Source organism: Salmo salar, chromosome ssa04, assembly GCF_905237065.1.
Source record: "Salmo salar chromosome ssa04, Ssal_v3.1, whole genome shotgun sequence".
Taxonomy (NCBI): Eukaryota; Metazoa; Chordata; class Actinopteri; order Salmoniformes; family Salmonidae; genus Salmo; species Salmo salar.
In genome coordinates, this window is record NC_059445.1 from 20628090 (window position 1) to 20772268 (window position 144179).

At 43.3% G+C, this 144179-nt stretch overlaps 6 protein-coding genes across 17 annotated transcripts in view; 4 read left to right on the forward strand and 2 right to left on the reverse strand.

The window, feature by feature from the left end:
• The first annotated feature begins 10588 nt into the window (after positions 1-10588).
• Positions 10589-50838, forward strand: LOC106602602 (phospholipid-transporting ATPase ABCA1). 4 transcript variants are annotated; one of them, XM_045716634.1, is made up of 48 exons: positions 10589-10814; positions 12931-13036; positions 14377-14470; positions 17440-17581; positions 17827-17945; positions 22185-22306; positions 23986-24177; positions 25762-25851; positions 29835-30081; positions 30427-30566; positions 30974-31090; positions 32454-32648; positions 33772-33980; positions 34231-34407; positions 34814-35036; positions 35178-35399; positions 35619-35823; positions 36046-36153; positions 36283-36457; positions 36835-36966; positions 37178-37317; positions 37428-37565; positions 37866-38137; positions 38409-38481; positions 38698-38900; positions 39059-39116; positions 39236-39352; positions 39715-39863; positions 40147-40271; positions 40551-40637; positions 40774-40963; positions 41077-41171; positions 41291-41323; positions 41461-41566; positions 41893-41967; positions 42524-42693; positions 43146-43323; positions 44111-44226; positions 44472-44616; positions 44876-44999; positions 45157-45286; positions 45462-45645; positions 46068-46174; positions 46450-46591; positions 47127-47261; positions 47614-47810; positions 47929-48172; positions 48438-50838. In XM_045716634.1, exons 2-48 carry the CDS (start codon positions 12971-12973, stop codon positions 48579-48581), a joined length of 6852 nt encoding a protein of 2283 aa, XP_045572590.1. In that variant the 5' UTR covers positions 10589-10814; positions 12931-12970; the 3' UTR covers positions 48582-50838. The 4 variants fall into 4 exon arrangements, with proteins under 4 accessions (XP_045572590.1, XP_045572591.1, XP_014050814.2 ...); XM_045716635.1 differs by having other exon boundaries at positions 39236-39343; XM_014195339.2 differs by having other exon boundaries at positions 37866-38092.
• Positions 50839-55378: 4540 nt separating this feature from the next.
• Positions 55379-63680, reverse strand: LOC106602598 (beta-1,4-galactosyltransferase 1). The gene is made up of 6 exons (XM_014195330.2): positions 62694-63680; positions 61204-61439; positions 57649-57836; positions 57314-57436; positions 56781-56885; positions 55379-55858 (listed from the first exon to the last, which is right to left on the reverse strand). Exons 1-6 carry the CDS (start codon positions 63076-63078, stop codon positions 55729-55731), a joined length of 1167 nt encoding a protein of 388 aa, XP_014050805.1. The 5' UTR covers positions 63079-63680; the 3' UTR covers positions 55379-55728.
• A 14670-nt stretch (positions 63681-78350) lies between these two features.
• Positions 78351-81084, forward strand: spink4 (serine peptidase inhibitor, Kazal type 4). The gene is made up of 4 exons (XM_014195337.2): positions 78351-78522; positions 78857-78891; positions 79300-79412; positions 80973-81084. Exons 1-4 carry the CDS (start codon positions 78468-78470, stop codon positions 81016-81018), a joined length of 249 nt encoding a protein of 82 aa, XP_014050812.1. The 5' UTR covers positions 78351-78467; the 3' UTR covers positions 81019-81084.
• On the reverse strand, positions 81085-88669 carry LOC106602599 (beta-1,4-galactosyltransferase 1). Of its 5 annotated transcripts, none has more exons than XM_014195336.2 (9): positions 88637-88669; positions 84802-84894; positions 84590-84692; positions 84177-84266; positions 83804-84039; positions 83175-83362; positions 82445-82567; positions 82113-82217; positions 81085-81999 (listed from the first exon to the last, which is right to left on the reverse strand). In XM_014195336.2, exons 3-9 carry the CDS (start codon positions 84606-84608, stop codon positions 81861-81863), a joined length of 900 nt encoding a protein of 299 aa, XP_014050811.1. In that variant the 5' UTR covers positions 84609-84692; positions 84802-84894; positions 88637-88669; the 3' UTR covers positions 81085-81860. The 5 variants fall into 5 exon arrangements, with proteins under 5 accessions (XP_014050811.1, XP_045572593.1, XP_014050807.1 ...); XM_045716637.1 differs by lacking the exon at positions 88637-88669 and adding an exon at positions 87605-87851; XM_014195332.2 differs by lacking the exons at positions 84590-84692; positions 84802-84894; positions 88637-88669 and adding an exon at positions 87605-88561.
• Positions 88670-107747: 19078 nt separating this feature from the next.
• LOC106602533 (tudor domain-containing protein 7B) lies at positions 107748-124193 on the forward strand. Its single transcript, XM_014195206.2, has 20 exons — positions 107748-109208; positions 109967-110175; positions 110325-110472; positions 110732-110951; positions 111132-111214; positions 111511-111755; positions 111951-112871; positions 113085-113221; positions 113489-113678; positions 114225-114336; positions 114792-114997; positions 116840-116974; positions 117101-117184; positions 117395-117529; positions 117694-117798; positions 119607-119984; positions 120789-120910; positions 121179-121339; positions 123028-123149; positions 123400-124193. The coding sequence occupies exons 2-20, from the start codon at positions 109975-109977 to the stop codon at positions 123496-123498; spliced, it is 3804 nt and encodes a 1267-aa protein (XP_014050681.2). The 5' UTR covers positions 107748-109208; positions 109967-109974; the 3' UTR covers positions 123499-124193.
• Positions 124194-124501: 308 nt separating this feature from the next.
• Positions 124502-144179, forward strand: part of LOC106602596 (tropomodulin-1) — a 24643-nt gene continuing 4965 nt past the window's right edge. For 3 of the 5 annotated variants that reach the window (XM_014195325.2, XM_014195328.2, XM_014195329.2), the window contains exons 1-8: positions 124502-124815; positions 132258-132468; positions 134240-134396; positions 137264-137380; positions 139267-139356; positions 139812-139942; positions 140396-140503; positions 142358-142501. In XM_014195325.2, coding sequence (XP_014050800.1) covers positions 132343-132468; positions 134240-134396; positions 137264-137380; positions 139267-139356; positions 139812-139942; positions 140396-140503; positions 142358-142501 — 873 coding nt within the window. In that variant the 5' untranslated portion in view covers positions 124502-124815; positions 132258-132342. Of the gene's footprint in view, positions 124871-132257; positions 132469-134239; positions 134397-137263; positions 137381-139266; positions 139357-139811; positions 139943-140395; positions 140504-142357; positions 142502-144179 lie in introns of all 5 variants that reach the window. The other 2 variants (XM_014195326.2, XM_045716638.1) reach the window with 2 other exon arrangements.

Here is a 144179-nt window from a genome sequence, read left to right on the forward strand (position 1 = left end):
TGATGAGGATAAAAAATAAAAATAAACTTTTAGAATAAAGCTGTAACGTAACAAAATGTGGAGAAAGTTAAGGGGTCTGAATACTTTCCCGAATGCACCTGAGATTTATATTCAACCTATATTGAGAATTGGTTCATTGCCAGACTCATTTCATACTACGGATTGAATTACATACAGTCATACTTACATAGCGAGGTGCTCTAAAAATAGGGCATAGTTTTTTCAGCATCTATAGGGATGCCCGTGTTAATATTACAGTGGGTAAAGGGTTGTCCAGAGTAGCAACCAAACTACCCCCAGCAATCTTGTAATTGAAACCCTGTTTGTAACTAAAATAGGTCTTTCATACATACATCGTCAGCCTCTGAATCTGACTACTTCAAAGGGCCTGCTTGACATAGACTGGGTGATCCCTTTGGGAACAGAATGAACGCTCAGTCGTTCAGTATTTAATTGATTTTATCCAGTGCATTTCATATCATCTTTTTATGCAATAAAAAAAAATGTTAACAACTCTGCTAGGGACCAGGAGTTTTTCCTGAGCATGTGACCCAACCAGGAAAACTCCTACGGTACAGCCTTTAACTATGCCCTAGAGCTTTTCCCGATCAGGTCACATGGTCAGAAAAACTCCTGGCCCTAACTGCAGGAGAAGTGAGTACATTCCGACCAGAGACCTCAGCAGTTCATAACCGGTTGTTTTTCATGTTCTCAACACAAAGTTATTGAAGTGAAACACGCAGTAATCAGCAGTCAGCGGAGCAGCGACAGTGTTGGTCAGGGGCCCATGTTGGGACAGCGGTAGCCTACCCTCCAACACACCGGGGTAGAAGAAACAACAGCAACTGTCTGTTTAGACAAAACAGCAACTGAAAGAGAAAAGTACCCAAGGCCAAGCAGATATAGAGTCATGAAAAACAGAGGGGGCATCCACCACTCTGACCGTGAAAGATGGAGATGAAGAGAGAGAAAAGAGAGAGGGCATAGTGTTGTAGCCAGCTGTTGGGGTTGAATGGGCCTTTATGTGGCAGTGGGCTGCAGGTGGTTCGTTGGTCAGCAGGCACGAGACACAGACAGGCAGGCAGAACACATATGTGGGAGTGTATCAAATTTAAATGGGGAGGATAATGACATGTACATTACTGTTCAAAAGTGGTGGTCACTTAGAAATGTTCTTGTTTTTGAAAGAAAAGCACATTTTTGGTCCATTAAAATAACATCAAATTCATCAGAAATACAGTGTAGACATTGTTAATGTTGTAAATGACTATTGTAGCTGGAAACGGCTGATTTTTTATGGAATATCTACATAGGTGTACAGAGGCCCATTATCAGCAAACATCACTCCTGTGTTCCAATGGCACGTTGTGTTAGCTAATTCAAGTGTATCATTTTAAAAGGCTAATTGATTATTAGAAAACCCTTTTGCAATTATGTTAGCGCAGCTGAAAACTGTTGTTCTGATTTAAAGAAGCAATAAAACTGGTCTTCTTTAGACTGGTTGAGTATCTGGAGAATCAGCATTTGTGGGTTCGATTACAGGCTCAAAATGGCCAGAAACAAATAACTTTCTTCTGAAACTCGTCAGTCTATTCTTGTTCTGAGGAATTAAGGCTATTCCATGTGAGAAATTGCCAAGAAACTGAAGATCTCTTACAACGCTGTGTACTACCCCCTTCACAGAACAGTGCAAACTGGCTCTAACCAGAATAGAAAGAGGAGTGGGAGGCCCCAGTGCACAACTGAGCAAGAGGACAGGTATATTAGAGTGTCTAGTTTGAGAAACAGATGCCTCACAAGTCCTCAACTGGCAGCTTCATTAAATAGTACCCGCAATACACCAGCCAACAGTGAAGAGGCGACTCCGGGATGCTGGCATTCTAGGCAGAGTTGCAAAGAAAAAGCCATATCTCAGACTGGCCAATAAAAATAAATATTAAGATGGGCAAAAGAACACAGACACTGGACAGAGGAACTCTGCCTAGAAGGCCAGGATCCCGGAGTCGCCTCTTCACTGTTGACATTGAGACTGGTGTTTTGACCGTTTTATTGCTTTTTTAATCAGGACAACAGTTTCCAGCTGTGCTAACATAATTGCAAAAGGGTTTTCTAATGATCAATTAGCCTTTTAAAATGATAAACTTGGATTAGCTAACACAACGTGCCATTGGAACACAGGAGTGATGGTTGCTGATAATGGGCCTCTGTACGCCTATGTAGATATTCCATAAAAAATCTGCCGTTTCCAGCTACAATAGTCATTTATAACATTAGCAATGTCTACACTGTATTTCTGATGAATTTGATGTTATTTTAATGGACCAAAAATGTGCTTTTCTTTCAAAAACAAGAACATTTCTAAGTGACCTCAAACTTCTGAACAGCAGTGTATGTTGTTGTCAGTTGTTTTTGGACTACTCGTGAAAATCCACATTCTCATGCAAAACGCTCATACTTTTACAGTTTTGTTTTCCATAATTAAAGTAACTAATATAGTGTCCTTCCATAAGCTTATATTTGATAAGGTATATTAATTTAGCAATTTTCCTATAATATTAACTTGTACATTAATTCATTATCCGAAGCTTTTTACCAGAAAGGATCAACACATTTGTACACTAAGTATTAAACAGCTTCTATAATAGATTTAAATGCAGCTCATAGCTCCTAATCTTTTTTAGAAACGTCAGCCACATCAAGAGTTGGCTTGTACTGCACGTTTCTAATAAGTCTTACAGTGCAATGTAACATACTACTTGGCGTAAACTATCAACATTGTTGGACAACATAATAAACATAGGTTTCCAATTCCAAAACCGTACCAACGTCAAACACCCCCATGAAAACTTTATCAATGCATAGGCTTATAGTGAGTGCTAGGTGAGACAAACACATGTCAGTCATGGGAAGTACATTTTCCCCCAATAAAGCAGCTATTTGTATGAATGTTGGAGGGGGGGGTGATGTGGGATTAATCAAGATAATTCTAAAGAGTGAGAAAGTAAAACATCATTTGTCAAGCATATTAACACACGTTTGAACACACCACCAAACGAGTAACTTTGTGTGCTGATGTAACATAATGGAGGTGCTTAGTAAATACTGAGTCATTGGTTCTAAAGACGTCAGCTCTCATGACACCGACCACATAGCATGTGATGTTTAAGTCTCCAGGTGATTCATGTTCTTCTGCTGAGGTAGAGGTTTTCCCTAGTAGATCCAGTTTTCCCTAGTGGATCCAGTTTTCCCTAGTGGATCCAGTTCTCCCTAGTGGATCCAGTTCTCCCTAGTGGGTCCAGTTCTCCCTAGTGGATCCAGTTCTCCCTAGTGGATCCAGTTCTCCCTTGTGGATCCAGTTTTCCCTAGTGGAGGATCCAGTTTTCCCTAGTGGATCCAGTTCTCCCTAGTGGATCCAGTTTTCCTTAGAATATCATCTTTTTTTTGTCCTCCTAGTAGACATTATTTTTCCATTGAAGACCCTAGTTTTTCCCTAAGAGATCCAGTTACTTTTTCCATATAGAATTTTCTCTAGTACAGGAAGCTTACCTTCTAAAAAAAAATGCTGGGTTGTTTGGTTGACCCAACTTCTGGGTTGCAGGTTCTGGGTCACTTAGTTGGGTTGTTTTCTTTAGAAAATTCAGGGTTATTGATGCCGGGTACTGGGTTATTGATGCCGGGTTATTGAGATATTACCCAGCGTGTCAGCTCAGAAGGCTAGAGCTGTGGTTTAGTTGGGGTGTGGCTTTCAGATATTTATTTTTGGCCACCCATGAGAGTAAATGTTATTCCGGTTAATCTGTTCTGTTATATTGTTATCACGTGTTAAAGTCAAACACTGACACTGGCTTTAAAGAGTCTTGCACAAGTGTATGAGTTCCACAACAATCTATGCATATCGCAATGTTGGTATACAGTGCATTCGGAAAGTATTCAGACCCCTTGACATTTTCCACATTTTGTTACGTTACAGCTTTATTCTAAAATTGATTAAATATTTTTTTTGAGACTTGAAATTGAGCTCAGGTGCATCCTGTTTCCATTGATCATCCTTGAGATGTTTCTACAACTTGATCGGAGTCCACCTATGGTAAATTCAATTGATTGGACATGATTTGGAAAGGCACACACCTGTCTATATAAGGTCCCACAGTTGACAGTGCATGTCAGAGCAAAAACCAAGCCATGAGGTCGAAGGAATTGTCTGTAGAGCTCTGAGACAGGATTGTGTCGTGGCACAAATCTGGGGAAGGGTACCAAAACATTTCTGCAGCATTGAACCTCCACAGGAACACAGTGGCCTCCGTCATTCTTAAATGGAAGAAGTTTGGAACAACCAAGACTCTTCCTAGAGCTGGCCGCACAGCCAAACTAAGCAATCGGGGGAGAAGGGCCTTGGTCAGGGAGGTAACCAAGAGCCCAATGGCCACTCTGACAGAACTCCAGAGTTCCTCTGTGGAGATGGGAGAAACTTCCAGAAGGACAACCATCTCTGCAGCACTCAACCAATCAGGCCTTTATGGTCTGGAGGAAACATGGCACCATCCCTATGCTGAAGGATGGTGGTGGCAGCATCATGCTGTGTCGGGATGTTTTTCAGCGGCAGGGACTGGGAGACCAGTCAGGATCGAGGGAAAGATGAACGAAGCAAAGTACAGAGAGATCCTTGGTGAAAACCTGCTCCAGAGCGCTCAGGAATTCAGACTGGGGCAAAGATTCACCTTCCAACAGGACAACGACTCTAAGCGCACAGCCAAGACAACACAGGAGTGGCTTCGGGACAAGTCGCTGAATGTCCTTGAGTGGCCCAGCCAGAGCCTGGACTTGAACCCGATCGAACATCTCTGGAGAGACCTGAAAATAGCTGTGCAGCGACGATCCCCATCCAACCTGACAGAGCTTGAGAGGAGAAGAATGGGAGAAATCCCCAAAAACAGGTGTGCCAAGCTTGTAGCGTAATACCCAAGAAGACTCGAGGCTGTAATCACTGCCAAAGGTGCTTCAACAAAGTACTGAGTAAAGGGTCTGAATACTTATGTAAATGTGATATTTCAGTTTAGATCTTTTAATAAATGTACAAAAATTTGCAGAAATAAGTCACCTAATTTCAGTTTGTGACAAAGCAAGTATAGTGTAGAGATTCATTGTACCATTTAAACCGCTGTGAAACACATTTTCAATAACCAAAAACATTGTATTTTCAGCTGTTTGAAGCTGGTATACAAAACCAAAATATGTAAAAACGAAACTTAGAATGGGACGAGTAGAAATAACTCTAATAGAACAGATCTACCTCTTCTTAGACTTGGTTGAAATGATGACCTATCTATAGCTCACATTTCTGTCAATTTGGTCGGGTCGCCCAAAAAGTAACATATTGCAGCATTCTGTGCAGTAAATCACACATGACCATGTTCTTATAAATATTACCCTAAAACCAAGTAGCCATCGTGATATTCTGCTGTTTCGAGCCATGATATTTTCCTCCACAGCCCAATGACATCATTCCCCTTTCACCTAGTTCCTGCCGGCTGCGAAGCGAGGTTACTATCGGTCAAAGCTGCTTTTCATGCGAAGTGGAGAGCAGAGCGGATGTGGTCTCGACTCGAGTCGATGTTTCTCTTCTCTAGCGTTATCTTTTCGACAAGATGCAATGGTGTCTCAACATTCGAACATTTGTGTTTAGCTTCATTATGTTTTCGTCAACATTGTTATTTCATAGATTATATTTATAAGGTTATATTTATCCGATAAACGATGTGTGACTCAGAGGAATTGTTCTGGTCATTGATGGCTGGTTTTGTATGAAAAATATCAGACAGAGAGAAAGGAATGACTGATGCGTATTTTGAGACAAGAAGGTCCAGGAGGAAAATGTATTTATTTCATAATTGCAAGGCACGGTACAGATATAAAAATGAATGATTTGCCGTTCTATATATAGCCAACTGATTATAAACCACGTAACCCCCTCATTTTCTCACTCCGAGGTTACTATCGGACAAACCATCCTCCTCCGCTCATCAACTATGCTGTCTGTCTACGTTGCATACCGACAGGCAGGCGTGCCTTTGTTTTCAACACAACTGTGTTTCTGTATTCTATAACACGTAATTGTAGGATAATGGGGACATACAGACAGGCAGTCTACTATATAAAGGTTATGGCTTTGAGAAGTTGCCTAGGCATTTAGGCAATTGAGGAAGCACAATCTTGCTTGTGTGTTGTTGCCAAATGATGAAAGTCATTGCAGATCGAGGCAATGTCAATTGTGCAAACCCCAAATAAAGACGACGCAAGTTATTCATTTCAATGGTCAACATTTTCTGTTGCTAATTTAATGAGCGAATGTTCATCATTCAAGATGATGGTCATTATGCTCATGTTCATCGTGTGTTTGATATTTTGAATAAGTCAGTAGTCTATCATATTTGTAAAGATAAAGCCAAAACAATCGAAAAAATATGTTCTCTTCCAATGGCACTCAGTATCCAGCATCATTTCGACTGCGGTTTCCTCTGTGAATTTGGTTCTCTGCAGTAGACCAAGTAGCCCCCTCTATGGACCACCACATAACTGTTCGCTCTTAAAAGGGCAACGCCACTGTGTGCTCCTCCAATGAAAGATGGATGTTAATTCAATCAAACCCGCATTGCGGTAAATAGGCAGCATCTCTTCCTCCTACGACTAAATATGTTTTGGGGATCTGTAATAATAGACTAGCCTACTATCAGTAATGTAGTGGGGGAAAAATTGGGTTGCAGTAAAAAAAAAAATAATAAAAAAGATACAAATACTTTCAATGCTGCAGTTCAACTGCAGTTATTCTCTAATTACTGCGTCCAAAATATCACAGTCAACTGCAATTACTGCAGTTTTACTGCAGATTTTTTTCAACTGAAATATTTGCTGTAAGGGTGGTTTCAATTGAATTCCAGCCTACGTCTAATTTTAAACACATGGAACAAACAATTAAGTCTATGGATCACTTGTATGAGCCAGAACAAAATAGTCAATGCTTTAACCTTGACAAGGAAGTTTCACTGTCAGAAAAGCCTGTAGCATACTTCCTCTGTTTTGCTAATGCTTTGCATTCAAGTTGTTGCAGGTGTAGCTTTCCATAAGAAGGCTACTGCTGTTTAACAGAAAGACTAATCTCTCATGGACAGATATATTGAGTCACTGATGTAGTTACAGGAGATTTTGGTTCTGGGTTGCTGAGATTACAGAAAGACAAGCAGATCTCACAGCAAGGTTCTGCTTTGAGACAGTTGAATGATCAGGCACTCACAGATAGGCTTTTTTACATCAAAAGAGGGTTAGCTAGCTACCCAACTCAAACTTGGTTGTTCCAAACTTCTTCCATTTAAGAATGATGGAGGCAACTTTGTTTTTGGGGACCTTCAATGCTGCAGAAATGTTTTGTTACCCTTCCCCAGATCTGTGCCTCGACAAAATCCTGTCTCGGAGCTCTACAGACAATTTCTTCGACCTCATGACTTGGTTTTTGCTCTGACATGCACTGTCAACTGTGGGACCTCATATAGACAGGTGTGTGCCTTTCCAAATCATGTCCAATCAATTGAATTTACCACAGGTGGACTCCAATCAAGTTGTAGAAACATCTCAAGGGTGATCAATGGAAACAGGATGCACCTGAGCTCAATTTTGAGTCTCATAGCAAAGGGTCTGAATACTTATGTAGATAAGGTATTTTTGTTTTTTATTTTTAATAAATATGCAAAAATTTAGAAAAACCTGTTTTTCGCTTTGTCAGCATGGGGTATGGTGGGTAGATTGCTGAGGATTTTTTATTTATTTAATCCATTTTAGAATAAAGCTGTAACGTAACAAAATGTGGAAAAAGTCAAGGGGTCTGAATACAAGGCACTGTGTATATATATATATATATATATATTATGCAATAACACCTCATATAGTGTTTTTAACTGTTACACAAAGAGTTTTTTTTCTCTTGACAAGGTCACTCAGTGTTGGGTTAAGGATGTTACAATATACTTTACAACCCGTTGTCACATGCGCTTATCAAAGTATTTACAAAGACTTCAGATCTGGTAGCGGACGTACTCCAACTCGAATTAACATAACTATAGACCACTTAAACTGGTACAGCACTTCCACTCAACGTTGGCCAAGAATAACTAACTGAAAGCCACTAAGCTACGCCTCCGATATAATTGCCTTTTCGATTGAGTTACCACCCATGACTGTATTTATTAGTGACAGACACATCGTTGTTGAATTCGTTTACCAAGTGAGTTTCTAGGCAAATGTTATCATTCAAATCTTTATGACATTACATATCTCGTAAGGCCTTATTTTGAGGCCTAGTTTTACCATAATACAGTGGCCTGAAACTCATTGTTTACAGGCCACATCAGGCCTGCAAATCACATTATGTTGGCTTGCAAAGTGATGTGTACATTCCAACAGTTGGAATTTTCATTCACCAGCAACCTGCATTCAGAATGGCTGTCTGGGTTCTAAACACTGATAAAAGAGACTACCATTTAAACTGGAACAACCATTTCAGTAATGGCTGCAATAAATCTGACTGATTTCATTAGTTTAGAAAAATTATGTTGTGTATCTTTGTGTAGCATGTGATTAATCAATCAATGTGCATGCAAAAACACAGATAATAAAAACAATCCTAAAAAATGTACCTGTAGTAGAGCACGCTGGGAAATATGATAATGATGAGCGTGTTTTTGATGGGAATGTTTTACTCTCCACAGAGTAAAACTGACACAATCACACTCTCATACGCAACTCTGGTTATTAACACCAACACTGGGATTATCACATTATCACAGTGGGCCTTTAATGTCATCAGCTTGAACCTCATCAAGTCAATTTAGCTTTGTGAGGGTAAATATTGAGCCGTTTTCAATACAGTTGTCTCTCATAATCAGGATGCTCCTTCATCCTTATTGTTTGACCTAAATTAATCATATTTCTTCATGGATTGTGTGTCTAATCTCTCATAACTGCTGTCTAATTGAAACCCCCTACTGTGTGGAAGTGTCCTACTACCACTATTAGAAAAAATAAATACTTTTGTAAACTGTCTTCAAGATACAGTAGATCAGTGGAGGGCTACTGAGGGGAGGGAGGCCTATAATAATGGCCGGAACGGAGTGAATGGAATGGCATGTGTTTGATGTGTTTGATACCATTCCACTCCAGCCATTACCATGAGCCCGTCCTCCTCAATGAAGGTGCCACCAACCTCCTGTGCAGTAAATGAGTATAGAAACAGTATTCTACACTTAAAAATATATTTAGATATACAAAGATACAGTAATGATTCACCATCTTACAGTAAAGATACAGTAAAGATTCACCATCTTACAGTAAAGATTCACCAACTTACAGTAAAAATTCACCATCTTACAGTAAAGATTCACCATCTTACAGTAAAGTTACAGTATAGATTCACCATCTTACGGTAAAGATTCCCCATCTTACAGTAAAGTTACAGTATAGATTCACCATCTTACAGTAAAGATTCACCATCTTACAGTAAAGTTACAATATAGATTCACCATCTTACAGTAAAGATTCACCATCTTACAGTATCTTACAGTAAAGCTTCACCATCTTACAGTAAAGGTTCACCATCTTACAGTAAAGGTACAGTAAAGCTACAAAGATAGGCTACTTACTGTAAGGAACAGCCTTTGTGTTGCCCTCTAAAGTCAACAAATTAAGACCTTTAGGGTTCATGAACTCTATGGTCCATATTGTATATTGAATGTGAATACAAGAGTATATGTATGTAAGACTGTATTACAGTAAGACTAAACCTAAGAGACTAGACAAGCTATTTAAAGATTGAACACCAGATGGTCGATCCCTTGGCAGAGCGATGCTACCATGTCCTTTGCACCCATCCTCTAAAGACAAAGACACAAACCAGTTACGATTACTCTACTCAACAATCTGGGATACATCTTCAACATTCAACTTGTGCCCAGCCTCAGAGTGTATTTTCTCCTGTGGTCTAGTTGATGATAAATTGATACTGGCCCTAGTCATCACAAATGCAGCATCGTTGGACAGTATTCTGTAGTTAGTTAACCAGTGAACCTGGTCGTCAAACTTGTGTATCTAGTTATTGTTTAGTCAAAGTCACTGAGGTGGAATGGTCTTTGGGCCAATAAATACCAATATGCTATGACAGACTCTAAATGTAGGTTCAATCTGAAGTTCAAACACTTATAGAATTCTATTTCAAAAGGATAAAACAGAATTCTATTTTTATAAAGTGTGTGAACTGATATGCCTTCAGATTGAACCTACATTTAGAGTCTGTCATAGAATAATGGTATTTATTGGACTCGATTATGTCCCCACTGGCCACTGACAAGACTGAGCACTTGTTTTCAACCCAAAATGTGGCTATTATACAGATATGAGAATTACACAATCATAAATTGATTGTATACATTGCACGGACGGATTCAATACCTAAATATATATGTATAGGGCACCGTAGCCCTCTTAAGAGCAGTTTGGCTCTACACGTGTGCCCCGTTTAAGTCGACAGCAACACAAACAGCCTCGTATCCTTTTGACCGCGAGTTACCTTTCCTCTTCTGAAAGCGGCTGCATTGGCTGCCACTATAAAAGCTTGGAGGAGAAAAAAGGCAGAACCAGAGAAACAGAGCAGCGAAGACAATAACGGTCGTGAAAAAGCGAATAAAAAACCCGTACATTTTACCTTTTCCAATTCAAGGAATTACAATTGATGAACATTGAAGAATTGGAATTTCGCAGCGTTAGGGAAAAAGGTCGGTTGTTTTTATTTGTTCGTTTTTGTTTCTTTGTTAAGTTGCTCAGTGGGTGATATGCATTGTGTCCTGCAACATCCCAAAGGAACTGTTTTATTTGATATTTACAGAACGGATGTACATGGTTACGCCTGTTTGATTCAGTTTGTAAATCTTTTCAAAACAAAAGCGCATCTTTGCCTCTGCGCCTGTATATTACGCGACGTCGTTCACAACAATCAACACATGATTTCTAGTGTTTATCCTCCATCAAATGTATTGAATAACTTAGATGCATTTATGAGGTTTTGGTCGGATGGGTAAGATGACAAAGTGTGGGTAGTGTATGTTATGTCCTTTATCGCATATTGTATTGTGCTTGATGAATACAGTGTTTGGGCTACATCATCTGCTGCTGTTTATTGTATGGAAGAGTCTGCGCTACGCTGAATGACCGAGAGTAACCCCCTTCCTCTTGAAACAATGAAACATCCAGCATGAAGTTCAGAAATTATTTCGATAGTTATATTGCACTGATATGGTTGACATTCCATTACAATGAAAGAATGCAACGTCTTAGTTTGTGAAATTATGTTTGTATTGTTTTAATAAATGTTTGTTTCTGATTCATTGATGCAGGCTTGATGTTAAAGGTAGCAGATGTTTGCCAAAAAGGATTAACAATTATGTTTTATTGTCGGTCCATCGTTGACCATAGTGGTTGTCATATTGTTATTCATTCTTTTTTTTCTTTTTTTCCCTTTTTTTTCATAGCCTGTTTAATCAAAGCGTTGATTAATTTTGTTCGTGGTCTTTGTAAGATGTTCGTATTCTGAATGTTTTGAGACCGTAGTTGAAAAAATAACAGGCTAAGCTTCTATTGGGGGAAAAAAAGATGAGCATGATATGGCTCTGGAACGAGTGAAAAAGGCAATAACCACATTAAAACACTAGAGGAGCCCGCAGCAATTCAGCCAACCGCATTGATTCATTTGGAGGGAGGCTGTTTACAGTTTGTACTGTAGTGGTTCGTTATGTCATGTGATGAAGCTGATGGAAAAACAACGTAAAAACCTTAAATGTAACCAATATACGATATTTTCATTTGAAAAAGTGTTTTATTACGCTGAGACCTGAGGTAGACTATCATTCAGATTTTGCCCAATTTATCATTTGAACGTGTTTCGTAATGAATAGGCTACATCACTGATGAAATGTTACCTGCGTAGTCTGTTGGTCCTTCATTCGTCTCATACAGTTTTGGCTTGAGAAAAAGCATTACAATTGTTTGAGAGCGTGTTGGTATCACCATAGCTGATTGAATGGCAAGTGCTTTACATTTTAGAAGATGCTCTTATCCAGAGCGATTTACAGTAGAGTGCGAATACATTTTCATACTTTCTTTGTTGTTGCATTCTGGTCCCCCCGTGGGAATCGAACCCACAACGCTGACGTTCCATGTGCCATGCTCTACCAACTGAGCCACACGGGACCCATCTGTGTCATAAAAACTCTGTTGCATCTGGAAGTATTTAACAATACAGCTGTTTGTATAAATAGATAGGAACAGCATTTACCTTTTGCTATTTGAGTGATTGCTAATTTCTGCGTTGCAATAGCTGGATTGAATTGAAATGTCATGAGGACATCTGGTACTTTAGATATTAAAGTCTATATATTTTTTTTGCAATTGTGTGGGTGGCACACCTTCACTTGCCAAGTATCCAGTGACTGTTTGTAGATCCAAAAGTCCCAGTGTGTTTTTTTTTTGGAACAGACACGGAATCTCCCAATCCTGGAAACTGCTCTGATTGGTTAATACAGTCCAGTATCCATTGGAGATCTGATGGTTATATTTGGTTAGACTTTGACCTATGAGTGGCGTGTTGTCCAGTGGACTCAAACAGCCTTCTTCTCTGGTCTCACTGTGCTGTGTGTCTGCAGATGCGGAGCTCAAGAGTTGTAGGAAAGGTCCCTGTGTCTCACTGTGTTGTCACTGTGCTCTGGGGTTGGGAGCTGGACGGCTGTAGGAAAGGTCCCTGAGTCTCACTGTGTTGTCACTGTGCTCTGGGGTTGGGAGCTGGACGGCTGTAAGAAAGGTCCCTGAGTCTCACTGTGTTGTCACTGTGCTCTGCAGTTGGGAGCTGGACGGCTGTAGGATAGGTCCCTGAGGCGAGATGGCCGTCTCTACTCAACTGGGCTTACTGCTGTGGAAGAACTTCACCTACAGACGGAGACAGACAGTAAGTAGCTACTACAAAATAAAAGTCCACCAACCCCATGTAGATTCTGTGAGATAAGGGGAGCATGGGAAAAGTGGAAAAAAATAAGGTTTATTGGCTACGAGGTTTAGTAGCTATACAATGTGTTACTATTGTCGTTTGTGCGGCCAATTCACACAGAAAGAATAGCATTGTCTATGTATTGGTAAAAAGAGTGAGATTGTAAAAGAATAACATTTGAATGAACTTGATCCATTGACTCATTGATGATGTTCAGACCGTAGAGGACGTCAACGTGGCAGAGAGTCAAGGTAGGGATGGTGACTCGTAGCGCGGAGGAGTCTTAAGTGCTCTCTCATGTGCACGTTTCCCACACAAAGGGTTTGGATTCTGGAACATTTTAAACAACACCGTCGCCTTGTCTTATCATGTCATCCAACTGTTAAACCTCGAAATCTCTCAGAAGAATCTAACAACCAGATACATTTATAGAACATATCCCCGGCCTCCGTTTGACCAATCATCCTTCCATCTCCCATCCCCCATCCCGATGCTCTGTGAGTCTGGGGCTGGGAGGACAGCAGCTGTTGTGAACATATGTCCACCCAACCAACACCTCTCCCTTCCCACTCCCAGTCCTAGCTAGGATAAAGATTATAATATATTTGCCAACAACAGCTGATAAACCCCATAATGGCTCCCTGACACCCCAATAAGGTTTTGTGGAATGACCCACTTCCATTGTAAAGCTGGACCAGTCCATTCTAAAGTGGGTTCTAGATTTTCAAATAATATTTTTGTAATTGATGAAATGTCTCATTTCGAATCAAAATGACCCATCCAACATAGCCAAGAAATTGGTAACCTGGATTGTAGACTAAAGTACACAAAGAAAGCTTAGAGGTGGGTTGTCTACTCTAGGACAGTTGTTCCCAACCCTTTTCAGGTATTGTACCACCAAGTACATTTTGCTCTGCCCGGAGTACCCCTGAAGTACCCCCTCGTGAGAATTTTACCAGTAGGCCTATGGTCTCATAAGTCTTCTCATGTACCTCTCCTAGTACCCCTGGTTGGCAACCACTGCTCTAAGACACTGAAACATTCAGTATTTCTTTTGCGTCAAATTGTTTTTACATCCATGGCCACCCTACTTTGCAAACAATTTTGGGTTCAAAGATTCCTCCTTATCTGTCGTTTTGCCCCGAATAAACTCCACGTGATTGTATGATTGAAGTCTACAAATGGGTTGTTCTGTAGGGAGACCAGACATCCTTACTATGGCATTGGTTTCACTGTTTGAATGCTGTTTGTCCTGACTGAGTTTATCAGTCTCTCATCGACCGTCTGAACTTCCCTTTCAGCTCCAGCTAGTTATCGAGATAATATGGCCGCTCTTCATCTTCTTCATCCTCATATCTGTGAGGATGCATTACCCGCCCTACGAGCAACATGAGTGTAAGTAGCCCACACATACACAGAGTGCCTGAATTCACAGTGTACTAGCCTGTGAAAGACGTTTTTCTGTCTTATGTAAATTTGAAGGACAATAAAGCTTTTAGAATTTGAATTGAGCTCAAATCAACTCAAATCTAGCCTTGTCTATTCGCACAGTTATAATGAGGCACTTCAAGAATAATGTTAGTGTCTCGACTGGGTAAGCAGGGATGTACTAGAGGCCTCATGACATTTGGTCCGAATACTGTTTCCCGTAATCATTTGTTCCCATTTCCCGTTCTTTGTAGTCAGATGAGTCAGAGATCACGAGATGGAGGACAACAGGATTCCAGACAGTTGTCCTCTATATCATCAGCCACTATTGTTTATTGAGTCCAAGACTCGTTTGAAAGAAAAGCAATACAGACAAAAGATACCTCAGGGAAAGAGAGAGCTCATCATTTTTAAAGGACATTACTGTCTGGATCAAAGACAGATAGTCACAACAGAACAGTGGAAGGCAGGAGATTCCAACAAGAAATGTGTCTCAATGGATTTAGTTCTTCTAGAATCTAGAACAATGGATAAGGGAACAAAAATTGTGGACTGAGTCAATGCAGAGAAGAGTTCGTTTAAAGGCCTTACCTGCCATTACTCATCCCAAGCCAATGTCCTCCCTCTATACTGTTTTCTTAAAAACATCCCACTCAGTTGGTCAATATTTGATATATTGACCCGCTGGCCTTTTAAACTACGGTAGTACACAATAACAGCTCTGGGAACAGTTTGTTACTTACACAGGTAATATATTCTCAACGTTGAGGTACTTCAGTTAAGTGTAATTCTATTTCCTTTGCATTCCACTTTGTGAAAGATCCATTGATCATTTATTAAATGAAATCAGTCAAGAAAAGCCTTTTTCCTGGAATGACCGGTGTACAACATTTTCCTATTGGATCTTGGCAAACTCACATTGAATAACGTTGTCAAAGAATGTTAATGAGAACATGATAATAATTCTTAGAAAACGTCAATTCTGACAAACCTGTTGATGACATTTTAAAGGTGTTTTGACAAAGTGAGAAGCTAAAGTGGAATTGTTTATTTCTTTAAAATCAGAGAGTGAAATGAAATTGAATTATTGCAAAATTCACCTGAAAGCAATAATAAATTAATCTCCATTAAATTAACTTCCTGAATTCAAATGTATACCAGTAAGACTCCAACAACACTGGACTGTGTAGTATTTTTGTTTACATCAATACAGTATGGATGTCAGTAGAAGGATGTATAGCTACTATACTTTCTATTGCCCTCCTTATCTCTATCTTGTCGATACAGGTCTCCAGTAAAGATCTTGGTTGCATCTCCATTGGCATCCTATTCCCTTTATAGTGCAGTACTTTTGACCAGGGTCCATAGGGAATAGGGTGCTATTTGGGATGTACATACTGTATTTCACCAGGTCAGAAGGCTATACCTTTGCCCTCATACGTAATACAGATATACACTGAGTGTACAAAACATTAGGAACACCTGCCTAATATTGAGTTGCACCCCCTTTAAATTCATTGGGCATGGACTCTGCAAGGTGTCGAAAGCGTTCCACAGGGATGCTGGCCCAAGTTGACTCCAATGCTTCCCAGAGTTGTGTCAAGTTGGCTGGATGTCCTTTTGGTGGTGGATCATTCTTGATACACATTCTTGTTGAACGTGAAAATCCCAGCAGCGTTGCAGTTCTTGACACACTCAAACCAGTACGCCTGGTGCCTACCATATCCCGTTCGAAGACACTTAAATCTTTTGTCTTGCCCATTCACCCTCTGAATGGCACACATACACAATCCATGTCTCAATTGTCTCAAGGCTTAAAAATCATTCTTTAACCTGTCTCCTTCCCTTCATCTACACTGATTTTAAATGGATTCAACAAGTGACATCAATAAGAGATCATAGCTTTCACCTGGATTCACCTGGGCAGTCTATGTCATGGAAAAAGCAGGTGTTCAAAATGTTTTGTACACTCAGTGTAGGTTGGATAGCAGGCCAGTAGGCTAGACTATTAAACTCTGTGTATGATACCTTAACTGTGGAAGGTGAAAGGACAATTCAAGTGTCACTAAAATGGCACTGCTTTAAAAAAATCCAGCAGGCTTGTCAGATACACACACACACACACACACACACACACACACACACACACACACACACACACACACACACACACACACACACACACAAACATTGACAAAAAGTAAAGTGTGAATAATTCTATGATATCTTGTTTTGCAGAATGTGCACGTCACCATTTTGTTGACGGTCATTCTTGTCACTAGTCAACTCGGCCGTAGATAGTAATACTTGATTTCACCCACTCAACTCAACAGCATTGACCTCAGGACTGGGTCACACTGTATAGCCCCAGTCTAGTTGATTGCTTCACAATCTGCCGGGCTTCACAGCTAACTACTGTACAGTAGCAGATAACAGTTTACTGACAACCTCTTCTGACTCGTCACTGAAAGTGAATGCTGATCCAAAGGTCACATGAGTCAGACCCCACAGGGGGTCTGACTGTCGTCTATGGTACGGAGTTTGAGGTTGCGGACAATGACGATCTCTATTGGTCTCCGTCCCAGATGGCCCCCTATTCCCTACATAGTGCACTGCTTTTGACCAGAGCACCAATGCGGTAAAGGGGGCCCATTTGGGATGCAGGCTTGGTCTCTCTGTTAGATAACACAGTTCTCATGCTAAACAAGATGTCCGCCTGGCTGTCCTTTCGATCTTCTGAATTGAGCCAAGCTGAAATGGAGTTTCACTCAGTCCTCCATGCTCTGCCATTGTGAAATGGTGGGTGACTGACAAAAGTACCACAATTACCCAACCTAATCATTTGACTTCAGTGGCCATCTGGGCAGTTACATAGGGAGATATTGTGACATAGAGTGGTGTCGATCATTGAACTTTTCTCTCCCCCCCCCCTCCAGGCCATTTTCCTAACAAGGCCATGCCCTCGGCGGGCACCTTGCCCTGGGTACAAGGGATCATCTGTAACGCCAACAACCCTTGCTTCCGCCACCCCACACCAGGAGAGACCCCAGGTCTGGTGGGAAACTTCAACGATTCTATGTGAGTTCATCCCGGGCAAACTGACCCTTTAACATTGGCTGATTTGATAGAATGATTTCATTAGTCATGTCTATGACAAACAACCAAGTAAACAATGTAAGCTAAGACATTAAAACACGTAAATAATGGACCATGCCACAAGGAGCATTGTTCCTCCTTTCAGACCCTCAACCCCAGAGGATCAGCATGTGTGTTTTACCACCGTTGTTCCTCACATCGTCTAATCGTCTCTCTATGAAACACAGAATCTCCCGTCTGTTCATCGATGCCAAGAAGATCCTCCTCTACAGCCAGAATGACAAGAGCTTCGAGGGCTACAAAGTTCTGGTGCGGGCTCTGAGGAAACTACAGAGCAACACGGCAGGTAGGACAGATCACATTACATAGACCCTGAGCTACAGACTTAAAGATGCATCCCACTGGGCCAAAAACGGGTTGAATCAACTTTGTTTCCATGTCATTTCCACAAAGTAAATGCAATGCGATGACATTGAATCAATGTGGAAAACTGAATGGATTTGCAAAAAGTCGTCAACATACGGGAATTTCGTCTTTTTTCTTTTGTTGATTTCACATTGAATTCTCGCTAGTTGACAACTTAACCAAATGTAAATGAAAACTAGATGTTGAAATGACATCTGTGCCCAGTGGGATGTACATGGATAAACTTTTTTATTGATGCACCGTCCATATATTTACGCTGATTTATATATTTGTACGTATTGTTTAAAGTGCTGCATGACATCACATTTTATGTATGTTTCTGCTTGTACATTGATGTTACTGAATCTGATCCTAAGCCTGTACCCACCTGCACACATAGGCCCTGAGCCATAGACGTATTGCACGCATACTGATCTGAGTTTGGTTAGCCTGGTTTTTCAGTTGGTAGGTATGATCACCTATCTGTGCATGCCTTATAGCTATAGACGTAGGACACACGTTGTACACTTGAAGCACATAGTACTGAACTTGAGACTTGTTTGATGGTTTCAGTCCTCGTTTTCCTGGGGCCATACGGCGCAGAGAGTTCAGAGCAAATGGCATGCTTAGATTTTAATGGCCTCCATGAAAACCCAAATTCCTAATGTGAAGAAAAGCAGATTACTGGGGACCATACAGCTCCTAATCAAAATGGGGCTTTTTGGCTCATAATGGAGGGCAATGGGTGCAGGTTGGCAGCATAGAAATATAATTACTAGAATGGGTGTTCTCATTCCAGTCAATGTCCTATGATTCAGTGTACCCATGAGTGATCCAGTCAAAAAACGTGGTGGTCTGAGGGGCTTTGTTAGCCTGGTCCCAGATCTGCTGGGAGTTGGCTTGATGGCACAAACAAATATGGGACCAGGCTTTGTCCCTTCTAGTAATTAGATTTCTATGGTTGGCATACCACTGGTGTAATCAGTCCATGCCAGTCCTGGGGTGGGGAGGTTGCTGCTAGGCCAACGGGGGGGGTACAGCGCCCATGTCCTGTCCTGTTCTATCTCTTTAAATGGCAGGAAGACCTCCCTGGACCCACCCATCACAACAGGATACAGATTTAAACTAAGTGGCCCTTTAATGTTTTGACTGCTGTCTCTGTGTCTGTGTCTGAACTGGACCAACCCTGGGCTTGGAATGTGTCTACATCCTGTTTGAGGATCATTATGTGCTCTAGTCTCCCCTCACGTTACTGTCCATCTCATTTTAGATGGTGAATAACTAATCGTATTAACAGCATGATAAAACTGAATACCATTTGAAAATAAACTCCTGCACACTGCTCCACAGATTTAATGGATACTGTATGTCTGCTTTTGGCTCTTGCTGAGCGGCCATTTTCAGAGTGGAAGGTACATGGGGATGTCATGACCTTGGCCCAGGAAGAGGGGGAAAGGTCTTCGAGGATATCAGGTTGATGATAGTATCTTTCCCTTGCATGAGTCTTGAGGTGTCCCAGTCCCCACGCCCCTACATATCTGCCATACATATTACCTACCCACCGGGCAGAACACGTTGAATTAACATTATACCAATGTCATATTTCAACGTACAACTGACATTGACAATGAATTGACTTTTTGGGTTGAATTGGCTTATTATGTAATATCAACTGCCGGATGAGCCTCATGGCACGTCATCAAGGTTAACGCTCACGCCGCTGTTAAACCATCAAGCTGACGCACTTCAAAGACAACACATGTCATTCGTTATTACATAAAGGAGCATAAATGAACTGTGTCTGTGTTAACCGTACTGTCACGATTCTATATCGAACCAAAGAGTAGTTCAGAGACTAACACAGGCCTACCGCGAAAAGATGAATCGCTTCTAAACAGAGCTCACCGACCCCACTTTGGTCTGGGTAGAGAAAAGGTGTGAAAAAGTATTTCACATTTCCACTCCAACATGCATTTATCGTCTATCTACTCCCGCAGTATAACTTCCCACCTTCCTTCCAGAGGACTCGAGCACAGTTAAGATATTACCAGAGATATTCCGGTCCGAAGACCGTGTCAACACTATTGCGTAACAGCTCCTTCCAGCATAATTATGTTGCAGGCAAATTAAAACGAGTCACGTGAACAGTCTGGCCAAACGTGGAGAAAGGTGTCGGTGTTAAAAAGACCAGTGTTTTAATATCAAGACTTGAAAAGCCACCAGTGTTAAAATTGGTTACGTCGGTGTTTAAAAGGAGTCTAGGAGCAGATCACAGCTCTGCATTGACCCTCTATAAAATCCTTCCCCTATATAAAGCCTTACAGTGAAGTGCCGTTATGTCAAAGGGGAGAAAGTTCATGTCGCTGTTAGAATTAGTGCCTCGTGTCACGACCGAAGCACTTTAATCTTATTCATGAAACATATCCACTTCTCTCTAATCTCACGAAATCCACAGACTTTTCTCTTCTCTCGCTGTATGTTTTATATGCTCGACATCGATATGCTGCTGCTTGCACTTCTCTTTTCGGGTTTGTAACAAAGACTAGCTTTAATGTAATGGGTTGACGTGTCAGCCAGACTGACTGACAGGTTTCCTAGGTGGGCCGGATGCACGCACGCACGCACAATTCTCCTTCTCAAAGAGGTCTGGCTTGCCTAGTGTTGGTCGGTCAAGTTCCAGATCAGTCAGACTCTCATTTCCCGTTTTGGTTCTGTTGGCAGCTTCCTTCTCTCAGGTTATTAGACTCAGTCAGTCAGGACAGTCATCTTCTGTGTCCCAAATGGCATCCTATTCCCGATATAGTGCAGTACGTTTGTTCCACGTGTTCTATCAACCTGAAATTATCTGTAGCCAACTGTCTTTTGTCATTCTTGGCAAAGGCAGCCATTTTGTTTGTTGAGTCAGTGAGGTTTGGGAACAGGTGAATCATCAGTCTCCTCAGGTCTATCAAGTATTACTCACCAGAAGCCAGGGCAAGTAGTGACAAGCCTGGATGCCAGTGTGCCTCGTATTGTCGTAGCCTACTTGTTGTTGTTTTGGTAGGTCGGAGACACAGCATAGTCACCACCTAAGCCAAGTGCAGGGCTATCCCTCTTTCTTGTATGGCGGTACTCTCACTCAGTAGTTAGGGGCCAAGTGCAGACAGACAGTACCTTTAGGGGCTATCCCTCTGGTCTTTCATGGCAGTACACTCACTCAGTACTGTTGTTAAGGCACATCTCCAGTCTCTTGATTAGAGCTCATGACCACTCCTTGGTTATTTGCTCTGGGGTCGTCTCTATGCTGTGGGGACGTCTCTTCAACACACACCACGTCCCCCCTGACCTGCTCCCAGGAGCCTCTGGGGCAGCTAAGTGTTTCCTGTCTAGATCGTGTTACCAGTCGAGTTTTACCTGGAACCCAAAAGGGTTCTCCTACAGGGACAGACAAAGTTGTAGGTATAAGTTTTTCTTCAAAGAGTATAGGGTTAGGAATAGGGTTAGGGTTCTGACCAGGAAAAACTCCTTGGCCCTAGTTATGGGTGAAACTACCTTCTAGTAACCCCCCCCCTCCCTCCAAGGGGTAATGTTCCTACTTTACCATGTATCCGGCAGCTACTTGTCACTGTGCTAACTAATGCAGCACAAACACAGAGACGCTAATGTTTAGGTAAGGAGATTTCCAATTCAAGCTGGGCAGGGAGGGACGGGACAGAGTGAAAAGTGAGGAGCCCAGAACTCGAGCCCAGTATTTGGGCCAAAGTGGAACGCCCTAGAGTAACCCCGGCTGGAGTGCGAAGCAGCAGAGTGCTGAGCTGACTTCAACTGGTTTTTAAGCGGAGATGACTTCTCTGGAATGTTCTGACCCAGTGAGCACAATAGCCCTCAGAGCAGGGTAAACTGGGTCCATGATATCTCTCCCCTCACTGTATCACTCCATTCTGTCCATGCCAGTATATTAGTATAATATTTCTACTATACCATATTATTGAGGACTTAACAGTTTTCACCCAAAGAACACTGTGTATTTGGAGTTTCCCCAGACTATCATTTATTTATTCAAGACTATGAGTTTCGATGCTAAATCACAATTGTATCCATAAAAACACATTTCTGTCTTTTTAAATAGATCTGTTTCTAATTATGTAGCACGGTGTTCCTAGTCAGTCTGTTGAATGTGCATTCCATCATCCCATTCCAGGTTTCAAGCTGAAGGACTTTCTCCGCGATAAGGAGACCTTGTCGTCGTTCCTGCATCGCAACGCCTCCCTATCCCATCATGCCGTCCAGCAGATTGTAGAAGCTGACCTCAACCTAGAGAAGGTAAACGTATTCACTGTGTGAAGAGAAAAGAGAAGGCTTCTCCTTCTGTTTGTCACCACATCGAGTACTTTTTTAAAGGCAGTCATACATGCCATGACCTTGGTTTGCTGGTATCTGACACGCTGTAACTATATATATATATACACCGTGAGACGGCTACACTTGCAACGCCCTGTAATGAAATCATAAGGGGTTGGTGTTGCGGAGAGAACCAAGTCTGTGGCTCATATCATCCTCTTTCTCAGGGAAAATAATTCAGCTCAGTTTCAGCAGAATTCTTTGCTGTCTGTAGTTGGAGGGCAGTAGTCACATGATTTAGCTCCGCCCTCCGTCTCTCCTCCATCTTCTGTCTGCCTCACAGTGAGCATGTGCAGAGAGGGGCTCACTCACCCGCGGTGGATCTATTAACCGTATCCCCCCCCCCCCACCACCCACCCCTGGGGATGTTTTATAACCCATCAGCCCCCTCTCTCTCTGGCCTTTTTCCACAGATAGTCCGGGAAGGTCCTACAGTACATTGTAGAAATGTTCAGGGGATTTTAGTCCGACTTTCTGTTGAGATACATTTCTTCTTCTGATATGAACAAAAAAAATTCATCAAGGAAATCAATTTGCGTAAGGGATATTTGGTATGGTAAAGGATTTGGCAGTATTATCCACACAAAAAAACTGTGTAGCCTTTAATATCCATAGGTACCTAGTAGTGCAGTTACCTAACAGTTTGTCCCTGGTTCAAAAGTAACCTGTGATGCTGAGGGTCAAGGTCATTAAGGGAGTCTACGCATTACTCTTCCACTCTACCCTACAGTTACACAGAAAGAATGTCCTGAAGCTGTCTCAGCCAGGCTATCATCTAGTTCATCCCAGCTTGGATGTGGTAATACAGGACACATTGTTATTCACCGCAGCAGCTTCCCTCTGCCTCCCTCCCTTCCTCTGCCTCCCTCCCTCAGTCAGCCAGTCTGGACACATGTGCACTGTATACTCCTCAGAGCGGTGGGACCTTCGAGCTATGCCTCCCTAAGTGGAAAAAACAAGTCTCTCCCATGCATGACTGAAAAGCTGCACAGTGCACGTTTTTCATATGTTTAGTTGTTGACCATGTTGTGAGATAGCTATCACCATGTGGAATTGTAGAATTATGAAATTAGATTTTTTTTTATGGGTCATTCCGCAAGCAAATACCTTCCTGGAATAGAATTTAAAAAATTGGGTTTCCAGAGTGGTTCTGATAGGTTACAAATAACATTCCCCAAACATCTTTGTTTGTGTTGAGTCATAGGAACATTTGGTAATGCCTCTGGAGCACGTTTTGGTTTTTGCCCAAGTGCTACACAGCTGATTCAAATAATCAAAGCTTGATGATGAGTTCATTATTTGAATCAGCTGTGTAGTGCTAAGGAAAAAAACGAAACGTGTCACCAGGACTGAGTTTTGAGAAACGCTGCCCTAGAGGCAGTAGTACTGCCAGCAGAGATATGACAACAGCTTTCCTGTGATGATATATGATTCAAAACATATTTGCAAAATCATTCCCGACTAGGCATTCATTTTGAAAGTTGTTACAGTTAAAACATGAAATCACAATTCTCACCGACATCCCCGCAACACATTTTTTTTGTTTGTTTCTCGACTGCGAGAACTTGATCCCTGAAATATAATTTCATGTTATCTACCAGGTCCTGATTGGAGGTTTCGGCGTCCATCTTAGAGACATGTGTAACACCACTTCTCTGGAGGAGTTTGTGACCATCTCCGACAAGAATGTGTCACGGCTCACTCAAGACATCATCTGCAAGGCCTCCCCTGATTGGCTGAACAAGGCCCAGGACCACTTCCTGTCCAACCTGGACTTCCTAAAACCCATACGGGTAAGAAACACTTAAAATACTAACACTTTTTTAAAACTTATCACTGAACACTTTAACACTGGGGGCTTTAACACTGAACACTTTAACACTGGGGGCTTTAACAGGGAATACTTTAACACTGGGGGCTTTAACAGGGAATACTTTAACACTGGGGGCTTTAACAGTGAATACTTTAACACTGGGGGCTTTAACACTGGGGGCTTTAACACGGAACACTTTAACAGTGGGGGCTTTAACAGTGAACGCCTAATAACACAATTCCATAGGCCTAGCAAATCTTCATTTGTTCAATGAATGTATTATTACACTATTGGTCAGTCAGACAAACTGAATAGGCTTTTCCCTTTGCACTCACTTTCACACAAAACACACTTTATGGCGGGATAATTTAGCCTGCTGACACCAAGCCTTCTTTCTTCTGATAAAGAGAACATCATGTTCCCTGACATGATTACCATTTAGGGTCAGGAATGATCAATCCATATTTCTGTACAAGAAATCCTGTTCCTGTCACAAAACATTAGCTTGACAATGAATGCGTCCCTTGTCTCTTTCTCGTAATGGGAGTTGGAGAGGCCGTGAACCCTGTTGTGGCAGATGTCTGAATATAGACTTTACACACACACACACACACACACACACACACACACACACACACACACACACACACACACACACACACACACACACACACACACACACACAAAGAAAAATACAATGTGTTAATTTCAACAATAATAGGACTCCGTGAATAGAATCACTGTACACCTCAGATAACCATCACACTTGGATGCAAGTAGAGGAGTGATCCATTTTAGCTGACACAGTTTCGTTAGCTAAGTCAGAACTCTCAGTCCGGTGTTGGGACAAGCTTTTGGAAAGGCGCCAAAAGTGTACAGAACAGTCTGCCAATGAAAACGCTGTCGCAATGGTCAACTAACACGGGAGAAAATGTTGTAAATATTTGTTGAAATATCATACTGCTGAATCAGCCGTCATTTCAAACCGTGTTATGGTGATACTATTTGTTCTGAAAAAGACCAATAGGTTTCCCTCCCTAACAAAATAGATCAGGGATATTAGACTCGGGTTTGAATAAACACCCCCTGTTCTGAATACAGTATGAAGTAACCGACTGCTCTTGAGTACTGATATAGGCCCTGATCCAATATCCACATCATACAACTACACAGAAAATGAAGCCTTGCATTAGGCTGGCGCTCTAAGTGGTACACTAATATGGACAATGGAACGCAGTAATATTGGATCTATAAGGAAAGCTGACCCCAGACCTGTACTCATTGGCTATGGTGCGTTTGAAATGGAACTCTTTTCCCTATGTAGTGCAATATGTAAGGAATAAGGTTCCATTTCAGATGCACCTTAGCCACTAAGTACAGGTCTGGGGTCAGCTGTGAGAGTGCAGCAGCTCACATTTCAGCGGCCCTCTTGTGACCGTCAATAACAGATGAGGTTGAACAGGAACCCCTCTCTGAAGTGTCCCTGGAGAGTGTTTGTTCTCATGTCTTTTATCCCCCCTCCCCCTCTCTCCCCTTTCTCCCTCATCATCCTCACCCACAACAGAAGGACGTGAAGTCCGACCCTGAGGTCGTCCAGAAGGTATCCTCTGCAACCGATGGTCTGCTAGAGAGCTTGGGAGCGCTGGCTGTAGAGGTAGGTGCTGTCTGTCAGGCACAAACACACACACACACACACACACACACACACACACACACACACACACACACACACACACACACACACACACACACACACACACGTATGTTTCGACGTACATTTCTGGGTCTGCATCTGCATCTGCCTTATCAGTGAACTCATTTGAATGTAGGCCGAAAACAACCACTAAGATAGCCATGAGCTGTAGTAGTGGTCTGATAGAAACAGGTCCTCCCACTACACATCTCTGGACCGCAATGTGCAAACAAAACCCATCTGTCCCCTCAATAATAAACAAGCTGGCTTGGTGCTCTGGCACTCACAAAATGGCCACCTCAAATGGCTGTAACCCTGCAATTCTGTACACAAGGTTAGTCTTTCACAACAAATCGACTGTTTAGTGTCAGCAGTCCAGTTGGTAGCAGTCCAGGTCAGAACGTGGCCAAACTGCAACGCTATCCCTCCGTGGCATCTGCACTGTCAACATAGCTAACTGCCCCCAACATATCAGACCCAGTTCTGGAGTAACCAAATCTGTGCTAGCTACAATAGAAATGTCCACTATGGGGCCTCCCGAGTGGCGCAGCGGTCTAAGGCACTACATCGCAGTGCTTGAGGTGTCACTACAGATCCGGGTTCAATCACGGGCTGTGTCGCAGCTGGGCCGCGCCTGGGAGACCCATGAGGCGATGCACAATTTGCCCAGCGTCGTCCGGGTTAGGGGAGAGTTTGGCCGGCCAGGAGTTGTTTGTCCCATCGCACTCTAGCGACTCCTTGTGGCGGGCCGGGCGCAGTGCACGCTGACACGGTCGCCAGTTGTACGTGTTTCCTCCGACTTATTGGTGCGGCTTGGCTGGGTCGTGTTTCGGAGGACGCACGGCTCTCGACCTTTGCCTCTCCAGAGTCCGTACGGGAGTTGCAGCGATGGGACAAGACTAACTACCAATTGGGGAGAAAAAGGGGTAAAAAGTACAAAGACATAAAAGTACAAAAATAAAAGGAATGTCCAATACAGTACATGGCTGGGGACAGTACATGGCTAAGAGACTTAGCAGGATGTACTAGGGGAAAAGACTACAATAGATCACCTTGTCACGAGACTCTCAGCTCCCTGTCCCCCCCCCCCTTCTCAATCTCTCCTCCTTCCACCTCCCCCCTTTCCCCCTCTCTCCCTACCACCCCCCCTCTCACCAGCCACAGTACTGCTGAGTTGGCGGAACATAAGGAAGCCGTCAGCTGTGGGAAAGAGAGGTCGTTCCCACTGATGTGTTTAGCATACACTCTCTGGCAGAACTGTATGTCCCTGTATATCCATCTGGCATACTGTATGTGTCATCAGAGGAAATCCATGGACAAAGATAAGTCCCTTAAACGAATGATGGAATGATCCCCTCCCTACTCAACAAGTCAAACAAGCAGCAATGTTACAAGGCAAGAGAAGCTACCGGTATGAATGTCTCAAAAATTGAAAAATACACTTTTTCCACCTTTATTTAACCTCAACCACAGCTTTTTGCCGTTAGCTGCTTTTGTTCCCTGGTGTGAGAGGGAAGAAGCTTAGTTAGCCTCGTAGCTAACTGAGCTGCCTTGGCTCGGAGACATAACCTCTAGTAACCTCTCTTCAGGCTGGAGGCACGAGGTGTTGGAACAGACGCAGCCTTCCTCAAATGACTCGGCCTGTTTGCATGCTATATGTCTGGCCCGCGGGGCGTGAGGCAGAGAGACAGGCACAGACAGAAAGCGAGAGAGAGAGGCCTTTCTCTGTCACCGTTCTCACTGTATACGGAGAGCTCTACTTGAGGTGGAGAGGAGAAAAAACCTTCCTCCCATCTCTTCCTCTCGTCCTCCCTCTGGCTGCCCTGTTCTATCTTTGTGTGTTTTTGGAGCCGAGGAAGCATGTGACTTGCTGAGGCGGCTCCCGAAATCAGCTGCAACCACAGAACACTGAGAGCGGAAGGCGGATCTCGGAGTTTGCTGGAATTTCTTTGTCTTTGTTATGAGAAACTTGACTGTAAATGATCCCGGGATTTTAAATGATTACACCATTCTAAATGATGGCAACATTCTAAATGATTACACCATTCTAAATGATGGCAACATTCTAAATGATTACACCATTCTAAACGATGACAACATTCTAAATGATTACACCATTCTATACGATGACAACATTCTAAATGATTACACCATTCTAAATGATTACACCATTCTAAACGATGGCAACATTCTAAATGATTACACCATTCTAAACGATGGCAACATTCTAAATGATTACACCATTCTAAACGATGGCAACATTCTAAATGATTACACCATTCTAAACGATGGCAACATTCTAAATGATTACACCATTCTAAACGATGGCAACATTCTAAATGATTACACCATTCTAAACGATGGCAACATTCTAAATGATTACACCATTCTAAACGATGGCAACATTCTAAATGATTACACCATTCTAAACGATGGCAACATTCTAAATGATTACACCATTCTAAACGATGGCAACATTCTAAATGATTACACCATTCTAAACGTTGGCAACATTCTAAATGCTAAGAATGTGTTGTCATCTTTGTCAAAAAGGGCAGCTCTAGGAAAACCAGGGTTGTTATTTAAAGGGTCAGTGTCAATGAAGATATGTTACGTGTCGGAGGGTCTCAAGTCGTCTCCTTGTGGAAGAAAACTACTAGAACTGAGCAACAATATCAAGTCTGTTTCATTTCATCACGTGTCACAAGATATTATGCAACAAGGTTAGATAATAAAACCAATGTATATTTATAGTTCCAGAAAGATGCTGAGTTGGGATATAATTACTGACCTACCTATTCTATTCTCCGTCTCAAATGACAAAAGACCTTGTTATGCATAGGTGCGTTAATTTTAGCTCCGTCCACCGCCTTCAAAGTGTTTTTCTAAGATAACCAGCCACTTGTGCGGTGAGTCCATTGTGGCTCCTTTCTTAGGTTACTCTCGGCCATTTTTCTTTCTCTCCATTGTGCAAACACTGATACACGCACAGGGCCTGTCTCACTCTCAAGCACACAGGTCGGCCTGGTTTTCGTAACGTCACTTTCACACCTAAAGACCCAGATTAGCTAAATAGACTCAATAAAAAGGGAACCATCACGCTCTCCCAGAAGTTTGGTTGGTGCATAAAACCTGGGAATTCAGATAAGCAAAAAGGTGTGATGGGTCCACACAACAACAACAACAAGTTAAACTCTCATAGAAGTTGTTCAGGGTTTTGTTAGGGTCTTAAATGTTTGTGGATTGTCAGCATTTCTGACCTAGAGTGCACAGTGAACCCATTGCTATTGTAATTTATTACCGGACACAGAATTCTCACAAGTAGTGAGGACTTGAGGAGAATAAGGATTTGAGTATTTAAAATGTTTTTAAAAATCCTTTATTGAAAATATGGGAGGGGGATTGCACAATAGACCACACAAGCCACATGTTTTCAACGTTTTCAGGCTCCCGTGCAATTTGAGTGAGTGTGACAAGAACAGTTGATATATTTGTCCCAGGCTGTTAGGCAGGCAGTTAGGACAAGTGTTTTTCACCTTAAGTCTAACAAGGTTTGTTTCCCAAATGGCACCCTATTCCCTATAGAGTGCACTACTTTTGCCCAGGTCCCATAGCAGCCAAAGACTCCTACCTGGATAGCTTTCATTAACTCTCTGAACTCACACAGTACATCAGTTCTAGAACATGTCTGAGTGTTGGTGTAAACATGTCTCAACATGTCTTCGGCACATGGTGTAATCATGTGTTGACTTGACACATTACTGTACTCTGAAAATACTTTAAATTTACGCATACACAAAACTCAATACACAAACACAAGAGTAAAAATTCCAATAAATCGGTACCAGACAAATACATCAAATAAAAAAAAACCTCAATAATACGATTCATAGGATGTATTCTATAGTGTCTTACACGTACACGTTCCACTCCTCTTCCCCTAGCTGGCTAGTATGAAGAGTTGGAAGGAGATGCGTAAGGAGATCCATTACCTGACGGTCAACGCCACAGGCTCCCCCAGCCACATGTACCAGGCCGTGTCCCGTATCGTCTGTGGCCACCCCGAGGGCGGCGGACTGAAGATCAAGTCCCTCAACTGGTACGAGGACAACAACTACAAGGCCCTGTTCGGTAACCACGGCGGCAACGGCAGCGACGACGAACCCGTGTCCGCCTACGACAACACCTCAAGTGAGTTCTTGGTCAACTCCCTGATCTGAACTTTTACATGAATTAATCGTTTTTACTGATATCAAACGTGGATCAATTTGTTAGTAATTTTATAGTAAAAAAAAAAAAAGGGAGTCTCCACGCACTTCAATCAGATGCAAATTCAGTTTGTAATTTTTTGTAAAACTTATAACAGTTTGGGGGGGGGGGGGGGGGGGGTACAGGATGTATGGACACCAGTGTATTCCTCCCTGGTGTTATAACAGAGATAGCCACAGTAACCCTCTTCAAAGTGTATCGGCCACGGAATACTCTGCCTACGGTGGTGTGATACTAACCTGTGTCCGTCTGTCCTCCGCCCCTCAGCTCCGTACTGTAACAGCATGATGAGGAGTCTGGAAGCTAGCCCCATCTCCAGGATGATCTGGAGGGCCCTGAAGCCTCTCCTCATGGGAAAGATCCTGTACACCCCCGACACTCCCGCCACACAGAGGATCATACACGAGGTGAGAGACTCTAACGGAAGGAACACCAAAGGAACCTACATATTAATGTTTCTCTGCTAACTCGGCATCGAGGCCAGGCAGCCATTTTAACCATCTCTTTCCGTTCTCTCTCGCTCTCTCTCTCCTATAACTCTCTCTCTATCTCCTTCCTATAACTCTCTCTCTATCGCTCTCCTATAACTCTCTCTCTCTCTACTCTCGCTTTCCTCTCTCTCCCTCATATCTATCTCTTTCTCTCCTATCTCTCTCTTTCTCTCCAATCTCTCTCTCTCTCCTATAACTCTCTCTCTGATCTCTCTCCCTCTTTCTCTACTCTCGCTTTCTCTCCTCTCTCTCCCTCATATCTATCTCTCCTATCTCTCTCTTTCTCTCCAATCTCTCTCTCTCTCTCGCCCCCCCCTCCCCAGATGAACAAGACGTTCCAGGAGCTTGGTATCCTGAGGGACCTGGGTGGGATGTGGGAGGAGATGAGGCCTAAAGTCTGGACCTTCATGGAGAGCAGTGAGGAGATGGACCTGGTTCGGGTGAGTTTCTACTCTGTCATCTGATCTCATGGTATTTACAGTTGTACCTACAGTGTACAGTAGCTATATCAACAGTATCGGGCACTGTAGAAGAAAACAGAAAACAAGATAGGGTTCCACGCATAGGTTTGGTGTCGTTAGGGTTTGAGGCTGCTAATGTTATCATGGTTCCTATTAGCCTTAAAGAAGGCTGTTGGGGAAGATCTTTTACATTGACGTTTGAGTCATTTAGCAGACGGTCTTATCCAGAGCCACTTACAGTTAGTGCAGTCATCTTAAGATAGCTAGGTAGAACAACCACATATCTCAGTCATAGTAAGTACATTTTCCCTCAATAAAGTAGCTATCAGCAAAGTCAGAGCTAGGAAGGTGGGAAAAGTATTTGAAGTGAAAGAACCCCCAGACAGTCCAAGCAATACATCATTTGCTGTGTGGTTTATTATAATTTATTGACAAGATGTTGTTAAAGATTTCAATCACCGTAACTAACGTGGTCTATGGTGTCCCTAACGGGAAAAAATATTACAGTCAGAGTGCAGTATAACTGCAGTATGCTGCAAATACTGCATCCAAAATGAAAATAAATGTTTACTGCAGTAATTTTTGCAGTGCAGTATATTCTGCAATTACTGTGTCCAAAATACCACAGCCGACTGCAGTTACTGCACTTTTACTGCAGTTTCAAAACTGTAATATTTTTTCGTAAGGGGTTAGAAAAGAGGGGACATTGTTTTCAGTGTACACACAGCAGGTTTATCGTTTTGAGTATCTGACATGCAGTTGAAAGGAAAGGGACAAACCACGATGAAATGACATTATTATTATTATATATTCATGTTCATTTAAGGTAACGGTAGGTGATAGGATCTATCCATTTCTTACAGAGGGAGCCACCTAACATGGCTCCACCTCATGCTGTGAGAAAGGCCATGGTCCTACCAGTGATGCATCTCACCGGTCCCATACTGCCACACAGTGGTCAAAAATATATGACAAAAATGAACTCCCAGAGGCATTTTCTCCATAGCAATTCATTTTGTGGTATTTTTAGTGGCTTCCAGCTAATGTGGCTGTTAACCACCATGGCTTGTAATTGACTTATCATTACATAATGCTTTGTGGTGTGAGTGCTATTGATAGGAGACCCCTGATAATTGATACAGGCTAATGGATAGGATGGATGAACGATTTGAAGGAAACCAAAAAAAAAAAAATGCCAAAATGTACAGTTCAGACCATTTATTGTCTTTGAATTGGTGGAAATGCTTATGAGAGAGCTCCACACTACACAAACAACTACAGGCAACCAACACGGCGTCTATATCTGAATCTATATCCGTCTGTTACCTTATCCCCTGTTTAGACGCTGCTTCAGAACAACGCCAGCGCCCGCTTCTTCAACGACCGTCTGGCTGGCACCGAGTGGAAGGCGGAGGACGTGTCCCGCTTCCTGACCAAGGCTGCGGAGGACAAACGTCCCGCCGGCTCGGCCTACACCTGGAGAGATGTGTTCAACGAGACCGACGACGCTATCAAGACCATCTCCCGCTTTATGGAGGTGCGTGTGTTGAGCCGTTCTCAAGGACAGTTATACGCTTAGATGACACTAATAAGCGAATTGCATACCGTAGGTGGAATTGGCCCCCATTCTATAGTCTACACTCCTATCTAATTCCGTCAGCTCAGTTCAAGGTAAAGGACGTAAGATAACGAATAAGCTCGTGGTTGGTTTCTGTTAGGTTTCCCGTGAACATCACATTTACCGTGCCTTTGTAAATCAAATCAATTCGATACAGTTTAAGACTTTGGGTCAGTTTGTCAGTGTCTTACGTAAACCTGCTTTCTGTAGCTAATTGCTGATCCATTTTAATGGCTCCAATGAAAGGGTAACTGTTGTTGCCATGCCAGGTTAAACGCTATTAGACCACCGAATGATTTTCCATTCCAGATAATTATTCATGACACATACTGTGCGGGTTGAAAATAGTTTAGCGTGTCCAAATAGGCCTTGGCTTGGTGACGCTGGTCCCAAAAAGCTGGAGGCCAAAACCTTTAAGAGTCATGCTAATAGCTTATGCGTTTTGCAAGGGTATTCGTGGCTCTTATAACACAATCATGATATACGGTATTTGCGCAGCTTATTACTTTAACACATTTCCTCCTGCAACGCTGTACGCTGAGAGTCGGGACGCAAGTTCAGGGAGTGAATACACTTAATAAATAAATGAACAAAACAAAAAAACACGAACAGCGTACCGACATGAAACAGAAACAATGACGACTGGGGGAAGCAACCAAAAGGGAGTGACATATAAAGAGCAGGTAATCAAGGAGGTGATGGAGTCCAGGTGAGTGTCATGATGCGCAGAACGCTGGTGACAGGAGTGCGCCGTAACTAGCAGCCTGGTGACCTAGAGGCCGGAGAGGGAGCACACGTGACACTTCCTTGGAAATAAGGCCAATGGCCATTTAAATAAGCTTTTCAATGTGCATTTGTCAAAATGAGAAACTCATTCAAAATTGTAATTTATTTGTACAAGTTATTTGAAATCAAGTGAGTAGTTATTAGCCTGAAAACCCTTCTCGTGTCCCTCCACAGTGCGTTATAAGCCTGACAACCCTTCTCGTATCCCTCCACAGTGTGTTAAAAGCCTGATAACTCTTCTCGTATCCCTCCACAGTGTGTGAACCTGGATAAACTAGAGCCAGTGGCCAATGAGGAAAGACTGGTCAACAAATCCATGGGTCTCCTAGACAATCAGAAGTTCTGGGCTGGGATAGTGTTCCCGGACATCGCCCGTAGCAACAGTTCTGACCTGCCGGGTAACGTCAACTACAAGATCCGCATGGACATCGACAACGTGGAGCGCACCAACAAGATCAAGGACGGGTAAGATCCATTTCATAAGAATGTTTCCTACGACAACTCTGGCTGGCCAAATCAAATTGGCTTGCAGGTTGTATTTGGCCCGTGGACCGCCGGTTGCCAACCCCTGCTGTAGACTCGAATGTATTTTATGCTTTTAGTTATTCCGGTTATTGAAAGAGTCCAGTATGTTGTAATAAGGTATTAGAAGCCAAGCGTGAACATAGAGTATATAAACGTGTCTTCCTAACTTTCTACCCTTGTCTCTCTGTAGTTACTGGGACCCTGGTCCCCGGGCCGACCCCTTTGAGGACCTGCGCTACATCTGGGGTGGTTTCTCCTACCTGCAGGACGTTATAGAACAGGGCATCGTCAGGGCGGTGACGGGCAGCAAGGAGAAGACTGGAGTCTACATCCAACAGATGCCTTACCCCTGCTACGTAGATGATATGTAAGTAGCGCTGCGGAGACTTGGAGACACGCTGCCGTTCTATAGCCAGGATGAAATATTATAGTGTATATGTGAATAACACAATATCATATCATGTCGTAGCACAGCACAGCATAGCATAACTCAGCACAGAATAGCACAGCACAGCATAGCATAACTCAGCACAGCATAGCACAGCACAGCATAGCATAACTCAGCACAGAATAGCACAGCATAGCAGAGCACACAGGACAGCAAAGCTCTTTTTTTCCCCCCCTCTCAGGGAGTCATGCTGAAAAGTAGACATTTTTGAGCATAGAGATGAGGCTACAAGCTCCGGTTAGTTGTTAACACTGCCTGCGAAAGTACGCTGTATCTTTAATCGTTTTCAGCGTTTCCTGATTTCTCCGTGCTCCCTCCTCTCCAGGTTCCTGCGGGTGATGAGTCGCTCCATGCCCCTCTTCATGACCCTGGCCTGGATGTACTCTGTGGCCCTCATCATCAAGGGCGTGGTCTATGAGAAGGAGGCGCGGCTCAAAGAGACCATGAGGATCATGGGATTGGACAACGGCATCCTGTGGCTCAGCTGGTTCATCAGCAGCCTCATCCCCCTGCTCATCTCCGCCTCGCTGCTGGTGGTCATACTCAAGGTGTGTGTGGAAGCAGGCACACACACACACACACGCACGCACGCACGCACACGCACAGAACGCACAAAACCCTTACGCAATCACATACACCCACAATTCACCATGTTTCATAATCTCATCCATCTCCTCTGGTCCAATCAGATGGGGAACCTGCTTCCCTACAGCGACCCTTGCGTGGTCTTCCTGTTCCTGGCTTCCTTTGCTGTGGTAACCATCATGCAGTGCTTCCTCATCAGTACCATCTTCTCCCGTGCCAACCTGGCGGCGGCCTGCGGAGGAATCATCTACTTCACCCTCTACCTGCCCTATGTCCTCTGTGTGGCCTGGCAGGACTACGTGGGCTTCGGGGCTAAAGTCATTGTGGTGAGTTCAGATCGCTAATACACTCTTTTGTTGTCGTGGTAATGTTGGAATGGGCTTGTAGTGGAGGTGGGTTTGTGAAACCCTCTCACGTGATGACAAGTTACCTTGCCCGAGACCTGAAGACTGTTTTGAATCTACTTTGTCACTTTTTTGTTTGTTCTTTGTCATAAACATAATCCTCTTTTCTAACTTGTGTTCTATTCTCCCGTCTTTCTCCAGAGCTTGTTGTCCCCGGTGGCGTTTGGGTTCGGCTGTGAGTACTTTGCCCTGTTTGAGGAGCAGGGAGTGGGAATCCAGTGGTCCAACCTGTTGTCCAGCCCCTTGGAGGAGGACAGCTACTCCCTCACCACCTCCATCTGTCTCATGCTGTTTGATTCCTTCCTCTACGGGGTCATGACCTGGTACATCGAGGCTGTCTTCCCTGGTAAGCAGCAGCCAGAGGAAGCCATGTCGTTTGATGAACCTGTATTGTTTTTGAATGTGTTCCCAAGCATACCTACACACATTTTCTTATGTCTACCAACGGTATTAGTCAAATAAAATTGACCATAAAAGAAATGTCATATTACAAAACATCATATTATATTGTACATAAAGGAGTGTGTATTTGTACACATCATGTATGATGCCTGGTATTCCCCTTTAGGCCAGTATGGGATCCCCAGACCCTGGTACTTCCCTTTCACCAAGTCCTACTGGTGTGGAGAGAAACAAGGGAAGAATATACAAGAAAGAAAGGAAGGAAACGCAGAAGGTAGATTTAAAAAAGAAAATCTGCTTACACCTCTTTTTTTAGAAATGGATTTAACACTTTTTGTTTTTTTATTGGGCGATTTTGATTTGAGATATATCAGATGCTAATTTTGTCTTGTTTCGTCCTCAGCTGTGTGCATCGAAGAGGAGCCGTCTCACATCGAGCCTGGTGTTTACATCAAGAACCTAGTGAAGGTATATAGCCATGGCAACAAGCTGGCTGTAGACGGGTTGACCCTGGGTTTCTACGAGGGGCAGATCACCTCCTTCCTGGGGCACAACGGAGCCGGCAAGACCACCACCATGTAAGGCCTAGGATCAAAGAGCTTAATCTTGAGGGGCGTTTTCTTTAAAACCTGCATCCAATCCCCTCGATCCCTTACATAACTAGACCAATCGTATGCTTCAATGTGCCACGGTTCACAGAGCTTTGGCAGGACGGCTTATGGGGTTTATACACCTTTTATCAATCGAGACATTTTAAACAGCTGAAATGAATTTGTGTGTAAGGGCAATCTTTTGCTTGGATCGTTCTTAACGTCGGGACAGATGCAATTAAAACATTTGGACACGTTGAAAATACAACAGTCCGATGCAATATGTGTCCATAGGAAATGTGTGAAACTAAACTGTGTTGAGTTAAATGGTGTTAATTGACAGGTACGGTTGTGTGTTCTGATAGGTCCATCCTGACGGGTCTGTTCCCGCCCACCTCTGGCACCGCCTACATCCTGGGCAAGGACATCCGCTCGGAGCTCAGCGCCATCCGACAGAACCTGGGCGTCTGCCCTCAGCACAACGTTCTCTTCAGCATGTAAGTCATCGCTACTGTACTATGACTGTAACACATACTCCCTGGGGTTGACAGTTTTAGTACTTTACTCGTTCAATTATAACAAAATGACTAGCAGTCCTAACTCAAGTTAATTTGCATAATACAATTGTAGCTGTTTATGACTGACTGTATCTGTTTCTTGCCCTCGTATCTTCCTCCTTTTCCTCCTCTTCCTCCTCCTCTGCCCCAGGCTGACGGTGGAGGAGCACATCTGGTTCTATGCCCGTCTGAAGGGTCTGTCTGAGGAGAAGGTGAAGGCTGAGATGGAGCAGATCGTCAACGACATCGGCCTGCCTCACAAACGCCAGTGTCGTAGCAACACGCTGTCCGGTAAGTGGTTCTCCTTCCTGTCGATATAACAACTATATCAGCTGTTGTTAAAAATGGTAGTATTGCTGAGAATAATTGAAGCTGATCGACCCTGTTTGTTTTGGTCTCAGGGGGCATGCAGAGGAAACTGTCAGTGGCGTTGGCATTCGTTGGAGGGTCAAAGGTCGTGATCCTGGATGAACCCACTGCTGGAGTCGACCCTTACGCACGCCGGGGCATTTGGGACCTGCTTCTGAAGTATCGTGCAGGTAACGAACTGTACATAGAATTTTTACTATTTCTTCTGTGTTGGAGGAGTGAGACTGTCATTATGCAAACAATTGCTCTGAAACAAATGTGTATGGAAAACAGGCAAATGATTGTGTAAATAGGCTAACGGCTAGCTTTATATCCAATCTAATGTCCTCCTCTTGGTTCTTAACACCCTCCCCTGGTTCTCTCTTCCCCCCTCAATCGCTCTCTCTCTCCCTCGCTCTCGCTCCCTCCCCCTCTCACTCTCTCCCCCTCTCACTCTTTTTCTCACCCCCCCCTCTCTCCTCACCCCTCAGGCCGCACCATCATCCTCTCAACTCACCACATGGACGAGGCGGACATCTTGGGCGACCGCATCGCCATCATCTCCCACGGCAAGCTGTGCTGCGTGGGCTCCTCCCTGTTCCTGAAGACCCAGCTGGGGACGGGCTACTACCTGACCCTGGTGAAGAGAGACTTGGACCTGACCCTCAGCTCCTGTAGGAACTCCTCCAGCAGCAGCTCTGTCTCCTACAGCAAGAAGGTGGGCCTCCCTCAGCCGCAACCTCAGGCCCTCACAGTCCTAAAGGTAGATTGAAATACATCCGGGATGAAGGGACGAAAATCCCCCAGATCCCGACACATATAAAACTACGGTACTCACTTTTAAAGGTAGATTTAAAGACATCACAGTTATGAGAAATGGCAGAAATGGAATTCTTCTCACAGCTAGACTGCTCTGATCTTTAATTCACATAATAACCAAGTTAATCGCCCTGTGCCAGACAAATATAAATGCACCTTTTGCTAAAGAGAATTTATCTCAGTTAGACTAACCAGTGTTGTTTTTCTCTCTGCAGGGGGACAGTGTTTCTGAGAGCAGCTCTGATGCTGGACTGGGTAGTGAACCTGAGAGTGAAGCCACAACTATTGGTAAGTCAGAAAAATGCCTTATGGGCACACCTTAATCCCTATAGAAGGGTCGTTTTATTGTACCCTTTTCAATTTGATCAGAAAGGAACAATAAATGATAATTTAAACCATTTGGTACTCATCCTTTTTTGGATAATAATAACATGATGCTGACGATAATGATGCTGGCGATAATGACGCTGACGATAATCCTTTTGATCCTTATCCTCCTCGCAGACGTAACCATGATCTCCAATGTGATCTTCAAGCACGTCCCCGCTGCCAGGCTGGTTGAGGACCTGGGCCATGAACTCACCTACGTTCTGCCCTACAAGGCGGCCAAAGGTGGAGCCTTCGTGGAACTCTTCCACGAGATCGACGACCGCCTGTCTGACCTCGGCATCTCCAGCTACGGCATCTCAGACACCACACTGGAAGAGGTACGGCAAATAACCAAGCAGTTGGATTTGACTCTTTTTTTCAAATATTTACATGCTATATTCTTATAAGTGAGTTATTGTGGCAGTTGAGTATTTGATGCATGTATGTTGACTTTGGTTCTTTTATAAAAAAACATATTTATAATACATTTTTGTAGATTTTCCTGAAGGTAGCAGAGGACAGTGGAGTGGACGCTGCTGAACTTCCCAACTCTGGTGAGACATTATCATACTACCCCATTGAAACCCCTTTATAGCAAATACTTCATTTATTAGTGTTCCGTTACTCGTTATCATTCCGTGACTCAACCTCCTCTATGTCGCCTTTCATTCAGATGGCACCATCCCGGCTCGTAGGCACCGCAGACACGCGTTCGGAGACCACCAGAGCTGTCTGAAACCCTTCACCGAGGACGACGCTTTCGACTTCAACGACTCAGAAGGTGACCCAGGTACCATTTATTACCCATGAACCAACACTTCACTTCTCTCACGTTCCATTGGAACGAAGCGCTCTTCGTTTCGATCGTTAATTCACTAAAAGGATCTCATTTTAAAGCATCATATTTGTGCATTTTGCCCTTGGAACACGGTCGTCACTAGTTACCCCAGTCACAAAGTCATAAACCCTGCCTATTTCTACAATTTATCTTCTTAAAATGTGATTTTAAACCTAACCCTAACCTTATATGAAACATTTTATTCATTTTTGCAATATAGCAATTTTTACGATATTTTGACATTGTGGCTGTGGTAACTAGTGGAAACCCTTGAACACTTGAGGCTCATTCCCTTTCTCCTCTTCCTGCCCCAGAATCTCGTGAGACGGACTGGCTGGGAGGCTCGGATGGTAAAGGCTCGTACCAGGTCAAAGGCTGGCGTCTGATTAGACAGCAGTTTGTGGCGTTGATATGGAAACGCTTCCTGTATGCCCGGCGCTCCAGGAAAGGCTTCTTCGCTCAGGTAAACTGGACTCATCAGGGCATTACAAATAAAATCAAAGTTGATCAAAGTTGTTAAGTGTTACATTTTAATTCATCATCATTACATGATCTAGCAATGGTGCAGCAGGTACATTTATTTCTCTGCATCTATTGTACTGCGCAAGTTTATACCATATTTTTACTGGCATTGTGGGTAAATGCCGTGTTTACCTTGGAACCCCTTCATTTGGTAGCGAAGTAGATCTTCAACTTCAAATATCAGTTCCTGTTGTAAACGTAGCCTTGTCCTGTGTTGGTTTCAGATCGTGCTTCCTGCTGTGTTTGTGTGCATCGCCCTCGTCTTCAGTCTCATTGTCCCTCCGTTTGGAAAGTACCCCAGCCTGGAGCTGGAGCCTGGCATGTATGAAGAACAGTTCACCTTCATGAGGTACGACCAACGCTAACTTTATGGAGCGATATTAGTGCCAACAGAATGTTTATTTGTTTTCATATATCTTTGAATATGTAGATACTTCTCGCATTCACTCAGTTATTTGAACCCGAGGTTAGAAAGCCTGGAAATCAAAGATCAAAAATCAAAGTACAGTGTTTCTTACATAGAGAAATGATGTTATGTAAACGTATACGATGAAGGTCACCCGTTGGGTTGTAAGAAGTAGTGCCGTGTCTGTTTCCTTGACGACGGTACAATATTATCTCGTTGCAGCAACGACGCCCCTGGGGATGCAGACACTAACAAGCTGTTGGGTGCCCTGACAAACTACGACGGCTTTGGTTCACGCTGTAACTCACCGTAAGTCTGACTCCCCCCGTACTAACCAAATACAGTGAGGCTAAACTACAGTATCGATATTAACTGGTTGTAAAAGAGTTGATAGTTAAATACTTGTCGCTTTGAAGAGTGATTATAACTTTCTCTCTCTCAACAGTCATGCTCCTTGCAACACGTTGGATGATGAGTGGGCCGTTCCTGAGGTACCGGAGAGTGTGAGGGACATCTTTATGAATGGCAACTGGAGTATGGAAAACCCCTCTCCTATGTGTGAGTGCAGCTGTGAAGGACGCAAGAAGATGCTTCCTGAATGCCCAGCGGGAGCTGGTGGTCTGCCTCCTCCACAGGTACACACACATGAGAAAACACACACACACACACACACACACACACACACACACAGAAATGCAGATAATGTAGTATCCACAAAAGTTTAATCTCATTCTTTCTTTCTCTTCAGGTGAAAATCAGTGACAAAGGTACCCTGCAAAATCTGACTGGCAGAAATATCTCAGATTACCTGGTCAAAACCTATGCTCAGATTATCGGGAAAAGGTATAATTGATTATATTATTTTATTACAAATGTAGATGTTTATTTTAATGCTCCATTTGATTTCAATGAAAAAGGAGGTGGAACATTATGTTAATACTGTACATGGTGTCTTTTCACAGTTTGAAGAACAAAATCTCGGTCAATGAATTCAGGTAAACTGGCAGGTGTCAATCTCTCAATGCTAAATACACTGTAGATCTTTAGAACGTGCCATAGGCATCAGTAGTGGTCTGAGAACGTTCTGTACCACGTTATTCAATAATATGCAATTGTTTTTTTTTTAATGCAGATATGGTGGATTCTCATTGGGCGCTAGGAACACTCAGCACCTCCCACCAGGTGATGATATTGATCAGGCCATCTCTGAGATCAGACAACGCTTCCACCTGGAAAGAGTAAGCCTTACCATTACATACTTAATATCCCCTATACTTACCCTGGAACAATGCCACTGTAATGTACTGTACAGTATTATCAACATAGAAATAGAATGGCTAGAATGGACGTTCAAGTCCAGGTTCTGTTTTGCGTGTAACGGCGGCCATATTGAGTGTACTCATGAGTGTTTCACTCAAATGATCAGGGTCTGAGGGGCTTTGTCCCTTCTAACAGTTACATTTCTATGATTACCAATACTTGCTATTTGTTTAAATGTTGGCATTTAATGTTGTTAGGGTTAGCTTGCGTACTAAACTGGGTCTTGCGGTCTTTCTCTGTATAGGGGACTGCTGCTGACCGTTTCCTTGCCAGCTTATCCAGTTTTATCCAGGGACTGGACACTAAGAACAACGTCAAGGTTAGTTTAGTGCTTTGGTGCAAATTTTCCACACTCGTATAAATGTAGGGTTCAACTGCAGGTCTTTTGTTGCACAATTTAGATTGCACAGTGATTCATTTAATCACATGTTGAACTTCGTGCCGCTTGCACTGTGGGAACATTGTTTCAGACCCAACACAGTAGATTTTTATGCTTACACAGCTGAAAAGCTTTTAAAATTGCTACGACTGCACTTTGACCTTAATGAGCAGGTTCAGACCGACGGAAATGCCATGACCAGGAAATGAGACTTGAGGAACGAAGAGGAAACGCTCACACTGTTTTTCAGGGAACTTGAACGATGTTGATTATATCCAGACCAAAGACCTTTTGTTCTAGAACCTAAAGTCACTCATCATCACTTCCGTTATTCTACCAAGAAGCGGAAGATGAGGCCTTTGTGTGTGTTTGCTTAGTCAGTTTTCGCATTTATCGCTTCCGCCATTTTAAGGCCTCACAAAAACACTTCTTCCTTCCTCTGTTTTAATCGCTCCTCCCTCCTAACCTCTGTCCTGTAACCTCTGACCCCATCCAGATCTGGTTCAACAACAAGGGGTGGCACAGCATCGGGTCTTTCCTGAACGTGATGAACAACGGAATCCTGCGCGCCAGCCTGCCCGCCGGCCAGGACTCCAGCAAGTATGGCATCCGTGCCTTCAACCACCCACTCAACCTCACCAAGGAGCAACTGTCCCAGGTCGCACTGTAAGTACCTAGTCGACAACTCAAATTCTTCCATTAAATACATTTCTCATCTATCAATAACATGGATTGGAAGAAATATACAGTATGACAATGCACCTCCTTATAGTAGTTGAAAGGTCGCTGGTTCGAATCGCAGAGCCGACAAGGTGAAACATCTGTTGATGGGCCCTTGAGCAAGGCACTTAATCCTAATTGCTCAATGGGGGGGGGGGGGGGGGTGAATCAGAGAGAGTTGGGATACGCAAAAAAACACATTTCCAAATCACACATGCATATATACACACTGTGTGTGTGAAATAGAACAAATATAAGTACCAACCTAATTACTATTTCTTTTTTTAATAAAAAAAAAGCATGGCAACACTTTACTTAAAAGCATCCAGGCATAATGCTTTATAACTTGCTTTATGTATGACTCAGAACCATCTTTTCCCTCTGCATGCTCCCTCCAGGATGACCACCTCTGTGGACGTGCTGGTGTCCATCTGCGTGATCTTCGCCATGTCTTTCGTCCCGGCCAGCTTCGTAGTCTTCCTCATTCAGGAGAGAGTCAACAAGGCCAAGCACATGCAGTTCATCAGTGGTGTGCATCCCTTCCTCTATTGGCTGTCCAACTTCATCTGGGACATGGTAAGGCTTCTCATCTCATCCTGCACTCTTAGAACCTTTTTTTTCCTATCTAAAACCTTTAAGGGTTCTATCTAGAACCTTTAAGGGTTCTATCTAGAACCTTTAAGGGTTATTTGGCTGTCCCCATAGGAAAACCATTTAAAGAACCCTTTTTGGTTCCATGTAGAACCTTTTTTGGGTTCCATGTAGAACCTTTTCCACAGAGGGTTCTACATGGAACCCAAAATGTTGGAGGCTGCTGAGCGGAGGACGGCTCATAATAATGGCTGGAATGGAGTCAATGGAATGGCATCAAAGACATGTTTCCATGTGGTTGATGCCATTCCATTGACTCCCTTCCAGACATTATTATGAGCCTTCCTCCTCACAGCAGCCTCCACTGTCCTAGAACCAAAAACGGTTCTACCTGGAACCAAAAAGGCGACAGCCAGAGAATGTTAAGTTCTAAGAGTGTAGAGAGGTCAGTGTGGATATACAGTATACCGTATATATAAGTTTACAGTGACTAGTGAACGTACACCCCATTTAGATGTCATTTGAAGGCAGCATAATGTGAAGACTGTACACGCGATGTGACTTTCAATAACTGTATATTAGACTTTTAGAAAAACACAAATGACTTGAGACACCATGGAAATGTCCCAAACACATATTCTCCGCTGTTTTAAGTCAACTCATTGGGATAGCTCTGTATCTGGACTGTACGCAGCATCTTCCTTTACCCTGAAATGGTATGTGACTGTATGAGAAAGTCCTGAATGTCCTGGCCTCTTCCTGTATGTTCCAGTGTAACTACATCGTCCCTGCTACTCTGGTCATCATCATCTTTATCTGCTTCCAACAAGACGCCTACGTCTCCTCCACCAACCTGCCTGTACTGGCCCTGCTGCTGCTGCTCTATGGGTGAGGGACACACACACATACACACACAGATGCAGAAACACACACCACACACGCAGAAACACACACAGGCAGAAGCACACACACGCAGAAAACGCGTGCAGGCACATATGTCGCACACTCAGATATGTCGCAGACAAACTACGTCACTCACACACCATATGTCCTAGCGATGCAAGGCTGCGTCTGTATACGATTGGGAGTTACAACGTACCTATTCTGACTTCCTTTTTGATGTCTGCTCCTAGGTGGTCCATCACGCCCCTGATGTACCCGGCGTCCTTCTTCTTTAAGATCCCCAGCACGGCCTACGTGGTGCTCACCTCCGTCAACATCCTCATCGGCATCAACGGCAGCGTCTCCACCTTCGTCCTCGAGCTCTTCGGCAGCAACGTGCGTACAACAAGACTTCATAGGGGCTTCGTTAAACTTCATAGTGACTTAATAGGGCTTAATGAGACTTCATAGAACTTGTGAAAGTCATTAGGTGGACCCATACCGCAGAAATGAAAGATCCCTGTGGAAATGCTTTTTATCCGTGTGACATACTGTTACAATTCAGCACTTATTTTATTACAAGATTTAAATTGGGACTTAAGAAATACATGTGAGAGCTTGACTGATTGTGTGTTGTTCTACTACGTGACAACAGGAGATCGGAGGGATCAACGACATCCTGAAGAACGTGTTCCTGATCTTCCCTCACTTCTGTCTGGGCCGAGGCCTCATCGACATGGTGAAGAACCAGGCCATGGCCGACGCTCTGGAGAGGTTTGGTAAGTAGGCTCAGGTCATAGGTCGTTTATTACGTTAGGACAAAAAAGTAATGTCAATGAATCAAGTTTGTGATTTATGTTTTTTTTATTATTGTAAATTTGTCAGGGCTGTGCTTCTGTTTCTTGACCAATCATCTGTTCCTTCCATTGGTTCTAGGTGAGAACCGGTTCCGTTCCCCTCTGGCGTGGGACATGGTGGGCAAGAACCTGTTCGCCATGGCTGTGCAGGGCGTGGTCTTCTTCACCATCACCGTGCTCATCCAATACCGCTTCTGTATCAAGGCCAGGTAGGCGTGGCCTCGCATTTCATTGGACAGATTAATCTGACTCTTTTGTTGTGTCCTTTATCCACGTTCTATTTTAAAAAAAATAATACAAATCAAAATTGTCAAGTCGGTAAAACATTTTGCATTCATAATGCTCTGCTGTAAATATCCTCCCTGATCTGATTGGTTGTCTCAGATCTTTGCGCACCGACCAGAAACCTATTGGTGAGGAGGATGAAGACGTGGCCAGAGAGAGGCAAAGGATTCTGGGAGGAGGGGGACAGTCTGACATTCTGGAACTCAAGCAGCTGACCAAGGTGTACAATAGAAAACAGAAACCAGCAGTGGATCGTCTTTGTGTGGGAATTCCTCCAGGAGAGGTGAGCTGGCTCTGCTACCACTGTACAGCATAGATAGGGACGAGAGTTTTTCCTGGCCACATGACCTGACCTGCTCATTAGTCTCCATTAGATTAGTTTTCCTGGTTACATGACCATTAGACTCCATCAGATTAGCTTTCCTGGTCACATGACCATTAGACTCCATTAGATTAGTTTTCCTGGTCACATGACCATTAGTCTCCATTAGACTAGTTTTCCTGGTCACACGACCATGAGACTCCACTAGACTAGTTTTCCTGGTCACATGACCTCACCTGATCATTGGTCTACAATAGACTAGCTTTACTGGTCAGGTCAGATGGTCAGGAAAAGTTGCTGGCCCTGCCCATAGATTCTCCCCTTTCCATATCCTGTTGGTGGTTCAGTCCAGTGAAACTCTTCTCTCCTCTCTCTCTCTCCAGTGTTTTGGTCTGCTTGGAGTCAACGGAGCAGGAAAGACGAGCACCTTCAAGATGCTGACTGGAGACTCAATAGTCACGAGTGGAGAAGCTTACCTGGCGGGAAAGAGGTGAGAAGGATAGTAAAGAATAATTAAACAAGCTGAACAAATTGTTATTATGGGATTTATACAGTATGCAGGTACCGTATTTTAAGTATATCTTAATGGTTAAATGCGTTATTGATTTATAGCCTCTAAGACCTTGTTCACACTGAAGCTTCCATGACCATTGTACATCGCAATAGTCTTGCAACGTCTTGAAATACGTACTGTGAACGGAGTCTTAAATAGTTTGGAGGTGTGTGCTGTTGTGACTGACTTTGTGTCACTGTGTGGTCCACCAGTGTGTTGACGGAGATAAACGAGGTGCACCAGAACATGGGCTACTGCCCTCAGTTTGATGCTATCAACGACCTGCTGACTGGCAGGGAGCACCTTGAGTTCTACGCCATCCTGAGGGGGGTTCCCGAGAAGGAAGTGTGTGAGGTGAGTGTGTGTCCGTGTGTTATCCTCTTGACAAAAAAAAAGAACATTCTTACAACCGTGACATTTTGTGCCCTGTCAAAGGACAGGTAACTATGTCATGCTCTTTACTTGGAGACCTTGTCTCTGCCTTTTTGTTGGTCCATTTTAAGGGCAGGTAATTGTTTTAAGGACATGTTTTTGTTCTATGGACAATTTGTTGTTTTAAGGACGGGTTGTTGTTTGAAGGACGTGTTGTTTGAAGGACGGGTTGTTGTTTGAAGGACGGGTTGTTGTTTGAAGGACGGGTTGTTGTTTGAAGGACGGGTTGTTGTTTGAAGGACAGGTTGTTGTTTGAAGGACGGGTTGTTGTTTGAAGGACGGGTTGTTGTTTGAAGGACGGGTTGTTTCGGTTTACTTCCTGAATTGACTGAAGTAAGATGGGATTGACCCCAGCCCTGGTGGGCTATAGTATGTGATCGTGTTATCTTGTTTGTCTAATCATGTCTTTGGAACCTCTCTCTCTCTCTCTCTCTCTCTCTCTCTCTCTCTGGTCCAGGTGGCAGAGTGGGGCATCCGTAAACTAGGCCTGATCAAGTATGTGGACAAGGCAGCAGGGAGCTACAGTGGAGGGAACATGAGGAAACTCTCCACGGCCATGGCACTGATCGGTGGTCCACCAGTGGTCTTCCTGGTGAGTAGGCCTACTTTATGAGCCTTTTAACTAACTAATCATTTGTTCATATACCCAAATGTTGTTATAATGTTATTCAGTCATGGTACGTTACAGTATAGCAATGTGTGTGAACTGGACCAACCTTTTAAATTCAAGTTCAATAGCTATTACAGTATCTAGGGCGCAGAGTTTTTCCTGATCACATCATGGTCAGTTGGAAAAACTCCCAGCCCAACCTATAACCTAGAAACCAATCTCTCCATTGAGGATGTCAGCAATAGACCAGGCGCTAGAGGATGTTGTTTCTTACACCAGCTTGTTCCTGGGCCTAGTCTAACCAGGCTGTGGTGTTCTTCTTTGTGACTGACAGGACGAGCCCACCACTGGTATGGACCCCAAGGCCAGGCGGGCTCTGTGGAACTGCATTCTCAGTATCGTCAAGGAGGGGCGATCGGTGGTTCTCACCTCGCACAGTATGGAGGAGTGTGAGGCCCTGTGTACGCGGATGGCCATCATGGTCAATGGGAGGTTCCGCTGCCTGGGCAGCGTACAGCACTTAAAGAACAGGTAAGAAGGGAGAGATGGGATGTTCAGTAGTGAATACTACATTGGTGAAGAAGCACTCTGGCCATTTTGGATCAACATTGAGCTAGCGCTAATCATCCCTATGCGTTTCCTCATTCAGATTTGGGGATGGCTACACCATCATCCTCCGGGTGGCAGGACCAGACCCGGACCTGAGGCCGGTGATGGAGTTTATTGAGAAGGAGCTTCCAGGGAGCACTCTGAAGGAGAAGCACAGGAACATGCTGCAGTATCAGCTGTCCTCCTCCAAAACCTCCCTGGCACGCATCTTCAGCATCCTGGCCAAGAACAAGGAGTGGCTGCACATTGAGGACTACTCCGTTTCCCAGACAACACTAGACCAAGTAAGCACTGAGGCTGGCTGAAAACGTTGTCGTCGGCCATTTTGATTATCGTAGCAATTATTATTTTATTATACTTTTTTAAATTGAAATAAAGTTGTTTTTTTTCGAGGGGGTCTTGCGTAGGTTTAGATGAAATGAGTGTTTCATTGCCAATACAAAATACAACAATAAAAATAAAAACATTTAAACCAAAATACAAATGAAACAACCGTTGCTTGCATAGCACACTGATTCATCTGGTTTGTGTGTGTTCTCTTGTCTTCAGGTGTTTGTCAATTTCGCCAAGGACCAAAGTGACGAGGACCAGTTAAAAGACATTTCCGTGCACAAGAGAGACGCGGTGGCAGTGGACATTACTCAGCTCAAGTCTTTCCTCACAGACGAGAAGGCCAGGGAGAGCTGTGTGTGAATCCAAGGCTGCACCTGAAGTGGAACTCCATTCCCTACATAGTGCGCTACCTTCGACCAGAGCCAGGTCAAAAAAGTGCGCTGTGTTGGGTATAGGGTGCCATTTTGGACGAACCCTGTGTCTGTTCCTATCCCCCTCCCAGATGAACTGCTGAGGCGCCTGTAGACGGGTCATTCTGGAGAGGAGGGTTTTCTACTTTATTGTAGCGTTCTTTTAATTCTTTCTCAGTGGACTGCCCAGCGTTAGCGTTCTTTGTAGGGCGACACGAGAACAAGCGGCAGAAGTTCAACACTGAAACGCAATGCAAATCAATGCAAATCAATGCAAATCAACAAAGATGACACAATCCCATGAAGTGTTCTCCGAGGAACAGCCTTGTGGCCCTCGCTAGCTAGATTGAAAAGACTGAAAGACTTGAATATACTTCAAAGTTGTACCCCAGTTAGAGCATTAAGAGTACACAGTTTCTGTGCGCTCACTTGACCTGGATCAGCGACACGCTCGACAATGTAAAAAGAAGTTCCAATCAACTCGCTCACTGCCAACCGACAGTCATTTTGATTCAACGTCTATTTTCTCTCCCTCGCTTTGTTACCATGAGAAGTACTTTTTTTTTTATGAACCGGAAGAACAAGAATCAATTCCAACGATAGTCCAATCCCAAATAAAAGAAATTTTGAATACAGTATATTGATCAATTTAGTTTTGTATCTGAAAAAATGGAACCTAATGGTGTTTGTTGTATTTTTTTTAAAGATTAATGTTTTGTCGTTGTTGTCATGACGCCCAGCACAGTGCCTGCAATCATGGTGGAGATAATGTTAACACTCCAAAAGAGAGGCCATGGAATGTTCTGGAATGACAAAGCAAAAAGACCGGAGCTTCTTTAGAACCCTGAAGGGATGTCAGAGAGACCTTATTGTCAGATTACTGCTTTAAATGTACTGTACTATGGCAGTGAGACGTCAATTTCTGTACTTCTGTATGTGAATGTGCAGTCTAATAATGACAACGGTTGTTTATTAGCTAACAATCATCCGTCTGACATTTGTGACAGGTTTTCTGAAGTGTGAGGATGGAACTAAATTTCATGCTTTTCTAATAGCGTAGATAGGACCTGTACGGTATGTGTGCCAAAGCATAAACCCTCTAAGACAGGCATAATGGACTAAAGAGATGGGCTGTTGTTGTTGGACAACCTACTGGGTTTTTCCCCCCAGCAGGCTTCAAGATTCTGTGTTAAAAAGCGGTATTACTAACATGACCACGGGAGAAATGTGACTGCGTATTCATTTTTTTCTTCTTCTTCATTTATATATGTATTGTGAAGTCACAGATAAACAGTGACAGGAGAACAGACATGGGTGAGCTATATCTTCAATATAGAATATATATATATATATCTGAATATGTGTCGTTCAGTAAACACTGTCACCAGTGCCAAAACGTTGAGTCAACGTTGTGTTGAGGTTGAGTCAGGGGGGCGGGCGGCTTATTTGTACACTTTTACTTGTCTTTTTCCTTGAACAGCTGACTTCCTGTAGTTCAGCCACCATCTGTGGAGTTTTTCGCCGAGCACGTGGCTACACATGGAGGCTGGGTCTCACGTGTTGCTCACAAACGATCCAATCATCATTTTACATTCTGTTGCCGTTGCCATGGTCCTTCTTATCCATTATTATTCCTGACCATAAACCCCAAATGTACACCTCCCTCTTCTGTAACTCCCGGTGTTGTATTCACTGACAAACAACACTTCTGCCATAGTTACACCAGCAGTCTGCCATATAAACATACAAACTTAGGGCCAAACAAACACGATAAAAGGCAACAGTCGAACACCAGTCGCTTTGAGAGGGACCAGACCAATAAAGTGCCACTGTTTTGGTTACGTTACGATGAATACTACGTTCATGCGGACAGAATAGCTGATTACACAAAGATGTGATGTGGACGCCTCCTAGCACTTTATAGAAGTTTTCTATGTAATCTAATCTACACAGTACAGGATTTACACTGGAATAGCCCCAGATTTCAGAAGACACACCTGAATCAACAATGCATTTTGTTTGTTCCATGACAAAAAAAGAAGAGAAAAAAAAAACTATTTGGAGGAGAAAGAGTCCGACTGTACCATGGTAGTTCTTTTCTTGTGTTGATTATATGTTTACATTTGACGTATTAAAAAGGTTGTTTGTGTCTGTTATCTGTTGTGTACAGTACTTATTTACATGAATAAAAATTGATACATTTTGAAGATAGTAGTTTGTCTGCTTTAAAAAAAAAATCTTACCACTATTATCTTGTCTTCATCATGATCAATTCTAGATCTCTTTAAGGTAAACTGTTTTCCAAATCCTTTCTAAAATACATCACTTATAGTTTGCCCTTATTTGTACAATAATTCAAGTCAAAACAACTTCATGTTAACAACAGGCAGCACCATTTCTGCCGTTTACAACTTTTCCCTTCTACCAAAGATGATTGATATCCTATATACATGTCTCACCCTAACAGCAGGCTGTCTAGCTGCGGCAGAGGATGTAAAACCATAACAAATACATTGTTTCGGCAGCAGATTGATTGATGTCAAATGCTTCACTGAAGTCAAACAAAACAGTGATAATCTGCTGTATCTAATCACCAGCTTGTGGTCGTTTTTGTATCTCAAGTTTACCTTTCCGTTTGTCAGCACCTTTAAATATTGTTGGATGTGCGTCTACTCATGCTTTTCATGAGATGACTATCTGCTGGTGTATTACCTTGCCTTACATCTTCTCCTACCAGTCACGGGTCATAGATTGCATCAGGTAGGTAGGAAAGAGGAAGAGAAAGAGCAGAGAGGAAGAGAAAGAGAGAGGCCCAACTCGACGGAAAATCTGTCTCCCTCCAGCAGGTGTTTTTTTCGTTGTGTTTCGCCCACCAAGCAAGGTGTTTTTGTATGGAAGTCAATGAGTATCAAATGCGGTCAACAACAAAAATGTATAGCTAATTTGCTACGTGAGGTTTATTTGATCAAATAGAAGTTTCATAATGCCAAAGTTGTTACGATTCTACTGATATAAGTAGGACAAGTGACATCCCGGAAAAACACTTCGTATGGGCGTTGTCTAGAGATGACTATGCGTATTCATGCAATTAGGCTAATATCATAGTCTCTATGTTGAATACAGGCGGTTGACGTCAACGACCCTCGTCGAATATTTTAAAATGATTACAATAATGAGATGTGTCCACCAATCCAAAGAAAGGATAAGCGGCAGCTTGTGGATCGAGAGTTACGGAACACAGAGGGTGTTCTTAAATGCTTGCCTCTAACGATAACCAGGTAGAGTTAGGCATACCTCATTTTTTTTTACTGAAGACCTACCACTATCCTTGAGTAAAGCCAGTGTGTCCGCTGATGACTCAACATACACGTCAGTTCCCACAGCAAGTGAAATCACTGCAACGTTTAACAAAGAGCTACAATCAGTTTTAGAAGGATTGACTGGTAATAAGCTAGTCCTAAATATATATATAAATACAACCTAAAAGCATTGTATCTGGGCAAATTGAGGAGACTAAACTGCTTGGTGTAACCCTGGATTGTAAACTGAAATGGTCAAAACATATTGATGCAACAGTAGCTAAAATGACTAAGCACAAATGACCTATACGTTACTTTGTAACAGGATGAAAATCAAACACAGAGCTAGGTCTGTAGTCACTTTTTTGGAGTCCTTAACTGGAGACTTGAAATAAAATAAATTCAATAAAACAAGTATTCCAATAATTCTAATTCTAATAAATGTACGTATTCAATAGGCCAACTGGAGAATAAAGTAAAATGTATTCAATAAAAAATTATTTGAATAATTCAAATGTAAAACATTTTATTTATTTACAGTTTTTCTCGATTGTTTACACACATTTTCTGAAAGCATGCCTCATATTCTCAGAACTCTACACACAAATCAAAAAACACACACACAATGGGCAAAACCCCTCAATTCTCCAGCAAAATGAAACCTTACATTCAAAACAATGTTATTTCTTATCAAAATGGTATTTTGTTTTCAAATGACACACACAAACCATCATATGAATAGACATTTATAAGAACCAGTTGAACACCGATGTGCTCAATGTAAAACACTAAGATGAATGGAAAACACTTCTTCTCCATTCATCATAATGACTTAGGCCTTTTTTTGGTTCAGTGTTGCCATTACTACAGACAGTACATACATAAGTGTGTTGTAAAATATTTGAGAATATTGTTTTTATACTCAGAACACACAAATACACGGTAACAAATATATTTTATTTTTCCCCAAAAAATTTTTTACACAGTGTACATCCCATTCCCAACCAACACAAAGTTGCACATACAGTGGTCTACATACAAAACAGAAGAATTTAATGTATACAGTTACAGTAAAAAAAAACTTTAAAAAACTATGCTGCATCCTCTCTTCTGTTGCGGTCTGGCCACAGCACCTCATCCACATCACAAGCAATGTTTTCCCTGGCCAAGCAGCAGGGGAAATATCGCCTAGCATGGCGATTCCGCCATGAAAAGCATCAGCTGCTATATCTCCACATGCGTCTTCCATAGCTTGGAGAAGAGGTTTGTGGAGTTCGGTCATACACTTTCCATCTCCAGCCAGAAAAAAATTCCTCAATAAGTTTGAGGAATGGAGAATATGGAGGGAGATCAACAACTACAAAGCGTGGGCAGTGAACCAGTTACGAACCAGAGCAGCCCTGTGGAAACTTACCTTGTCCCAAATGACAACGTACCTGAGCTGCTCTGGGCCATCTACCTGATCTGGTGGAATGAGTGTGTTGTGTAGGGTGTCCAGGAATGTGATCAGATGGGCGGTGTTGTAGGGGCCAAGGGTAGCATGGTGATGGATGACGCCGTGGTGGGTAATCGCTGCACACATTGTGATGTTCCCTCCGCGCTGGCCAGGGACTTGAACAATGGCACGCTGGCCGATGATATTCCTTCCCCTCTTTTGTCTTTTTGTGAGGTTGAATCCAACCTCATCAATGAAGATGAACTGGTGCTCCACTGCAGCCACCTCTAGCTCAAGGACTCTCTGAAACACACATGACAATATCCGAAATAGACATGGAGTGGTCACTATTGTGAAGCACAATCATTCTGATTACAATACTGAAATATGTATCATTTATACAGTGTTGAGAGTATGCATCAATTGTGGGATTATATAGGACTCACTTGCACATAGTTATATCGCAATTCTTTAACTTTCTGAATTGCGTTCAAATGGCACCCTGTAGACCTGCTTCATCCTGAGATTATTTCTGCGCAAGACACGGTCCAGTGTTGATAAGCTTAACCTATCAATATTTTGAAATATCTCATTGTTTTCTATTATTTTTCTTTGTATTTGCCGTAATGTTATGGCGTTATTTTCTAGGACCATGTTCATGATTTCAGTTTCCTGTTCAGGAGAAAGAATACGTTCCCGACCACCTTGTGTTGGTAATCTTTCAGTTCTGCCAAACAAATAGTCAAATACTGTAAATACAAAGTAGGAATACATTTCCCAAATTGAAACATACTTTATTTTTACAGTCCTACAGAACAGTCCACAGGCAATGCTGTACTACTGTACTCATTGAGTACTGTATTGATATGCAGTACTGCAATTTTCTAGTGAGAGTAGATTTCTTACCTATTCTAATTTCGGAATGTCCGGATGATGGATGCTACAGTGTACCTGCTCAAATTTGGCTGTACTCTTTGCCCAGCCTCCCTCATTGTTAGACCATGGTTGACCACATGATAAACCAAAGTGGCTCGGATCTCATCAGAGATTACGGTCCTTGGCCTTCCTCGTCCTCGTCCTCCCCGTCCTCCTCCTCTTACTCTCACTCCTCTGGCTCTGCCTCTGTTTCCAATGTTGGCATCCATTGCTCCAAAACAGAAGAGCTCACCTGTTGCCCTTTTATTCTAAAGCTCTGATTGCTAAATGTAAAACTGTGTGACGGGTGTTTGCCCATGTGATGAGTCAGTGTACATATATGAATGGCAGTGTGTTCATTGTGAAAACAAGAGATTTTCTGCATGAAAATTGTGCCAAATGCAAAGAATTGTGTGTAGTATTTTGAAAAAAGTGTGTTTTAGAACTGCAATTTGAGTGTAAAGCAGGAATTGTCCTTGTAGTTTAGCAGAATTGGTTCAGGGGGTTGGTGCATGAGTTACATGTTGTGGTCATTGTGTCTCAAGTACCAGTATTTGTGTGTAAACAATTGAGAAAAACTGTAATAACTTCTCCCTGTCCTATTCCTATGACTGAACACCAGGCATTATGCTTTTGCTTTCAGTCACATGGCAGGTTGTTTCCACCAAACCTGCTCACCAAACCAGTATTTCTACACATTTATGATAAGCCAAGTGGGTGGGGACTGAGACTGACCATACCTATATACTACACCATTGTGATGGTAGGTCGTATGTTTGTTCCTGACTGATTTGTATCCTCATTGCAGAAACAAGGAAGTGATCATTCATGTAACAGGTACTGAATAGGTTTTGAATGTAAAGAAGCATGGAACTGATCATGTCACAGGTAGTGAAAGTACAGAATACAGCAAACAAGTGTGTATCAAGTGATGTTTTTGGAAACATGTATAAGTAACCAAACCAACAGTTGCTGTAGATCGGGATTAATACCTTTCACACAGTTTCAAACATGGGAAACATTTTTGCAAAATATATTAAACCATAATCATCTCAAATATCTCTGCCGAAAATGCAAGAAGAAACAATGTATAAAATATGTATTAACTATATACATATTTATTAAACTTATATTCACATTTAAATAAAGTAGTTCTCCCTTACAAAATGACACACAGGCAACTCATTACAAATGATGTACAAAATAACTTTTTGTACTGCCATTAGAAGTCAAACATGTTGACCAAACATTTTGATCCACTCTGATATTTATAAGGTCTTGTTGTGCCATCCTATTCATCCAAGTGCTGTCCATTTGTTTCCACAATAAATGGCCGTGTTCCGGAGAATTCAAAGCATTCTCAGTATTGTATTCCATGGTTCTGCCGTGCTTTCTCTGCCCACCACCTTGTGATGTGCAATATAACTCCTCACATTTATCCACTTTTACTAAGGTTTCCCCACATCTACTGTGATTTTCGTGAACAGAGGATCCTTTTCCACTTTGACGACTTCATACTTGAGAGAGTTTATACCATCGGTATTCATCGTCAGTCTCGTGCGTTGTATTCTGTCAAACCTGCGATGCAAAGGAAATGACTATCAGTATACTATCCTCATATGAAGATATTCAGGATGCACTGATATGTCAATTCTGGGGCCATACAATAGCCAATATTTTCTTGGCTGTGATGGCAGAGTATCAATGCTGATACTATCATGAATAAATAAAAACTAAGTAAATTCTTCTTTTAAAGATACAACCTCTGAGATCCTCAAAAGGTTCTACAGCTGCAACATCGAGAGCATCCTGACTGGTTGCATCACTGCCTGGTACGGCAATTGCTCGGCCTCTGACCGCAAGGCACTACAGAGGGTAGTGCGTACGGCCCAGTACATCACTGGGGCTTAGCAGCCTGCCATCCAGGACCTCTACACCAGGCGGTGAGAAAGGCCCTAAAAATTGTCAAAGACCCCATCCACCCCAGTCATAGACTGTTCTCTCTACTACCGCATGGCAAGCGGTACCAGAGTGCCAAGTCTAGGACAAAAAGGCTTCTCAACAGTTTTTACTCCCAAGCCATAAGACTCCTGAACAGGTAATCAAATGGCTACCCGGACTATTTTAATTGTGAGCCCCCCCCCCCCCCCCCAACCCCTGTTTTTACGCTGCTGCTACTCTCTGTTCATCATATATGCATAGTCACTTTAACCATATCTACATGTACATACTACCTCAATCAGCCTGACTAACCGGTGTCTGTATGTAGCCTCGCTACTTTTATAGCCTCGCTACTGTATATAGACTGTCTTTTTACTGCTGTTTTTATTTCTTTACCTATTGTTCACCTAATACCTTTTTTGCACTACTGGTTAGCGCCTGTAAGTAAGCATTTCACTGTAAGGTCTACACCTGTTGTATTCGGCGCACGTGACAAATAAACTTTGATTTGATTTGTGGGGAACCTGGTGAATGTGGTTGTTCTAATCAAAAGCTTTACCTCTGAGGATTTGGGTCGTTCAGTTTGTCTCTTTCGTGACGGATCATCCGGCATTTTCCGACCTCGCTATCTGGACGAGAGATGGACATTCCTCTAGAGCTCACCCTGTGGAAATCAGAGTTTATTATTATAATGGACTTTGCATACAAGTTGGAAATACTGTGGAATTCAGGGTTGGGGTCAATTCTAATTCAATTCAGGAAGTGATTTGAGTTAAAAATTCTAAAGGGTTGGGGTCAATTCTAATTCAAGTCAGGAAGTGATCTGAGTAAAAAATGTCACAACTTTTTAAGTAAATAGCTTCTACTTTTCAGTTGATTGAAAAATCATTGAAAAAATAATTGCCATTTCAGTTTACTTCCTGAATTGACCGACCCTAACACCCTGGTGGATATATTGTGTTTTGCATGAACATTATACAATACATCGCTAACATCAGAAAGTGATGATGTCCCATTGCCAAGTCTGACTTTAATATAGGCTCATCTGTAATGCTGTAAAAAATCTGTTTGGATTGGAATGCACTGTCTTGCCTGTTGAAAATGTCATCATCTTCACCACCCCAGCCCCAGTAGTTGTTGGGAAAGCCGTTGATTTTCAGGAACTGCTCCTTACTTAACGCCGAGACACCGCCAAAGTACTGATTATAGGGCAACCTATGGAGGAGACGAAGACAAAATATTTCTCATCTGGCCCATACAAAGAGCCAAGTAATGAAATGGGTAGGCTAAGCATAAATAGATATACTTGTTTACTACTCTTCTAGCTATGCACTCATGGTATGAACTGAGGAAGAGGGAGAGTCCCAATGAATCAAAATAATGATGATGCATTAGAAAGAAGTTGTCGGTTGAGTTTTGCGCCGTACTTGAAGTCAAACTTGTCCATGGAGACAGACAGGTGTCTGGGCTGGCTGAAGCATTTGTAGGTGTTGCGGTCATCCATGGGGATGATGTCCACGTCACTGAACACAAAGCAGTCGTAGTCATACTCTTTCAGGGCCTCAGCATAGCCAATGTTCATCAGCTTGGCCCTGTTGAACGTGTTGTCTCCATCCTGATGAAGAAGTTACAGTCATTTTCAAAACATGGGTATGCTAAATTATTTGCCAAATATTTACATATAATTGAATAAAGTTTGTCCATAGAAAATGTTTAGTTCATCGAATAGTGTAATTATTTAAAAAAAGTTCCGGTATATGCACATTTTTGTGATTTAGCATGAGGAAAGTAAACAATATTTTCATAACCATCATGCAGTACACTAAATAGAAAAACCAAGGGACTTCCCTTTAAGAAATGTGTCAGAATATAAGCAGCAGCGTGTTAGAGAACCATAGAGTTCTTGGTTACCTCAGAAGAAGAAAGCAGAAAGAGAAGAAAGCCACCGAGCATTGGAAGAACCCAACCATACTTTAGCTGAGATGTGATTGGTTGCAGACATGCAGTGCTAGGAGAGTGGAAACAGAGTTATTAGTATTTATAAGTATGTCCGAGTGAGAAACAGAGAGAGAGGGAAAGAGAAAGAGAGAGAGAGACAGAGACATAGAGAGAGAGAAGGGGTGGGGGGGAGAGAGAAAGAGAGAGAGGGGGAAAGGGGAAAGGGGGAGACAGAGAGAGAGAAAGAGAGAGATGGGGAAAGGCGGAGACAGAGAGAGAGAGAGAGAGAGAGAGAGAGAGAGAGAGAGAGAGAGAAAAAAAAGTTATCTGTTATTTTGGTTTCAAGTGCTGCCTAAGTTGTCAAAAGAACAGGAAGCACCTGTAGAAGTAAGGACACACTTCTTTCCTCTACACTGTCAATGTCATCTTCATAGGAGTAGGCTACTGTTCACTATCAATGCGTGGTAGTCATCAGCTGACAGTTTGGTCCTAAGTGGTGATTCTGTCACCCAAATACACCACAAAAATGAAATAATATTGAATTTGATTATTAAAAAATATATATCTACAGTTAAAATTCTACAACAGGTTGGACAAAACAAGCATCGTGATTGGTTGAGATGCATTCTAAGCCATACTTTAAAAAATGTTTTAAAATGGGTTGGTCAAAACAAGCTTTGTGATTGGTTGAGACGCGGTCTAAGCCATACTAAATAACCCGTTTAGCACGGGTAAGCCTATAACGCAAAAATTGGAATCTTGTTTTCGGTTCCATCAGAGAAATGATTGCGCATCCACTGTCCCATCAGCCCAGCCAAGCAATTCATTAACTTGATTTCCACTATAAAAAGCATCTTGACATTATCTCCCGGGCTTCCAAAATTGTTACTGGATGTGTGCAATAAAAGTTCAACATTCACCTTTTGCTACTATTTCTGTCAAGTCTACACATACAATGTGATGCATACGTTGGATAAATTAACCAAAACGCAATGAAACTGTTGGTCTGATCGAGGCATTACTTTTGGGTTGCAATAACGGGGGTTTGTACTGTACATACGTTGCCATCTGTCTCTCTGACATTTGCAACATTGTTTCAATATTGCAATTCTATCTCTTTCTCTTGACCGCTGCACAGCCGTGCTAAAAAAGCACACCCTCTGATGTACAATTGCTTTAATCATTTGCCTTTGTTTGATCTTCGTAATTAGAGATACCTGCTATATCCTGAAAACTAGTGTACCTGACCATTTTCATGAGAATCATGCTTTAAAAGGGGAAATCTGTAGTTACTACATCCAATTTTGGACTTATAAATGAATGATAGATACGCATTGATTCTTGAAGAATATAGCTTCTAAATGACTTTGAGCTTTGTTCAACTTTCATACCCCATCAGAACCCAAAATATAAGCTGGTTATACTGCAATGTTTGTAAACATTGTAAATGTATAGCCTGAAAATATGCTTAAAACTATAATGTTGATATCTTGGATGGTCAGTCTTTGCATCAATATCTCCATCTATGATTTTAAGAGTCGTTACATTTCTCCAGGCCCTTTTTTTTTACCAAAACAAAGGCAGGGAGTCCGCTTTGTTATTGTTTCAACTGTGGATTGCCCCTTTAATTGTACTTTCCCCCTTTTTTTAAACCTATGGAAGAAAAAATAAGGAATCCTCTGTCTCTTTATCATTACAGGTTAGGAAAGGCAGAGTTCATTGAGGTGAATGGGGTGGAAAGGAGGAAAGGTGTGGAGGAAAGAGAGGAGAATAAAAAAGAAAGAAGCTGTCAGCGGTATTCAGTCAAACAACTTCAGCTGGTGAGAATGGATCCCCGTGTGAGCCATTGACCCTTTTCTCTTCTAGTGTTGTAGGATGGGCTCTCATTCTGCCATATCTGGTTTCTAATCTGTTTACAAGAAAATAAACTGTTCACAAAGAGAGCAAGACGCACCTGTGTCTGAAACCCTTTAACAATCACTAAATCTGTTGACTTAAACTAACAAACGTTTGCCCATTGGAGAAACCATCAAACAGGAATACATGGACCTGCTTTACCACACAATCAGGAAATAGACGCTGTCTGTCAACCATGTTTATTTCCTCTTGTCCTACCTACAGTAAGACATGTTGTCCTTTAAAACAATACAAGGTGCTTTAGAATAAACTCATACTTGATGACATCACATCAGGCATCACGGTTATTTGATAGAGACACTCCATGTTGCAAACCGTTCGTTTATAAGAAGGTTTCCATTTGTTCATCATGGTGGCTTGGCTGTGCCCTCTGATTATTTGTGAGAAACACAGCAGGACAGCTGGTGCTCTACAGATAGTGAGTATAAACTTCAACTGACAGCTGAACCATGTTTGTGTTTAAAGTACAGGCCTGGGCTTGTGTGGAGCTGGGGCGCTGAGGATGGATAGCTAGGGGGCTGGGCGGCTGGGGAGCTGGGGGGCTGGGAAGCTGGGGAGATGGACTGGGGCTAGGGCTAAGCTGGGGCTGAGGTTCGGGCTGGGACTGGGGCAATAACAGCCACCACGGTCCACCCTCTAACAACTGTTCTCAGAGAAACAGCTGAAAGTGCAAGCTTTGTCTGTCTGTATGTCTGTCTATCTCCTGTTTCAGTGTCTCTCTCAGTGTCTCTCTCAGAGCTCTCTTAGGCTTCTCACAAACGTCGCATTTCCTACAAATCTATAATTTCGTAGTTCCGTACATTTAAGTAAATCTCGCTTTTCTGTAGGAAGTGAGGGTGAAGGACGGCAGGAGTGGACACAAGGAGTGGAGGACAGGCTACTGAGATTCAGCCTCGGTTTAAAGACCCTGATTTGTAACTGTCAGGCGGGATGTTGCGACACACGTTAACATTCTTCCTGTTATCTACAACGAGGGGGCGGGGTGTGTGGAAACCTTCAGGCATGAATAAACAAATGTCGCACAACTGAGCGGTTTTCTTTGTTCAGACAGACTCTGAAAGGCTAGTTCAGTGAATAGATGAAACCAGTCTTATACACAGAGATTAGATTGGTTTCTCTGGCTTCACCTGATTGATGACGTAGACGCCATAGTCCAGCTGTTGGCGCTGAAGGATGGGATGGAGGTAGTAGAGCCAGAACTTGAGGTGCTCGTCACGATGGCGGAAGGGGATGATGAGAGCAACCTTCTGGAGGGCGACGCAGTCATGTGGTTTGTAGCGACCGCCTTCCTGCAGACCTGGGTTCTCCTTCCTCACTGTGTCCAAGCTGACAGGCGTAGAGAACTCAACCCTGAGAGGCCCAACTGCAGGTCGGGAGAAACAGATCTGTTGGGTCACAAACTCTCACACACCTCTTCCTGTTCCTCTACCACATTCACTTCCTTTTCACCTGCTGCCTTCACGCCTCCATCTCTATCTCTCTCTCTTTGTTCAAAGTTTGCAGCCTTTGACCTCATGTAAAACAAAATTGAACACACACACGCATGCACACACGCACGCACACATACGCACGCATGCAGACACACTCATACCCACAGGAAATGATGCTGACTTAACGGATATCTCATGCTTGTCTCTTTGCAACAGGCAGTTCAGGGGTTAAGAGGAAATATGTGTTATCTCGTCCCCCCCCCAAAAAGATGGTCTACGCTGCTGAAAGTATTTTCCCCGAGCCATGATTGAGCTGAACACAGAACATATAGTTATTTTCAGCAGCAGGGAGCAAACTTCACAATGCAGCTCGGCTTAACATGAAATAAATCGAGAGATCTTTCCTCGTATCGACTTTCAGTTAAAGGAAGGAAATGTAGGCCCAATATGAGATACACAACTACATAATATATGTATAACTACATAATACAATGTTTGATGCAACTGTGCCAGTAAACAAAACATTAAGAACACCTGTTCTTTCTATGACATAGACTGACAAGGTGAATCCAGGTGAAACCTATGATCCCTTATTGATGTCACTTGTTAAATCCACTTCAATCAGTGTAGATGAAGGGGAGGAGACAGGTTAAAGAAGGATTTTTAAGCCTTGAGACAATTGAGACATGAATTGTGTATGTGTGCCATTCAGGGGGTGAATGGACAAGAAAAAACATTTATCTGGCTTTGAATGGGGTATGCTAGTAGGTGCCAGACTCACCGGTTTGTGTCAAGAACTGCAACGCTGCTGGGTTTTTCATGCTCAACAGCTGATAATTATATATATTTCAAGGTTATTCAGCATGTTTATTTACCTGTCATTTTTGGCAAAACAGTTCGATTAAATATAAAAAGTTTGAATGTATTTCCATGGGAGGCCAAACTATCTGGATTTAGGTTTCATGTTAGATTAGGGGGGGAAAATACAGTCTATATGTGCATGGCAGAAGAATTTGAGAGAAAGAAAATCTGCATAGAAATAGCCTAATAATGTGTTATAGACTCCTCTTACATGTTTATAACAGTTACATGTATAATGCAGTATAATGTGATGTTTCTGCTGTGCATGTTTGATTAAATACCAGCCCTTGCATTAAAATGAATTGATCAAATCATAGGCTACTTACCAAGATGTGGAGACGGATCAGGACATTTTTCTAACTTTTTCCACGAAGTTGTAGTAGTGTTAGTAGTTGTTGTAGTAGTTGTATTGGGTAAATGTATGTCGTGAAGCTTCGGAGTTTGCATTGTTACAACGCTGTTATTAAGGTCGTGATGTCCAATGTCTTCCAGTGGATGTGTCACGGTAATAAAATCCGTTTCAATTCGCGTCTGCGTCTGTATTTGTTGGTTTGGTGACAACCCAATCGAGTAACCCATGAAATAAAATAAAGCAACTAAGAGATTAATAACACCTAAAACTACAACCAAGGTGCAGCCTCTCCTCCGCAGCCTAAAATTGAGAGATGAGTCGAGCATAATGCGGTTGTCATATGCCGAACCGAAACACATCCGTTTACTCACCGACGGTATTAAAAAAGCAATTTACAAATACTCTTTATTTTTTTGCAAAAATCTGTATAGTTTAAAGATAAAAAAAACAATAAAAGATCATTTTTTCCTCTACTGTGTGGTGGTTGCATGCTGACTGTGACCATCAGTTGTCGTAGGCTCCCGAGAGTGAATTCACTCTGTACTACACTTTATGGCAGTAATATGACATCTTGTGGACCTGTGGCTTCCTCTATAATAAAAGCCACGGCTAGGAAATTCTAGCCTACTAGGGAACTGCACTAGCAAACTATTCAGTAAAATGTCCAAAATATACTCATTACGTAGTCTTTATTAATTTGCAAGTCCCTAGGCTGAGATTTGATTGAATTTACTCTAGGAGAGGGACCAGATGCCTGTGAGGTAGGCACATTTTTTCCCAGAAAACGTTTTAGCCTAAAGGCCAGGGCTAGGCTACTTGTTTCTCTGGCGTTATAGGCCTACATTTGAAAAGAATTGGATTTAATACAACATTAAAATCAATACCAGCATAAGCGACGTATACACTCCTTTATTTCTTGTTCTAAGCATGTGTAATCCTTTATAATATTTTATGAGAAGGGTTTATATATCAAATCACATCTAATTATATTTGTCACATGTGCCGAACACAACAGGTGTAGAGCTTACCGTGAAATGCTTACTTACAAGCCCAACAATGCAGTTCAAGAAATAGAGTTAATAAAATATTTACGAAATAAGTTTTAAAAAATCGAATCAATCAAAAAGTAACACAATAAATGTACATAACAATAACGAGGCTATAAACAGAAGGTACCAGTACTGAGTCACTGTGCTGGGGTACAGGTTAGTCGAGGTAATTTGTAAAGTGACTATGCATAGATAAACAGCGAGTAGCAGCAGTGTAAAAACAAAGGGTCAATGTAAATAGTCCAGTTGGTCATTTGATTAGTTGTTCAGCAGTCTTATGGCTTGAGGGTAGAAGCTGTTAAGGAGCCTTTTGGTCATAGACTTGGCGCTCTGGTACTGCTTGCCGTGCAGTAGCAGAGAGAACAGTCTATGACTTGGGAGACTGGAGTTTTTTACCATTTTTTGGGCCTTCCTCTGACACCGCCTAGTTTAAATATATATATGTCCTGGATATCAGGAAGCTTGGCTGCAGTGATGTACTGGGCCGTACGCACTACCCTCTGCCTTACTGTCAGATTTAAATGTTTTATTTTATTTCTACTTTATTTAACCAGGTAAGCTAGTTGAGAACAAGTTCTCATTTACAACTGCGACCTGGCCAAGATAAAGCAAAGCAGTGTGACACAAACAACAACACAGAGTTACACATGGAATAAACAAGCGTACAGTTAATAACACAATATAAAAAAAAGAAAGTCTATATACAGTGTGTGCAAATGGCGTGAGGAGGTAAGGCAATAATTAGGCCATAGTAGCGAAGTAATTACAATTTAGCAAATTAACACTGGAGTGATAGATGAGCAGATGGTGATGTGCAAGTAGAAATACTGGTGTGCAAAAGAGCAGAAAAGTAAATAAAAACAAAATGGGGATGAGGTAGGTAGATTGGGTGGGCTATCTACAGATGGGCGATGTACAGCTGCAGCGATCGGTTAGCTGCTCAGATAGCTGATGTTTAAAGTTAGTGAGGGAAATATAAGTCTCCAGCTTCATGCAATTTTTGCAATTCGTTCCAGTCATTGGCAGCAGAGAACTGGAAGGAAAGGCGGCCAAAGGAGAAGTTGGCTTTGGGGATGACCAGTGAGATATACCTGCTGGAGTGCGTGCTACAGGGTGGGTGTTGTCATCGTGACCAGTGAGCAGAGATAAGGCGGAGCTTTACCTAGCATAGACTTATAGATGACCTGGTGCCAGTGGGTCTGGCGACGAATATGGAGCGAGTGCCAGCCGACTAGAGCATACAGGTCGCAGTGGTGGGTGGTATATGGGACTTTGGTGACAAAACGGATGGCACTGTGATAGACTACTCAGAAAACTGGATGCAGAGTATTGGAAGCTATTTTGAAAATGACATCGCCGAAGTCGAGGATCGGTAGGATAGTCAGTTTTACGAGGGTATGTTTGGCGGCATGAGTGAAGGAGGCTTTGTTGCGAAATAGGAAGCCGATTCTAGTAATTTTGGATTGGAGATGTTTAATATGAGTCTGGAAGGAGAGTTTACAGTCTAGCCAGACACCTAGGTATTTGTAGTTGTCCACATATTCTAAGTCAGAACCGTCCAGAGTAGTGATGCTAGTCGGGCGGGCGGGTGCGGGCAGCGAATGGTTAAAAAGCATACATTTGGTTTTACTAGTGTTTAAAAGCAGTTGGAGGCCACGGATGGAGTGTTGTATGGCATTGAAGCTTGCTTGGAGGTTAGTTAACACAGTGTCCAAAGAAGGGCCAGATGAATACAGAATGGTGTCTGCGTAGAGGTGGATCAGGGAATCACCCGCAGCAAGAGCAACATCGTTGATATATAAAGAGAAAGGAGTCGGCCCGAGAATTGAACCCTGTGGTACCCCCATAGAGACTACCAGAGGTCCAGACAACAGGCCCTCCGATTTGACACACTGAATTCTGTCTGAGAAGTAGTTGGTGAACCAAGCAAGGCAGTCATTTGAGAAACCAAGGCTGTTGAGTCTGCCGATAAGAATACATTGATTGACAGCATCGAAAGCCTTGGCCAGGTCGATGAAGACGGCTGCACAGTACTGTCTTTTATCAATGGCGGTTATGATATCGTTTAGTACCTTGAGTGTGGCTGAGGTGCACCCGTGACCAGCTCGAAAACCGGATTGCACAGCGGAGAAGCCAAGCAGTTGCCATACCAGGTGGTGATGCAACCAGTCAGGATGCTCTCAATGGTGCAGCAGTAGAAGGTTTTGAGGATCTGGGGACCCATGCCAAACCTTTTCAGTCTCCTGAGGGGGAAAATGTGTTGTTGTGCCCTCTTCACAACTTTCTTGGTGTGTTTGGACCATGATAGTTTGTTGGTGATGTGGACACCAAGGATCTTGAAACTCTCGACCCGCTCCACTTGTTAATGGAGGTCTGTTCGGCCCTCCTATTCCTATAGTCCACGATCAGCTCGTTGTCTTGCTCACATAGAGAGAGAGGTTGTTGTCCTGGCACCACACTGTCAGGTCTCTGACCTCCTCCCTATAGGCTGTCTCATCGTTGTCGGTGATCAGGCCTACCACTGGTGTCGTCAGCAAACTTAAGGATGGTGTTGGAGTCGTGCTTGGCCACGCAGTCGTGGGTGAACAGGGAGTACAGGAGGGGACTAAGCACGCACCCCTGAGGGGACCCAATGTTGAGGATCAGCGTGGCAGATGTGTTGTTACTTACCCTTACCACCTGGGGGTGGCCTGTCAGGAAGTCCAGGATCCAGTTGCTGAGGGAGGTGTTTAGTCCCAGGGTCCTTAGCTTAGTGATGAGCTTTGCGGGCACTATGGTGTTGAACGCTGAGCTGTAGGCAATGAACAGCATTCTCACATACACTACCGTTCAAAAGTTTGGGGTCACTTAGAAATGCCCTTGTTTTTGAAAGAAAACCACATTTTTTGTCCATTAAAATAACATCAAATTGATCAGAAAAACAGTTTAGACATTGTTAATGTTGTAAATGACTATTGTTGCTGGAAACAGCAGATTTTTTTATGGAATATCTACATATGCGTACAGAGGCCCATTATCAGCAACCCTCACTCCTGTGTTCCAATGGCACGTTGTGTTAGCTAATCAAAGTTTATCATTTTAAAAGGCTAATTGATTAGAAAACCCTTTTGCAATTATGTTAGCACAGCTGAAATTGTTGTTCTGATTAAAGAAGCAATAAAACTGTCCTTCTTTAGACTAGTTGAGTATCTGGAGCATCAGCATTTGTGGATTCAATTACAGGCTCAAAATGGCCAGAAACAAATAACTTTCTTCTGAAACTGAAAAATGAAGGCTATTCCATGTGAGATATTTCCAAGAAATTGAAGATATCGTACAACGCAGTGTACTACTCCCTTCACAGAACAGCACAAACAGACGCCTTGTCACGTTCGCTGGAATGAATATCGGACCAAGGCGCAGCGAATGTAGAGTTCCACATAATTTATTATAAAGTGAAACTTAGCAAAACAAATAATAAACGAACAACAAACCGTGACTACAGAGGTGAAACGTGCACTACTCAAAACATTATCCCATAACCCACAGGTGGAAAAAAATGCTACTTAAGTATGACCCCCAATTAGAGACAACGATAGCCAGCTGCCTCTAATTGGGAATCATACCAAACACCCAAACATAGAAAAACTAAACTACAACCCCACATAGAAAATAATAACTAGAAAAACCCCCAGTCATGCCCTGACCTACTCTACCAAAGAGCTCTCTATGGTCAGGACGTGACAGTACCCCCCCAAAGGTGCGGACTCCGACCGCAGAATCTGAATCAAAAAGGGAGGGTTGGGGGGCTGTCTAGTGTCGGTGGCGGCTCTGGTGCGGGCCGAAGAACCCGCTCATCCTGCGGATCCAGCCATGGACCCAGGCTGAACGCTGTGCCTGGACTGGGCCTGGATGCCGAGGGAGGCTCCTGCCGTGGAGCAGGAATGAACACCGGACCTGGCCTGGACATCGGTGCAGAGGAATGCTCCTGCCATGGAGCAGGACTGGACGCTGTGCCTGATCTGGGCATCGGCGCAGGGGAAGGCTCCGGCCATGGAGCTGGAGGTTCCGGACTGTGGACCATCTCAGGAGGTTCCTGACTGTGGACCGTCATTGGAGGTTCCGGACTGTGGACCGTCGTTGGAGGTTCCGGACTGGGAACCGTTGCCGGAAGCTCTGGACTGGGAACCGTTGCTGGAAGCTCTGGACTGGGAACCGTCGCCGGAAGCTCTGGACTGGGGACCGTCGCTGGAGGCCTGGTGCGTGGAGCTGGCACAGGGCATACCGGGCTGTGGAGGCGCACTGGAGGTCTGGAGCGTAGAGCTGGCACAATGTGTCTTGGACAGATGACCACCCTCGCACGGAAAGTGCGGGGGGCTGGCACAGGACGCACTGGGCTGTGGAGGCGCACTGGAGATACAACGCGTAGAGCCGGTGCAGGATGTACTGGACCTTGGAGGCGCACTAGAGGTCTGGAGCGTAGAGCTGGCACAACATGTCCTGGACAGATGACCACCCTCGCACGGCAAGTGTGGGGAGCTGGCACAGGACGCACTGGGCTGTGAAGGGGCACTGGGGACACCGTGCGTATCATCGCAAAACATGGTGCCTGACCGGTCACATGCTCCCCACGGTGAGTACGCGGAGTTGGCTCTGGTTCAAACCCTGGCTCCGCCAACCACCCCGTGTGCCCCCCCCCCCCCAAAACCTTTTTGGGACTTCCCTCGTGGTCGCGAACCCCAGTGTCGTCGTTGTTCCTCCCTCGTTGCCTCCGTCTGCTCCCATGGAAGGCGATCCTTTCTGACCTGGATCTCCTCCCACGTCCAGGATCCCTTACCATCCAAGATCTCCTCCCAAGTCCAGGACTCCTTCACCTGGTGAACACGCTGCTTGGTCCTTTATTGATGGGATATTTTGTCACGTTCGCTGGAATGTATATCGGACCAAGGCGCAGCAAATGTAGAGTTCCACATAATTTATTATAAAGTGAAACTTAGCAAAACAAACAACAAACAATAAACAGTAAACGAACAACAAACCATGACTACAGAGGTGCAATGTGCACTACTCAAAACAATATCCCATAACCCACAAGTGGAAAAGTGCTACTTAAGTAGGATCCCCAATTAGAGACAACGATAGCCAGCTGCCTCTAATTGGGAATCATACCAAACACCCAAACATAGAAAAACTAACCATAAACCCCACATAGAAAATAATAACTAGAAAAAACCCCAGTCACGCCCTGACCTACTCTACCATAGAAAATAAGAGCTCTCTGTGGTCAGGATGTGACACGCCTCACAAGTCCTCAACTGGCAGCTTCATTAAATAGTACCCGCAAAACACCAGTCTCAACGTAAACAGTGAAGAGGCGGGTACTATTTAATGAAGCTGCCAGTTGAGGACTTGTGAAGCATCTGTTTCTCAAACTAGACACTCTAATGTACCTGTCCTCATGCTCAGTTGTGCACCGGGGCCTCCCATTCCTCTTTCTATTCTGGTTAGAGCCAGTTTGCACTGTTTTGACATTTACACTGCATGACCAAAAGTATGTGGACACCTGCTCGTTGAACATCTCATTCTGGGAAGGCTTACCACTAGATGTTGAAACATTGCTGTCTTCCATTCAGCCAAAAGGGCATTAGTAAGGTCGGGCACTGATGTTGGGCGATTAGGCCTGGCTCGCAGTTCCAAATCATCCCAAAGGTCTTCAATGGGGTTGAGGTCAAGGCTCTGTGCAGGCCAGTCAAGTTCTTCCACACCGATCTCGACAAACCATTTCTGTATGGACCTGGCTTTGTGCATGGGGGCATTGTCATGCTGAAACAGGAAAAGGCCTTCTCCAAACTGTTACCACAAAGTTGGAAGCACAGAATCGTCTAGAATGTCAGTGTAACGTTAAGATTTCCCTTCACTGGAACTAAGGGGCCTGAGCCATGAAAATCCCCAGACCATTATTCCTCCTCCACCAAACTTTACAGTTGCCACAATGCATTCGCACAGGTAGCATTCTCCTGGCATCCACCAAAGAAAACCACATTTTTTGTCCATTAAAATAACATCAAATTGATCAGAAAAACAGTTTAGACATTGTTAATGTTGTAAATGACTATTGTAGCTGGATACGGCAGATTATTTATGGAATATGTACAAAGACGTACAGAGGCCCATTATCAGCAACCATCTCTCCTGTGTTCCAATGGCATGTTGTGTTAACTAATCCAAGTTTATCATTTTAAAGGGCTAATTGAAACTCGACTGCAGCCTGCATACCAGAGCCAGTCAGAGTTTTCTTCTGGAGTGAAATGTTTAGGCATTTAAGCTCTCCAAGAACAGCAGAAGCAAGTGTGAGGCCCAACACAGTCTTGCCTTTGCTGAAGTGCTCAAATAAGCTACTGGCAATTGAAGCTGTCTTGGATGCAGTTTTTTCCATCTCCTCTAGGCTGCTTAGTACCCGCTCATACTGTCCTAGCACAGCTCTAATAGCAGTATTCCGCACAGCACCTTGTTGGACATAGGAGTTTCAGGGTGGTCAGATGTGTATCTTCGGACGTGGCAATTGATTCAAACATGCTCTTAAACTTTCCTGACTGGCCATAGAGGACATGTAACTGATGGACCCAAGAAAGGGAATCCAGGATCAGTGTGGAGGCTGAGCAGCCAGCCTGTGTAATCAGATTTACACAGTGTGCTCCACAATGCACATAGTGGGCTAATGGCTGCTGCCTCTTCACAATTGCCTGTGTGGCCTCTAAAGGCTTGTCCCTGTCTTGCTACATGCCGCACCGAACTAACAATTTTCATCAAGCAATGCCTTGCGTTCTCCTGCTGTTTACCCCACGCGCTGGATAACTGGGCACTGATTGGATTTAGCTGGTGTGCTGTTACAGTTACAAAGTGACGGTGGGTTTGGCAGTTTTGATGTGCTGTGAATTTTACAATGGCTTTTCTCCAGTTCCTAAATCCTGCACTAATGAAGGCAGCATCTGCTCTTTGGCCAAACGATGGCTGGCTTGAAAACCCTTGGCTACAGTGAAAACACAACACTCCTTTTATTGATGGATTATAATGTAGCCAGGGGAAATTGCGAAACCGTTTCTCTTGAAACGTCAACACTGTTGGCAAGAGTTTGCAGCTCTATAAATTGTGGGTGTAGCTGATATGGTTTTGTGCCATCACTGAGGTAACTGGACAATGCTGTGCCACTGTCCCCTATACTGTTTTTTGGATGGTTTTTGGATAAATGCTGAAAATAAGGTCTGTGGTAAACACAAGCTTAGGAGATCATTTTTGTTTTGTTGTATGAGATAATCTTCATAAGCTAAAGTTACTTTTTGTGAATTTGGAAGAATTTATGTAATTTTGAAAACCATATAAAGACTTCATAATTCATATATAGCCACTCCTATCTGTCATATCTTTAATCTGAGCCTAGAGGATAGTCTTTGTCCTCAGGCCTGGAGGGAAGCCAAAGTAATTCCGCTACCCAAGAGTGGTAAAGCAGCCTTTACTGGTTCTAACAGCAGACATATAAGCTTGCTGCCAGCTCTTAGCAAACTGTTGGAAAAAATTGTTTGACCAAATACAATGCTATTTCTCTGTAAACAAATTAACAACAGACTTTCAGCATGCTTATAGAGAAGGGCACTCAACATGTACTGCACTGACACAAATGACTGATGATTGGTTGAAAGAAATTGATTATAAGAAGATTGTGGAAGCTGTACTGTTAGATTTCAGTACAGCCTTTGATATTTTTTGACCAAAACTTGAGTGCTATGGCTTTTCAACCTCTGCCATATTGTGGATTCAGAGCCATCTATCAAATTATGTCAAACATGCAAAGTGTGGTGTACCGCAGGGCAGCTCTCAAGGCCCTCTATTATTTTCTGTTTTTACTAATGACCTGCCACTGGCATTAAACAAAGCATGTGTGTCCATGTATGCTGATGATTCAACCATATACGCATCAGCAACCACAGCTAATGAAGTCACTGAAACCCTTAACAAAGAGTTACAGTCTGTTTTGGAATGGGTGGCCAGTAATAAACTAGTCCTGAACATCTCTAAAACTAAGAGCATTGTATTTGGTACAAATCATTTCCCTAAGTGCTAGACCTCAGCTGAATTGTCACGTCCTGACCAGCAGAGGGAGCAATTGTATTCGTTTTGGTCAGGACGTGGCAGGTTTTTGTGTGTTAAGTGTTGTGTTGGTGATTGGACTCCCAATTGAAGGCAGGTGTGTTGAGTTGCCTTTGATTGGGAGTCCTATATAGTAGTGTGTGTTTTTCTTTGGGGTTGTGGGTAGTTGTTTTTGCACTGCGTTTTGTGAGCCTGCAAAACTGTTCCTGTTGTCGTGAGTACTGTTTATTGTTTTCCCTGTGGATGCTTTGCGTGTTTCATTAAAATAATATGAGTATCCACATTCTCGCTGCACCTTGGTCTTCTCTCCAGTACGACAACTGTGACAGAACTACCCACCACCAAAGGACCAAGCAGCGGAGGAGGAAGGTGCCACAGGAGAACAGTGTGGATGGATGGACTTGGCAGAAGGAGCGAAGATTCTGGGAGGACAAGTTAAGGGAGCTAAGGGAACCCGAGAGGCAGCCCCAATAATATTTTTTTGGGGGGCACAAGGGCTGTTTGACGGGGCGAGAAGGGAGCCCCAGGCCAGCTCCCCGTACCCTGTTTAGGCTGAAACAGACTGAACAGGTCCCGTGCTTTGGGGTTGGGGCTGTGGTGAAGCCTGGGATTTTCAGGCCGGTAGGCACAGTACCAGCGCCCCGCATGTGCCAGGGTGAAGTAAGCATCGAGCCTGAAGGGGTGATGCCAACCCTGCGCTCAAGACCGCCAGTACGCCTCTACGGTCCGGTGTTTCCCGCTATACGCACTAGCATGGAGGTGCGTGTCTCCAGGCTGGCACGTCCAGTACCAGCCCCACGCATCAGGCGTATAGTGCGTCAGCCCAGCCTCGCCAGTCAAGAGTCGCCAGAGCTGCCCGCCAGTCATGAGTTGTCGGAGCCGCCCGCCAGTCATGAGTCGCCAGAGCCGCCCGCCAGTCATGAGTCGCCAGAGCCGCCCGCCGGTCATGAGTCGCCAGAGCCGCCTGCCGGTCATGAGTCGCCAGAGCCGCCCGCCAGTCATGAGTCGCCAGAGCCGCCCGCCAGTCATGAGTCGCCAGAGCCGCCCGCCAGTCATGAGTCGCCAGAGCCGCCCGCCAGTCATGAGTCGCCAGAGCCGCCTGCCAGTCATGAGTCGCCAGAGCCGCCCGCCAGTCATGAGTCGCCAGAGCCGCCCGCCAGTCATGAGTCGCCAGAGCCGCCCGCCAGTCATGAGCCGCCAGAGCCGCCCGCCAGTCAGGAGCCGCCAGAGCCGCCCGCCAGTCAGGAGCCGCCAGAGCCGCCCGCCAGTCAGGAGCCGCCAGAGCCGCCCGCCAGTCAGGAGCCGCCAGAGCCGCCCGCCAGCCAGGAGCCGCCAGAGCCGCCCGCCAGCCAGGAGCCGCCAGAGCCGCCCGCCAGTCAGGAGCCGCCAGAGCCGCCCGCCAGCCCGGAGCCGGCAGAGCGGCCCGACTGCCCGGAGCTGCCAGAGTGGCCCGACTGCCCAGAGCTGCCAGAGTGGCCCGACTGCCCGGATCTGCCAGAGTGGCCCGCCTGCCCGGATCTGCCAGGGTTCCCCGCCTGTCCTCCGGCCCAGCCCGAGTGGCCCGCCTGTCCTCCGGCCCAGCCCGAGTGGCCCGCCTGTCCTCCGGCCCAGCCCGAGTGGCCCGCCTGTCCTCCGGCCCCACCCCGAGTGGCCCGCCTGTCCTCCGGCCCAGCCCGAGTGGCCCGCCTGTCCTCCGGCCCAGCCCGAGTGGCCCGTCTTCCAGGGTCAGCTCGAGTGGCCCGTCTGCCCGGCGCAGCTATCGGCGCCACCGAAGTGGGCGACGCCGAAGGTGGAGCGAGGTCCACATCCCGCACCTGAGCCATCTCCAGGATAGGTGGGTTGGGGAGGGAGGGTGTAGCACAGTGCCGTCGTTGACGGCAGCCACCCTCCCTTCCCTCCCTTATTGTTTAGGGGTTATTGTTTATTGGTTTTGTTGGGGTATTGGGGATTTTTTTGTGTTTTCTTTTTTAAGGTGCATTCCGGGGTCTGCACCTTGAGGGGGGGGTACTGCCACGTCCTGACCAGCAGAGGGAGCAATTGTATTAGTTTTCGTCAGGACATGGCAGGTTTTTGTGTGTTAAGTGTTTTGTTGGTGATTGGACTCCCAATTGAAGGCAGGTGTGTTGAGTTGCCTTTGATTGGGAGTCCTATATAGTAGTGTGTGTTTTTCTTTGGGGTTGTGGGTAGTTGTTTTTGCACTGCGTTTTGTGAGCCTGCAAAACTGTTCCTGTTGTCGTGAGTACTGTTTATTGTTTTCCCTGTGAAAGCTTTGCGTGTTTCATTAAAGAATATGAGTATCCACATTCCCGCTGCGCCTTGGTCTTCTCTCCAGTACGACAACTGTGACATGAATCTGGTAATTAATGGTGTGGCTGTTGAACAAGTTGAGGAGACTAAATTACTTGCGTTACCTTAGATTGTAAACTGTCATGGTCAAAACATATAGATTCAATGGTTGCAAAGATGAGGAGAGGTCTAGCCATAATAAAGAGACACTTCTTTTTTGACACCACACTCCAAAAAGCAAGTTCTGCAGGCTCTAGTTTTTATCTAATCTTGATTATTGTCCAGTCGTGTGGTCCAGTGTGGCAAGGAAGGACCTAGTTAAGCTGCAGCTGGAAAGACCTAGTTATACATTTACATTTAAGTCATTTAGCAGACGCTCTTATCCAGAGCGACTTACAAATTGGTGCATTCACCTTATAATATCCAGTGGAACAACCACTTTACAATAGTGCATCTAAATCTTTAAAGGGGGGGTTAGAAGGATTACTTTATCCTATCCCAGGTATTCCTTAAAGAGGTGGGGTTTCAGGTGTCTCCGGAAGGTGGTGATTGACTCCGCTGTCCTGGCGTCATGAGGGAGCTTGTTCCACCATTGGGGTGCCAGTGCAGCGAACAGTTTTGACTGGGCTGAGCGGGAACTGTGCTTCCTCAGAGGTAGGGAGGCGAGCAGGCCAGAGGTGGATGAACGCAGTGCCCTTGTTTGGGTGTAGGGCCTGATCAGAGCCTGAAGGTACGGAGGTGCCGTTCCCCTCACAGCTCCGTAGGCAAGCACCATGGTCTTGTAGCGGATGCGAGCTTCGACTGGAAGCCAGTGGAGAGAGCGGAGGAGCGGGGTGACGTGAGAGAACTTGGGAAGGTTGAACACCAGACGGGCTGCGGCATTCTGGATGAGTTGTAGGGGTTTAATGGCACAGGCAGGGAGCCCAGCCAACAACGAGTTGCAGTAATCCAGACGGGAGATGACAAGTGCCTGGATTAGGACCTGCGCCGCTTCCTGTGTGAGGCAGGGTCGTACTCTGCGAATGTTGTAGCATAGGCTGAGATGAACTCAGCCTTGTTGGCCGCAGACCGGCAGTTCCAGAGGCTGCCGGAGACCTGGAACTCCACGTGGGTCGTGCGCGCTGGGACCACCAGGTTAGAGTGGCAGCGGCCATGCGGTGTGGAGCGTTTGTATGGCCTGTGCAGAGGGGAGAGAACAGGGATAGACAGACACATAGTAGACAAGCTACAGAAGAGGCTACGCTAATGCAAAGGAGATTGGAATGACAAGTGGACTACACGTCTCGAATGTTCAGAAAGTTAAGCTTACGTTGCAAAAATCTTATTGACTAAAATGACGAAAATGATACAGTACTGCTGGCTGGTGGAGTAGGCTAGCTAGCAGTGGCTGCGTTGTTGACTTTGAACGTGTAGCTGGCTAGGTAACCTCGATAGTTTCAGTACTACACCTTGTCATGATACAAAGCAACTTATACTGCAGCTGGCCCAGAACAGAGCGGCATGTTTTGCTCTTAATTGTAATCAGAGGGCTGATATAAATACTATGCATGCCAGTCTCTCTTGGCTAAGAGTTGAGGAGAGACTTACTGCATCACCTCTTCTTTTTATAAGAAACATTAATGTGTTGAAAATCCCAAACTGTTTGCATAGTCAATTTACACACAGCTCTGACACACACACTTATCCCACCAGATATGCCACCAGGGGTCTTTTCATAGTCCCCAAATCCAGATCAAATTCAAGAAAACGTACAGTATTATATAGAGCCTGTATTGCATGGAACTTCCTTCCATCTCATAATGCTACAAATAAACAGCAAACCTGGTTTAAAAAAAACAGATAAAGCAATACCTCGCGGGCACAACGCCTCTCCCCTATTTGACCTAGATAGTTTGTGTGTATGCATTGATATGTAGACAATGTGTTCCCTTTTAAAAATGTATGTAGTTCTGTTCTTGTCAAATTATGTTAGTTATGTCATTCTGTATTTTGTTTCATGTTTTGTGTGGACCTCAGGAAGAGTAGCTGCTGCTTTTGCACCAGCTAATGGAGATCCTAATAAAATGCCAAAAATACCAATACAGGGTCAAACCCAGACAATGTTGGGCCAGTTGGGCGCCGCCCTATGGGACTCACAATCACGGCCAGTTGTGATACTGGATTTGAACCAGGGTGTCTGTAGTGACGCCTCTAGCACTGAGATGCAGTGCCTTAGACCGCTAAGCCACTCGGGAGCCCCAAAATAGAATACTACATACACTTGTTGTCACTATACAGCTGAGGGCGTGTCACAGTTTACAGAAGCAATGCTTCAGGCCTCCAGTAAAACACTGAAATACATTTAAGGGGCTGAATTTAATCAAACATGCATTGCAAGGAAAAACACATACTGTGCTTCAATGACACAGATACTTTACACTGAGTATACAAAACAATAAGAACACCTGCTCTTCCCAGGACATAGACTGACCAGGTGAATCCAGTTGAAAGCGATGATCATTATTGATGATCCCTTATTTAATCCACTTCAATCAGTGTAAATTAAGGGGAGGAGACAGGTTAAAGAAGGATTTTCAAGCCTTGAGACATGGATTGTGTATGTGTGCCATTCAGAGGGTGAATGGGCAAGACAGAAAATGTAAGTGCCTTTGAACAGGGTATTGTAGTAGGTGCCAGGCCGCACCGGTTTGTGTGAAGAACTGCAACGGTGCAAGTTTTTCCGCTCTCAACAGTTTCCTGTGTGTATCAAGAATGGTCCACCGCAAAGTACATCCAGCCAACTTGACACAACTTTTGGAAGCACTGGAGTCAACATGGGCCAGCATCCCTGTGGAACGCTTTCAACACCTTGTAGAGTCCATCCCCCGACGGATTGAGCTTGTTCTAAGGGGCATAGTGGGCAAGGGGGGTGCAACTCAATATTAGGAAGGTGTTTCTAATGTTTGGCATACACTGTGTATATTTCCCTCCTATGAGAGTAGGTTTCATTGAATTCCAGCTGTATGTACAATACAACCATATTGTACATAATTCTCATATATAATGCACTCACTGTAGAACTTAGAGATTTTTTCAATTAAAATTGTTATGTTTTATTCATACGACAAGGCATAACAAATAAATCAGTGTATGACATGAACATTTGTCTCTTCACAGGGAAACCGGAATGGACATTTTGATCATGAGCATGGGAGGAAGTGCTTAACTGGCTACCAATCCACATCGCTCCGGCCAAACGCCACAGCCATTAACGTTTCTTCTCCACGTTGAGACGGGATATGCTTCCTCCCCGACGACATTCAAACCGGTTCTGATTGGTCCCAGAAACCGATGGGTTGGTCCAGAGCCGGCCTACACGAATCTTGAATCAGGTCATTTTCACGTAAGCACAAAGGACTTCTAGGATAGCAGGTTCAGACTGATGTATGGAGAGATCGATAGAGCAGCGGAATTAAATGAATGGTGAGTCGTCAGGCAAGGGAGCTGCTAGGTGGGTCTGACATCACCACACAAATGACATCATCATGACCAGATAATAAATTAATTGGAAAATAAAGAAAGTGACCTCAGTTTATTCTATGGGAGTTTCCTATGGCTCCCATTTTACACAAACACCACACTATAATACAAAGCGTCTAGCCCAAATGACATTCGATAACAACAAAAAATACATCAAATTCAAGTTCACAAAATATGACATCTCTAGGTCTGAGAACTTTACATTCCATAGCCCTTGTTTGATGTAGAACAATAACACAGTATTGGTAAACCAAAAGTAATGCTGTCTTCAAATGCTCCTTGAAAAGGTGAAAGGTCAGAGATGATACTTCACAACTCGTAAACTTGGGTATCAAAATCATCTCAGACTTTCCGACAACAAGGATGGTCATTTAAGGGGTTATTTCAGAGTTGAAGCCTTCCTGTGGTACATGTAAAGTGGAAGGATTCAGGATATCACCCGGGCCCCCCACAATTAGCTCCAAAACTCTAAGGTGAATTCATAGGAATGTAAAACTACAGCACTTCAACGTGTATTTCATCATCTTCTGCCGAGTAAAGTCCATTTGTGTCTCAAATGGCACCCTACTCCCTATATAGGGCACTACATTTGACTAGGGTTTGACCAGGGTTCATAGGACTAATATAATGCACTATATTATAGGGGAGAGGGTGCTATTTGGGACACAGCCTGACTCCTGTCAGCTGTGAAAGTTCTCACACCTGCTGCTTCACAATAACCACTGAGAGACTGTTAGATAGGGCACTCTCGCCGTCTATCCACTGACAACATGGCTGGAAAAGTAGTGATGCTGCTGTGTGTGATGCTCCTCGTCGCCTTTGCAGGTCAAGTACAACTGTTTTCTGTGGGATATCTTGGGGTTTGATAAAGTTTATTGAATATAATTGAATACTCAAAGAAAGCATTGATTGAACCATGGAGTATTTCAGTAACTATGGGAAAAGCTTGATTCTGCCACCTGCTGGAGTCGAGGGACTCTGAAACTATGTTGAAACTATTATGGCTAAGTGGCCAGATGATATACCAGTTTTAATGTACAGTACATGAGATGATGGTTAAATGTGTATGATGTTATCTAAACCTCCATGGTCTGACATTGTAATAACATTCTTGAGGTGATTTTAAAAAACGTTGTAACATACTATTTGTTTTCTTCAGGCGCAGAAGAAGAGAACTCTGGACTTTACAGAAAGGTAAGGCTGATCTTGACATGTTTAATGTAAATGCTGCTTCGTAAACCAAACCTGGTGTGAATTCAGCTTAGGGTAAAGTTTCCCCTAGGTACGGATTAAGGATCAGCTTCCCCTCCCCCAATCATAACCTTAACCATTAGCGGGGAAAACACAAAACCCAAGATCAGCATCTAGGGACAATTTCACTCTAGTCTGTGAATTCTGTGTCATGAAACATTCAGAAAGTGTCAGCAGATAGAAATGTAATCAATAGAGCCTGACACAATCAACCCCTATTCCACATGACATGCAATCATATCGTTCATACTTGTTCTACACAATGCATTTCTAACTCAGCATTATGTAACATTACACTCTACTGACTGCCAACGCTCTTGGTCTTAACATTAATGCGATATTGTTTTGCAGCCGTCTTGTGTTGATATGGTGGAGATCCTAGCTTGCCCTATGAACTTGGCTCCTGTGTGTGGCTCCGATGGCAACACCTACCCCAACGAGTGTGCACTCTGTGTCCAGAGACAGTGAGTACTGTACCGACCTGGGTTAAAGTATTATTTGAAATCATTGCAGATACTTAAACTGGGCTTGATTGAGCTTGCCTGGCACAATGGAACCAATAGATTAGTTCCAAAACGGCTAACCCTGCCCATCAGGCATTCCAGACAAGTTGAAACACACAAAAAGTATTTGAATGATGTCCCTGGTACACAGCTGCTCCTTTCTCACAGCCCTGTCCAACCATATCACTATAAAGCTAAGAGAGTCAGTTTACAGAAACAAGCCTCAACACCTCCAGGTAAACACTGAAGTACAAGGGACCGAATTCAATCAAACCAGTATTTCAGGAAAATCCACATTCTGTAGGCTCCTACAATGTAATGTTGTGCCCACTAAAGTGCTTCTGGAACTACGTTTCCATCCACAGTTTGTGTGAGTAAAGTCATACCTTATTTAAAAAAGAAAGCATGACAGCTGTGATGGAAACAGGAAGTTTCGGTAAAATTTGATAAATGCCCGACCGATAGGCCTAATTTGTTGGACATGGTGGGTTCTTTTTGTGTCGGTATAATGAATTATGCGAGAAATGGTGGTGGAAATGCCATTAAGCACAAATATTGATATAATAACCATAATATCAAAGTAAACTTGAAGTCACACGATGATATGGTGTGTGGTCCTCCCACTACAACTCTGGAAAGCATGTAGATTATTAGGCTACGGGTTAAATAACTGATGATGAACTTCACAGGGTGGTGAAAGTACAAGATGATCTTGATGCTCCTTTCCAATACATAGAGGGTCTTATTTTGGTGACATGATCGATGCTTGACTGCCGTTTGACAAATAAAAATATTTTCCTTATGTAGACTAGCTGCGAGCTGTTGTCTACAGCGCAGGTGCCAAGACCAGAGTAGGTCCATTTGCAATTTAACGCAATAGTTTTTGTGACATAACTATCGGTAGAGTTGAAAATGCGATGGAAACACATTGAACTTTAGATCTTTATTCGGTACGTGAAAACGTAAGCGAAAAAGTACATTTTGTTTGCGCTACGTCATCAAGCGCTGAATTTGATCTGAAACATGTCTGTTTGGTGGAAGCACACCACTGGTGGGAAAATGTGCTTTTTTTCTATGTGGACTTTAGAATCTGTCTCCAATTGGATGGAAACCTAGATAATGACACACAGATACTACGGATGTAGGATCTTAATTTGAGCCAGTTTGCTACAGCAGGAAAAAAATCCTGCAGCAACAGGAAATGTGAATTATTATGTGGATTATAATGAATGGATATTTTTGTATGGGTTAGCACATTTTTCGTTAGGGCAAATCAAGTCTGCAATTTCTAAATTGAAATGACAAACTTTAGAAGCCTTTTTAAAATGTCAAATACACTACACGTTTGCATTTCCTGCTGTGCAAGAAAATTCTCAGCAACAAAAGAGTGATCAAATTAAGACTCCATGAGAGCAGGTTTCATTGAATTCCGTTTGAATGTACAACACAACCATATTGAACATAATTCATACCCAACAACATAATAAATAAATCATGGCATGAATATTCCTTTCTCTACAGGGAAACCAGAATGGACATCTTTGTCATGAAGGAGGAGAGCTGCTAGGGGGATCTGACATCACCAAACAAATGACATCATCATAACCAGATAATAAATCAATTGGCAAATAAAGAAGAGGTCTCTGTCATTTTATTTTGAACAGTTGAACATTTTGTTATTATTTGTTGGAGTTTCCCACGGCTCACACAGTAGCCACACTATAATAGCCCAATAACTAAAAAAAGACAAAATTAAAGTTCCGATTTTCACACAGAAAATAACTTCAAGGAGGAAAGGTAACACATTCGATCGACAACAATATCAAAAAGCATCTCTGAAACCTTTACATTCCATAGCCCTTGCTTGATGTACACTAGTGTAGAGCAAAAATACAGTATTTGTAAACCAAAAGTTTGCTCCTTGAAAAGGTGAAAGGTCAGAGATGAAACGTCACAACTTGGGTATCAAAATAATCTCCGACTTTCCCCACTTGTAATTGGAATTTGGAGGGGGGGTTATTTCAGAGTTGGGACCTTGTTTTTCCCGAGTTACGGCGAAAGCAGTTGAAGGTAGCGCTACACAAAGCTCTGCCAATTGGCCGCTCGACGGACAAAAGTGCCAATTAGTAGGTGGATATCATGACACCTCCTCAAAGATTCACGCTAAGTCATGTTACGGTTCTACAGTGTTGTATTATAACCGCTGCAGCCTCTGCAATTGGTTATTGGTTAACGCAACAAATAGATTGTGCGCTGCCCTCTTACCCAGCATCTCTCGTACTGTCCTGGGAAGTTTTCTTGACCTCATTCCAGGTGGTTCCTGCCTTCTTCACCGTTCCGGATTTACAAACGGGCTCGCAGGGCCCTGTTTGTTCATCTCTTCCTCATTCATCCTTTGTCCATGTCTTCTTAATCTTCGGGTGGCATCCCCACGTCTACTGTAATCTTTGTGAACAGGTCATGCTTTTCAACTGCGACAACTTCGTACTCGAGAGAGTTGAGGCCATCCGTATCCATCGTCATTAACGTGTGAGTTATTCTCTTGAACCTGCAGGGCAAAAATAATCAACTGTCATCAACATTTGGAGTATAGTTGGGGAACGGGTGGTAGTTCAAAGCTTGAGGGGGAACTTAGTGAACGCGGTTGTTCTAAAGCTTTACCTCTGAGGATTGTCGTTGTTATTTTTGTCTCTTTCGTGACGGATCATCCGGCATTTTCCGACTTCGCTGTCCGGACGAGAGATGTACATTTTTCTGTTATCCACCCTATGGAAATCAGACCAGTGATAGAAATTTGATTAAAAGGATTTTAAAAAGGGGGGGGGGGGGAAATCACCTTTTTTTTTTAACAAAACGCATCCTCACCAACACCCCCGCAATGTCAACATAATGTGACGACGGCAGGTTTCTATGTTTTGTAGTCGAAAAGATAACGTAAGTAAGATCAACAGTTACGATGTGCTACACGTCTGTGAGGTTCAACGTTTTCTGACCTGTTGAAAATGTCGTCATCTTCACCACCCCACCCCCAATAGTTGTTGGGAAAGCCGTTGATTTTCATGATCTGCTCTTTACTCAACGATGAGACACCGCCAAAGTACTGATTATAGGGCAACCTATGGAGGAGACGAAGACAATCAAATATACAGATATACTGGAAATACTAGCAGCTGTGATGGCCGAGTGGTTGAGGCATTGGACGTGACGGGCTCTCCCTTGGTGGTCCACTGTAGGCCAGTGAGTAGAGCACGGAACTTGCAATGTCAGAATAGTGGGTTTGATTCTTGGGGCCAATAAAATGTATGCATGCATGACTAAGTCACTTTGGATAAAAGTGTTTGCTAAATGTCATACGTTATGATATATTATAGTTTCCTGTTCTGTCATGCTGTGCCTCCGAAGGTAGGAATTGAAGTGTTAGGGATGTATTCAATCCGTAGCGCTAAAGTTCTGCGTTGTAGCCAGAGTTACATTTAAAAGCAATGTTCCCGTGTTAGTGGAGACTGAATTCACGGTAAACGCTGCATGTCGGTTCAAGTGGAAAATACCTTTACATTTAAACCGCGAGTCCTTTTCCCCTTGGTAATACTGTAGGTATGAGGAAACAGTAACAACCACTCTGGCATTTACCATGGTCATAACAATGAGTCAGCGTTTAAACATTGTGTGATTGTTCACTCCAAAATAAAGGTTATTGGTTGAGGTCTAGGACTTGACACCTACTTGAAGCCATACTTGTCCATGGAGACAGACAGGTGTCTGGGCTGGCTGAAGCATTTGTAGGTGTTGCGGTCATCCATGGGGATGATGTCCACGTCACTGAACACAAAGCAGTCGTAGTCATACTCTTTCAGGGCCTCAGCATAGCCAATGTTCATCAGCTTGGCCCTGTTGAACGTGTTGTCTCCATCCTGATGAAGGTAAAAGGCATTCTCAAGATGAAGATTAAACATCTTACTGTAAACCAACTAAATGTATTTATAAAGCCCTTTTTAATTCAGCAGATGTCACAAAGTGCTATACAGAAACCCAGCCTAAAACCCCAAACAGCAAGCAATGCAGGTGTAGAAGCACGGTGGCTAGGAAACACTCCATAGAAAGCAGGAACCTAGGAAGAAACCTAGAGCAGAACCAGGCTCTACGTCATTTAAGGGCCAGTTTTATGGAAACACATTAGGCCTAATTCTGGACTTAATAGCATGTTGAATGGAGAATCTCCATTGTAATTGCTATTTAGTCCAGGATTAGGCTTAATCTGTTTCCCGGAAACAGGCCCTAAGTGTTTCATTCAAGTGTTTAAATGTAAGTGTTAAATTTAAGTTTTACATTTCCAAATGTGTGTTGTACTGTACCTGATTGATAACATAGACGCCATAGTCCAGCTGTTGGCGCTGAAGGATGGGATGGAGGTAGTAGAGCCAGAACTTGAGGTGCTCGTCACGATGGCGGAAGGGGATGATGAGAGCAACCTTCTGGAGGGCGACGCAGTCATGTGGTTTGTAGCGACCGCCTTCCTGCAGACCTGGGTTCTCCTTCCTCACTGTGTCCAAGCTGACAGGCGTAGAGAACTCAATCCTGAGAGGCCCAACTGCAGGTCGGAAGAAAAGTTACATTAAATTAATTTAAAATCTATTAATGTGGTGACTTGATGGCTTTAGAAATGGTATCAGTACTTATTGGTATTGATAGAGAATTTCATTTATTGTTTTCCATGTTACCATGTACCTAGAAGGGGAGAGTGATCTGGGCATTTCTCAAATTCTTCGGTCACGAGGGGGGTCTTGTGGGTTTTGGTCTCTGTAGTTTCTGAAAAATCTAATATTAAATTGGTTCAGGTGTTGGACAAAAGAAAATGGGAGTAAAATGATGCCTTGCAAAAGTATTATTTAATCCCCTTGGATTTCTTCAAATTTGATTGTGCTACAAAATGGGATTCAAATGGATTTAATCAACATTTGTTGTCAATGTACACAAAATATTCTGTAATGTCAAAGTGGAAGACATATTTTATATTTTTTAAGATAACTAAAATATAGTTGTTGCATCAGTATTCAGACCCTTTGTTTAGCCAAGCCTAAATTAGTTCAGGAGTAAAATATGGCTTTAAAAAAATCACATAATAAGTTACACGGACTCACAATTTTTGTTGGTGTCCATTTTGAAAGTGCTGAACGAAAGGCCTGCTGAACAAAAGGCCTACCTTGTTGTAGCTCGTTTGCTTGCACTCGCTTATACTTGGAGCTAAGTGTTAATGATAAATGAACAAACATAATGAATTTACTGAACATAAATGTAATAATGTTTGTGTATAGTTCATGATTATTGGACAATGCAGTTCTTATCGACTTACACAAGTCCACAAGGAGTCAGTAGAAACTTTCTTTATTCAAGCAAGTCGTCAGCCATATCAGATGTAGCACTGGTAAGGATTCACTCCATGTTGCTGAAAGGAAAGCTCTGCTGTTGGGACAGCTTTATGTAGGCCCTAACAGTTTATGGGCACGGTTTGTCACTGTTATAGAGCAATTAATGTATTGTTTAGTGTTGTGTTGTGTAGTGGCTTTGCTGGCATGCATAAAAAAACAATTGGTTGAGTTTGCCCCACCAAGAATACCATGCTAAAATTGCCACTGCGTATTTGTACATTTTGAAGTGATAAAGTGTTGACTCTTTAAAGTGAAGTGTTTAAACTTGTTTTAATTGTTAAACCATTATTCAAAATGAACATGTGTCTAATGAACTAATGTTGATTAATCACATATTACAATCCTGCAATAAAGAGGGGAAGTGTCACAAGTCAGTTGTGTGGAGGTGAGGATGGAGTCAGGCGCAGGACACAGAACTGAGTAAAAATAACGTAATTTACTCTGAAACAAGAATATACCAAAAATCCACGCAGGGATAATAACACCAACACAACCGACTACCACAAAACAAGAAACAATCACGCACAAGACATAATGAGAACCAGAGGGTTAAATAGGGACATAATCATAACATAATGGGAACCAGGTGTGAACAATCGAGACATAACAAATGGAAAAAGAAAAGTGGATCGGTGGCAGCTAGAAAGCCGGTGACGACGACCGCCGAACGCCGCCCGAACAAGGAGAGGCACCAACTTCGGCGGAAGTCGTGACAGGAAGAGGTTCTGTCTGTAAAGTTTCTGTGTTGTATTCTCAAATGAACATTTCCTTCGTGTCTAGCTGTAAAATCTCCAGTCTGTTTTATTTGACTATCATTCTGTCTCAGTATATCAGCTATCTGAATCCATTTTGCAGCTTATCATATGGCATGCATCACCAATGCAGCCACAGGCTTACAGTATGATGGCATGACTGGCCTTATGGTCAGCTGTCATCAGAAGCAGAGAATAGCAACAGTGCATTCGGAAAGTATTCAGACCTGTTGACTTTTTCCACATTTTGTTACGTTACAGCCTTATTCTGAAATAGATTGTCGTTTTATTCCCCTTATCAGTCTACACACATTACCCCATAATGACAAAGCAAAAACAGGTTTTTAGAAATCTTTGCCAAATGTATTAAAAATTAAAAACAAATATCACATTTACATAAGTATTCAGACCCTTTACTCAGTACTTTGTTGAAGCACCTTTGGCAGCGATTACAGCCTCGAGTCTTCTTGGGTATGACGCTACAAGCTTGGCAAACCTGTATTTGGGGAGTTTCTCCCATTCTTCTCTGTAGATCCTCTCAAGCTCTGTCAGGTTGGATGGGGAGCTTCGCTGCAAAGCTATTTTCAGGTCTCCAGAGATTCGATCGGGTTCAAGTCCGGGCTTTGGCTCGGCCACTCAAGGACATTCGGAGACTTGTCCCGTGACCACTCCTGCATTGTCTTGGCTGTTTGATTAGAGTCATTGTCCTGTTGGAAGGTGAACCTTCACCCCAATCTGAGGTCCTGGGCGCTCTGGAGTAGGTTTTCATCAAGGATCTCTCTGTACTTTGCTCTGTTTATCTTTCCCTCAATCCTGACTAGTTTCCCAGTTCCTGCCTCTGAAAAACATCCCCACAGCATGATGCTGCCACCACCATGCTTCACCGTAGGGATGGAGCCAGGTTGCCTCCAGACGTCGTTCTTGGCATTCAGGCCAAAGTGTTCAATCTTGGTTTCATCAGAACAGAGAATCTTGTTTATCATAGTCAGAGTCCTTTGGGTACCTTTCGGCAAACTCCGAGCTGGCTGTCATGTGCCTTTTACTGAGGAGTGGCTTCTGTCTGGCCACTCTACCATAAAGGCTTGATTGGTGGAGTGCTGCAGAGATGGTTGTCCTTCTGGAAGGTTCTCCCATCTCCACAGAGGAACTCTGGAGCTCTGTCAGAGTAACCATCGGGATCTTGGTCACCTCCCTGACCAAGATCCTTCTCCCCCGATTGCTCAGTTTGGCCGGGCGGACAGCTTTAGGAAGAGTCTTGGTGGTTCCTAACTTCTTCCATTTAAGAATGTTGGAGGCCACTGTGTTCTTGGGGACCTTCAATGCTGCAGACAGTTTTTGGTACCCTTCACCAGATTTGTGGCTCGACACAATCCTGTCTCGGAGCTCTACGGACAATCCTTTCGACCTCATGGCTTGGTTTTTTCTCTGACATGCACTGTCAACTGTTGGATCTTATATAGACAAGTGTGTGCCTTTCCAAATCATGTCCAATCAATTGATATGTTGACTCTCATAGCAAAGTATCTGAATACTTATGTAAATAAGGTATTTCTGTTTTTATTTTTTATACATTTGCAAAAATGTCTAAAAACCTGTTTTCACTTTGTCATTATGGGGTATTGTGTGTAGATTGATGAGGATTTTTTTAAATAATTAGGCTGTAACGTAACAAAATGTGGAAAAAGGGAAGTGGTATGAATACTTTCCGTATGCACTGTACATCATGTTCTTGTCCTCTGAAGAGACACCATTTAAGAAATATAACGCTATATGAAAGCTAATGATCAAATAATTTCATCAACAATAGCCTTTTAGCTTACTATGCCATACATGTGCCATGAAATTACATAATTTAAAAAATCTCTAGCTTATTGTCAAATGTCTTCAGTGACCTTATTTTTAAAACATAATCATAGTAGTGTCCGAAAATCCATATATTTACATTTATTTAGAAGTTATACAGCACATGACTTACCATTTTCTTTCCCTAAGTCTGACTCCAAGTGGATACCTCTATAATCGACTCCTGATTTTATTAATCCATTTTCACTTTGGGAATCCTTCAAACTGAACAGCAAAGCATTCCTACTCCATTTAGGAACATTTGAGTATCTCAACTGATACCAGAAATATACTGAGAAAGATAAGAAACATAAAAGCACAAGGCTGCAGATTTTCTTTTTCAGCATCTCACCGCTGTTTACCGTGAATCACAGGCTACAACTCAAAAGTGTACTGGTAACGAGCTTCCCCACCCCACACATTGGTGCGCTCAACCTGCCTGGCCAGTTTTTCTGCCAACATATGACGTCAGATTACAAAACAACGATTGACCAACCTTATGTCTTTTGTTAGGCACTTTAACGTCACATAAACACCAACTTGTTGACAAGCCTCTGAACAAACCTGGCAGTATCGGTATCTTGCCTTCTTAGTTTCTAGCAGCACCAGCCACCACTGGGGTATGGTAGAGTGAAAATGATTTGATTAATTATTTTACTGTATTTGATTCACTGTGGATATGGATTGATATGGAATAAATATGACGATGTGGCGGTAGACGCAGACAGATACATTCCCTTTTGGGGAAGGGAACATGAGTTAACCAAGTATGTTTAAGTAACATATTTATTTAAGTAAATGTCGCATGTTAGTCTATAATTATCTGTTGTAACTACAGTGCCTTCAGAAAGAATTCACATCCCTTGAATTCTTCCAAAAATGTTTGTGTTACAGCCTGAATTTAAAATGGATTAAATTGAGATTTTATGTCAGTGGCCTACAAACAATACCCCATAATGTCAAAGTGAAATTAGGTTTTTAGACATTTTTACAATTTATAAAAAATAAAAAGCTTAAATGTCTTGATCAATAACTATTCAAACCCTTTGTTATAGCAAGCCTAAATACGTTCAGTAGTAAAACTGTGCTTAACAAGTCACATAATACGCTGCATGGTCTCACTGTGTGCAACAATAGTGTTTAACATGATTTTTAAATGACTTACCTTATCTTTGTACCCCACACACAATTATCTATAAGTCCCTCTGTCGAGCAGTGAATTTCAAACACAGATTCAACCAGATTCAACCCCAACAACCAGTATATATAGTAACAGTCAAAAGTTGGGACACACCTACTCATTCAAGGGTTTTTCTTTATTTTTACTATTTTCTACATTGTAGAATAATAGTGAAGACCTCAAAACTATGAAATAACACATATGGAACCATGTAGTAACCCCAAAAAATTGTTAAACAAATCAAAATATATTTTATATTCTTCAAAGTAGCCACCCTTTGCCTTGATGACAGCTTTGTACACTCTTGGCATTCTCTCAACCAGCTTTACCTGGAATGTTTTTCTGACAGTCTTGAAGGAGTTCTGAGCACTTGTTGGCTGCTTTTCCTTCACTCTGCGGTCCAACTCATCCCAAACCATCTCAATTGGGTTGAGGTCAAGTGATTGTGGAGGTCAGGTCATCTGATGCAGCACTACATCCCTATCCTTCTTGGTCAAATAGCCCTTACACTGCCTGGATGTGTGTTGGGTCATTGTCCTGTTGAAAAACAAATGATAGTCCCACTAAGCGCAAACCAGATGGGATGGCGTATCACTGCAGAATGGTGTGGTAGCCATGCTGGTTAAGTATGCCTTGAATTCTAAGTAAATCACAGACAGTGTCACCAGCAAAGCACCCCCCACACCATCACACCTCCTCCTCCATGCTTCACGGTGGGAACCACACATGCGGAGATCATCCGTCCTCTACTCTGCGTCTCACAAAAACACGGCTGTTGGAACCAAAAATCGCAAATTTGGACTCATCAGACCAAAGGACAGATTTCCACCAGTCTAATGTCCATTGCTCGTGTTTCTTGGCCCAATCAAGTCTCTTCTTGTTATTGGTGTCCTTTCATAGTGGTTTCTTTGCAGCAGTTTGACCATGAAGGCCTGATTAATGCAGTCTCATCTGAATAGTTGATGTTAAGATGTGTCTGTTACTCTGTGAAACATTTATTTGAGCTACAATCTGAGGTTTAGTTAATGCTCTGCAGCAGATTTAACTATGGGTCTTACTTTCCTGTGGCGGTCCTCATGAAAGCCAGTTTCATCATAGCGCTTGATGTTTTTTGCAACTGCACTTGAAGAAACTTTAAAAGATCTTGACATTTTCCGCATTGACTGACCTTCATGTTTTAATGTAATGATGGACTGTCGTTTCTTTTTGTTTATTTGAGCTGGTCTTGCCATAATATGGACTTGGTATTTTACCTAATAGGGCTATCTTCTGTATACCACCCCTACCTTGTCACAACACAACTGATTGGCTCAAACACAAATTAACTTTTAACAAGGTACACCTGTTAATTGAAATGCATTCCAGGTGACTACCTCATGAAGCTGGTTGAGAGAATGCCAAGAGTGTGCAAAGCTGTCATCAAGGCAAAGGGTGGCTACTTAGAAGAATCTCAAATATAAAATATATTTTGATTTGTTTAACACTTTCTTGGTTACTACATGATTCCATATGTGTTATTTCACAGTTTTGACGTCTTCACTATTATTCTACAATGTAGAACATAGTAAAAAAAGAAAAGAAAACCCATTAAATGAGTAGGTGTGTCCAAACTTTTGACTTGTACTGTATATTTTTTAAAAGCAGACATTGATTATCTCTTTGAGCAGGGTGAAGTTATTAAATTACTCTTTGGATGGTGTATCAATACACCCAGTCACTACAAAGATACAGGCGTCCTTCCTAACTCAGTTGCCTGAGAGGAAGACTGCTCAGTGGTTTCACCTTGACTCCTCTGGTGACTTTAAAACAGTTACAAAGTTGAATGGCTGTGATAGGAGAAAACTGAGGATCGATCAACAACATTGGACTTACTCCACAACACGAACCTAAATGACAGAGTATATCGAATGCACTCAACCGTCAAAGCACTGCTTCCTCAAAATAAAACCCTTTTTGTTTCTTACTGTTTCGCAAAGCACTGTTGAAAAATATCCCATACAATAATTCCTTTTACAGTGAGGACGAGTGACTAGCTTGGTAATGATAAACTCACAGGAAAATAAACTATCCTTTGGAGGGAGAAAACCTCAAGGGAATCGATCCCGTTGGTTATCTGTTACTGCGCTCTCTGTTGACAGTGCCATTGCACGGTAACATGTCAGTCAATAAGGGAGCACAAGGTGCCACTTGTGTAGTTTGGCGTTTGGGGTCAAAGGTACGTCACATGACTGCAACTAGGAAACGGGTCTTTGAGTGCTATCAGTAGATAGTTCTTAAAAGCGATAACAGAAAGCACTATCTTTTATGTTACTCCCTTGCTCGTTGAAAGGGGTTCCGACAGGATAAGAAGCAACATGTGAGTGCAATTCAAATTTAGTCTAACTACTGTATCAGTTATAAAGGGATGCTTGATAACTGTAAATCTGTACATCTTACTGACTCGTTCATGGAGGAAATGTCTTATTCAGTCTGAAAGTCAACTTGACTTTTTTAATTGTTCATTTATTTTTGTCTTGAAGGGGCACTCCTAACCAGACCTGTGACAGTGGTGTATAAATGGACCTCTTCTTGCACTATTCTCTCATTCTATTGGTAAGGGGTCTCTGCGTCCCCATACAGTACATTAACATACAGGTGACACTTTACTTGACACCTAGCGTCATAACACGTTATGATACAGTCATAACCATGTCATAATATGTCATAACAGCTGACATAACTTGTCATAACCTGTCATAATATGATCATAACACTGCCATCACCCATATATTTACCCCTGTTGTGACATATATTGCGTTATTTTGTGGCTGATTGTGACACCTACATAAGAGTGTCAAAACCCACATTTATTCAAATGTGTTTTTTCCCTGCAAAGAAGTTTCCTTTCCTTTGAAAGTTTGTTTCTTATCCTTTGCTGTTGTATTGAATTCCTTTAAAGTTATGTTTTTACACTTCATGACACTGTTAAGAAGCATTATGACCATTTACATTTAAGTCATTTAGCAGACGCTCTTATCCTGAGCGACTTACCATCTGTGTCACTTTACTTGGACTAAGAAAATACACTTTGACACTGTCAACAAGCATTATGACCAGTATGATCAGAATCATGTAAGCCAGATAGGCCTATCACGTACATGCCCTTATGTCAGTCATCAGTCAAAAAGAGGGTGTCTTGTCCTGCTCCTGAAATCTGCTCCTGCATTCATCCCAGTCATCAGCAACAGCGCATTGGGGAAGGTGCATGTCTTACATCAATGTGTGCGCAATTACAATGATAATTCAATAGGGTCCATTTCAGAAAATGTCATATTAAATAGAAATACTGTTGACAAGTAGGCTATGGTGTAATGGAATGTTTTGCCTTGTGTGGTAGGTTTTGACACTCTTATGTAGGTGTGATAACCAGCCATAAAATAACGCAATATATGTCACAACAGGTCTACATATATGTGTCATGAAAGTGTTATGACCATATTATGACAGGCTATGACACATTATGTCAGCTGTTATGACATATTATGACATGGTTATGACCGTATCATAACGTGTTATGAAGCTAGGTGTCAAGTAAAGTGTTACCAACATCCACTGGTGCCAGTAACACAACATCCTTAGAAAAAAGGATTTGGCTGTCCCCATAGGAGAACCCATTTTGGTTCCAGGGAGAAGCCTTTTTGGTTCCACGTAGAACCCTCTTGGGTCCCACGTAGAACCCTCTGTGGAAAGGGTCCTACATGGAACCCTAAAGGGGTCATCCTGGAATCAAAAAGAGTTATTCAAAGGGTTCTCCTATGGGGACAGCTGAAGAACCCTTTTATGTTCTAGATAGCTCCTTTAGGTTCTAGATAGTGTAGTACATCAACATACAGTAAGATATAGTATGTTTGACTGTGTTTCTGCTATAGACATGCTTATGTAATAAGACAATGCTATTTTTCTGACAAATTATCATGTATTCAACAGTGCCTTCAGAAAGTATTCACAACCCTTGACTTTTTCCATATGTTCCTGTGTTACAGCTTGAATTTAAAATGGATTACATTGAGATTTTGTATCACTGGCCTACTGTACACACAATACCCCATAATGTCAAAGTGGAATGATGTTTGTAGAATTTTTTACAAATTCATTACAAATTAAAGTGTTCAACCCCTTTGTTATGGCAAGCCTAAATAAGTTTAGGAGTAAAAATGTGCTTAACAAGTCACATAATAAGTTGGATTCGCTCTGTGTGCAGTAATAGTGTTTAACATGATTTTTGAATTACCTCATCTCTGTACCCCAAACATACAATTATCTGTAAGGTCCCTCAGTCGAACACTGAATTTCAAAGATTATTTTTTCGAATGCCTTACAAAGAAGGGCTCATATTGGTAGAAAAAATGCAGACATTGAATATCTTTTTGAGCATGGTGAAGTTATTAATTGCACTTTGGATGGTGTATAAATACACCCAGTCACTACAAAGATACAGGTGTCCTTCTAAACTCAGTTGTCGGAAAGGAAGGAAACCGCTAGGGGTTTCACCATGAGGCCAATGGTGACTTTAAAAGAGTTACAGAGTTTGGCTGTGATAGGAGAAAACTGAGGATGGATCAACAGCATTGTAGTTAGTCCACGATACTAACCTAAATGACAGAGCGAGAAGAAGGAAGCCTGTACAGAACAAAAACCCACAAAGACCACAAAGCAAATATATATTAGATTTAAATAATAAATTCCCTGGTTTCCCAGAAATTCAGCTTATTCCCTTCTGATTCCGAGAATCCTCCAACCAGGATTTTGGGAAAACCAGGGAATTTATTGAAAGTTCCCAGAATTTTGCAACCCTAGACTTTGCTCTCTTTTGTGTATTCTACATAGTTCGTCATCGTGGTTGTGCTGTCGGCCCTGCAGAGGAGATCCAGACACCTGCCCATTGATGAGAAGCTCCCCTTTCTCAACAACCGCTTTGGAATTGTTGTGTGAGTCACATTTTAACCCCTGACCCTTTTACCAGTCAACCCATACTGACCCTTAAAGATAGAGACAGACACACACCGGTTTTCGTCTGAAATCACACCCTATTTCCAATATACAGATGTAGGATCTTAATGTGAGCCAGTTTGCTACAGCAGACAAATAATCCTGCAGCAACAGGGAATGTGAATTACTATATTTTTGTAGAGGTTGATCCATTTTTCTTTAGGGCAAATTAAGTCTGACATTTTAAAGTGGAAATTACAAACTTTCGAAGCCTTTTTAAACCTCGAAAACACTACAAGTTTTATTTTCCTGCTGTGCGGGAAAATTCTCAGCAACACAAGGGTTATCATATTAGGATCCTACATCTGTAATGCTCTCTATATAGTGCATTTGATGGGGTATGGTATGTACTCTGATCAAAAGTACTACACTATATGGGGAGTATGATGTGTGGCTCTGGTCCTAAATATTGCACTACATGAGGAATAGGGTGTGATAGAAGATTTGAACACTCTTCATAGATACAGACGTAGTCCTATTACTACACCCTCCCTCTCAGGCCTCTGGACGTCATGGGGAACCTCAGTAACAGATGGTCCTATGGGTTTGCCTTCGGAGCTGCATCGTCCAGTGTCTTGCTTCTTTTCTCAGAGCATTACATGACCGCCAACGTTCCACCATGGGCCAAAGGTCATTCAAAATGCTTCTGAGTGAATGGAATACTGAACAGGGGTGAGTCAGAATGTTCTTTAGCGAGTGGAACACCAGTGTAGCAGGAGTGTCAGGCAACATTAGATCCTCAGAGGGATCTCAGTACCTGCTGGGTTTCTCATCTCCCTAGTATCAAATCAAATCACATTTATTTAGAAAGCCCTTTTTACATCAGCAGATGTCACAAAGTGCTTATACAGAAACCAAGCCTAAAACCCCAAACAGCAAGCAAGGCAGATGTAGAAGCACGGTGGCTAGGAAAAACTCCCTAGAAAGGCAGGAACCTAGGAAGAGTACTTGATCGATTCATGAATGCCACTGTATTCTATATTGTGTACTGTAGCATTGATCGTGGTGGTAACCTGACATTGCCCTAGTAACAATGGCATGTGCACTGCTCTCAACACAAGCATAACTTTGTCTTTGCAGTGTTTGTGTTCCTCGTGGGTGCTCTCGAGGTGGGCCTGGCCTATTTCCCTTTCTTTGCGTGTCTGTCAACCCCTTGCCGAGAGTTCGGGGCTGTTCTGGGAATCCTCTACTCTTTGACATGATCAGTGCACGTTTGATGTGATGTCATGACGTAGGGTCAGGAGTTTTTACCGACCCTGAGATCTGACCGGTTGAAGTAAGGGTGTTCTTTCTGGTCAGGTAGGGCACATGGTCAGGATGAATAACTCCGGGCTCTATGGGGACTTACAGTGCTGTGAAAAAGTATTCGCCCCCTTTCTGACCAGTTACTGACGGTGCAATTCCTTTTTAAACAGGGGAATTGGGTGTTGCATAACTTTGTTAATTCAATAAATAAATAAGTATATATATATTTTTTTTTGTTTGTTATTTATCTAATATTAGATTTTGGTTGAAGATCTAATAACATTATATATAAAAAATATGCAAAAATAGAGAATATCAGAAAGGGGGCAAATACTTTTTCACAGCACTGTACCTGTAGACAGCTTGATTTAGTCATTACAGGAATTGCCCAGCTTACTGAATAAGTAGCATTGATCTAAGGACTCCCTATAACAGCCGGGTTGGTTTTTATTCGCAGGTTAATCATCACACTGTTGGATACAGTGACGTGTCCCACCGGTAAGGTAGGTGAGTATTCAACACGCCAACACAGTTGTTTACCCCCTCCATATAGAATACAATATGGTATAACAGGCTGCTGTAGCAATGTGGTTTAGCAACATATACTGCCTGCAAGCAAGAGAAATGTAGCACTTATGGAGATGAAAATGGATATCCACTCTTCTGGGAAAGGGTGACAAACTACCCGTTTGATGATTGTGTGACAAAACGTGTTGAATTGACTTTGTGTTGCCGGCATCCTGACATGTTTGCAGAGGTGGAAATTGGAAAACGCCTGTTTGAATAGTAGACATAAGATTTGTCTTATCCTGACTTGAATACCTGTTGTTGACTCCAGTACCACTCACAAAGCACAAAGCATGTTTACATCCGTTTATTATTATTCAAATAGCCACCCTTCACCTTGACAGCTTTGCACACTCATGACGTTTAAATTCTTATACACAAGAACACCTACTCGTTCAAGGGTTTTTCTTTATTTTTACTATTTTCTACATTGTAGAATAATGCCAAGAGTGTGCAAAGCTGTCATCAAGGCAAAGGGTCGCTATTTGAGAATCTCAAATATAAAATACATTTTTATTTGTTTTACACTTTTTTGGTTTGTACATGATTCCATATGTGTTATTTCATAGTTTTGATGTCTTCACTATTATTCTACAATGTAGAAAATAGTAAAAATAAAGAAAAACCCTTGAATGAGTAGATGTTCTAAAACTTTTGACCGTGTCAAGCTTGTCGTTGGAAATGGAGGACCAAAACGCAGCAGGTATGTGTATGCTCATCTTGCTTTTTAATAAATACAAAATGAACACCAAAAATAACAAAGAACGAACGATCGACAAAAACAGTCTGGTAAGGCACAAGGCTAAACACAGAACAATCACCCACAAAAACAAACACACCCTACTATATGGGACTCTCAATCAAAGGCAGATAGACAACACCTGCCTTCAACTGAGAGTCCCAACCCCAATTAATCAAACATAGACATACACTCACTAGACTCCACATAGAAATACCTAAACATAAACCAAAACCCGGAATTACTAAATCAAACACCCTTTTTACAAAACACACCACCCTGAACCACATAAAACAAATACCCTCTGCCACGTCCTGACCAAACTACAATACTAATTAACCTTTATACTGGCCAGGACGTGACAGACCGGTAGTGTATGTATACAATTTGGCATATTTAGCATTCATCTCACATATAGTTCATAGTACAGTATGTCATTGCATTCAATAATATATCTTTATCATAGATGCCAAATTAGTCATTCCACTCATTTGCTACATTCAAATGCTATATCCCTTAACGTTTTTGCCAAGGCATTCATCACTCTTGAAAGTAGGTATGGCTGTTAGGCTTATGTATTTCTGCGTCTATGACTGCCAAGTGAACATGAACTTGTACTCTGTAGATGCTGGGTAGTCGCCAGAAGCTACTCTACCTGTGGCCGACCATTTTGTCTCTCATCTTCCTCCTGGGGCGGTTCACTGGTCAAAGCTGTTCGGATTCGCCTCCTGCTTGAAACTGAGGTGAGAATTTCAGTTGGAGATTACCACATCTGTTTGAGGATGTGTGTCAGTGAAATGGGGTTATTAATCCCAATAGCGTATATCAGATATGATGAAATACATACTTGTGTTATTTATGACTCATATTCAAATGAGATTTTGAATATCATGAGCTTCATTTCATGCCACCCTGCAAATGGTTTTGACATCACTTCTTTCAGGACCAAGAGCAGCTAATCCAGTGTCACCAGGCCAAGCATGTACAGAGGTTGTTGAGGAGGAGCCCTATTGACCGGTCGGACAACAGTAGGAGAAACACTGGCTCATCATTAGCCCTACATTCATTAACGGCATCCTATGTAGGGCTAGTTCATCATTTCGGTTATTACCGCCACAAGTTGCAGCCATAGCCATACATATAAATATGATATATTACGTGGTTATATAAAAGTAAATCATTGGTAACAGCCTGTCATACCATTGAAACATACACCACCATTGGCCTGGTTTCAAAATGAGGCCTACTATGTTCAACATGACACATAATCATTCACATTTCATTGTTGGCCATGCAAACATTCAGCATGAACTGGTTGTGTGTCTTAAGGATTTTTCATGGAGTGTTAAGAATGGTTTCGTTAAATTCCGGTAATCTTTTTGATAGGAAACTGGAGGCCAGTTGGTTTCAGAGGAGGGTCTATGACTGGGACCCTCACTTCAAGTTCCCAAACAGAATGATCGGCACATCCATCATATCCCTGATTGGTTTATACACGGTTCGCCTTGTTATATGGGAGGGATTTTCCTCAGTGAATGTGTTATTATACACCTTTTCATGTATTTTATTTGACATATTTTAGTGTGCTTCTAACTGTGTGCTTTGGGTGTGTCTGTCTTTCCACAGATGACTTTGGCTGACTATAGTCTCAGTGACTATGCATTTGATAGAATGGATGGTCTAAAAGACCAACTGAAGAAGCTGTCTTCTTCCTGCAAGGAGAGATGTTTGTAGCCATGATCCCCCAAATAGAGGAATTCGCTGACATTGCCAGAAGTAAGGAGCATGGTTTAAACTGTTGTGTGTGTGTGTGTCTGTGTGAGTGTGTATGTGCGTGCTTGCGTGGGTGTGTTGCCTCACCCACACTCTTACAAAAAAAGGTGCTATTTAGAACCTAGAACGGTTCTCCGGCTGTCCCCATAGGAGAACCCTTTGAAGAACCCTTTTTGTTTCCAGGTAGAACCCTTTTAAGGTTCCATGCAGAACCCTTTCCAAAGAGGGTTCTACATGGAACCCAAAAGCGTTCTACCTGGAACCAAAAAGGGTTCTCCTATGGGGACAGCCGGAAAACCCTTTTGCCTGAATATCTGTACCATTCATCAGTCTGCATAGTTTATGAATTAGTTTGTTTGATTGATTGATTGATTTTCCAGAGTCCTGGCTAGCCACAACCATCTTTGCCAGCCTAACATCTGTGTCATACACATTCCATGTGTTAGCATGTTACCGGTATGTCCTGTTTGAAGCAGTTATTCCATATATATATATATATATATATATATATATATATACACACAGTATACATTATGTAAATGATGTATTGGTCTGTTAATATTATTAACAGTGTCTGTTGGTATTGTTATAATTTTCGCCCTGTCACAGGTAACATCTGAAGAGATTGTGGGCTGGGGAGAAGGGCTTTCTTCCTGAGAAGTTCCATAATCCCACTTCTGCAGTCAGTGTGGTGAGTGGCAGCGCATTCCAATTCCAGAATGTTCCACAGAATGATTGGGAATGTTAGTTGTTGTGTCAACATTTTTAAGAGTCATATTTTGGAACTACATGCAGGCTGCCGTCACAAAATACTCCGGATGGCAAATAGCATTTACTTTGTGGGATAAGAAAACCTTTCAGCCCATACAATCGTCACAATGGATAGACCAAGGCGCAGCGGGTATGTGAATGCTCATTTTATTTAACACGAAACCAATGACAAACAGCCTTGTAGGCTCACACAGCAATACAAAGAACAATCTCCCACAATCCCCCAAAACAAACAAACTCCTAATTATAGGACCTTCAATCAGAGGCAACGATAACCAGCTGCCTCCAATTGAAGGCCCCAATCCCAAATACTAAACATAGAAATAAACACCCTAGAAACAGACATAGAACTGTACAACATAGAACTAAACCAAAAACCCCGGAAACATAAATAAAACGCCCCTCTACATAAACACACACTCAAAACCATATAAAACAAATTCCCCCTGCCACGTCCTGACCAAACTATAATAACAAATAACCCCTTTACTGGTCAGGACGTGACAACAATACATAGTTAGAAGGGGATATATAGGATGAGACATAAACAGTCACCTCCAAAATGATTGCCAATCTTGATGAAGATGGGCAAAAAATAATGTATAACATACGTAATAAAAATACAGAGCTATATTATTTGATCAAAAAATACAAAGGTATGCTTTTTATTTATTTATTTTATTTAACCTTTATTTAACTAGGCAAGTCAGTTAAGAACAAATTCTTATTTACATTGACAGGGGCCTGGGATTAAAATAAATAACTAAATACAATATAAATATAGGACAAAACACACATCACAACAAGAGAGACAACACAACACTACACAAAGAGAGACCTAAGACAACAACATAGCATGGTAGCAACACAACATAACATCAACATGGTAGCAACACAACATGGTAGCAGCACAAAACATGGTACAAACATTATTGGGCACAGTCAACAGCACAAAGGTCAAGAAGGTAGAGACAACAATACATCACGCGAAGCAGCCACAACTGTCAGTAAGAGTGTCCATGAATAAGTCTTCGAATGAAGAGATTGAGATAAAACTGTTCAGTTTGAGTGTTTGTTGCAGCTCGTCCAGTCACTAGCTGCAGCGAACTGAAAAGAGGAGCGACCCAGGGATGTGTGTGCTTTGTGGACCTTTAACAGAATGTGACTGGCAGAACGGGTGTTGTATGTGGAGGATGAGGGCTGCAGTAGATATCTCAGATAGGGGGGAGTGAGACCTAAGAGGGTTTTATAAATAAGCATCAACTAGTGGGTCTTGCGACGGGTATACAGAGATGACCAGTTTACAGAAGAGTATAAAGTAATGCAGTAATGTGTCCTATAAGGAGCATTGGTGGCAAATCTGATGGCTGAATGGTAAAGAACATCTAGCCGCTCGAGAGCACCCTTTCCTGTCGATCTATAAATTATGTCTCCGTAATCTAGCATGGGTAGGATGGTCATCTGAATCAGGGTTAGTTTGGCAGCTGGGGTGAAAGAGGAGCGATTACAATAGAGGAAACCAAGTATAGATTTAACTTTAGCCTGCAGCTTTGATATGTGCTGAGAGAAGGACAGTGCACCGTCTAGCCATACTCCCAAGTACTTGTAGGAGGTGACTACCTCAAGCTCTAAACCCTCAGAGGTAGTAATAACACCTGTGGGAAGAGGGGCATTCTTCTTACCAAACCACATTACCTTTCTTTTGGAGGTGTTCAGAACAAGGTTAAGGGTAGAGAAAGCTTGTTGGACAGTAAAAGAGCTTTGTTGTAGCGCATTTAACACAAAACCCGGGGAGGGGCCAGCTGAGTATAAGACTATCATCTGCATATAAATGAGAGAGCTTCTTACTGCCTGAGCTATATTGTTGATTTAAATTGAGAAGAGCATGGGGCCTAGGATTGAGCCTTGGGGTACTCCCTTGGTGACAGGCAGTGGCTGAGACAGCAGATTTTCTGACTTTATACACTGCACTCTTTGAGAGAGGTAGTTAGTAAACCAGGCCAAAGACCCCTCAGAGACACCAATACTCCTTAGTCTAGAATGGAATGGTCAACCGTATCAAAAGCTTTGGCCAAGTCAATAAAAATAGCAGCACAATATTGCTTAGAATCAAGGGCAATGGTGACATCACTGATGACCTTTAAGGTTGCTGTGACACATCCATAACCTGAGCGGAAACCAGATTGCATACCCGAGAGATGCTAATACAATTGTTCAGAGAAAAATATTTTGTTGAAGTAATAAAATAAATTCTCAAAAAGATATGTGAAAATGATTTACACTCCTGTTTTCAAAATGTTGTACGCCCTCCCCCTTGCAAGGATAACAGCACTAAGCCCTTTTTCCTACAATGTTTTATGAGATTGGAGAACACATTGAGAGGGATCTTAGACCATTCCTCCATACAGAATCTTTCCAGATCCTTGATATCTTTTGGTCTGCGCTTATGGAATGCCCTCTTCAATTCAAACCACCGGTTTTCATTGGGTTTCAAGTGCCAATGCCGTTTAGCAAACTCCCAAGAGTTTGCATTTGTTGTTTTCTCTCAATAAAATAGGCTATTGGCATGGAGTTGGTGTCTAACTTTTGAGTTGGAGACTTGGTGACCCCAAGATGTGACCAAGTTCTGTAATTCTCCAACTGTGGCCCTTGGATTTTTTGATGCCTCCCGAACCATCTTCCTCACTGTGTGTGGAGACAAGATACACTTGGGTCCTCTACCAGGCAAGTTTACCACCGTTGCAGCGGTTTTAAACTTCTTAATTGTTGCCTTAATAGTGGTAAGTGGTATATTTGTTTTTTTTGGGGGGGGTACCCATTGCCTGATTTATGAAAGTCAACAACCAGTTGTCTCTTTTCATTGGAGTTATTTGTCTTTCTGCGTGGTAATGGATGACAAAGGGATTTTACACGTGTGTTACCTCATTTTTATACCCCAGTGAAACAGCAAGCCATGGAAGGCCACAATACACTTCCTTAAACTGAGATACATAAAAAAATGTTGAATGTTAATGCAGATTTTATTTAGATTTTATCTTCAGGGGTTCCAATAATAATGACAGGTATCTTTTTTAGATAAAAAAAAAAGTATATAATTGTCCCTTTTTGGGGATACAGTATAGCGCAGTATTTGTATTTACAGTCTCTTTTGTTCATCTTTATCAAGGGTGCCAATCATTTTGGAGGTGACCGTGAATAGTTATGTATTGGATAGATAAAAGATAAATAAATGCATTCTATATGAAAGTTCTCCAATTTCTTCCAGGTTTTGTAATTGTTCACTTTATCCAGTTCGTCTTTGCGTTGCTCTTTGCCTACGGAGTGGTCCTCCCCATCCAAAATGGAAGTGTTGGAAATGTTGACCAACCTGGGAACCGTTCTGTAAGTGTACTCTATGGGACAGTTTCCCAGACCCAGATTAACAGAGAATCTCCATTGAAAGTGTTTTTGAGTCCAGGATTAGGCTTAATCTGGATTTGGAAAACTGTCCCTTTAACTGTTGTAAACAAGATGTAACTATTCAGAAATAAGATATTTTCAAGGAGCCGCTCAGTTCATATTAGAAAATGTCACTGATCACTGGTATTTCTTTACCCGTTGAGTGTCAACGTAACATATTTCCTGGTATGTATGCATATCCAAGCAGTGTGAGTTTCCTTATCCTGTGTAAAGTAATGTTCTCTCTATCAGTTTGACCATAGGTATCGTTGTAGGATTGGTTATACTACAGGTGGTGCTGGTCCAAGTGTTCTTCCTTCAGGACAAGATCTCACCTTCAGACAGGAAGAAACCTCTGGCACTCAACAACAGGTACAGTATTATGTAATACAGGCCATGCCTCTTGACCTAACGTTCACCTTAGCCTACTGGTCACCTGTCATTCACCCGTCACAACTCTACAATCTATGTTTGGTGCACTTCTTTGGAACATTCACACAAAGAAAGAAGAACGCTTAACGTTTCCTTAGTGAAAGGATTTCAAGGAACACGCTGTAAGGACATGGTGCATGATAAAACACCCACATTTAGATGGGTACTGTACCACAGGCGGTTGGTGGCACCTTAATTGGGGAGGACGGGCTCGTGATAATGGCTGGAGCGGCATGAGTGGAATGGTATCTAATACATCAAACACTTTTTCCATGTGTTTTGATGCCATTTCCTCCGTTCCAGCCATTAATTATGAGTCGTCCTCCTCTCAGCAGCCTCCACTGTACTGTACACATCATACTGCACCGATCAACATTGTCACAAATGTTGGTATCGGATTTCCTGGTTTACATCATAAGATCTTTTCACAGCTATTTTTCTTTACCCAGAGCTATTTACTTTAGTTTACCTTAGTTACTGTACACACAAGCTTTCCTTAACCCAGGGCTAATGCCGGGGATGAATAATAATGGATCTCACCTAAACACTAAAGCCCCAAAGCTAATGAGAAGCATAAAAACACAACCAGTATTTACATGTTAGTCTTACATTCCTCTGGCCACAGACTTGAGGAGATTATTATGGCTTGACATTCAGCATTTCACCCAAACCAGGGCTAGTTGAGCCTCATTATGCATAAATGTGTAGCACAGACAAAGTGCAGTCAAGCTGTTCGCACACACCTGCAAGAACACACACACACACACACACACACACACACAGTTTGACAGTGCATGTTCCGCTTACATATCAGGAAATACATATACTGAGTGTATACAACATTAAGAACACCTGCTCTTTCCATGACAGACTGAACAGGTGAAAGCTACGGTATGATCCCTTATTGATGTCCCTTGTTAAATCCACTTCAAATCAGTGTGGATGAAGGGGAGGAGACAGATTAAAGAAGGATGTTTAAGCCTTGAGACAATTGAGACATGGATTGTGTATGTGTGCCATTCAGAGGGTGAATGTGCAAGACACAAGCCTTAGCTTGTGCGAGCCAGAATGGCTCCTAGAAGCAGGAGCCTATCTCTCGCTTCTGTAGAGCAGGGGGTAGGCAACCCTGTTTCTGTAGTGCCGGAAACACTTCAGGATTCTGTTCCACCTCGGCACCACACCTGACCAACTGAGCTAATTGATCAGTTCAGTGATTGCCTAAATTCAACACACCTGGTCTTCCAGGTCGGTTAAATCCAAATCATGAAGTGCCTGTGTTACTCCTGGGTCCTGGGGCCCCCCCTGAGTTCACCTTTAGTTTTTTTTGCCCTAACACTACACAGCTGATTCAATTAATCAAAGCATGATGATGAGTTGGATATTTGAATCAGCTGTGTAGTGCTAGGGCAAAAACCAAAAGGTTCACCCAGGACTGAGTTTGGGAAACCTTGCGCCAGTCTATCGCAAGACATGTCATATTTTATTTATACAGAAGGTGGCAGCATTTCACTGGATTTGAATGACAAAGATTGTGTGGCAAGTACACGTCCTATAGAATGTAACTCTTTGACTGTCTATTTCAGGTTACAGCACTTGGATCGGGATGATTTTCGCAGACCACTACCACAACAACCCTGTCATGGTGTGTTTCTTCCATCTTCTCCTGGAGAGACAACAGAGGACCACAGAGGCAGAATCGTACTCCACGTTCAACAACACACCTTCGCCAGGTCAGTTAATGTCAAGACGTCATGAACACAGCTGCAGATCGAAAGAATGGGATGTTTGCAAGATAATTTAGTGTAAGTTGAAGTTTGTGTGTATTAGACTAAATAGTCCTTGAGAGATCAGAAGGTTCTGAGAGCACAAATCATACTAACCTCCAGTGGCGTTATGTAAGTAAAAATACTTTAAAGTACTACTTAAGTAGTTTTTTGGGGTATGTGTACTTTACTATTTATATTTTAGCAATGATATTTACTTTTGATACTTAAGTATATTTCAAACCAAATCATTTTTTACTTTTACTGGGTGACTTTCACTTTTACTTGAGTAATTTTCTACAACGGTATCTTTACTTTTACTCAAGTATTACAATTATGTACTTTTCCCACCACTACAAACCTCAGTAGCCCAACACTGTTGTCTGTCAAAACAGCCAAATGTGCCGATCCTGGACGCCTCACAACTCATACAAGTGACATTTTAGACCTGAAATATGAACGCTAGGACACGTAATAATTATTTGTAGATCATGTCAGTCTCTCTCAAATACCACTGTGTTGTAGATTCAGCCTGTGGAAGTTCTCTCTAAAACCACTGTGTTGTAGATTCAGCCTGTGGAAGTTCTCTCTAATACCACTGGGTTGTAGATTCAGCCTGTGGAAGTTCTCTCTAAAACCACTGGGTTGTAGATTCAGCCTGTGGAAGTTCTCTCTAAAACCACTGGGTTGTAGATTCAGCCTGTGGAAGTTCTCTCTAATAGCACTGGGTTGTAGATTCAGCCTGTGGAAGTTCTCTCTAAAACCACTGTGTTGTAGATTCAGCCTGTGGAAGTTCTCTCTAATACCACTGGGTTGTAGATTCAGCCTGTGGAAGTTCTCTCTAAAACCACTGGATTGTAGATTCAGCCTGTGGAAGTTCTCTCTAATACCACTGGGCTGTAGATTCAGCCTGTGGAAGTTCTCTCTAAAACCACTGTGTTGTAGATTCAGCCTGTGGAAGTTCTCTCTAATACCACTGTGTTGTAGATTCAGCCTGTGGAAGTTCTCTCTAATACCACTGTGTTGTAGATTCAGCCTGTGGAAGTTCTCTCTAATACCACTGTGTTGTAGATTCAGCCTGTGGAAGTTCTCTCTAATACCACTGTGTTGTAGATTCAGCCTGTGGAAGTTCTCTCTAATACCACTGTGTTGTAGATTCAGCCTGTGGAAGTTGGGTCAGGCGTTGATGGATGCTTCTCTACACCCTGATGAAGAACCCACGACTGAGCCTCCTGAGGAAGAACAGGACCTCCTCCAGTCCCACTGACCACCAGGACACTGTGATCCAAGCCTGGCTGCTGGCCTCTCAGACCGAACAGATGGGACAGGCACCAGAGACGACGGCCACAGCAGTTACATCAGATCAGACAACGGCCAATGGGCCTGCATTAACTGACTGATTCTGCGCATGGCTTATACATGCGCAGCCTGAAATAGTGTAGTACAATAATGTGATATAACATTTAGTAGGCCTACACACATTTCGAGGACACCTTTTTGGCTCATGAGTGCTACATTTGATACTACAGGCCAAGCTCTTACAATGTATTGTTTTGTATGTGATGAATCATGGGAAATGGGGATAACTGGTCAGTTGAACAACTGAGATGTGTCTTCTGCATTTAACCCAACCCCTCTGAATCAGAGAGGTGCCAGGGGCTGGCTTAATTGACATCTACATCTTTGGCACCCAGGGAACAGTGGGTTAACTGCCTTGCTCAGGGGCAGAACAACAGATTCTTACCTTGTCAGCTCGGGGATTCGATCCAGCAAACTTTCGGTTACTGGCCCAACGCTCTAACCACTAGGCTAATATGATTAACGCATTATAAATTCGGAAATACCTACATAATTACTCCTACTGTGAAAAATGATAGGCTTTTTACCTCATAATGGTCCATTTGTTTTTAGTAGGCCACATAGCCACAGGAAGTAGAGGTGCTGAGGGTGTTGCAGCACTCTCTGAAAAATCGGAATAAAAAATATACAGTACGGGTCAAAAGTTTGGACACATCTACATTGTAGAATAATAGTGAAGACATCAAAACTATGAAATAACACATGGAATCATGTAGTAACCAAAAAGGTCTTAACAAATCAAAATATATTTTTATTTGAGATTCTTCAAAGTAGCCACCCTTTGCCTTGACAGCTTTGCACACTCTTGGCATTTGCTCAACCAGCTTCATGAGGTAGTCACCTGTGCTTTGTTAAAAGTTAATTTGTGGAATTTCATTCCTTTTTAATGCGTTTGAGCCAATCAGTTGTGTTGTGACAAGATAGGGGTGGTATACAGAAAATACCCCTATTTGGTAAAAATACCAAGTCCATATTATGACAAGAACAGCTCAAATAAGCAAAGAGAAACGACAGTCCATCATTACTTTAAGTAAGACATGAAGGTCAGTCAATACGAAACATTTCAAGAACTTTGAACGTTTCTTCAAGTGCAGTCGCAAAAACCATCAAGCGCTATGATGAAATTGGCTCTCATGAGGACCACCACAGGAAAGGAAGACCCAGAGTTACCTCTGCTGCAGAGGATAAGTTCATTGGAGTTACTAGCCTCAGAAATTGCAGCCCAAATAAATGCTTGACAGAGATCAAGTAACAGACATATCTCAACATCAACTGTTCAGAGGAAACCACTTCTAAAGGACACCAATAAGAAGAAGAGACTTGCTTGGGCCAAGAAACATGAGCAATAGACATTAGACCGATGGAAATCTGTCCTTTGGTCTGATGAGTCCAAATGAGAGATTTTTGCTTCCAAAAGCTGTGTCTTTGTGAGACACAGAGTAGGTGAATGGACGATCTCTGCATGTGTGGTTCTCACTGTGAAGCATGGAGGAGGAGGAGGTGTGATGGTGCTTTGCTGGTGACACTGTCTGTGATTTATTTAGAATTCAAGGCACACCTACCAGCATGGCTACCACAGTATTCTGCAGCAATACGCCATCCCATCTGGTTTGTGCATAGTGGGACTATCATTTGTTTTTCAACAGGACAATGACCCAAAACACCTCCAGGCTGTGTAAGGGGTATTTGACCAAGGAGGAGAGTGATGGAGTGCTGCATCAGATGACCTGGCCTCCATAATCACCCGACCGCAACCCAATTGAGATGGTTTAGGATGAGTTGGACCGCAGAGTGAAGGGGAAGCGGTAAACAAGTGCTCAGCATATGTGGGAACTCCTTCAAGACTGTTGGAAAAGCATTCCAGGTGAAGCTGATTGAGAGAATGCCAAGAGTGTGCAAAGCTGTCATCAAGGCATAGGATGGCTACCTTGAAGAATCTCAATTATAAAATATATTTTGATTTGTTTAACATTTTTTTGGTTCGTAAATGATTCCATATGTGTTACTTCATAGTTTTGATGTCTTCACTATTATTCTACAATGTAGAACATTGTACAAAATAAAGAAAACCCCTTGAATGAGTAGGTATATCCAAACTTTTCACTTGTACTGTATATACATTTAAAAAAGTTTTTTTTTAAACAATGTTTTCTTCTCACAAAAGTAGTGCACTGGGCCTTTACTAGTATTAGCGGACCAATATAGATGTCTGTAGCTCAAGCAAAAAAAATGCTTCAGCATCTCTGCTTTGGCAAAAAAGCTAGTTGTATAATTATGAACAGTGTCTTGCAGGATTCAATAGTCATTCTAATGGGATACAGAAAGAACAATACTATGTCCTCACATTAAAGGTGCAAAGTTATGGGCAAAGACACAAAACATTCACATCAAATTCAATATTTTTATTGATCAAATGACATGGAAAACAACCCCTTTTTATGCAGTATTAATTGACCATCCTTACAAACCACTTAAGGTAAATGTACATTGCTGTATTGTACATAGGCTGGTCATTCAGAATAGCGCAACGGTCTAATGCACTGCATCTCAATGCTTGAGGTGTCATTACAGACACCCTGGTTCGATTTCAGGCTGTATCACAACGGGCTGTGATTGGGAGTCCCATAGAGCAGCGCACAATTGGCCCGGTTTGGCCGGTGTAGGCTGTCATTGTAAATAAGAATTTGTCTTAACTGACTTGCCTAGTTAAATAAACGTTACATTTTAAAAAATATATATGAATAATAATCATCCAGGTTTGTACCTGTAGACTTTCCATCACCATGAAGAAAAACAATGTACAATACAGTAATTGAGTACATTGAGACATCAAGTGGTTCGTGATAATGTGGCTCGGTTGGTAGAGCATGGCGCTGGCAATGCTAGGGTTGTGGGTTTGAATCCCATGGGGGACCAGTATGACAATGTATGCACTCACAACTGTAAGTTGCTCTGGATAAGAGTGTCTACGAAAAGGAATGAATAGACGATTTCAGTTTTCACATAGTCAACAAAAAAAAAACATCACAAAAGTAATGCGCTGGGCCTTTACTAGTCATGTATTAGCAGACTGAAATAGAAGACTTCAGCACCTGCAACAACAACAAAAATCTGCACCCCCAAACTACTTCCAGCAGCTATAGTATGCCACACGTATTGTATATAGGCCACAGTCAAGTGCATTTCTATGTGGTTGCATCAGTGATTGTAATTGAGTATCTTTGACTTGAAAATAAATAATTACATTTATGTAAATGTATTACAATAAAATAAATCACATATTTACTAAAAGCTGCCGTGATCGCCGATAATTATTACGTTTGGCCACCTGAACTTGAGGACACGTGGGCTCCCCGCACGCTAACGCTCATTCGAAAACAGTTCTGAGGAGGCAGTGACCCAGCGAAGTGTGTTAATTGATTGAAGCTAATAACAGTCCCAGGTAATCGGTATTGCTAACCAGCCAATATGAAATACAAAGTATTATAAGTCCTTGGACTTTTAACAATAGCCATGTAGCTAACGTTACTTTGAAGCCTGGATACTTTCGTTACGAGAACTTCCAGTGAACTTGCCAGGGAACGTTAGGCGCTAGTTAACGTTAGCAGACGTTGGCTAGCTAGCTATCATGTTTTAGCCAACAACGTTAGACAGTATTATAGTGCAAGGACTGACATTGGATACAGTAGCTCAGGACAATGGATGATTATAGGAGAAGTTACTTTGAAAAACATGTTTGACCGCCCAAAGATCGGCGGCTTCCCGTGACAATTGCCACACTAACGTTGTTCATCCAGTTCAACCTACAATCAAAACAAACTTGTGTAACCTTCTAAACATCTCTGCTGCAATCGCTACTTTTGTTTAGTTGGCTAACAACAAACACTGGGAAGCTGTAGCCTAAGTGGGCAACACGTATAGCTAGTTATTGAGCTGGTTATATCTAGACAACGGTAACTTGGCTACATATCCGCAGCTGAAGAATTTAAGTTAGCCAGCATATGTTTCAGTAGTTGAGGCCTTGGTAAGTGTGTATAATTGTGTGTTTGGTGACTAGAACATAACTGACTTGGCCATCTAGCGCAATGATTGGACCTTCATTCTAGTCATAATTTAAGTTGGTTCCATTTGTTTATTTGTATTTAACGGGACTCATTTTTTGTTGACACTGACAGCTGTCTTCATTATGTTCCTGACCAGGTGTCAGGATGTCTGACGATCTGATGAAGAAGATGCTCCGTGCTGTCCTCCAGGCCAATAAGAACGGGGTGTCCATCACGCGGCTGCAGGGGGAATACAGGTCGCTGACTGGGGAGTTCATCCCCGACCGAAAGCTGGGTTACCCTTCACTGGAGTGCTTCCTCCGCAGTATCCCCTCCGTGGTCAGGATGGAGAATCGCATGGGGGAGGTAAGGCCTACCTCCCAATGGCCTAGTGACTTAAAAGCACTGGGCCAGTAACCGAAAGGTCGCTGTTTTGAATCCCCGAGCCGACTAGGTGAAAAATCTGCCTGTACCCCGCAGGAGCAAGCAGCATATCCCTTGTGTTTCTCCTGTAGATAATGTGCTTCGCTGCAGTCTGTCAAGAAACGGCCCACATCGCTCAGTTGGTCGCCCGTCAGAAGTCCAGCAAGAGGGCACCTGGCAGATCCCAGATGCTGAACTGTCGGATGAGGTCGAAATTGGCTTCAAATTTTGTGTTCTACGGTAGGTCTCGTCTGTCCTTGTCCCAGTCTGCGTCATCTGAGAATGGCTCTTTTCTGAATGTCTTTCCTCGATGGCCCAGTTTACTATTCCTTTGGGAACTTTGAATTCCAACAAAAAGCGAAGTATAAGGCCCTTTCAGACCAAAATGATATTCCTCTCACTCCTGAGTCTTTGCACATATGAATAAAATCAGTGATTGAAGCAGGGATGCTATCATCGCTGACATCTGCCTCTTCCATCTCTCCCCCCCCGTCTCCAGAGAAGCCTCGGACGTCCCTGCGTCAGCCCGACCGTGCTCCAGTGCACTCCGGCTGGAGCCAGCCTTACTCCTCCATGGGGCCCCCACGGCCGCGGAGCTACAACAGTGGAGGCTTCAGTGCTGGGGGAGACATCAGGAAGATGTACAGCCAGCATGACGACCGGGCCAACCCCCCTGCTCCGCCACCGCAGAGTCAGAACAGGGAGCCCGTCACTGAGAGGTGAGTGGAAGGAACACATGCTTTAGTATGAGAGGTGTGGAGGGCATTAACACACAGCAGTGTGTAAGGTATAGGTGGTTTGTGACGTTATACCGTATTCGATGTCATGTTATTGACAGATGTGTTCTCTGCGGTCAAATGGTACCACCAGATGTTACTATCCCTCTCATCTTTCTTCAGACCAGTCAAGAAATGTACCTTTTCTTCTAGACTGGTGAAAGAAGTCAACCATCACATTTCGAATACCACCCAAAAAGCTCCTGGTAAGTCTCAAGTGGGACCCACCTTTCTCCAGTTGGAGATTTGGCTAATTGCATGACAGCTGATTCATGGTGGAGATTTTGTCTGAAATCCCAAAGACTAAGAGTATTTCTCCTAGGAAGTGTCTGCTATGTCTCCCCCTAGAGGGCATCTGGTTAGTGTCCTCTGTCCTCTGAGCACTTTAGTGGTGGTAGTGTTACTGTACAAAACATTTGAAAACGTTTTCACCCTACTGAACATGACTGTGGCTGGTGTACTATGTATTAATAACATGCCATCGTTTCATCCTATTTCCCAGCTCTCTCCAGTTTCCCAGCTCTCTCCATTACCATCAGTAACGTCCCTCCTCCTCCGACGCCCAAAGCCCTTCAGCCGGGAGGCTACAACCCCCAGGTGGTGCAGAGTCGGATCTCTGAGGTGCTGAAGAAGTACTGCAGTGGTCTGTGGCTCTCCAAGCTGCCCTCTGTGTACCGGGACATGCACAACCAGGACCTACCTGGCCAAGCAGTCATAGACCTGGAGAACTGGACACACATCTGCTCAGTAAGTATCTGGTGGAAAATCATATTATCTTTGTTTCCCTTCTATCAGCAACAAAAGGAAATGTTTTGAGATGGTAGAATAGTTACCACTTTCTTCCCCCCCACATATTTGCAGAACATTAAAAAGTCTCACTGTTTTACTGTGGTGTTTTATGTACTTTAAAAATGATGCATCGAGTGACACTTTGTGTTTCAGGTTGAGAAGCCTGTTAGTACCAATCGAGCAGATAGGCTGGTCTACCCCCCTCAGCCCAAACCCCCCAGCCCTGCTCTCTCACCAGTCAAACCCCCAACGGCTCCTTATACAGTAAAACCAGCCACAACCCTCCTAGCCAAACCCATCACTACCGCTCCAGTCAAACCAGTCACCGCCAACCCAGTGAAACTGGCCCCTCTATTCTTCTCACCGAGGAACCCCTCCTTGAACCAGAGACAGACTTCGCCCACTCCACCGGCCCCCTCGTGGAAGCACTCCCCGACCAATACCCCCACCTCTCCAACTGCCCCCTCTACCTTGTGGAAGCCTTCTCCTTCCCACCTACTCCCTACGCCCACCTGTAATTTGTGGAGACCCTCCCCTACTTCCACCTCGCCCTCATGGAAGCCAACAACTACCCCTTTCTCCCCTACTCCCCCCTCCCTCATCCCCACCTCCCCTACTTCTCCCTTCCTCTCCTCCCCCACATGGATGGCCTCCCCTACTCCCCCCTCCCTCATCCCCACCTCCCCTACTTCTCCCTTCCTCACCTCCCCCACATGGATGGCCTCCCCTGCTCCCCCCTCCCTCATCCCCACCTCCCCTACTTCTCCCTTCCTCACCTCCCCCACATGGATGGCCTCCCCTACCCCCACCACCCCAATCCCCCTCTCACCTACAGCGGTGAGCATCCCTGTGGAGGCGTGCCTCAGACTGAAGGAGCTGCTGTCTAAATACAGCCATGGCCTGTGGGCCCACGCCCTCCCCAAGCTCTACCAGGAGACCTTCAAGGTCCCCTTCCCAGAGGACATCCTGGCCAACCTGTCTCTCTTACTAGACATCTGCACCGTGGAGTACCCCATGGCCGACAACAAGAAGAAGGCCATCCTCTACGGCCCCACCACCGAGTACAAGGCCAAGGTAGGGCTGCCTGTTCCACTCCAGAAAGGTTATTTAATTTATTCAGCGTTTTATTCAGGAGATCATATATCGGAGTCATTTCTGATTCCTCGAGTCGGGAATCGACTCTTGAAATTGATTCCCTCCCAAACAACATGAGCCGGGTCCGATAGAAGAAACTGGTAGAGAACACATTGGCACAACTGTAGTAAGGTGTGTTGTTTGGACATGCAGGTGAGCAGCACCCCGTCCTCTCCGTCGGGTTATAAGCTCAACAGCACCCCCATGGTTCCTCCTCTGCTGCTCCCCAAGGAGGAGTTCCCCTCAGTGCTGGTGGTGGAGGCAAGCAGCACCGACCAGATCATCCTCAGGTAGCTTATTTCTTTGGTCATTTTATTTATTTTTATAAATTGCTGGTCAAATTTAAGGGGACTTTTTTTTTTGTCTTCGACATTGCAATTTCAAGGGCATTTCATGAACTTTTCAGGGCATTTTGCCGCCTAAAGCCTCTAATTTCCTGTTTAGAAGATTACCTCCCCTGCAATAGTTCCTGCTGCTTCTGGAAATCCTCCAACCTGGATTTCAGAAAAACCTGAAAACTCGCGGAAAATGTTGGGAATTTTCCTCTTCTTACTCAGGTACATAGGCGAGGGCTATTCTCAGGCCCTGGAGGCAATGGAGGAATCCATGAGTACCGTCTACAGCCAGCTCAGCGCTCAGAGGCTCCTCCCCTTCCCCTCGGCTGGCAAACTGGCGGCCGTCAAAGTGGAGGGGGGCGAGGAGGTCGTCAGGGCCCAGGTCTGTGAGGTCATGACCGACAAAGTCAAGGTAAGGACAGTCTTGGAGAGGCAAGCTCAATGGAGAATCTCCATTGAATGTTCTGTTTAGTCCAAGACTAGGCTTAACCGGTGTCTAGGAAATCTCCCCTATACGTTTGTGAAGCGCTGCAGGGAACTGAGACAAAACACGATTAGGTGGCGAAAAGTTGAACCAACATTGGCCTATTGAAATGCAGTGGAAAGAGAAGTGTGTGGTAATGGGTTCGAAGGGCCTCATGAGGATACTTTTCTGCTAACTTTTTAGTTGGATTTGACAGTATAGTGTGGAAAATGAATAATCATGGGAAGCAGGAAATGAGGACGTTTTATTGGCCCTTCCTATGCTAGACTTAGTTGCAGGTGTCCAGTCCACGTCACCTACATGGCCCTGTGTTTATAACCAGATTTGTCGCCCCTCGGGAGTTTTAAGTGGACCACTAGCCCAGTAACCAGCCGTGCGGTAGTTCTACTAGAAGACTGTACCTTGTATGTTTTCAGTCCACAGAAAGTTCAAGGCCCTGTTTATAACCAGACGGTTGTTGTTGTTGCTCTACAGGTGTACTACGTGGACCATGGCTTCTCTGAGGTCCTCAGTAGAACCAAACTACTAGAGCTGCAGAACGACTTCCTCAAGCTGCCCTTCCAGGCGACTACCTGTACACTAGCTGGTAACCAAGTTCAACTCCCATTTCCCCCGTCTCTTCTGAGCGTCGCAACTACAGTGTGTCCATGAAAATAATTAGTTTGTGTGATGGAGAATACAAACAGTTAGCTAAATGTAATGTGTATTTACACATGTCATGTCACTACAGTTGGTGGTATTCCACGTTCTGGTGAGTTTAATCTGCTGTCTTTGTCCTTTAGGGATCCTCTCAGATCAAAGTACCTCGGGGGTGTAATATGGGGCAAGAGGTTCAATTTAATCGCTCTCGCTCTTTTTCCATCTCTCTTTCTCTCCCATCTTTCTCACTCTTTTCTCTCTCCCTCACGCTGCTGTCACCATCTTTCTCCCCCTCTGCGTCTCCCCCTCTGCGTCTCCCCCTCTGCGTCTCCCCCTCTGCGTCTCCCCCTCTGCGTCTCCCCCTCTGCGTCTCCCCCTCTGCGTCTCCCTCTCTGCGTGTAGGTCTGGAGCAGTTCAGCTCGGAGCTCTCTGTGCTGCAGACGCTGGAGTCCCTGGCCGTAGGTAAGATCCTCCTGGTGGAGCTGCTGCAGCACGACGCTGACCCGCCCCAGGTGGTGCTCTACGACACGTCGCACGATGATGAGGTCAACATCAACGCTGTCTGCCTCAAGGCTCTGCAGGACAAGGCCATGGAGAACCCTTTACAGGTTGTTATAGGTTTTCTAGAGTATCCATTTTTCCTTTCAATGCACATTTGATCAATTTGCATGGACGGCATGCTGGGAGCAGCACAGGGTCAGCCTTGGACTGGAGCACATTTCCGGGTTAATGGCCTTGTTCTATGGCACACCGGCAGTAGGTAGCACATGCAATATTGTGTTCTGTCCTTCATCCATCTGAAATGCATGCGTTCCCATCCTGTTTTCTCTTGCCGTGTTAAGTAATCTACCTCAATCTCACTGTGATGAGGGTTTATTCTCAGTTAGGCGTTCATGAATATGTAGTGCCATGTTGTCCCTTATTTCTTAAGTATGGAGTTTGAATGTGTCTGTGGCTTCTCCTCCAGGTCAACAGTACCTAAACTCAGCAAAAAAAGAAACGTCCTCTCACTGTCAACTGTGTTTATTTTCAGCAAACTTAACATGTGTAAATATTTGTATGAACATAAGATTCAACAACTGAGACATAAACTGAACAAGTTCCACAGACATGTGACTAACAGAAATTGAATAATGTGTCCCTGAACAAAGGGGGGGGGGGTCAAAATCAAAAGTAACAGTCAGTATCTGGTGTGGCCACCAGCTGCATTAAGTACTGCAATGCATCTCCTCATGGACTGCACCAGATTTGCCGGTTCTTGTTGTGAGATGTTACCAAACTCTTCCACCAAGACACCTGCAAGTTCCCAGACATTTCTGGGGGGGAATGGCCCTAGCCCTCACCCTCCGATCCAACAGGTCCCAGACGTGCTCAACGGGATTGAGATCCGGGCTCTTCACTGGCCATGGCAGAACACTGACATTCCTGTCTTGCAGGAAACCACACACAGAACGGGTAGTATGGCTGGTGGCATTGTCATGCTGGAGGGTCATGTCAGGATGAGCCTGCAGGAAGGGTACCACATGAGGGAGGAGGATGTCTTCCCTGTAATGCACAGCGTTGAGATTGCCTGCGATGACAACAAGCTGAGTCTGATGATGCTGTGACACACCGCCCCAGACCATGAAGGACCCTCCACCTCCAAATCGATCCCGCTCCAGAGTACAGGCCTCCGTGTCACGCTCATTCCTTTGACGATAAACGTGAATCCGACCATCACCCCTGGTGAGACAAAACCGAGACTCGTCAGTGAAGAGCACTTTTTGCCAGTCCTGTCTGGTCCAGCGACGGTGGGTTTGTGCCCATAGGCAACGTTGCCGGTGATGTCTGGTGAGGACCTGCCTTACAACAGGCCTACAAGCCCTCAGTCCAGTCTCTCCCAGCCTATTGCGGAGTCTGAGCACTGATGGAGGGATTGTGCGTTCCTGATGTAACTCTGGCAGTTTGTTGCCATCCTGTATCTGTCCCGCCGGTGTGATGTTTGGATGTACCGATCCTGTGCAGGTGTTGTTACACGTGGTCTGCCACTGCGAGGACGATCAGCTGTCCGTCCTGTCTCCCTGTAGCGCTGTCTTAGGCGTCTCACAGTATGGACATTGCAATTTATTGCCCTGGCCACATTTGCAGTCCTCATGCATCCTTGCAGCATGCCTAAGGCACGTTCACGCAGATGAGCAGGGACCCTGGGCATCTTTCATTTGGTGTTTTCAGAGTTGGTAGAAAGGCCTCTTTAGTGTTCTAAGTTTTTATAACTGTGACCTTAATTGCCTACCGTCTGTAAACTGTTAGTCTTAACGACTGTTCCACAGGTGCATGTTCATTAATTGTTTAAAGATCTGTGAAGTTATTAGGATTTTTATGAATAATCTTTGAAAGACAAGGTCCTGAAAAAGGGACGTTTCTTTTTTTTTGCCGAGTTTATATGAATGTGTCTGTGGTTTCTCCTCCAGGTCAACAGTACCTATATGAATGTGTCTGTGACCAACGTGTGTTCTGACGGAACCATCTTCTGCCAGCTGCCCTCCCGAGGTCGGGTCAAGCTCAACGAGATCCTGGATAAGATCGAGGCCTTCTTCATAACCCAGGTACATGAAGACAGTTGGGATAATCACACCATTCTTTTTTCCTGGGGGGGGGACAAATTGCTGTTACACATATAGCCTAATAATGTTATGGGATTTACAATATGTTGTTGATCGTGTCTTCGCCAGGTGACATCAGAGTCTCTGGTGTCCACTCCGTTCTGTGGGAAGTGCTGCCTGGCCCGGTACAAAGGAAGGTGGTCCAGAGTAGAGGTAGGAGACTGTGGAGAATAAACTACATGGGGAAGACTTGGGGACATGGAAGGAACACGTATCCCAATGGGATGTTCTCTGACAATGCATCTTTTCACCCCAAAATAAATGAATAGTGAAATCGAATGCGTTTCAAACCTATTCTCTGCTCTATTATATTCTGCGCTGTGCTTGCTTTTACCAGACAGTATGTCTGTGTACCCCTGTCAGATCACCAACCTCCATGGTAGCAGAGTGCTAGATATCAAATTTGTGGACCTGGGAGTCCCGGCCTCTGTAGAGGTCATAGAGCTGAGAGAGATCCCTCCTCCGTTCCTGCACGAGCTCATGGTCATCCCACCACAGGTCGGACGGAAAGACCCCTGGCTTTATTGATGATTGATCTCTTGTGTTCTCTCCTGTTATCTGATGTACAGTTTGCGCTAGGTTATCTGTACGCCATGCGTGCCTGTACTTTGTCGCAAGCAAATGTCCCTATGGGATATTAAAGTATACTACTCTCTTCCTAGGCGATCAAGTGTTGTCTGGCAGAGCTGGAGGTGGGGGTCTGGACTCCTGAGGCTGTTCTCTGGCTTAGAGGTGCTGTAGTCAACTCTATGGACTGTAGCATGAAGGTACGTCAATCACACACACAGATCTCATTTAGTCATTTTCCTGTACAGAAAAATGCCCCAATTAAAGTATATACAGTCCATTCGGAAGGTATTCAGACCCCTTGACTTTTTCCACATTTTGTTACATTACAGCCTTATTCTAAAATGGATTAAATTATTTTTTTCCCTCATCAATCTACACACGATACCCCATAATGACAAAGCGAAAAGTTATATATATTTTTTTTGTGTGTGCAAATTTACAAAAAATAAACACCTTAATTACATAAGTATTCAGACACTTTGCTATGAGACTCGAAATTGAGCTCGGGTGCATCCTGTTTCCATTGATCAGCATTGAGATGTTTCTACAAATTTATTGGAGTCCACCTGTGGTAAATTCAATTGATTGGACATTTGTAAAGGCACACACCTGTCTATATAAGGTCCCACAGTTGTGAATATTATTATTTGACCATGCTGGTCATTTATGAACATTTGAACATCTTGGCCATGTTCTGTTATAATCTCCACCCGGCACAGCCAGAAGAGGACTGGCCACCCCTCATAGCCTTGTTCCTCTCTAGGTTTCTTCCTAGGTTTTGGCCTTTCTAGGGAGTTTTTCCTAGCCACCGAGCTTCTACACCTGCATTGCTTGCTGTTTGGGGTTTTAGGCTGGGTTTCTGTACAGCACTTTGAGATATCAGCTGATGTAAGAAGGGCTATATAAATTTGATTTGATTTGACCGTGCATAACAGAGCAAAAACTAAGCCGTGAGGTCGAAGGAATTGTCCGTAGCGCTCCGAGACAGGGTTGTGTCAAGGCATTAAAGGTCCCCAAGAACACAGTGGCCTCCATCATCCTTAAATGGAAGAAGTTTGGAACCAACAAGACTCTTCCTAGAGCTGGCCAAACTGAGCAATTGGGGGAGAAGGGCCTTGGTCAGGGAGGTGACCAAGAATCCGATGGTCACTCTGACAGAGCTCTAGAGTTTCTCTGTGGAGATTGGAGAACCTTCCAGAAGGACAACCATCACTGCAGTACTCCATCAATCAGGCCTTTATTGTAAAGTGGCCAGACAGAAGCCACTCTTCAGTATTTCTAAAAACCTGTTTTTGATTTGTCATTATGGGGTATTGTGTGTAGATTGAGGGGGAAAAACAACTACTATTTAATCCGTTTTAGAATAAGGCTGTAACGTAACAATGTGGAAAAAGTGAAGTGGTCTGAATACTTCCCGACTGCTCTGTATCAACTGTTTTTGGACTGCAGGTGTGGTAACAGCTATCTGAACAGAATGTTCAGAATGTATTTTGGGAGGAAACTGCGGTCGCACACTTTTAAACAAAGAACTATTGAATTTGCTTGCCTCGGGCAGCAATATATAATGCTTGAAAAAGTGACGCCTAGACGAGACTTGATTAGACATTAGAAGCAGGTGTGATCCACAGCTGGCGCAATGAAAGAATTGGGCCACAGAGTTGTCCTCATTAGCATAGCTTACATCACCTTTCAGAAGCCACAAACTAAAAGTAGGCACACTGGAATGTCGAACTTGTGAAGAATAAAAAATAAAAAAAATGGACATGAAAGGCTCTAACTTGGACTGATTTTTAACCCTCTCGTCACCTATATATAAAAGCACTTTGTAAAGGAAAAAGCTTCATAAAATGAACAATTGATTTTCCTTCTGTACCGTTAGATCTTCAAGCTTTCTAACTCTCCTTTGCGCTGTAGCTCTCCAAGCTGAACTTTAGAATGAAATGTTATTGATTCTCCTATGTCATGTCCATCTCCAAGCAATTTTCAACCCTCTCCTGTTCTACAGATCTCGATGCTGGACGAGGCCAAGCTGGTGCACATCTACCTGTTTATCTCTAAGGGCTCCCAGGATGTCACCAACAGTGTTAACCACCAGATGGCGACCTCTGACCTATGGAAGCAACCCGGACCCCAGAAGGACGGCCTCCCTACCCCCAGTTTCCTCGACAGCCCAGCCTGCAGCCCTATCCCTGTCTCCACCAACACCCCCAGTCCTCTGGATGGTGCCGGGGACGCGTCAAACCCCACTTTGGTCACCTCCGCTTGGGGAGAGAAGCAGCTGGTGCTGCCCCCTCTCTTGGAGCTTCCCCAGGCGGGCCAGAACATGGACGTCTACGTGTCTGTGGCCTGTCACCCGGGACACTTTGTGCTGCAGCCGTGGCAGGTAACCAGTTCAAGAGAGCTGTCAAGGTTGCATCCCAAATGGCACCCTATTCCCTACATGGTGCACTACATTTGCACAAAAGTATCACACTATGTAAGGAAAAGGGTGCCATTTGGGACTCTGCAGAGAAATGGTTAATGGAGTAGCTTAGTCTTTAGACATTGATTTTGCTTGGTCTTGGTGATCATGTGTGTTTGTATATTTTAGTCAGTATTGTTGAACTCGCGTGACAGGGATTTCTCTGCCAATGAAATCCTCGGGAGGGCTGCCCGAAGTCCAAACTGTAAAAAAAAATATTGCTTTCAGTGTGAACGAAGACGACTAAAACCACAAAATATGTAGAAAAGATAATGGTGCTATATATTTTTGGGGAGTATAATCTTTGCGTATTGACAATCCCCTAAATAAAAGCTAGACAGGGAGAATTGAAAGTTAAAACAACAATGAATATAGCAGTATATATTTTATTTTGTTTGTGCAAAAGAACACCATATTAGCCATGATTTGTCTTTTTTTTTAATTACAGTCAATTAGCTTTAAAACAGCAAAAATGTTATTTTAGCTCCATGGCAGAATATGTATAATTGCAAGAAATTTGCAGTAAACTGCAATATTTCTCTTAGATGCATAGGAAAATGTATACAATGGATGCATGTCTGTATTCCTAGTCATGCGAAATCCATAGATGAGGGCCTACTGAATTTATTTAAATTTACTGATTTTCCTCATATGAACTGTAACTCTTGCATGTTGCGTTTTTATATTTGTGTTCAGTATATTTGAAATGTGTCAAATCAAACTCAGGACCTGTACAAGCTGGTGGTGCTGATGGGAGAGATGGTCCTTTACTACAACCAGAGGGAGGAGACGCCGGGGCCCGGAGATGTACAGAAAGGAGAGATCTACGCCGCCAAGGTGGACCATAAGTGAGTGGACAGATTAAGTTTTGGAGGCCTCCACGGTTTTAGTTTTATACAAATGTTGACTTCATCGTGTTTTTAGTCCTAGATGATTTATGGGTTTTGTGTTGTTTTCACATGGCTGAGGCAACTTATATCAACATGAAATATGTCAAATAAATGCATGAATGTTTCGTTCACCCTTTCCCCTCGTAGTTGACGCTGTTGGTCAGGGGTGTTCTCTCCAACCGCCTGGGGTCTGTGTGTGACCGCTGACCTCTCTCTGTGCCCACAGTTGGCACCGTGTGCTGGTGAATAGGGTTCTGTCCAGCGGCCTGGTGTCTGTGTACGAGCTGGACTATGGTAAACACGAGCTGGTTAGCTGCAACCTGCTCCAGCCCCTCATCGAGTCGTTCAGACAGCTGCCCTTCCAGGGAATCACCGCACAACTGGCTGGTGAGTACTGGACAATGGGTAATACTGTGCATATAATGAATGTGTGTCGAGGACATGCAATTCTCTGTTGGAATAGTCTGACTGGTGACTTGTAGTTTATCAACAGTGTATTTCTATCTTGTTGACCTTTAACCTCTATGGGCTAGGTGGGACGCTAGCGTGCCACCCGTGGTGCACTCCATCAACAGCAGGTGCATTTCAAGAGCGGCAAATTTGAATCCAAATAAATGTCAAAATTCAAATTTTTCAAACATACAACTATTTTACACCCTTTGAAAGATAAACCCTTAATCTCACCACGTTTTACGATTTCAAAAAGGTTTTACGGCGAAAGCATAAATTTAGAGTATGTTAGGACAGTACATTTACAAGAGTTGTGTGTAATGTTTTGTCAATTCAAAGACAGGGTCACCAAAACCATAAAACCAGCTAAAATGATGCACTAACCTTTTACAATCTCCATCAGATGACACTCCTAGGACATTATGTTAGACAATGCATGCATTTTTAGTTCTATCAAGTTCATATTTATATCCAAAAACAGCGTTTTACTATGGCATTGATGTTGAGGAAATCGTTTCCCTCCAATAACCGGCAGTCAAGTCAGCGTCACAAATTAAATAATTAAAATTAGATAACATTGGTAAAATATTATATTGTCATTTAAAGAATTATAGATTTACATCTCTTGAACGCAATCAACTTGCCAGATTTAAAAATAACCTTACTGGGAAATCACACTTTGCAATAATCTGAGCACTGCGCCCAGAAAAATACGCGTTGCGATACAGACTAGACGTCATGTTGGGGAGATCTAAAATCGAAAATACTATGTAAATAATCCATTACCTTTGATTCTCTTCATCAGATGTCACTTCCAGGTATCACAGGTCCATAACGAATGTAGTTTTGTTCAAAAAAGCTCATCATTTATGTCCAAAAATCTCCGTCTTGTTAGCACATGATCTAAGCCAGCCGGACTTCTCGTCATGAACGAGGGGAAAAAATATATTTACGTTCGTTCAAACATGTCAAACGTTGTATAGCATAAATCATTAGGGCCTTTTTAACCAGAACATGAATAATATTCAAGGTGGACGAATGCATTCTCTTTTATAACGTATTGGAACGAGGGTACCCAACATGAACTCGTGCGCCAGGTGTCTAATGGGCCATCATCGTTCCATGGCTCTTGTTCGGTCAGATCTCCCTCCAGAAGACTCAAAACACTTTGTAAAGGCTGGTGACATCTAGTGGAAGCAATAGGAAGTGCCAAAATATTCCTCAGCCCCTGTGTTTTTCAATGGGATAGGTTTAAAGGTAATACAACACATCAGGTATCCACTTCCTGTCAGAAAATGTCTCAGGGTTTTGCCTGCCAAATGAGTTCTGTTATACTCACAGACACCATTCAAACAGTTTTAGAAAATTTAGGGTGTTTTCTATCCATATATAATAAGTATATGCATATTCTAGTTACTGGGTAGGAGTGGTAACCAGATTAAATCGGGTATGTTTTTTTATCCAGCCGTGTCAATACTGCCCCCTAGCCCTAACAGGTTAAGCTCTGCTGCTATCTTGAACACGTCTTGCAAAAGACACACACACACACACACACAAAATGACAATCAGACAAACCTGTATAAATAAAGATTTAATAAAATCGAAAACCCCTCTTCCCTCCCCAGGCGTGGAGCAGCGTGTGTGGTCGGAGGCGGCGTCCATTGTGTTCCGGAACCACGTAGAGAAGAAGCCCCTGGTGGCCCAGGTGGAGTGTGTGGTGGAGGCGGAGCTTCCCTGGGACAGGAAGGTGTTTGATTTATTGAATTTATTTGAGAATGACAAAAATACATATAGCCAGTAGCGACATAAATTTCAAAAAGGATAACACTGGTTGCCTCTGAAATGGCACCCTATTCCTTACATAGTGCACTGCTTTTGACCAGGGCCCGTTTCAGACAACCAGAGCCCCATGGGCCCTGGTCAAAAGCAGTGCACTACATAGGGAATCGGGTGCCATTTTGGATGCAAACACTGACTTATTTCCGTTGTGCTCCAAGATGATAGTGTACCTGGTGGACACTTCTCGGGAGGAGACAGACATCTGGGTCCACAACATCATGGCTGACTTTCCAGAGGAACAGAGTACCGCCGCGTAGAACCAGACTGGACAGACCACATAAGACTGTTGTGGTATCCTTATACCACACAGGTAGAACTCTGCCAGAGTCTATCACATACGCTGAAATGATGCACACAAGTCACAAAGATCTGCCAGAGTGTCCCAGGTCATTGGGGAGCCTGCGTTTATGCAGGAGCTCGGTCTATCAGCTTAGCACTGTGTGACGCATAGAACTGTGATTTTTATCGTATGGGGGGTATGAATCTATTTGCAGTGTGTGTGTGTGTATACAGAGAAAGGGATTAAACAACAGTACCCACCCCATCGATCTCCGTAGCAGGGTATGTCGTTCAAGTGTAATATAAAAAAAAAGTGTCCTTTATCGTTCAGTTTCAATCTTCTATCAAATACTTTGCGTAGAAAGTTCTTTACTGATTTAGTTATTATTCAGCGCCAACTTTTGGTCTTGCAGTTGATCTGTTTTAAGCCGTTTGTCCTTCTAACTTGTGATTTGTTTGCCTTTTACTTAAATTATTTAAGTTTAAATATATTTAAGTTAAATTGTATGTAATTCGTTGTTTAATACCTTGACTTTTGAAATGCGTGACATTTATTTGACTTTGACACTTATTTAGCTTTTTGTGTGTGATATCCCACAGTACCAACTTTACTTTTGAAGGAAATGGCTCAAATGGATGAATGTAGACTTGGCTGAATAAATTGTTCATTAAAAAGCACAACTTTGTTATACATTGTAATATTCATTACCAATAACAGCTCCTAAGCTGTTTATACCCTGAGTGGAATATGAAAGAAGAGTTCTGTTATGAATTTAGTTCAATTAAAACAATATACGAAATGGTATTCAAAAACAAAGGTTTTTATTCTTTACGATGAAAACGCACTGTTTTTGCTGCTGTTCTGATGCACCGGTAATGTCTACTACTGGTATTGTAAATGGCGCTTGTATCATTTGATGGCCATGTAGCGCACTTGCCTGGAGAACAAGTGTGTGACATCACTTGACTGGCAGCGCCGGGTGAGGAGGAGTAGCGGTCGGAGAGTTCACTTTGCCTTTGTGGGAGTGTTGTATTACATTACGCCAACCACTGAAAGACGAGTTGAAAGCAAAGTTAAGGATTTCAACTCGGCTGCGGTTGACAACATTCGAGGATATCCGTGCGGATTCCCAACTTTTTTTCGCTTGGTTGCGCGGTACTTTACTTATCTTGTTTGAAGCGACTCTTTAGTGTGACTCGACTGGCCCGAAAAGAATCCATATCTGGTCAAAGTATTCAGCTGTCACAAAGCGGGACCCGTTCGCTATAAATAGCCCGGATAAGCAGTGGAGGAGGTACGTGCTTATGAAATAACTCCTTGTTCTAGAGGAAAAGTCCTTAACAATATGTGTAAGTAAGTAGTACTTATACAACATTTAACTAATAATTTGCATATAAACAACTTTTGCCATATCCCATGATTTAACCCAGACTGAAGCTTCAAAGTAACTGGTGTTCACTCGAAGTGTGGGAAAAAAAACTAAAGTATTGTTTTACTTTGAAAGAACAATGTATTCATTTTAGTATTCATAATGCAAAGTTATGCATTCTTCGCATTTTCACCTGTCATCGAATCTGCCTATGAATGACCAACAGCTGTATAAATTCCCCACCTATCTTGTTAACCTAGGGCTTGTAAAAGCAAAATCGAAGTGTACTTCATTTTAAAATAATACCAACATATTGCAGGCCTACTACCCCATAACAAAAACCTTTCACCTTATTTTGCTGCCTGGCCTGCTTTATATCAACTCCAGAGACTGATAGGGACAATTACAAGCGTTCTAAACATTAACTTATCTCCCAACTCCTCCTTTCTTGCCAAATATAGTATAACATTGCAGTTAACATAACAAATATTATTATATTCGATCAAATGGGAACTTTAAATGACTTGAAAGATTGTCAATTCAGGCATTTTTCGATAGATTTAGGTTTTAGGCCTAGATCAGCAACAAGTGTAGAGCTCTTGAATGTAACTTGTATTAGCCAAATGTCTTACAATGTGTGCTGTATGTGTAAGTAAGTAGTACTTATTGTATGTGGTTGACTTACCTAGCTACCTTAAGATGAGTGCACTAAGTTGCTCTGGATAAGATCCTCTGCTAAATGACTTAAATATACAGTTGAAGTCATGTTTACATACACCTTAGCCAAATACATTTAAACTCAGTTTTTCACAATTCCTGACATTTAATCCTAGTAAGAATTCCCTGTCTTAAGTCAGTTAGGATCACCACTACATTCTAAGAATGTGGAATGTCAGAATAATCGTAGAGTGATTTATTTCAGCTTTTATTTCTATCACATTCCCGTTGGGTCAGAAGTTTACATACTAATTGAGTGTATTTGGTAGCATTGCCTTTAAATTGTTTAACTTGGGTCAAACGTTTCGGGTAGCCTTCCACAAGCTTCTCACAATAAGTTGGGATCATTTTGGCCCATTCCTCCTGACAGAGCTCGTGTAACTGAGTCAGGTTTGTAGGCCTCCTTGCTCGCACACGCTTTTTCAGTTCTGCCCATAAATTTTATATACAGTGGGGCAAAAAAGTATTTAGTCAGCCACCAATTGTGTAAGTTCTCCCACTTAAAAAGATGAGAGGCCTGTAATTTTCATCATAGGTACACTTCAACTATGACAGACAAAATGAGAAGAAAAAAAAATCCAGAAAATCACATTGTAGGATTTTTAATGAATTTATTTGCAAATTATGGTGGAAAATAAGTATTTGGTCAATAACAAAAGTTTATCTCGATACTTTGTTATATACCCTTTGTTGGCAATGACACAGGTCAAACGTTTTCTGTAAGTCTTCACAAGGTTTTCACACACTGTTGCTGGTATTTTGGCCCATTCCTCCATGCAGATCTCCTCTAGAGCAGTGACGTTTTGGGGCTGTCGCTGGGCAACACGGACTTTCAACTCCCTCCAAAGATTTTCTATGGGGTTGAGATCTGGAGACTGGCTAGGCCACTCCAGGACCTTGAAATGCTTCTTTTGAAGCCACTCCTTCGTTGCCCGGGCGGTGTGTTTGGGATCATTTTCATGCTGAAAGACCCAGCCACGTTTCATCTTCAATGCCCTTGCTGATGGAAGGAGGTTTTCACTCAAAATCTCACGATACATGGCCCCATTCATTCTTTCCTTTACACGGATCAGTCGTCCTGGTCCCTTTGCAGAAAAACAGCCCCAAAGCATGATGTTTCCACCCCCATGCTTCACAGTAGGTATGGTGTTCTTTGGATGCAACTCTTTGTCCTCCAAACACAACGAGTTTAGTTTTTACCAAAAAGTTATATTTTGGTTTCATCTGACCATATGACATTCTCCCAATCCTCTTCTGGATCATCCAAATGCTCTCTAGCAAACTTCAGACGGGCCTGGACATGTACTGGCTTAAGCAGGGGGACACGTCTGGCACTGCAGGATTTGAGTCCCTGGCGGCGTAGTGTGTTACTGATGGTAGGCTTTGTTACTTTGGTCCCAGCTCTCTGCAGGTCATTCACTAGGTCCCCCTGTGTGGTTCTGGGATTTTTGCTCACCGTTCTTGTGATCATTTTGACCCCACGGGGTGAGATCTTGCGTGGAGCCCCAGATCGAGGGAGATTATCAGTGGTCTTGTATGTCTTCCATTTCCTAATAATTGCTCCCACAGTTGATTTCTTCAAACCAAGCTGCTTACCTATTGCAGATTCAGTCTTCCCAGCCTGGTGCAGGTCTACAATTTTGTTTCTGGTGTCCTTTGACAGCTCTTTGGTCTTGGCCATAGTGGAGTTTGGAGTGTGACTGTTTGAGGTTGTGGACAGGTGTCTTTTATACTGATAACAAGTTCAAACAGGTGCCATTAATACAGGTAACGAGTGGAGGACTATCGGAGCCTCTTAAAGAAGTTGTTACAGGTCTGTGAGAGCAAGAAATCTTGCTTGTTTGTAGGTGACCAAATACTTATTTTCCACCATAATTTGCAAATAAATTCATTAAAAATCCTACGTGATTTTCTGGATTGTTTTTTCTCATTTTGTCTGTCATAGTTGACATGTACCTATGATGAAAATTACAGGCCTCTCATCTTTTTAAGTGGGAGAACTTGCACAATTGGTGGCTGACTAAATACTTTTTTGCCCCACTGTAGGATTGAGGTCAGGGCTTTGTTATGGCCACTCCAATACCTTGACTTTGTTGTCCTTAAGCCATTTTGCTACAACTTTGGAAGTATGCTTGGGGTCATTGTCCATTTGGAAGACCCATTTGCGACCAAGCTTCAACTTCCTGACTGATGTCTTGAGATGTTGCTTCAATTTATCCACATCATTTCCCTTCCTCATGATGCCATCTATTTTGTGAAGTGCACCAGTCCCTTCTGCAGCAAAGAACCCCCACAACATGATGCTGCCACCCCTGAGCTTCACGGTTGGGATGGTGTTCTTCGGCTTGCAAGCATCCCCCTTTTTCCTCCAAACATAACGATGGTCATTATGGCCAAACAGTTCTATTTTTGTTTCCTCAGACCAGAGGACATTTCTCCAAGAAGTACGATCTTTGTCCCCATGTGCAGTTGCAAACTGTAGTCTGTCTTTTTTATGGCGGTTTTGGAGAAGTGGCTTCTTCCTTGTAGAGCAGACTTTCAGGTTATGTTGATATAGGACTCGTTTTACTGTGGATATAGATACTTTTGTACGTGTTTCCTCCAGCATCTTCACAAGGTCCTTTGCTGTTGTTCTGGGATTGATTTGCACATTTCGCAACAAAGTACATTCATCTATAGGACACAGAACGCATCTCCTTCCTGAGCAGTATGACGGCTGCGTGGTCCATTGGTGTTTATACTTGCGTACTATTGTTTATACAGATGAACGTGGTACCTTCAGGCATTTGGAAATTGCTCCCAAGGATGAACCAGACTTGTGGAGGTCTACAATTTTTTATCTGAGGTCTTGGCTGATTTCTTTTGATTTTCCCATGATGTCAAGCAAAGAAGCACTGAGTTTGAAGGTAGGCCTTGAAATACATCCACAGGTACACCTCCAATTGACTCAAATGATGTGAATTAGCCTATCAGAAGCTTCTAAAGCCATGACATAATTTTCGGGAATTTTCCAAGCTCTTTAAAGGCACAGTCAACTTAGTGTATGTAACTTCTGACCCACTGAATTGTGATACAGTGAATGATAAGTGAAATAATCTGTAAACAATCATTGGACAAATTACTTGTGTCATGCACAAAGTGGATGTCCTAACCGACTTGCCACAACTATAGTTTAATAACAAGAAGTTTGTGGAGTGGTTGAAAAACGAGTTTTAATGACTCCAGCCTAAGTGTATGTAATGTAGTTCGATAACCATGTGCTAGGAAACTACGAGACACCATCATTGTGTTCATAATTGTGCATTGTTACAACATTGTTACAACATTGTTACAGCAGAAACCAGGCCTCTCTATAAATATGTTCCTGTTTCCCAGCGGACTGGGAGTGACAGGGGAGCTGTTTTCATCAGCTGTTCCCCATCAGGGTTTAGGAGGCAGGCCAGGCTTCATTACGCCAGTTCTATTGCAAAACGTTTTGTAACAGAAACCGTTTACTCCAAATGGAAAACGTTTTGCAACGAAAATGAGTTTCTATTGGACAAATTCAGGGAGGTCATTCCCCGTTTTTTGTTCTGTTTGCTTCTTAAACGGTATACGGTTTCCGTTTCAAGACGTAATGAATACACCCTTGTTGAAAGAAAAGTGCTGTAGGCCTATCTTCTTAAAGCAGTGGTTTCAAAATATTTTTTGGGGTCATGACACATGTCGTGATCCCCACCGAAAGTTAGTTTTTTTGTTGTTGTTGTAAAGCCAAGTAGACTACTGTCAGAAGTTAAGTACAACAGCAATGGTTCCCAAATGTTTCTTTTGACCCAAATGAAGATTGTAGCATTTTTTTTTTATGTGACCCATCAAGCCTGTCCCAATTTGCCCCCCCTCCCCTGTGCTTAACCCTCTGATGTTTGCAGATCTGAATTGTCTCGGTAGGTATAGGGCCTAAGCAATGTGGTGGTGAAGCTTCCGCTATATTGATTAAACCTTACAGATCTGCAAACATTGGAGGGTAAGGGATGTTTCTAGCCGTGCTCTGGGCTTGGGACACAACCCACAAGTAGGATCCGACCCCACCCAGCATTTGGGAAAAAAACTCTGCCTTAAGGTATTTGGCTGAAGTGTTGTTGGACCTGCAAACAGCATTCTTAATACATTTTTTACAACTTTTAATGGCACCAGGTACAAACATCTCTGGACATTCCAGACCGTTAAGCAACACAAGTTAGTTTCTGTGAGTCAAGGGCCCACTTTTCAGTGTTTATCCAACACATCACGTTATTGGTGTTTACCAATAATCTCTAATCTCTAATTTCTTGGATAGATGTGGTGTTTGGATTTTGCTGGTTGGTCTGCCTTATGAGTCAGCTAGTAGGTAAACTGGATGTACAGTAGGTCTACCTTATGACTCAGTTAGGTCTAACTGGATATGTAGTAGGTCTACCTTATGACTCAGCTAGTAGGTCTAACTGGATGTACAGTAGGTCTACCTTATGACTCAGGTCTAACTGGATATGCAGTAGGTCTACCTTATGACTCAGCTAGTAGGTCTAACTGGATGTACAGTAGGTCTGCCTTATGACTCAGCTAGTAGGTGTACCTTATGACTCAGCTAGTAGGTCTAACTGGATATACAGTAGGTCTACCATATGACTCAGCTAGTAGGTCCAACTGGATGTACAGTAGGTCTACCTTATGACTCAGCTAGTAGGTCTAACTGGATGTACAGTAGGTCTACCTTATGACTCAGGTCTAACTGAATATACAGTAGGTCTACCTTATGACTCAGCTAGTAGGTCTAACTGGATGTGCAGTAGGTCTACCTTATGACTCAGTTAGTCGGTCTAACTGGACATACAATAGGTCTACCTTATGACTCAGCTAGTAGGTCTAACTGGATGTACAGTAGGTCTACCTTATGACTCAGTTAGTAGGTCTAACTGGATGTACAGTAGGTCTACCTTATGACTCAGTTAGGTCTAACTGGATGTACAGTAGGTCTACCTTATGACTCAGTTAGGTCTAACTGGATGTACAGTAGGTCTGCCTTATGGCTCAGTTAGTAGGTCTAACTGGATGTACAGTAGGTCTACCTTATGACTCAGCTAGTAGGTCTAACTGGATGTACAGTAGGTCTACCTTATGACTCAGTTAGGTCTAACTGGATGTACAGTGGGTCTACCTTATGACTCAGTTAGGTCTAACTGGATGTACAGTAGGTCTGCCTTATGACTCAGTTAGTAGGTCTAACTAGATGTACAGTAGGTCTACCTTATGACTCAGCTAGTAGGTCTAACTAGATGTACAGTAGGTCTACCTTATGACTCAGCTAGTAGGTCTAACTGGATGTACAGTAGGTCTACCTTATGACTCAGCTAGTAGGTCCAACTGGATGTACAGTAGGTCTCCCTTATGACTCAGCTAGTAGGTCTAACTGGATGTACAGTAGGTCTCCCTTTTGACTCAGCTAGTAGGTCTAACTGGATGTACAGTAGGTCTACCTTATGACTCAGGTCTAACTGAATATACAGTAGGTCTACCTTATGACTCAGTTAGTAGGCCTAACTGGATGTACAGTAGGTCTACCTTATGACTCAGTTAGTAGGTCTAACTGGATGTACAGTAGGTCTCCTTTTGACTCAGTTAGTAGGTCTAACTGGATGTACAGTAGGTCTACCTTATGACTCAGTTAGTAGGTCTAACTGGATGTACAGTAGGTCTCCTTTTGACTCAGTTAGTAGGTCTAACTGGATGTACAGAAGGTCTACCTTATGACTGTTAGTAGGTCTAACTGGATGTACAGTAGGTCTGCCTTATGACTCAGCTAGTAGGTCTAACTAGATATACAGTAGGTCTACCTTATGACTCAGTTAATAGGCCTAACTGGATGTACAGTAGGTCTACTTTATGACTCAGCTAGTAGGTGCAACTGGATGCACAGTAGGTCTACCTTGTGACTCAGTTAATAGGCCTAACTGGATGTACAGTAGGTCTACTTTATGACTCAGTTAGTAGGTCTAACTAGATGTACAGTAGGTCTACCTTATGACTCAGCTAGTAGGTCTAACTAGATGTACAGTAGGTCTACCTTATGACTCAGTTAGTAGGTCTAACTGGATGTACAGTAGGTCTACCTTATGACTCAGTTAGTAGGTCTAACTGGATGTACAGTAGGTCTACCTTATGACTGTTAGTAGGTCTAACTGGATGTACAGTAGGTCTACCTTATGACTCAGTTAGTAGGCGTAACTGGATGTACAGTTGGTCTACCTTATGACTCAGTTAGTAGGTCTAACTGGATGTACAGTAGGTCTACCTTATGACTCAGCTAGTAGGCCTAACTGGATGCACAGTAGGTCTACCTTATGACTCAGCTAGTAGGTCTAACTGGATGTACAGTAGGTCTACCTTATGACTCAGTTAGTAGGCCTAACTGGATGTACAGTAGGTCTACCTTATGACTCAGGTCTAACTGGATATACAGTAGGTCTACCTTATGACTCAGTTAGTAGGCCTAACTGGATGTACATTAGGTCTACCTTATGACTCAGGTCTAACTGGATGTACAGTAGAACTAATTTAGGAACCAGCTGGTTTACCAATCAAACAATATTGACTAAACCTCGTCCCATTTGTTTTTGTCGTCCACGTTCTTGCAGACTTCCTTTTGAAAACATCGCTGGGCACTTAGTTGCCTTTTTATTACATTTTTGGGGGGAGTCGCTGGGATTCTATTGCGCCGCCATGTCCACCTCCTTTAAGAAGGAAGTAGTGAACTACAGGGACGTGGACGAGGATGAACTGCTGAAGAAACTCTCAGAGGAAGAGCTACAGAGGCTGGAGGATGAGCTGGAGGAGTTAGATCCCGACGTAAGTCTAAAACTCTGATCGTCTTGGTGTGTGTGTGTGTGTGTGTGTGTGTGTGTGTGTGTGTGTGTGTGTGTGTGTGTGTGTGTGTGTGTGTGTGTGTGTGTCTTGGTTATCTGGAGCTAGGAGGTCGATCCCAACGCAATCTAAAACATTTCTTTTTTACGAGCTCAACAGAGATGAGAGGTCGGTAGCAGAACAGTGCATTAAATCACGCTATGACGTAAAACAAATCTAGGACTATAAAAGGATCCTTAACTCAAACATGCAACCCTCTATGCAATAGATCATGGTATAACGCTCAGATATTAAGGTTTACAGGTGTACCAGAGCCCTGGTTTAAAGTAGCTCACTTTATACGCATTAGGGTTGACATCTGAGAGACGTGGAGAATCTCAATTGCGTCCTCTCGCCTCACCTCCTCAAAACCCATTGGAGGAGATGGTCTGAGGGACGGGACCCCTGGCTTTCTCATCCAATGGGTTTTAAGAAGGAGGCGAGGACGTGAGGAATTTGCAATGGAGATTCTCCCACAGACTAAGACTGACAAATGATACGCAAACCAACTTAGTCAGTAGATCTCAGCTGGAGGCGTTGTTGGATGACGACGTAGCCCAAGTCGGTCAGATTGATATCAGATTTCATTACTTACATTTATTTTATTTTTTTTACCTTTTGACATTCTCATAGGGCACGAACATATTAACCTGTCATATCACGTTGATATCATAAATAAGCCTATATATCGTATCCCTGTATATTCAATTCAAATATGCAGTTCTTGGTCTAAACCGTGCAGTGATCCTCAAACCAACTTCCAAAACCAACTTCCCAGTGAAAGTTGAGAAAAACAGCAACCTCTCAGAGTGTAGACCTCATCTGTTATTTATAATATATGTTAAGTTATGCCTATCATATATTTATAATACTGTGTGATGCGGCGGTGCTTGACTTCATCTTTATTCATAAGTAGCTCTTCCGTCGAGGTGTTGACACAAGCTGTAATAGGGTTATGATGAATGGTCGACGGCTCACATCAAGTCTGGACGCTTACAATACCAGGAGAGCCAGCCCAGGCTTAGATGAATGGGGGAGTGTGTGTGTGTGTGTGTGTGTGTGTGTGTGTGTGTGTTCTCTCTCTAGTGGTGCTTGTCGTCTTTCCTTGACTTTTGACGATATCATCCAGATCTCCCACAGAGCCAGAGTTAAACTGATATGTCAGGTATAAATACTACAGGTATAAATAATACAGGTATAAATAATACAGGTATAAATAATACAGGCATAAATACTACAGGTATAAATAATACAGGTATAAATACTACAGGTATAAATAATACAGGTATAAATAATACAGGTATAAATACTACAGGTATAAATAAATCAGGTATAAATACTACGCTGTCTGTAAGTGGCCAGTGTACTGTAGGTGCTGAAAGCTAAGACAAGATATCGGTCTATCGCTATAATATGGACCTGGTTTAACGCGCTGCGGTCTAAGAATAGCTATCTGGGTCTGGGAACTGCCTTTGTTATTTCTGTTAGTGTTATTTTAACACAGTTAGTGATGGTGTGTGTGTCCTTTCACTGTTACGTTCGGCTATCCCACGAGAGTGGATGAAAAATGGAGTGTATAAACAAGTGCAATCCCACCCATTGCGATCATTATTGGCCAATGACAATCCTTCCCTGTGGTTAGAATACCCTCTTACCTAGTGGAAGTGCAACCCGTTGTTAGCATTATCGGCCAATGATAAATCCTTCCTGTCTTTAGAATGCCCTATTGCCGGCCGGGATGAGGCAGAAGGATCAGACCAAGAAGGCGCCGACCGGAACCTTCCAGAGAGAGAACCTGGTAGCCCACCTGGAGAAGCAGGCCAAGGAACACCCTGACAAGGAGGACCTGGTTCCGTTCACTGGAGAGAAGCGAGGTAGGACCGCAGTTCCCAGCAAGATAGAATACCACTATAGGCCTGTGCTTCACTGGAGAGTAGATAGGTAGGACCGCAGTTCCCAGCAGGATAGAATACCACTATAGGCCTGTGCTTCACTGGAGAGAAGAGAGGTAGGACCCTGTTAGATCTGATCTGAGCAATGACGTAAAGCTGTGCTGTGCCAACCCCCAACCAGGGTTGGGGTCAGTTCTATTTCAATTCAGTCAAGGAAGTAATCTAAAATTCCATCTTTCCTCATTGAGAAGTGTGGTAGGAGCCCAGTTCCATTTTGGTTCTTAGGTGTCACCAGATAGGTGTTATCAATATGGCATAATCTCCACTTGTGGGGTGTATCCATCCCCCTATCGACCTGCAGCATACCACCCTGCATCCCACTGTTGGCTTGCTTCTGAAGCTAAGCAACGTTGGTCCCTAGACGGGAGACCAGATGCTGCTGGAAGTGGTGTTGGAGGGCCAGTAGGAGGCAATATTTACTTTCCTGGTCTAAAAAAAACATCCCAATTCCCCAGGGCAGTGATTGGGGACATTGCCCTGTGTAGGGTGCTGTCTGTCGGATGGGACGTTAAACGGGTGTCCTGACGCTCTGTGGTCACTGAAGATCCCATGGCACTTATCATAAAAGTAGGGGTGTTAACCCCGGTGTCCTGGCTAAATTACCAATCTGGCCCTCATACCATCAAGGTCACCTAATCATTCCCAGCTTACAACTGGCTCATTCATCCCCCCTCTTCTCCCCTGTAACTATTCCCCAGGTTGTTGCTGTAAATGAGAATGTGTTCTCAGTCAACTTACCTGGTAAAATAAGGGTTAAATATTGTTTACATGAAATCCTGTCAGATCTATGAACACAGAAGGGATAGGAGATAGGGTCTAGCTTGGCTAGGAGAAGTGGCTGGAGGCCAACATGGACCGTGGCCAGGGACATGCAAGCTGTGATAATAACCTTGTGAGGTGAACCCTACTGTCAGCGTGCCGAGATACTAATAGTTTCAGAACATTACAGCCATGTAAATAAAGGCCTAAAGTCCTACATCCATCAGGACCAATCAGTGGTCTCAGACAATAGCTAGTTCCAGGAAACTGGACCCAGTCGCCACCCAGTTTGTATGCGGGTTCATCTGTTCTTGCATCTGCCTGGACATATCCAGCTACAAAACTGCCTGAGCTGAGTCTGCCTACCTATCAGACCAACTTTGATCTCAGACAGTCTGGTTCTGGGAAACTGGGCCAGCCGCAACAGAGTCCTCCAGTTCGTCCTTCCTTATATCTGGACATATCCAGGTAGAAAGCAGGGCCTGGTGCCAGCTGACTCATCCCAGATCCACTCAGGTGTAGATGTAGCCTGCTGGGTATCATCCTGTCTCTCTGTGTGTCCGCCAGACAGCGTACAGTCTGGGGGGATCAGTTTTAGCGAGGTAAGGCCCGGAATCTCTAATCTTGATCACATGAGGAGTATTATTTGGGATGCAAGGTGATTTGTAGATCACTGATTCTGTGCAGTCGATCTCAAACACTCAAGCAAGCACTGTGTCTCAGCTAAGCCTGATGGGTGACAGGTACCGACCAACCACAGAGACGAACATCCTGCTACATCCTGGCACCCAGCAGCTAGCCTGAAGGTGAGGTGACTTTCCAGCTGGAATTTGGAACGGCTCCACTGGTTCCATTGGTTCCACAGACCCCAGAACAGATCATCCAGGCTACAGTCAAGGCCAGCAGGACGGACGCTGCTATAGCTGATCCTGGACCTGTGACTGATATGAGTAAGACCTCAGACCTTGTATTCATAAAGTGTCTCAGAATAGGAGTGCTGATCTATGATCAGTTTAGCAGTTTAGATCCAAATGAGTATGATTACATGGACAGGGAAGAACCTGATCCTACATCAGATACATATGGCCCCTGATCTAACGGTGGACTGTGGCTACGTTCCAACTCTCTTATCCCAAAGTCTGCACTTGCACACTTCCCGTTATGGATCAACTCCCTCCAGCCAACGATTCCTTCCATGACAGGGAGTGTGTAAGACAAGTGCACAGTCTGCAAACTTTGGGAGAACGGTCGATAATTGGATCGCACACACAGCCTGTCACTGCAGCCTTCCTCCCCTCAGTGTTCATTCACATAATCCTGTTCCGGTGTTCTGAGGCCGGGGCGGCGTGACGCGGGGCGCTACATGTCAGACGCGGCTGGGTAAAACTCGAGAAGGTCTTCGCCCCCATCTGCTCCCAACAGGCTGCCTGGCTTTTTACAGCTCACTCTGAGTGACGATAAGAAAAGCGCCCGACGACGTAATGTGATTTTGCATATCAGCCTTGTATTTTCCGTTGTCAGTCGGTGTAACGTAGATGGAAACAAAATGGAAGATTTCCTCACAGAGCGTACGGTCATGTTCACTGTATAATGGTAGTTGGCTACTATTGGGTAATGATAAGTCTATTTTACTATCGGGGCATTGATGTTTCTGCTTTCCTGCAGTCAAATTACCAATTAAAAATGGAATTAGAAACAAGCTGGTATAGTAGTAGGATGGTAGTAGTCGGACTAGTAAGAATAGAGGTAGTAATAAATATATCAAATCAATCAAATGTATTTTATAAAGCCCTTTTTACATGAACAGCTGTCATAAAGTGCTTTCCAAATACCCGGCCCATACCCCCAAACAGCAAGCAATGCAGATGTAGAAGCACGGTGGCTAGGAAAAACTCCCTAGAAAGGCAGGAACCTAGGGAGAAACCTAGAGCGGAACCAGGCTCTGAGATGTGTCCAGTCCTCTTCTGGCTGTCCCGGGTGGAGATGAATAGTGGCATGTACTGTGTTAATGATTGTCCTCTACCTTCCAGGTAAAGTCTTTATACCTAAGAAGGTGGTGGACCCCATCATGGAGAATGTAACTCTGGAGCCAGAGCTGGAGGAAGCACTGGCCAACGCCAGCGACGCTGAGATCTGCGACATTGCCGGTAGAAAGTCATGCACCTTCACGTGCACACACATTTACAGACAGACAGATCCCTTTTTGCCATTTTTTTTCTGCTATCACCGTTCCTGTTTTATTTTCAGTCTATTCACCTTCTTCAGCTAATAAGTTTAAATCCATGCTAACTAAACAGTCACTTTCGAACGATCACGGACACTAAATCAGCTTCACTGTTCACTCCTCCGTCAGTAACTTCCTCCTTTCCTCTCTAACTCTCCTCTATCTCGTCTAGTGATCCCACCCTTCTTCTCCTCCTTCTCCCTGTTCCCTCCATATCCTGTCATCGTCATCACCCCTTCCATTACTGCTCCTCACTGCTGTTGGACACCATGGTTGCCCTCGCTCTGGGCTTCATGACAAGCAGCCGCGGTATTTACCAGCCCACACACTAGCTAGGGCCGGGACGACAGCAGTAGTCGTTAGTATCGTGGCAAGGAAACGAAACACGAAGCGAATTTAACTTCTTTAGGAAGACAGACCTGATGTTGGAAACAAACCTCATTATGTTGTTATCCAGAGTCACATGTATTTATTTTCCAAGCTATAGCACATCAAATGTTATATACAGCAGGTTTTTAAAGGACCAAAGAGTTTGGAATGCTTCGTGTTTTCATTTTTGCCTCGGTGCTACTGGTTCATATATTGCAATCGTCCCGGGCCCTAACACTAGCTGCACATTATATTGCCTGTATTTCTCTCTCCGCTTCACTAAGTGTTAGTGTTAATTAGTGACAAGTGGTTTGCTTGCCAGCGTTTGTTTTGGTCCTCCCAGACATTTCCAATGGTTTGTAATTAATCCACAGCCTCCTCATGATGAGTTACCAACTAACTCTTCACGGCTGCTTAAAATGGACCGCTCGTTCTCCGTTGTTTATCTCAAAGATAACTAACTGTTCTCACACTCTCTATCATACTGACAGATGAAAATAATACACTTGCTCTTTTTTCCGTTGCTTTTCTGCTGAACTACTATCTTTTCACTCTCATTTGTTCATTTGTACTGGCTCCAAGTCATCTACGGTGGTCCAGAAAGCACATTTTATTTGAGTTTTCCCATCAAACCGGACACAAGATAAAACTACTGCTACTACTAATAATACATTTGATTTAAAGCGCTTTTCAAAAACCCAAGGACTCTGTACAGCAAAAGAGAGGGGGGGGGCAAAGATAAAACATTTCAAACTAAGATTAAAATGAAAGCTAAAACAGGGATCTTTGCGATAATCAAGAACATATTGACTAGTCAAGCATGTTCCTGCAATTCATAGAGCCCGTTCTAACTGTGGCAGCAGAGGACATCCAAGACAGGGAGAATAATGTCTGCATTGTGTGACGTCTGCAACAGTGACGCATGCTATTTCAACAATGTATTTAATAATGACTTGCAGACGCTGGCATCGACGCAAGTGTTGTTCTCTTGTATGTCTGGCTATGACAGGGACGACTATCTTTTGCTGTGTGTGAGATGTTTTGCGAGCCGATAGTTTGGCTTGGATGTTTGCGAGTTTGAACAAGGCAGCTCTCAAGGCCCACTTGTGGGTGTCCTGTCTGCTGTCTTAGCCAAGTAAACATAATGTGCTGAACTAAGGAGCGCGTTGGCACTCACACCCACGTCAACTCTTCGGTGTTTATCCTTCAGTGTTCACGTCATTTGACACAATGTATACTCTCTCTCCCTGTCTCTGTCCCCCCTCCCCTCTCTCTCTCTCTCTCTCTCTCCTTTGTTTCTCTCTACTTTATTTTTCTCTCTCTCTCTCACTCCATCTCTCCCTCCTTCTCTCTCCACATCTCTCACTTCATTTTTCTTTCCCGTTCTCTCTCTCTCTCTCGCGCCTTTTGTCCATCTCTCCATCTCTTCCCTCCCTCCAGCCATTTTGGGAATGCACACTCTGATGAGTAACCAGCAGTACTACGAGGCTTTGGCCAGCAGCAATATAGTCAACAAACAAGGCCTTAACAGTAAGTAAGTGTGTGTGTGTGTGTGTGTGTGTGTGTGTGTGTGTGTGCGTGCGTGTGTCCGTGTCCCTCCTGTAAGTGCCAAAGTTTTCAGGCATCGTTTTAACGATGATTCATCTGTTTATCCTACCATGTATTGTACTTATTAGGGTTTTGTTTTTCAAGTGGATTTGAGAAAGAGTGGCACCAAAGCGTACGTGTTTCAGACAGTTCAGGGAAGTTAAAAATAAAACACGAACAGAACCAACGTCAAAGGTCCAAAGAGAACTGGACAAAATGTTCCTGTTACAATCCTCCGTTGCAACCTTTCTGACGTAAATAATATAATTTAAAGTCATGCTGGTTCAGCCAAACACACTAAGTGCTGCAAATAATTATTTTTCTTTCAACACCTAGAGTGCCATTGTTATTACTGATTTACATGATGTAGGTATTGTTACTAACATATTTTCCTATAGGTATTATCCAGTGTACTCAGTATAAGCCTGTGCCTGATGAGCAGCCCAACTCTACTGACGTGGAGGAGACACTGCTGAGGATGCAGAGGAACGACCCTGACCTGCTGGAGGTCAACCTCAACAACATCAAGGTGCTACATTATCTTGATTCACATGCACAGTCAGTGTAATTGATTCATATGATGCCATTATCTCCTCCTACCATAAACATTTGTACATTTTTGTTGTTGTTGTCTTTAGTCATTTAGCAGACGCTCTTATCCCGAGCGATTTACAGTAGTTAGTGCATATATCTTCCAACTTTTTTTTGTACTGGTCCCCCCCCCCGTGGGAATCGAACCCGCAACCCTGGCATTGCAAGCGCCATGCTCTACCAACCGAGCCACACGGGACCCCCGTAGGAGACACACATGTACCACACTATTCTCAGTCTGACTTCAAGAGGTCAGGGCAAACCTCTACTCTGGAGTCAACATTTGATTTAGATTATTCTACAGTCTTTTCAAATGCATTTGTAGTCCGGTTTAAACAGTAGCGTGTGTGTGGGGCTTTATTGATTTGAAGTACTGCCTCTTGTGTTCCAGAACATTCCAGTGAAGACGCTGAAGGCCTATGCAGACGCCCTGACGGAGAACACTGCAGTGGAACGCTTCAGCATCGTGGGAACGAGGAGTAATGATCCCGTAGCCTTTGTGAGTATTGCTGCTATGTCTGGAACAAATCCCCTACACACAAACTGTAACAGTTACATCAGACGATGTGAATGTACACGTCTCCAAGTCTTCATTTGAAGTCATCTCCATCTGGAAATTCAGTTTTTTTTAAATGACCTCCCATGGCCTTGATACCTGGGCCTGTGGCCTGGTCAGAAATATACACTGCTCAAAAAAATAAAGGGAACACTAAAATAACACATCCTAGATCTGAATGAATGAAATAATCTTATTAAATACTTTTATCTTTACAAAGTTGAATGTGCTGACAACAAAATCACACAAAAATAATCAATGGAAATCCAATTTATCAACCCATGGAGGTCTGGATTTGGAGTCACACTCAAAATTAATGTGGAAAACCACACTACAGGCTGATCAAACTTTGATGTAATGTCCTTAAAACAAGTCAAAATGAGGCCCAGTAGTGTGTGTGGCCTCCACGTGCCTGTATGACCTCCCTACAACACCTGGGCATGCTCCTGATGAGGTGGCGGATGGTCTCCTGAGGGATCTCCTCCCAGACCTGGACTAAAGCATCCGCCAACTCCTGGACAGTCTGTGGTGCAACGTGGCGTTGGTGGATGGAGCGAGACATGATGTCCCAGATGTGCTCAATTGGATTCAGGTCTGGGGAACGGGCGGGCCAGTCCATAGCATCAATGCCTTCCTCTTGCAGGAACTGCTGACACACTCCAGCCACATGAGGTCTAGCATTGTCTTGCATTAGGAGGAACCCAGGGGCAACCGCACCCGCATATGGTCTCACAAGGGGTATGAGGATCTCATCTCGGTACCTAATGGCAGTCAGGCTACCTCTGGCGAGCACATGGAGGCGAGCACACCCCCCAAAGAAATGCCACCCCACACCATGACTGACCCACCACCAAACCGGTCATGCTGGAGGATGTTGCAGGCAGCAGAACGTTCTCCACGGCGTCTCCAGACTGTCACGTCTGTCACATGTGCTCAGTGTGAACCTGCTTTCATCTGTGAAGACCACAGGGCACCAGTGGCGAATTTGCCAATCTTGGTGTTCTCTGGCAAATGCCAAACGTCCTGCACGGTGTTGGGCTGTAAGCACAACCCCTACCTGTGGACGTCGGGCCCTCATACCACCCTCGTGGAGTCTGTTTCTGACCGTTTGAGCAGACACATGCACATTTGTGGCCTGCTGGAGGTCATTTTGCAGGGCTCTGGCAGTGCTCCTCCTGCTCCTCCTTGCACAAAGGCGGAGGTAGCGGTCCTGCTGCTGGGTTGTTGCTCTCCTACGGTCTCCTCCACGTCTCCTGATGTACTGGCCTGTCTCCTGGTAGCGCCTCCATGCTCTGGACACTACGCTGACAGACACAGCAAACCTTCTTGCCACAGCTCGCATTGATGTGCCATCCTGGATCAGCTGCACTACCTGAGCCACTTGTGTGGGTTGTAGACTCCGTCTCATGCTACCACTAGAGTGAAAGCACCGCCAGCATTCAAAAGTGACCAAATCATCAGCCAGGAAGCATAGGAACTGAGAAGTGGTCTGTGGTTACCACCTGCAGAACCACTCCTTTATTGGGGGTGTCTTGCTAATTGCCTATAATTTCCACCTGTTGTCTATTCCATTTGCACAACAGCATGTGAAATGTATTGTCAATCAGTGTTGCTTCCTAAGTGGACAGGTTTGATTTCACAGAAGTGTGATTGACTTGGAGTTACATTGTGTTGTTTAAGTGTTCCCTTTATTTTTTTAGCAGTATAGATGGGGGAAAATGATGCCATTTCAGATATGGGTCTAATTATAGCCCGTATAAATATACTGTCCCCATTTGCTGTGTCTCTGTGTCTCAGGCTCTGGCAGAGATGCTGAAGAGGAACACCACACTGAAGAGTCTGAACATAGAATCCAACTTCATCACAGGGACGGGTATCCTGGCTCTCATCGCCTCACTGCAGTCCAACACAACCCTGCAGGAACTCAAGATCGACAACCAGGTACAATAAAATACAGCACAATCGTTATTGGTCCATTCTACTGACAGACAGTGTAAAGGAGGCCTGGGTCCATTCTACTGACAGACAGTGTAAAGGAGGCCTGGGTCCATTCTACTGACAGACAGTGTAAAGGAGGCCTGGGTCCATTCTACTGACAGACAGTGTAAAGGAGGCTTGGGTCCATTCTACTGACAGGCAGTGTAAAGGAGGCCTGGGTCCATTCTACTGACAGACAAGGTAAAGGAGGCATGGGTCCATTCTACTGACAGACAGTGTAAAGGAGGCCTGGGTCCATTCTACTGACAGACAAGGTAAAGGAGGCCTGGGTCCATTCTACTGACAGACAGTGTAAAGGAGGCCTGGGTCCATTCTACTGACAGACAATGTAAAGAGACCTGGGTCCATTCTACTGACAGACAGTGTAAAGGAGGCCTGGGTCCATTCTACTGACAGACAGTGTAAAGGAGGCCTGGGTCCATTCTACTGACAGACAGTGTAAAGGAGGCCTGGGTCCATTCTACTGACAGACAAGGTAAAGGAGGCCTGGGTCCATTCTACTGACAGACAAGGTAAAGGAGGCCTGGGTCCATTCTACTGACAGACAATGTAAAGGAGGCCTGGGTCCATTCTACTGACAGACAAGGTAAAGGAGGCCTGGGTCCATTCTACTGACAGACAATGTAAAGGAGGCCTGGGTCCATTCTACTGACAGACAATGTAAAGGAGGCCTGGGTCCATTCTACTGACAGACAATGTAAAGGAGGCCTGGGTCCATTCTACTGACAGACAATGTAAAGAGACCTGGGTCCATTCTACTGACAGACAGTGTAAAGGAGGCCTGGGTCCATTCTACTGACAGACAATGTAAAGGAGGCCTGGGTCCATTCTACTGACAGACAATATAAAGGAGGCCTGGGTAATGCCAAAATGTCACAAATATTACAACTTCTACAAATTATTTCTCAATGATGCTTTAAGATACAAATGTCAAATATATGTCGACAATCCTTCCTCCAAAGGACCTTTCTATGGAAAACATTTCGTGAAAGTCCCAATGAAATCATGGTATTTTTTTTTGTCCTGGTTTCGTGAGGAATCGCCCTATTTTTGCTGTCACAGTGCCCGGCCCAGCCAGTTACGATAAGACATCACAAGGACCACTTGAGTCTACTGTTTCAACAGGGTCAGATTGTAAAAAGCTCTTCATTCGATTAATTCATTGTGGTGTGATATTGGTGCTAGTGCGAACACTTAGTAGCCGTTATTCCTTCCCAGTGGGCAAAACTAGTTGAAAGGACATCATTGCAACCTGATTAACCAGATTGCAGCCAAAACCGGTTGAAATCTGGTTGTTGCAATGACCTCATTTCAACCAATTTTGCCCACGCTGGGCAACCTCTTGCCAGTGAATCATTTTTTCCTAACATAAACTGTGCTGAATCTCTTTGATTCCGGAATGTTTTATATTTAGGTACATGACTAACAACTTCGCCTTCATTTATTAATTGTGCTGAGTCATGGATGAACATTACCCAGCGGATAAGCTGGTTGAAATGACTCCATTTTACAACCAGAAATGGCTGCATTGTAACCAGTTATTTCAAACAGGACATTGGGAAATCACCTAGGTTCACTGGTTTACATGATGTAATGTCTGGTTGTAAATTGGTTTGTAATG

Coding starts and splice junctions, on each gene's coding strand:
- LOC106602598 (XM_014195330.2), bottom strand. CDS start 63,078: ATGTGTTTCGGTTCGGCATATGACAACCGCATTATGCTCGACTCATCT. Junction 57,837..61,203: donor GCGTCTACGTCATCAATCAG/GTGAAGCCAGAG, acceptor CTTCTTCATCAG/GATGGAGACAACACGTTCAA. Junction 56,886..57,313: donor GATGATGACATTTTCAACAG/GCAAGACAGTGC, acceptor TGATTTCCACAG/GGTGAGCTCTAGAGGAATGT.
- LOC106602599 (XM_014195332.2), bottom strand. CDS start 87,818: ATGCTGAAAAAGAAAATCTGCAGCCTTGTGCTTTTATGTTTCTTATCT. Junction 84,040..84,176: donor AGATCACTCTCCCCTTCTAG/GTACATGGTAAC, acceptor TCCGACCTGCAG/TTGGGCCTCTCAGGATTGAG. Junction 83,363..83,803: donor GCGTCTATGTTATCAATCAG/GTACAGTACAAC, acceptor TACCTTCATCAG/GATGGAGACAACACGTTCAA.
- spink4 (XM_014195337.2), top strand. CDS start 78,468: ATGGCTGGAAAAGTAGTGATGCTGCTGTGTGTGATGCTCCTCGTCGCC. Junction 78,892..79,299: donor ACTCTGGACTTTACAGAAAG/GTAAGGCTGATC, acceptor ATTGTTTTGCAG/CCGTCTTGTGTTGATATGGT. Junction 79,413..80,972: donor GCACTCTGTGTCCAGAGACA/GTGAGTACTGTA, acceptor CTTTCTCTACAG/GGAAACCAGAATGGACATCT.
- LOC106602602 (XM_045716634.1), top strand. CDS start 12,971: ATGGCCGTCTCTACTCAACTGGGCTTACTGCTGTGGAAGAACTTCACC. Junction 38,901..39,058: donor CAGACACCACACTGGAAGAG/GTACGGCAAATA, acceptor ACATTTTTGTAG/ATTTTCCTGAAGGTAGCAGA. Junction 43,324..44,110: donor CCAACTTCATCTGGGACATG/GTAAGGCTTCTC, acceptor TGTATGTTCCAG/TGTAACTACATCGTCCCTGC.
- LOC106602533 (XM_014195206.2), top strand. CDS start 109,975: ATGTCTGACGATCTGATGAAGAAGATGCTCCGTGCTGTCCTCCAGGCC. Junction 113,222..113,488: donor ACCGACCAGATCATCCTCAG/GTAGCTTATTTC, acceptor CTTCTTACTCAG/GTACATAGGCGAGGGCTATT. Junction 117,185..117,394: donor GAAGGTGGTCCAGAGTAGAG/GTAGGAGACTGT, acceptor TACCCCTGTCAG/ATCACCAACCTCCATGGTAG.